This window comes from Diplotaxodon limnothrissa, linkage group LG19 (genome assembly GCF_057381915.1).
Source record: "Diplotaxodon limnothrissa isolate DT_005_m linkage group LG19, D_limnothrissa_male_GT1.1, whole genome shotgun sequence".
In the NCBI taxonomy this organism is placed as follows: domain Eukaryota; kingdom Metazoa; phylum Chordata; class Actinopteri; order Cichliformes; family Cichlidae; genus Diplotaxodon; species Diplotaxodon limnothrissa.
The window spans coordinates 5,009,907-5,154,085 of NC_140614.1; the positions used below are offsets into that span (position 1 = coordinate 5,009,907).

A 144,179-nucleotide genomic window follows, 5' to 3' on the forward strand; every position below is an offset into this window, starting at 1 on the left:
TTGTGAAGATCAACTGTCCTTCTACTTTGTGTTTATCAGACAGAAGACAAACGTTACCTTAAATAATTTTACATGACGAGCAAAAGAAACGACTTTTGTCAAGGTTGAAGAAAAATGCTGTTTCCTTTTTTTAAAATCAAGTTTAGAACTTTTTTTTATAATGAATAATGTATATACATTTTTAAAGAATTGTAAGGATTTAATCTACACAACATCCAGAGTGAATACTCTTTACTTTAATCTGACGATATGAGTGTAAACACTTGGTAAGTTTTGATGGTGAATGAGCTCTGTGTTTTGTTTTGAATTTGTTGTGAAGGAAGCCATGGCTTATTTCCACATCTGCAAAATCTTGTGCAAGCTGCAGGAAACTCGTGAATATGTGACAAGCCCTAAATAGCAAGTTTCATGTTTGTACAGTATAAATTAAATATTAGTTTATGATCGCCTTCTGACACACTTTCTGATGTGTCATTTTCAGTGATTTACTATGATTTATGGTGAAAAAAATGTAGTGGTTCCTAACAATTCACATTCATCTTTTTATTTTCTAAGTATAACTCATATACGCTACTGTGCAAATTTCCTGAGCCACCCCTCATTTCTTTATATATTGCTTCCAAGGACCCAAACTTGATTGTAATTGGTCTTTTGTATTTCTCCAGGATTTCTGAAGGCCTTTTTCTTTGGACAATGGCTGCTTGTTCACTCATTTTCAGTCCAGTCCAGATCATTTTCAGGAGAATATTCTTTTGTTTGATGAGCCATTTAACAATGACCCACGAATCACAGAAAAGGCATAGACCGTAACACATGAACCGGTGTTGTATCTTCACATTAAAGACAACTTAGTACAGAACCAATTTTACACTTTATCCTTAGCACTTTGTTGTCATTTTCCCTACGTCATTAGTTTGTTCTATGAAAATGGCAAAGATCGCACAGGCTTGCAGGCATAAAACAGTACTTGTGCACCAACGAGGCGATTCGGAAAGAAAAATTCACAGAAAACTTGGCAAATCTTGGCATACAGTGTTCAGTGTTCCCTTAACCCTCCTGCCATCCTTTAAAAAACTCACACCCATCACCCTAGGGACCATTCTCAGCCACGCCATAAAAAGACCATATATCCATATTTTATTCCACTTTAAATTAGCCAACCTTGTAAAACTACTTCTCCCTGAAATATTCATGTAAAGTTTTAATTATATTTTCGTTGTTTTAACCCTTCAAATCCCAGTGTTATTACATGAGCGCCCTGTGTTATAAGCCCCAAAAACCAAAAAACGAAACTAAATATTTCCACAAAAAACCAGTTGAAGTAATATGTGATTGTCATTATAAGTAGGCCTTTAGATGGACCAAAGATTGGCACCAACATACATTTTGACCTGCCATTATTTTTTTTGCATTTTTTTTGCAATTTAAAAATTAAAACTTCAAGGCCCTGAGTCTTCATTGACATCCAAGAAAAGAAGAAAAAATAAAATCATATGATGATAATTTGGGGTTGAAAAATAGCGTTTGTAATGGAAGTCAATGGGCAGAAAATGGTCCCCAGGGTGATGGGTGTGGGGATTTCTGCTGCTCAGCCATTTTAGGCTGATTTAAGGAATTCACACTGGAATATTAACATTGACAGGTAAAAACTATCCTGTGGCAAGTTTGGTTATATTCCACTGAACACAGTGGAAATGGCAGCCATTTAACACATAGCAGTGGCACAAAAAGGTCCCAAGAAGGCAGGAAGGTTAAGAAATCGGAGGAAACAGGACATGTGGAGTACAAAAGAAGAAGTGGCAGACCTCAAAACTATCTACAGCAGATCATCAGTATATGAAATCATGTCATTAAGAAATAGGAAAAGATCAGTCAGTCAGATGATGGTTTTTGGGATCTTACCAAAATTTATGAAAATATGGTTGCATCAGATTTTGATGCACTATTATACTTGCCAGTGGCGTCATCATCCAGGACGACAATGATCCTAAACACATAGTCAGTATAGTAAAGCATACTTTTGTAGAAAAAGCCCCACCTGCCATGAATTGGCCTAGCCACAACCCAGACCTCAACATTACTGAAGCAGTGTGCGCACAGGTGTTTTCACCTTACATTCTGTTCCCATTCAACAGAATTCTGTTCTATAAATCACTGCACGGATCTGCCATTTCCCAAGCAAAACATAAAGAATTGAGAGATGTCTCAAGATTTCTGCCCAGTACTGTAATTTGTAGCTCTTCATGGAGAAATGACATTTTTGTTTCATAGCAACAAATTAAGGATGGAACGATTATGTTGTTTTAAATTTATTTTACTACATTTAATAAGGATAAAGATTACAAAGGGAAAAAAATTGCATGAAATAATGATCCAGTAATTACAACAGTGGATCATATGTGTCTCCACTGTATATTTCGTAATTATACTATCTTGCATGACGTTAACTTTTTTAAAGTCAAAATTAAGAAGTCATTTGAAAAATTCGCACCTCTTAATCAAAAATCAATATTGCCTTAACATAGGATTTTTGTTTTGGTATTCTGGGATAGGGTGAGTTTATCAAGGTGCTTATTCATCTACGAGATTTAAAAGGAGCAAATGTTGCATTTGTAAATTGCGAGAATAATTCTTTGAAATCAGGAAACAAAAGACTTGTAATTACATAAAAATAATTACAAGATCCTTACATATAACAATAATCTCAAATATATTTGAAAGTTCTGTGCCTTGTAAAGGTAATAAATAGTTTGAGCTTCACAACCCTATTGAAAAAAAAACTATGGGATAAATAACACAAGGACCTTCTAATTAAATACAAAATTGTTAACTCCTAATTATGCAGTGACTCTAGCATTACAGATGTAATTCTAAGAGCCTTATCTTGCAAATACGAAACAACTACTTGTTAATTAGATTAATTAGAATAAGATTCGTTATGATTTATGGAAGTAAAGTAAGGATCTAATTTTTTGTAAGTTTTCATTTTGTGCTTTTTTCATTTTGTGATAGTCATTGTTTCTCATGTTGTTTGGAAAATAAGTCTTCTTACTTCCTCATAGTTCACTCACCCTCTCACTGAGGGTCTCCAGCTCTTCCTCCTTTTCCTTGTAACGCTTCATCCCCTGTCCAACTTCACCACAGGGGCTGTTGGTTAGGTGCATGGGGTAGTCTAGGCCGCTGAGCTGGGCGTGATGATGCCATCGCAGGTCATCACTCTCATGGGTGATATAGCGCTCGTTTATCCGAGACTCAAGGTTTCTTAGATCCAGCCACATCTGGTAGTCCTGGCGGAGAAAATGAACACACCCATAGCCTAAATAATTTAATAACACCATTATCTTGTCTTTTCTCTTTTACAAAAAACACAAATAGCAAACACTTTTGAAATCAGATAATGGGTGGCTGGTTGCATTTTCTCGTTGTCTGCGTTTGTCTGAAAACTTTGTGGTGAAAGTCTGAAAACCACAAACTTTGGTTGTGGTGACAAATACATAATATATAGATAATTGTGTTCCATTTACTTCTGATTAGTGTCATTCAAAATACTATCATTTATAAGTGTACAAAGCAAGTGTACTTTCAGTTGGGACAGTGGTTAGCACTTTTGCCTTGCAGCAAGGTTTTGGGTTCACATCCACCATCTAACCAGGGACTTCCTTTATAGAGCTTCCATGTTCTCCTAATGGTTGCCCAGGTTTGCTCCAGGTACTTCAGTTTCCTCAAACAGGCCATAGGCAGTTAGTAAGGTTAACTGTTTGTTCCAAAATGCCTGTATTTGGATTTGCATGTGAAAAGTTGTCTGTTTCTCTGTGTTAGCCCTGCAACAGCCTGGCGACCTGTTCAGGGTCCTGTGATCCTGTGATAGTTGAAAGAGAATGAAGGGATGGATATATTGTTATCTAGTGACCTCCTAAATCCCCTACTGAATTCCTTACAGAGTATTCAAATCTCTTTGCATGCCACCAGATATGTTAATACTGCAAAATTGTTTTATTAGGTCCATCATGGTTAATGGTCCAACTCATGATGTTGGACACATCCTGGACCTTGTTTTTGCTCCTGTCCTAAACTCGCTCTTCATGTCTGTTCTACAACCAGTTTGTCTTCACAGAGGTAGATGCAAATTATCTTTAATTAGATTTGGGCAGCTAGATTTTCAACTCTGAATTGATTTAATAATCTGTGTACATTAGCCCTTGATAATGTAAAAATCCAAATTAGCTCATGCTGTAATTTCCTCCCCTTGGATGAGTGGTTATATTCATCATCACAGAACAGACTGCAGAAAAGCTGAACCAAATACAACCTTCTATGTGCACTAGCAGCACATAAAGGACCTACTAACCACATTCACTCAACTTGTAAAATATGCATAACATCCTACTTGTTTGGCTTGACTAACAATAATAAGTGCAATGCAAGCTTCCTCTTTAGCACTATCAACAGACTTTTTACGCCTGCTCTGTGCAGTTTTCCCACAACATCATCTGATGATTGTGGAAATTTCTTAATTGTTTTCCTGGCAAAAATCAGTGGAATCAGATCAAAGTTCAAGCCTGGAACCTGTCACTCTGTTTTAAAATAGTTTTTATCATACTTCTCCAATCTTCTCCAATCATCAGATCAGGATCTCCTAACTGTTCCACACTCTAAACCAGAGGTGACCACGCTTCTGAGGTTCTAGCACCTAAACTTTCGAACAGTTTAGGCACTACAACTTCACGCCTAAACTGGTCCATAACTACATGAACAGATTTTCTGGCTCAGTGGGGGAAGCAAAACTGGCTGTAAACACAAAAATTGTTTGTTTGTTTTTTTTACCTACACTATATTTTCTGATTATCATCAACATAAGATATAAATCTAACAGATAGCAAATAAAATGCAGCATTAGCATTATTGTGGAATTGTGCCTCTGGTTTTTATCCCATACCAAAGTGAAATGCATTGTGATTCAACAACTAGATGTTTAATTCTTATTCACTACATATCATTCAAAGAATGTGAGATTACATGTTCTCAACTCATTCAGTTAATTCAGTTTGGAACTTCATGTGTGTCAGAAGTCTAGTCGGGTTGCTATACCAGAATGAAATCCTTTTCACAATACAGCATTTCCTGATTACTGCAGAAGCTGTGGCCCCACTTACTTTGCCTGTGTAACCCACATAAAAATAAAAAGAACTGCGTCTATAACTAAATTGGAATCTTAAATTCCAACCGGAGCGTGTCCGTGAAGGCATCGTGCGTCATGACGCACGCCACGCCGCGAGGCTGCACATGCCTGTTGTGACCAATCACATTCGCGAGGCACCGATATATGCCTTCCGGGTTGTCGCCTCGAAACGACGCGGGGGAGAGGCGTTAGCGGATGGAAGCAACAGTGCAGGCTAGTGGTGCCCTGGAGAGACCACAGCGACACCACTACTTTGGATGGCGAGCTAGGCCCAACGAGCCAGAACCCCAGCTACAACTTCCTGCGGTCTGGTAGGAGGCTGCTGTGGCCTACACTCTCCCCTCTTGGTTTTCAGTCCCCTAAATCTCACTTCTGAGATTTCAGCTTTGGAATCTTAGTGCTGATCATCATACTTCAAATTTCAACCTGTCTAGACTGTCATACGCGTTGGACTTATATCACTCATGAAATAAACTTTATGGACATTGTTGCCAGAGGTTGGACGAGGTTCCTGCACTGCCGTGCAGCGGATATTTTACAAGCTTGAATTGTTTTATTTTTTCCTTGTCTGCAGATTTTGTAAATATTGGTGTTTGGTAATTGCACTTTATTTTCACTATAAATAACAATTGTAATCACAATATCTGTGGTTGTACGTTTATTGTACTTCACTCACCTCCTAGAGCCGAATCTGATATCTTCTGAATTAGCCCAACTACTCATAACCAACTTAAATTATTTTAGCTTATGTACTTGCTACATAAGACAAATTAGTGGCGAGCCAGCCAGGAGGTTGTGTCAAGTATAATATTGTTGTGTACATTCAGTCTCACTATCTCACCATATTATTATGAACATGGACTTGTTGGAGTCATTAGGTGTTAAAATACCAAACGCGGTGTTGGTCAGTGGCGTCCCCGCATATGAGGTTGAGGAGGTTGAAGATTTTCTTCTCCAGTATGGTGCTATTGAACGCTCCGTGCCAATAAACTCACCCGGTTCTGAGTTTAATAATATGCTCGTTGTTGAGTTTAAAACGGGGTCTGCTTTTGATTTATTGGGTCCGATTCTGCCGTATACATTTAAGCCCTTAAATAATGAATATCATATAAAAAGCTTGTCTAAAATCTATGCGGCTACTGTCGGGTGCACAAAGACTAAGACTTATTTAGCTGACTTAAAACAAGTAGCAAAACTGTCTGGTCAGGATTTTGCTGAAGTTCTCCAAGAACTAATGACCCAAATAAATGGAGCTGTTTCAGAACTGCGCCCAGGAAAACCAGAAGGGCTCAAGCCGGAATGTACTGCCGCATCTGAACACAAAACGGCTGCTACTCCGGCTCAACAAACCCACAACACGGCTATTCCTGTCACTTCTTCAGCTACCCTACATCCTACAACAACAGAAGGACATTCTATCAGTATGTCTGCAGCTGAGTTGAATCCACCTGAAGTACAGAGGTATGTTGTGGAGCATATAGTAAAGAGCGAAGATGTAAACATACGCTCATCCCATAAGCTGCGCATGTTTTCTGGGAGACTACCACACCCACAGCATGAGGTGGACTATGATACATGGCGCTCTGGAGTGGATCTCATCTTAAAGGATCCAGCCATTTCAGAACTGCGAAGATCCAGACACATCCTTGATAGTCTTTTACCACCTGCAGCGGACATAATCAAGCACCTTAACCCCGACCTACCAGCAGAGACTTATATTCAACATCTTGATTCTGCTTATGGAATTGTACAGGACGGGGAAGAACTTTATGCGAAGTTCATGGACACGCTGCAGAACTCGGGTGAGAAGCCATCCGGCTACTTACAGCGACTTCAGGTGGCCCTGAGTTTAGCTGTTAAGCGGGGAGGGGTCAAGCAGGGGGAAGTGAACAGGCACCTGCTCAGCCAATTCTGTAGGGGATGTTGGGATAGTAACCTTATCTCTGAGCTCCAGCTGAAGCAGAGAAAATCCAACCCACCTTCTTTTGCAGAACTGTTACTCCTATTAAGAACTGAAGAAGACAGAGAAGCTAGCAAAACTCTGAGGATGAAGCAACATTTGGGAACACCAAGACACAGAGTTGCAGCTCAAGCTCAGTTCGCAGTAGAAGAAGAAAAGGGGGTCTGTGCTGCGTTGTCCACTCTCACCCAGCAGATGGCGGAGATACAAAAGCAACTTGCCGCCTTAACTGCCTCCCAGTCTCACCAGTCCTGTACTCCTGTTCCAAAGCAGCACCCGAAGCAAATAACGGATACACAGGGGAATATATCATCTAACCCCAAGCCTGGTTTCTGTTTCAGGTGTGGGGAAGATGGACACATTAGACCACAGTGTGAGAACAGACCCAATCCCGCATTGGTCAATGCAAAACGCAAACAGTTCAGTGAAAAGAAACCAAAATGGCAGAAGCGGAATTCATCAACTGGACATTTAAACTAGATACAGTTTCTGTAATGGGACATACAGGAACTGTGCAGGACCCACATTGTCCCGCAAAGGAGGAAAGGAACAAGGAGGAAATTGCTCACTGTGTAGACCTACACACTTGTCCGAAGGCAACTACAATGTTACCTCATGGGTTAGTTGGGTCAAGATGCATAACAGAGGTGACCCTAGCAGGCCATCCACAGAAATGCCTGCTTGATACAGGATCACAGGTTACTACAATACCTGTATCCTTTTACAACAATCATCTTCATGACCAACAAATTCAACCACTCCATGATCTTCTCCAGGTGGAAGGTGCTGCAGGTCAAACCATTCCATATCTTGGATACATTGAGGTTTCCGTCAAGTTCCCCAGAGATTTTGTTGGTGAAGAATATGAAGTAACAACATTGGCTCTAGTTGTTCCGGACGTACACCCTGACGTCCCCGCTACTGTGCTAATTGGGATGAACACCCTGGAACCCCTGTATGAACAGCATCTTAACCAGCATCCGAGCTATCAGCCTAGCACTCATGGGTACAGAGCGGTGTTGAAAACACTACAGCTGTCACACAAGCAGAAGGAGAATGGCAGCATTGGGAATGTGAGGCTACTAAGCAAAGCTCCAGTGCGTGTTCCGGCCGGCCGCACTATTGTCATCCAGGGCTCTGCCAAAGTTTCCACCCCGTTGTTTAGCCAGAGTGTTCTCCTACAGCATCCTGCTTCCACCTTACCTGGGGGGTTGTGTGTCAGCAGTTGTCTCATCAACTTCCCAGCTCTTTCTCCATACAAGGTTCCTGTGGTTATTACAAATGAGTCGGAGCAAGATACCTTCATTCCACCTCACAGTGTCATTGCGGATTTGGAAACCTACCACTGCATCTTGTCTGAACATCGCGTGACCCATCTTCCAGTCAGGAACACTACCACCAGCCTGAACTTTGATTTTGGTGATTCTCCACTGTCACCTGAATGGAGGACGCGAGTCATAGGCAAGCTGAATGACATCTCGGAGGTCTTTTCGCATCATGACTTGGATTTTGGATGTACATCAGCTGTCAAACATCATATTCCACTCCATGACAATACACCATTCAAGCAACGTGCCCGACCAATCCATCCACAAGATTTCGAAGCTGTCCGCCGTCACCTGCGTGAGCTCCTGGAAGCCGGCATTATAAGGGAATCATCGTCTCCTTTTGCTTCGCCTATCGTGGTGGTCAGGAAGAAGAACGGTGAGGTCCGGCTGTCCATAGACTACCGGAAACTAAACCTTCAAACCATCAAGGATGCATACCCCTTACCTAATTTGGAGGAATCCTTTTCAGCACTCACTGGTTCTAAGTGGTTTTCAGTGCTCGACCTGAAGTCCGGTTACTACCAGATCCAGATGGAGGAGGAAGACAAGGCAAAGACTGCTTTTGTGACTCCTCTTGGGTTCTGGGAGTTTAACCAAATGCCTCAAGGTGTTACCAACGCCCCAAGCACCTTTCAGCGCTTGATGGAGCGATGCATGGGGGACCTTCACCTAAAGGAAGTGCTCGTTTTCCTGGATGACTTAATCATCTATTCGGACACTCTTGAGGAACACGAACGAAGGCTGCTGAGAGTCCTGAACCGGTTGAAGGAATATGGGCTGAAACTGGCACCGGAGAAATGTCGATTCTTCCAAAAGTCTGTAAAGTACTTGGGTCATATTGTCTCTGAGGAAGGAGTTCAAACAGATCCTGAGAAGATAGAGACCATCAAGACATGGCCGGTTCCCCAGACTCTGAAACAATTAAGATCTTTTCTGGGTTTCGCTGGTTATTACCGCCGGTTTATAAAAGACTATTCCGTCATTGCCAAACCTCTCAATGACCTGACTCGTGGATATTCTCCAGTTCAAAGATCAAAGACCCTGAAAGCTCACAAGATACCCACCTACAGGCCAACCCAACCCTTCGGGGAGAGGTGGGATACCAAATGTCAAGTTGCATTTGAAACCTTGATTGAGAAGCTTACAACTGCTCCGGTTCTTGGGTTTGCAGACCCGTCTCGTTCATACATTCTGCACACCGATGCGAGTGTGACCGGACTTGGAGCAGTGTTGTATCAAGAGCAAGAGGAGAAACTCCGGGTCATAGCTTATGCTAGCCGCGGATTGTCGCAGAGTGAGAGCCGTTATGCAGCCCACAAGCTGGAATTCCTCGCCCTTAAGTGGAGTGTGACCGAGAAATTCCAAGATTACCTGTACGGGGCAGATTTTACAGTGGTGACGGACAGTAATCCACTGACCTACGTTTTGACAACAGCTAAACTGGACGCTACTGGACACCGTTGGTTGGCTGCATTGTCAACGTACTCCTTTAAACTTCTGTACAGAGCTGGCAAACAGAATTGTGACGCTGATGCGCTTTCGCGGCGACCTTACTCCTGCTCCAGTGATGAAGTTTCTAATGACCATGAACTCATTCGTCAGTTCATTTCTCAACACACAGCTGATTCTGATGTCCTTCCAGAAGAGACTGTGAGAGCAATCTGCCAAAGTCATTTGGTCAGAGCCACACGGCCGGGTGACTGCGGTGAGGTTGGCTTCACACTTGTCGAGTCTTTGTCAGTTCAAATGGATACCATCCCTGACAGTTACTGTTCCGAGGACTGTCATCAGCTGCCTGTCGTTTCTACTCTTAACATCAAAGAGAAACAACACTCAGATCCCTGCATTCGAGAGCTTATTCACCAGCTTGAGACGGGGAACAGGGTTCCACCAACAGCTAGAGCTGAGCTCCCTGAACTTCCGTTCCTGCTCAGAGAATGGTCCAGGTTGGAGCTGGTGGATGGAGTCCTGTACAGGAGGAGACGGGACAATGGAGACCTTTTATATCAGCTTGTCCTTCCAGAGGAGTTGCGGCCATCAGTCCTGAAAAGCCTCCATGAGGATATGGGCCATATGGGGATTGAACGTACACTTGACCTTGTCCGTACGAGATTCTACTGGCCTAAAATGGCAAAGGATGTTGAGCAGAAGATTAAGACTTGTGGCCGCTGTGTGCGCCGAAAAGCCCTGCCGGAAAAAGCTGCTCCACTTGTCAGCATAAAAACATCTCGACCCCTTGAGCTTTTGTGTATGGATTTTCTTGCTCTTGAGCCTGACACTAGTGGCACTCGTGATATCTTAGTCCTGACTGACCATTTCACTAAATTCGCTGTTGCCATTCCAACACCCAATCAAAAGGCAAGAACTGTGGCGAAGTGTTTATGGGAGAATTATATCATTTATTATGGCATTCCTGAGCGAATTCATACCGACCAAGGGCAAGATTTTGAGTCAAGACTAATAAAAGAATTGTGTGAGTTTGCAGGCATTCAGAAGAGCCGTACAACCCCTTACCATCCGAGGGGAAATCCAGTGGAGCGATTTAACAGGACGTTGCTGGCAATGTTGGGGACCTTGGAGACAAAACAAAAAACAAGGTGGAAAGAGCATGTGAAACCGCTGGTTCACGCCTATAATTGTACCAGGAACGAGGTTACAGGGTTTACTCCTTACGAACTCATGTTCGGTAGAACACCTCGTCTACCTGTGGACCTGGCGTTCAATCTGCCACTGCGGGAATCCCAGCAAAAGAGTCACTCACAGTACATTAAGTCACTCAAATCGAGATTGGAGGAAAGTTTCAGTATTGCCTCCAGTAACGCTACAAAGGCTGCCGACCGAAATAAGAAACGCTTTGACAATCATGTGATACCATCAGCATTGGAACCAGGTGATCGTGTGCTTGTGAGGAATGTCCGCCTTCGAGGGAAGCATAAACTTTCAGATAAATGGGAGGAAGAAGTTTATGTGGTTGTCCATCGGGCTGGGGACCTCCCGGTCTACAAGGTAAAACCTGAGAACAGCGATGGACCTATGCGGACCCTTCACCGCGACCTCCTCCTTCCATGCGGCCTCCTCACGGGCAGTGAGGTTAACTTGGAATCACCAGAGCAATCGCTTCCGCACAGACCAAGAACTCGGCAGCAGAACCCGGATTTAAATTCCCTCACAGAACCTCTGGTTGAGGATGAGGACACAGGAAGCTTGGTTTCATTGTATGTTAATCCTCCAACGTTGCACTTCACTGTGGAAAAACAGAATCAATTTCCAGATTCATCTGACGGTGGGAGCCTAGGACCACTGATTTTGGATCCTTCAGTTGAAGTGGAAGTGCAAGGAGAACCAGCCTCTGTGTCCAGTGTTCTTCCTCCAGCAGTGGAGTCTGGTGGTGGGCAATCTGACTCTGATGTGGAAGACATTTTGCTTGAACTTATTGAAAGTCACCCTGAAGATAGAAATAGCTTACCTGAAAACTTACCTGGAAGTGGAGACATACTTGTCAACATTCCTGTCGTTGCTGTTGAAGATTCTCCTGAAGAGTCTAGTGTTATTGAACAGGACACCGACATAGGTGACGGGCTAAGACGTTCACAACGACAAAGAGCACCACCTGATCGACTTCACTATTTCACTCGTGGTAATCCTCTGGTTTCCGTTGTCCAAACGATGTTGCATAGTCTTTCCGATGCATTGGGCCATAATGCTAGCCGTCCTTCGTCTGTTCACGTTGTCTAGCGTTTAACATGCGACGGGACGTGCATGGTTAAGGCGGGGAGGATGTAACCCACATAAAAATAAAAAGAACTGCGTCTATAACTAAATTGGAATCTTAAATTCCAACCGGAGCGTGTCCGTGAAGGCATCGTGCGTCATGACGCACGCCACGCCGCGAGGCTGCACATGCCTGTTGTGACCAATCACATTCGCGAGGCACCGATATATGCCTTCCGGGTTGTCGCCTCGAAACGACGCGGGGGAGAGGCGTTAGCGGATGGAAGCAACAGTGCAGGCTAGTGGTGCCCTGGAGAGACCACAGCGACACCACTACTTTGGATGGCGAGCTAGGCCCAACGAGCCAGAACCCCAGCTACAACTTCCTGCGGTCTGGTAGGAGGCTGCTGTGGCCTACACTCTCCCCTCTTGGTTTTCAGTCCCCTAAATCTCACTTCTGAGATTTCAGCTTTGGAATCTTAGTGCTGATCATCATACTTCAAATTTCAACCTGTCTAGACTGTCATACGCGTTGGACTTATATCACTCATGAAATAAACTTTATGGACATTGTTGCCAGAGGTTGGACGAGGTTCCTGCACTGCCGTGCAGCGGATATTTTACAAGCTTGAATTGTTTTATTTTTTCCTTGTCTGCAGATTTTGTAAATATTGGTGTTTGGTAATTGCACTTTATTTTCACTATAAATAACAATTGTAATCACAATATCTGTGGTTGTACGTTTATTGTACTTCACTCACCTCCTAGAGCCGAATCTGATATCTTCTGAATTAGCCCAACTACTCATAACCAACTTAAATTATTTTAGCTTATGTACTTGCTACACCTGCAGACAATAAAGTTTAGTTAAACAAGATGGATTAAGGTTGCTGATGTTAAGTAAACAAAAAGAAAAAAATTCCCAAAACTCCAAAATGTTTTTACATGCTACACATATGGGGTTAATGAAAGCTCTAAATCTTAACTGAAACAGTAATCATATAAAGTGAACCCTTTATATGATTTGGATGATGCTATATTAATCTGAAATGTATTATTGACTGATTCTTGATTGTTATGTTACAGATTTGTATTGAACTTGAAAAATGCTCCCAAATTGATTTTAATGGAGTTATTCAAATGACTGATTTCCTACCTGCAACCAGGGGTGGCTTAGTGTCTTGTCAACACTATATCTCTTTCTCATCTTCACTTGCAGCAAGTTGTTGATCAGGTCAATCGCTGCATGGAGGAATACAAGAATGTAAGAAAGAAAGAACATAGGGAACACAGGGGGAGAATGGAAGTGCAGAGTATTAGTAGGAGGAGAATTTGGGGTTGAGGCCCACCCATGGTCATGGGCCAGTCAGGGCTAATGAGCAAAGCTAACATGATGTTAACCTCTCTTTAGGGGTCAGTGGTCTGAACAGCTCTGGGACCCCAAGGCCCCTCAGGTCTACAGAGGCCTCCATCACTTGGTATTATGCACATGAATGGACTACCATATGAACCCACCCCCCCTACAAACCTAAGATCCTCATTCCACAAACTGATGGACTCTCCTAGTTCTTCAAGTTTCTTTACCACATACATTCACCTCTCCTTAACTCCTCAGCAGCACTGGCTCTCTCCTGTTTCCCAGACCTGTCTCATGACCTCATAATTTGGATAATCCAAACCAAAGGCCAAAGAATAACAATGTTAGTTTACAGTCATTCTAAACAGTTATTGAACTGCAGTGTTTAGTCTCACAAGAAACCTGATTTAAAGACATACAACTGTGAATAAATAATGAGAAATAGTTTATTGTTATTACTTGACCAGATCGACATCCCAGGGACACCTTTTATACCCTATCCATACCCTATTTTGAAATGTAGTTGTTTCCTTACTTTTAAGCCAAATCCACCTAAAGTATAGATTTCAGAAAATTCTGTCATGTAGATATAGAATATTTGATTCCTGTGTTGACAAGGGGTTCAGAGAAGAGTGGAGAGGGCAGTGGGGAAGAGAAGGGCGTGGATGTGTGAATTTCTTGGTGACATTTGGAAAAACATCTATAAAGTTCTCAGTCATCCAGGTTATGGTTATATCTAAGGAGGTTGGAAAGAAAGCAACTGGACTTTTTTCCACAAAACTTAAAGAAGTCAGAAGGGCCCCAAAACAAGCAAAGCAAAACAAAAACAAATCCTATTAAAGAGATCAAAAGTTTTGAAACTAAGATTAACCAGAATTATATAAAGAGAAAGGTATGGAAAAGAAAAGGAACTTCTCATGCCGTCAAGCAGATCATCTGTCAAACATGGTGGAGCCAATGCTATGTCATGGTCATGTATAACTGCCATTGGAACTAGGTCATTAGTATTTGTTAATCCTGATAAAAGTAGCAGAATGACTTCTGAAGTGTTAAGGCCGATACTCTGCTGACAGACCTGGTAGAGCATTTCAAAAGAGCAACAACATTTGTTGATATCTATGGACTCTAGACTTCAATCAGTCACTGACTGCAAAGGCTTTTCATCACAGTATTAAAAACAATTCTCATGTTTAAAGCTATCTTAGATTGTCATTTTGAGCCCTATAAAATAGCTAAAATGAAAATAACTATAATCCCTGAAATAATATCTGCAACATTTTGTTAAATGCCTTAAATTAAATATTTAAAAGCTGCACTCTATGGTGATGTGCAGAGAATAACAAAATCTGTGTCAAATATTTATGGTCCTAAATAAACCTAAATATGAAGTAGTGCAATCCCAGTGAAAGAGAGGATATGAACTGTATATAACTGTAAATGATAAATTATACAACATATATCTCTCATGTAGTGTGATATGCATATGTAGGAATTAAACATTTTTTTAAAACAAATGAATGAATTGTAAAATGCAAACAATTTAAATAATTGTCAATAATTAAATCAACTTTAATTAATATTTTCCCTATTGTTGCCTCTCCAAGGAATCCTTTATCGCTTTTATTTGGATCAAAGGAAGTGAACTAGGTTCACAATAGATTATGCCTTCTAACTGGGTAGATACATATACCTGAAGTTTACCAGACTTTGTGCTATATTGTAATTCTCAAGTGTTCCCTTAACTTTTTTGAGCAGTGTACAAAATATCCTTGCACTAATGTGTGAACACAGTGCTCTGTCTTTGGTCTTTCTTTTCCGTTTATCACAAATAGACCTGCTACTAGAGAGCTCGGTCTTTTCTCTTTGCAATTTACGATTTAGAAATGAGGATTGCATCATCATTAAAAGCTGCAGATATTAAAAAAGTTATTAGTGTATACTTCTGTTAATTTTGGCTGCTTCTTTATATCAATTATATTTTATAAATGTACTAGTATAATATCATCTGAAGGCACAGTGATGTGCCATTATACCTTTAAAGGTAAAACAAAATACTTTTTTCCTGGGGGAGGAAGACTACCTCTGCATGACCATAAATGTGGTAGACTTTCAAAACTTTATTTCATCTCCATTTAAAAACTTGAATTGTGTATGCTTGTAGGCAAAAGGGTCTTATTTAAAACTGATCTTTGCAAACGCACATTTCTTGGCGCACTTAGAGTTTATTCCCTGACATTTAATCCTCCTGTGGCCAACAGAAATGGCTTGTATTTATTTTGAAGCACAGCTCAAGTCATTCTGGCAGCATGAGGAGGTGGAGGGAAGGTTAAGAGCACTTCGGGGATCCGGTTTAGGAGTGAGTGAGTCAGGCGATTTTAAATCTGTCTCATAGTCAACAGGACAATTCCAGCCAACACACACGGCAGACACATTTAGAGACAATGACGGCAACAACATGAGTCATACAGCAGCAGAGAATGGCTTGAACTGATTTCAAGGAAATGTTGGAGTTATTATACTGCAACATAAAACATAATTACCTCTGCTTGTATGCTGTCATACATGGTGTCATACAGAAAGATGAAACAAGCAATTCATCTTTGATCACACATTCAACATTTCAGTCAGTCTCGCAGACATGAATCTGCCTGTTTAATATATTCTAATTTAAAAATCCAGACATAGAAATAAACAGGTATTGGTCTCTAAATTTTGAAGCTTTGGTATTAATGCTTTGGCTGCTGTTTTGTTAGTTTTAGTGTCAGAAGCAGTGTTGGGAAGGTTACTTTTAAAATGTATTCCATTACAGAATACAGAATACATGCCCTAAAATGTATTCTGTAACGTATTCCGTTACGTTACTCAATGAGAGTAACATATTCTGAATACTTTGGATTACTTAACATACTATCTTACATTTTACAACTACGTGAATGTACTATTGCTGTGATTTATTACTATTACTGAAGGTCCGCGGCTCCGAACCGTAGTAAAGGGACCTCTGACTAATATGGGTTCCGTGTCGGGCTCGTAGCCGAAAAATAGCTTTACTTTGTTGTCTGGGTCAACTCTGCTTGCGAGAGACAGAGAGAGGTGTTGAAAGGCTGCTCCAACGGAACTTATTGTTTCGGAGGAAAACACGAACAAAGCGTACAGTTGAGTCTTAATAGCTTACTTACAACTGGGCTCGTCAGGCACTCTTCTTGGCTGCAGTGGTTATTATTATATTTACATGCTTCTAGCTCCCGTTTTTGCTCAATGACAACTCGTACCTTTCGACTCTCCTTTTTCTCCCACCTCGCGCTCACAGACACATAACGAGTATGGCAGTCCATTCTCCCTGCAGCACGGACTACACTGCCTATGATGCTACATTCTGCATTCTGCCTATTAGCTTAGCACAACAACAACAACAAAAAGGCGCTCTCTCACCCAGGAAACACGCAGAGCGAAAGCGTCACCCTGTAACCATGGCAACCGCAACGCTGCCGCCTGGAACTACAGAACGTAGCTGTCAAACAAAACCGAAACAGTCCTGACCCACCACAATATGAAACAGGAAAGTACCGCAGTGTAATCCATTTATTTCAACAAAGTAACTGTATTCTGAATACCACCTTTTTAAACGGTAACTGTAACGGAATACAGTTACTCATATTTTGTATTTTAAATACGTAACGGCGGTACATGTATTCCGTTACTCCCCAACACTGGTCAAAAGTGACTATGGTCGTGTCCAAATTCATGGGCTGCATCCTCCTGAGGCCGCATTTGTAGACCGATTACGTCACAGCGACGCGCCGAAGGCTGTCCAAATTCGTAGACTCCTCCGAATGCAGCCGACAAATGCGTCCTCCTTTTCCCCAAATTTGAAGGATGGGTCGGGTGTGTCCTTCGTGGCCCACCATATCCCAGAATTCATAGCGCGGCCCAGCCAAACTCCAGTTTCCAACAATGGCGGCCGCTACTAAGTTTTAAAATTACTCATACTAATCTTTCTGGGTCACAAAATAAACTTTTAACATTTTTTTAGGCGAGAAAGTAGCTGTGTAAACATCAAATATCTGCTCGGTTTATCAAGATATCGCATATTTGCAAAAGTGCTTCGACGTTTTCGGAGACGTCTGCTACCCACCAGCTCGATAGCTAACCGGGAGCTCGAGGGTCACTGATGCGGCCGAGAACGGCACAACTCCCGGCACATCATTTTCAGATCACCGCGGACTTTCGCTACTCGGGTTAAGTCACTTAGAAAACCTAAAAATGTTATTGTTGGGCTTTTTTCAGTGTTTTGTTTGTTCGTAAGTAAATCGGTTTGGCTGAGATTAAAGTTATTAGATTAGATAAAATAAAACTTTATTAATCCCCCGGGTGGGTCCCTCCTTGGTTTTTACACAGCTGACTAAACGTCAAATAGAAAACTGATTAAACAGAAGTATGAGACGGTCGAGAATTTACGCCAGTGTCCTGTTGTATTTTAGATAGCAAGGAGCAGACAGCTGAGTTTATTAAACTCCACCGAGACAGCGGTGACACTAATCAGAAGGCTAGACCATCCAATTTCCCCAGCCGTTTACTTCCGGCCTACCCGACCTTCTGACGACCCGGCCCACGTAGACCGCGAAGGCTGGGTCCTCAGCCCATGAATTTGGACACGACCTATATTTGGATAAGATTCCAGAGTGCCATGTCATAAGCTAAGGCTAGCAAGCTCTGTTAGCAACTAGTGTCCATAACATACAAGCTAATGACAGGCTAATAAAATACCAAAACTAGAGCACTGATTTCTTTGACAGTCTGAACCTTGCAACTATTTTTCTCAGATAATTCCAGTAAAAATGCTTTAGAAGAAACTGACACCAGCAATGTTCAGTTCATCTTTGAAACCAGGGAAGCTATCCTCTGCTGGCTGAAAGAATAGGCTTCTTTATTAGTGATGCATGCATTAACCTAGCTTGTTGCGCCCCTCTGCAGCCCCTAATCTCTTTGAAGTGGTAGTGAAGGAGTGTTCAGCTGTTGCTAATTGACCACACCTAGTCAGGTGTGGATAAAGGCATATATGAGGCAGGCTTTCATGGAGGCACAGTAGTCTCTGTCTTAGTATTACCAGCTATTTTAGCTAATGTGTTACATAAATAATAAAAGGTGCTATATATAATAATAAAACCTCTTCTCATTTAAATTCTGGTATTAGTCTCCATATTTGTCATGGCTGCGGCAACAGACATGTGGAATGATAGAAGAATGAGGACCCAAATGCAGACACGGATGCAGGAGAATGTTTTGAACGGACAGCGAGGCTTCGGCTGAACAATACTGCAAACCGGTGGAACAGAGAAAACTAACAACACCTAAACTTGGGAAAACTAAGCACAACATGTAACCTGAGGGTGGAGCAGAACCGGGGGATGAGGAACTGGGAAACAGGGAAAGCTGACAGAGATAACGCTGAGGCAACATAGGGAAGACACGCAGAGGTAACACAGGTGGACCAGTAACAAGCAGAAGAAAATACAGGGCTTGAGCCAGGCCGTAAAACATAAATGGGGGCTCGTCCAGGATAGTTTGGATATTTTTGTGGAGAGATATATATGACAATTATGTCACAAATAGATGTTACTCATCATGTCAGATCTTTTTTGAATGAAGTAGGTTTTCTGTGGGTTAGCTTTAGGTCTTGTAGACTTCTGGTTGAGAGGCTCAGCAACATGCCACACCTTCTTGGGAGATTTTTTTCCAGGGGTGAGGGGGGTACATGAAGGCTGCATTCTGGATCTGATCATTAATATCTTCATCTTCATTGAAAGGGAACGTCCCACTGAGACTGCAAAAACATAAATACTTTTAGTTTTTTGCACATTTATCACTAATCTTTTCATAATAATAGAAATTCATTAAAGTATAGATAGTATCCTATAGATGTTACATTGTGTTTACAGTAACACAACTAAAAAAGGAGAAGGATGAGATAAAGGAAAAACTCAGAAATAGACAAGCAGAAAGAAGAATACAATTTTAAACCAAAATCTACTCAGACTATTATGTTTATCAGTAAAGGTATCATCCTACCTGACATAGATGATGACTCCAACTGACCACATGTCCAGAGAGCGGTTGTAGCCTTTATTTCTCAGAACTTCAGGAGCAAGATATGCTGGTGTTCCGACCACTGAACGCCTGAATGACTTCTCACCAATGATTCGAGCAAACCCAAAATCACACAGCTTCACCTGCAGCAGGAGCAATATAAATTACTAAAGCTGTTAGTAGTGGAGGTAAAAGTAAAACAATGTAAAAGCTGGCTGGTCATTTCACAGCATTATATCTATGGTCTTAACCTACACAACTGTCAGACTGGTAATACTAGACTATAGCAGTGATATGTAGTAAAAACATGGGGTTTGTCACAAAAAATGTCTAAAACAGTCAATTTTTCTGTGTAGTGTGACACATTTGACATTCATTTGTCTTTATAATGTGAGGCTTATCAGTGTCTTGGACAGGAATTTATTACTCTTTAACCACCTGATCTAACATAGTAACCATCTAGCCAGAAAGAAATATCATGTAGCCAGAACCTGGTGTTAGTATTTAAATGGACATGTGGATTGATTCTAAGTGTAACGAAGCTACTAAAAGTTAAAAAAAACTGTTGGCTGTTAGCTTGCTGGATGATTCACTCACACTCAGGAGGAAGATGGAAATTATTATGGATATGTTGGCTCTTTTCAAGGTTGTGATGAATCATTTCTCTTTTGCAGACCTAAACATGCAATCTCACATCGTTGTCTAAATGTATTTCGAGTTGTTTCATGGGCTGTCTCTCCATCCTGATACATCCTGATACTCAAATACTGAGACTTAGTTTTGGAGTCTTAATGTAGGAAAAATCAATAACTATTTATCGAGCAATAACCACACAAGGTGGTTTCAGTGGATATCAAAATTGTCTCTCTGTAAGGTTGTAGAACCACATGGATTTATCAGGTTATGTCAGGGGTCACCAACCTTTTTGAAAGTGAGAGCTACTTCTTGGGTACCGATTAATGTGAAGGGCTACCAGTTTGACACACACTTCTCAAATAACAAATTTCCTCAGTTTAACTTAATTTTGTGTTATCATTAATAATTAATGATATTCATCTATGTACGGACACTAATTATGTTAATTATTTTTCACCATAATTATAAAGAATGCAATTAGGAAACAAGGTAGGAAACATAAATATCAATATGCAACGCTTTATTTCTATATATCTCTGCAAGTATTTACATTTTGAAGTGATCACTTCTACAACATTTTCACTTACCACTAACAAATTTTAACAAATCATGCACTGTTACATACATTATTTTTGTATGCATGTAACATACAAAAAATCAACTTTCAAATTTTACAGAACTTTTCACCAAATTGGCAGCATTTTAAAGCAAATTGTCACATGTTACACTTAACAAACACATTTGTTTTTCAATAATTAAATTCAACTTTGACATGACACTGTAATGTTGCCACTGAGAACATCTAATATGGCTTTCTTTGTCTGTTAGTGGGAAACCTGGCATTGCATGCTGTTCACCAGTGTGTTGTAATCTGGGGTATAACTTGACACTGCAACTCTGAGTGAGTCTTGCAGATGTGCATCGGAGAGGCGTGTTCTGTGTTTGTTCTTGATGAAGTTCATGTCAGAAAAGGCTGATTCACAAAGATAGGTTGAACCAAACAGGCTGGCAACCTTCATAGCTGCTGTGCACACACCACTGTACTTTTCTGTGTCAACAAGGCACCAAAAGTTTGGTGCACCCAGATAGGCTTTGAGGTGGACGTCATTTTGCAATGTTACAATTTCGATTTCCACCTGTCCAGCATCCAAGCTGAACATTGAACTTAGTTGCTCAGCAATGCATGTTGTGTCCACATTCATGAAAGGATTGGAAACAAATGAGACACATGGCTCAAGCTGATCAAGGTCACAAAACCTGTTCTCAAACTCTTGACCAAGTCGGTTTATGACTTGAGTGTACTTTTCTGCAACTTTGTCAAAAGTCTCAGATGCAGAAGCATTGTCTTTCAGCACCATCTGCACAGAGGGAAAGTGCAGCACCTTTTTTCTCTGTAAATGCACAGAGAAAATGTTCATCTGGGCTTTAAATCCATTTAAAGCACTAATCATGTCAGCAACAGTCTTACCTTTGCCTTGCAGCTCACAGTTCAAATGGTTCAGTTTCCCAGTAATGTCTGTTAAAAACGCAAGGTCAAGTGTCCACTCAGTGTCCTCCAGCAGAGATGTGTCTTCCCCTTTGGATTGCATGAACTCCTTGATTTCACCCAAAAGTGACAAAAAACGAAGCAAAATCCGTCCCCTGCTGAGCCATCGGATTTCCGTATGTAGTAGCAGGTCACCATATTCAGCTGACAGCTCCTCCAATAGCACCTTGAATGTTCTGTGCTGTTTAGCTCTGGAGCGGATGCTGTTTATGATCTTCACGACGGGAGTCATGACGTGCTCGAAGCCGATCACCTTTGCGCATAACGCCTGCTGGTGAATGATGCAGTGGTAATGCATGAAGTTTGGGAACTCTGTGTCACCTTTACAGTGAGCGATGAATCCCGTATGTCGGCCGATCATAGCAGGAGCCCCGTCGGTAGTCACTGATACCAGCTTTTCCAACGGTACCTTTTTCTTCGCGAAAAACTCCTTCACCGCGTTATAGATGTCAACTCCCTTCGTTGTTGTCTTTAGCGGCAGTAGTGTCAGAAGTTCTTCTTTTGTGGAGAAACCATCAAATACCATCCGGATAAAGACCATCAGCTGTGCTGTACTGCTGCTGTCGACGGACTCGTCACACTGGATGCTAAACCAACTGCACTTTGCCAGATCCTGATCCAACTGATCGGCCAAGTTCCCGGACATAGCCGACACTCTTCTAACAATTGTAGTTGCCCCCAGCTGGACATCAGAGAGAGTGGAGATTACATCGTTTCCATATTTCTCGTCTTTAAGCACAGTTTTTGCAATTATCATCATTGCTTCTTTGAAATACTCCCCGTCTAAAAATGCCTTCTTTTTCTTAATCATGAAATGTGTAGCTCTAAATGAGGCTTCGGTTGCTTTTTGAGAGTTTTTCACCGGTCTCGTGAAAAAAGACTGCTGTTTGCTCAAACCTGCCTTTAATTCGCGGGCCTTTTCCGCTCGCAGTGTGCTGCCCTTTGGATAGTTAGCATGGTAGCTTGTGTGACACGTTCGGAAATGTCTCTCCACGTTGTGCCGCTTTGCCGTTGCCACAGTTGCCCCGCAAATGAGACACACGCATGAATCTTTCACAGAGGTAAAAAAGAACTCTTCCTCCCATTCACTGTGAAAATTATATGTTTTCTTCCTTTTTTCCGCCATGTTTTCCTCATCTCCTCACCTTTGCCTTTGCTGGTCTTCACGGCAACTGTTTCCGTGGAGACCAGCTAGCACTAAATATTAGATCATGATCTAATATTTAATAATAAACATTTTTTTTATATATTATCTCTAACAAATTAACGCCAATGCAATTGTGATTAAAAAAAAATAGCAAGAAAAAATAAAAATAGATGCAGCTTACTGGTAAGTTGTTATGGTGAGCTATTTTTAGAACAGGCCCGCGGGCGACTCATGTGGTCCTTGCGGGCGACCTGGTGCCCGCGGGCACCGTGTTGGTGACCCCTGGGTTATGTGATATAGTGACATTGTTGCATCTCATCAATCAGCATCTGGGCAGAGCATTTTCAAACTTTAGTGTTCTTCCAGAATTCAGGAAATTCAGTTTTTCACCCTAACCTATTCCCACACCTGTGGTCATAACTAAAAATGGTAGGCTGATGAAACTGGCACATTATATGAATGAATAGTTATACTAAATGTTTACATATGCATTGCTTGGTTTTGGTTTCTAAAAATTACATTTGATGCCTGGAAATTTGAGATGCTCTAGTCACCTGAAACCATCTCAAGTGATGCAAATTATTTTTAGGCATACATCAGATGCATCAACTAAGTCATACTTGTGTTTTTAATTTATTTCTATATTAAATATAACACATAAAAACTTAACTTATAACTTTTAGCATAGTAGAGCTCAGTAGTCACAGAGCCACAGTGATCTAGCAGATCTTCTAGTAGTAGTTTACCTCATTTTTAGAGCTTTTCAAACTATAAATAATGTGATTTTACCGTGTTTTATGACCTTATAGTACTTCCCACCAAAAAAGAAATATCATATGTTCATAGTTTTCAGTCACATTATTGACTGAATTGACTATTATTCTCTAGCTGACAAAAATTTACTCCATTATGACAGACAAAACTGGACAAAAATGTTTTGGGAGGTCTTGGATCATCTATCCGTGGAGGAAAAACAATAATATACAGAGAAACTATGAATTTTACAGACTTGTGATCCATACCCCCCCCAAGCGACTTTATTTCAAAGTACAGACAATTACATGTATTTTTAAATATTCTTTGTGCATTTTTCTGGATAGGTAAATTATGCCGCCATGTGGAACAAGAAATTGTTCAGCGTTCAAATAAAGGTAAGCGCTACATAGACACGTAAATCTTTCATTTTGACATTTGCTGACTTGCACTTTTATAGTGTAGAACCAGAGAAGTTACTATAGTATTCATTTGTCACATAAATGTTGTGTCATAACAATAAAGCTGAGTGAGTATTTTTCCATTGTCAGGCTAGGAATGTGTTTTCTCTCTATATGATTCAAAATATCAAACTTGAGTTCAAACTTTTTGACCTACTTAATATTCCTTTCTTAACATATGCTAAATATATTGTTAGCTTTCTAGCTACCTGTAGCACAAACTAACTGTGTACATTAGTTATATAGACTAAACAGAACTGTAACTGACAATTTTATTCAGCTATGCCAACAACATCTCTCTTTCTCCCAGTCGTATTAAACTAGTTTACATACTTTCTCTTTACTAACACAGACATAAATCTGATGCCAATTACCTCAACTGATTCTGAGAAAGATAAAAAAGAGGATTTTGATAAAAGTCATATTATTCTTTAAAATTATTGATTTCACTTGTTTATGGCAACCGGCTGACACGCGAACGTTAACACATCTCTTCCAACCGGAGCCAGATATTTGCATTTTGTTTGTTTCATGATATTTCAGAGGAACAGGCTATGCAGATGATACACACTAAGTATCATGTGAGGAATTATGAGCCAAACAGCTAAATGATGCATCACTAGAGTTAACAGTTAGTCTGTCTGACACTAACAGCTATTTCTAAAGACCGAACACTGAAGGAAGCTGCTAATAGTTACACTGACAGCTAATGGAGTGTCTATGTCCAACTTTTATTGCTTGCATCCACAAATACTAATACGTGTGCGTGTTTTGTATTTTCTGTTTCTATCACTGCATAACTTCACTCTTTCTGCAGCTCGGAACTCAACACACATCATTTTTTTTACTACTGTTGTTTGCCAGTGTTGTCAAGACATGCAAATTTTTCTGTAGATAATTCAGATAAAATTAGAAATTAGAAGAATTCTGACACAACTTTTAAACAGCTATACTAAAAGTTACAAGATATTAATAACTGAGAATTTGAAACCTTTAACAGATTATTTGCATAAGCCTGAATAAAGGTAGTCAATATTATCTAAACGGTGCAGGACCTGGGTGGAAACACAACATCTATTTAACAGTCTCACAAATATCATCTTCAGCCTTAGCAAAAACATCTACTTGACAGAGCAGTTCTATTACTATTACATATTGTCATGAATAATATGCAGAACCAAGGCTGAATCATGATAGAGCACCTGCAGCAACACGCCAGCAGCTGAATTGAGAAAAACAGTGAGTGCTGATGAGGATATTGGGTTTAATGTTTAAAACATTAAGATAGTAATACTCCATTTCAGTCCACCATACAATGCCTGAAAGATACGCTTTGTGCCTTGCTTTCCCAACTGGCTTCAGCAAGTTCAGGTTCAGAACATGCTTGCTCTGTTGATCTGATTGTTTGAGGTTTACCTAGGATAACTGACAAATAACCCATCCAATCAACTGACTTCTTTTGGAAGCGCTTACATTTTTCCACCGAAAACTTCGTCACAAACACTTTAATCAACTGGCTCCTTTCGATGTAGAGGAGTAGCGAGTCTACTCTAACCCCATCGCTGATTGCGAAGCTCTTTAAGGGAGAGGCAGCTTGTATCCATGATCTTGTTGTTCTGGTCATTACCCAGAGTTCGTGTGCATAGTTGAGGGTGAGAACGTAGATCAACGGGTAAATCCAGAGCTTATACTCTCAGCTCTCCCTTCACCACGATGCACTGGTACAACACCCACATCACCGCAGCCACAGCCCCAATCTGTCTGCTGATCTCCCATTTCCCTCACTCGTGAACAAGACCCCGAGATACTTAAACTTAGGGTGGATACACATCTCCATTTGAAAAACAGGTACTGTCCAAGCACATAAACATACTACCTGGGGGAAAGAGTCTGCAGAAGCCAGCAGGACGTTTTCAGGTTTCAGATCACAGTGGACAATGTTCTTGAAGTGGAGATGACGCAACGCCACCAAGATCTGACAGTGAGACAGAAAAACACAGATTGCATTTGCTATAATAATGTTGGACCTCTTGTCAAACACTCAATGCTAATGGCACCGGTCAGGCAGTAAATCTATGCAAGGGGAACACTAAAATACTATGATCAGGCCGTAATTCAATTCAATTCAGTTTTAATTTCAATTTTAGTCCCCAGTCAAAAGTACAAACATAACTGACAAAAGCACAATGCAACATAACACAAATGAGACTCACTTACTGTCTGAACTTTACAACCTCCCTTTGAGATGCTCTGCCAGGCCTTTACTGAATCCATCTTTAGTTACTGCTGGTTTGCGAGTCTCTGCCTTCAGTTATGTTCTATTCATTTTCTTACCCATTGTTCATGTGCACAGTGAAGTGTCTGATCAGTGTTGCATCATTTGGCTGAATGTGAGCAGAGATTATAGACCTATACAATCAGAATTTTTCCAGTAATTCCTATCAGCAGTAACATGATTATTAAACACTCTAAGCTCAGGAGGTAGAGCAGGTCACCTACTGATCGGAAGGTTGGTGGTCCGATCCTTGGCTCCTCCAATCTGCATATCAAGTATCCTTGTGCAAGATACTAACCTAAAGTTGCTCTCCGATGCATCTATCGGAGTATGAATGTGTGTAAATGTACTGAGAAAGCACTAAGTTCAGAGAAAGTGCTGGTGAGAATGGGTGTGATTGGGTCAATCAATCAATCAAGGCTTTATTCGCCACGTGCAGTGAAATAGGATTCCCCCCCCCCCCGACCTTACACACACAACACAGACATCACATGGGGATACAGGTCGGAGATCGTTAGCATTACATAAATGTCCACAGCACAACATTATGGAACACGTGACAAGCCACAGGGTTGGGTGGGGGGTGAGGAGTAATCCACAGCAAACACAGTAGCCATCCTGCCCAGCGCTACCATTCCAGCGCGGGCTCAGACCCACCGTGTTCCCAGGAGGGAACAAGCATCGAAGGCGTTGTACAGAGTGCTTTGAGTACTCCAGGAGAGTAGAAAGGCGCTATATAAGAATCAATCCATTTACCATTTGTCCTGGATGTTGTCACTGGATTTTTCTTAACAAAGGCTAAATTTATGGACCCAAACCTTTGTGACTTTGTTTTTACAGTTAGGGTCAGACAGGGTGATGTTATAATTGAGGCAAAGTATCACCTGTGTCACCAGGAACTTTGTGATCCTCTCAGGAAGTCGGCCTTTCTCACTGGACAGGATCATCTCCAACATGTCTCCATGAAGCTTCTCCATGACCACAAACACTCGCTCTGGTGTCTCAAACATACAGTCCAGGTTGACCACCCCTGGATGATGCAGGCTCTGAAAGGACAAGAGAGATCAGTTTAGACAGTTTAAGAACAGTTTACAATCTCCTGGGTGGGAGATTCAGTTAAAGATTTTTAAAATTGGATTTCTTGGGGACCACTAGGGGGACGTAAGGAAGATGGCAGCATAAACCTGCAGCTCCCGGTCAAAACTCGAAAGAGAACCAGAATTCGAATATTTCCACCGCTAAACCGTGTAATAAATGCCATGGAAGGTGGAAGAAGGTCAAAAAGACAAGGAAACATTAAGGATTTTGTGAAACAAGTGGAGCTGGTAAGAGGGGGCAACGCAGTCATGTCCGAGAACAGCGTGCAAGGCGAGCAGATGGAAGGAGATGTAGCTAGCCACCCTCACGCAGACTTCCAGGACATCATTAAGGAAATTCACTCACTTAAAGCAGAGTTTAAAACCGAGTTTGCCACGTTTAAGAAAGACATCACACAAGAAATGAAGGACGAATTCGACAGCTTCAAGAAAGACATTAATACAAAGCTGGCAGAAACTGCGAACGAGCTAGCTAGCCATGAGACCAGACTCGAAGAAGCTGAGAAAAGACTGGAAGAGATGGAAAGGTGGAATTTGGCCGCAAAAGACGCTCTAATCCAGTCGCTTCAGCAACAACGGAATATTCAGACGAAACTGGCTGACTTGGAAGGCCGTAGCCGACGGAACAACATTCGCATTTTTGGCCTAAAAGAGGGCTCTGAAGGAAACTCTGTGCTGCAGTGTGTGGAGGACTTGTTGAGAGCTGAGCTTTCGCTCCCGCCGGATTCTGCTCTAAATATTCAGCGGGCGCACAGAGCTCTGGTGCCAAAACCCGGACCAGAAAAACCTCCGCGATCGGTGGTGGTTAATTTTCTTCAGTTCTCAACCAAGGAGATGATGCTGAAGGCAGCGTGGAAGAAAAAGGTTGTACATCAGGATAAGCAGCTTTTCTTTGATCATGACTACGCTGCCGACGTGGTTCAAAAGAGGAAGGAATACGCTGGAATTAAGAAAGCCTTAAAAGAGAGAGGAATTCGCTTCCAGACGCCTCTGACCAGAATCAGGATCCACTGGGAGAGCGGCGCCAGGACATATGACAGTGGCCGGGCGGCGGCGGAGGAGCTAAGGAGGAGAGGAATACAGGTGGAGGTGCCGCAGCGGAGCGGGGAAAGCACGATGCTGGAGGAGCGACTGCAAAATGCATTGGGATGGCAGCGATCTAACACCGAGAACTTATAAGTGAGGATACAAACATTTGAATCCGGTGGAAATGACTGAACAGTAGAACTCTGAAACTAAAGGTTCATTACTCTGTTACTTTTCAAGGCAAGGTAGACCGGAAAGTGGTAGGTTTTCTTTTCTTTCTTTTTTTCTTTTTTCTTAAGGAACCTATGTTGGATCTCACGGGGGCCCCTAATCTGAAAGGGATATACCCCACGAACCACAGGGACGCTGTGGGTAAGAAATACGTATTTTCAGTTTCTCTTAAGTTTCTTGTTATCTTGTTCCAAGTTCTTAGAGTTAGTGTGGGATGCTATGATAGTGATAAGCCAAAAATAAAGCAAAACTTAACAGTGAAAAGATGAGGAATATAACGCTGGTGTCAATGAATGTCAATGGGATGAATAACCCAATTAAAAGAAGCAAAGTGATACTCAAAATGAGAAAGCTTAATGCCAATGTAATATATCTACAGGAAACACATTTGTCGCAGGAAGAGCATGATAAATTGAAGAAATTTGGGTACAGAAATTCTTACTATAGTACTTGCAAGAAAAGTCGTAAAAGGGGTAGCAATACTTATTAAAAATTCAGTTAATTTTGAATGTTCTAAAGAAATTCGGGACAGTGAGGGGAGATACATTATTGTAAGAGGTAAACTAGAAGGGGAGGCGGTGACACTAATCAATCTCTATATTCCCCCTGAGAGCAACCAACAAAATGTGAAGACTCTACTTACTACAGTCATGTTAGAATCTGAAGGGACTGTGCTGTGTGCAGGAGACTTTAATGTGGTATTCGACCATAGAATTGATACAACAAGCACAAATAGAAGCAAAAACAGCCTGGCGAGAATGGTTAATACATTTATGAAGGAGCATGGAATGGTAGATGTATGGAGGGAACACCACCCACTGGATAAGGAGTATACACACTACTCAAAGACTCACAACACTTACTCAAGAATTGACTATGTCTTAATGAACAGATGGGATCTACACAGAGTAACTGAATGCACAATTGGAGTGGCAGATATTGCTGATCACTGTGCCATTCATTTAAAGCTAAATCTAAATAGTAGGCGTAGAAATACCTGTTGGAGGTTAAATCTGAGCTGTCTGAATAATAAAGAAACGAAAGACCAAATCAAGAAAGATATAAAGCAATACATAGAGGAAAACTCCACTGAAGAAATTAGCCCAACGGTGTTTTGGGATGCATTCAAAGCTGTGCTCAGAGGGAAGCTTATTGCTATAACTTCAAAACAACACCAAATGAGGAAGGCCCTGTACCTAAGCCAGGTGGAGGAATTGAAAAACACAGAAATATTATACCGAACAACTCGGAATGTTCAGCTCCAAGACAGAATTAAAACACTAAAAAAGGAAATTGACAATATATTGACTGAAGAAGTGGAAAAAAAACTTAGATTTTTGAAACAGGATTATTATGAGAATGGCCCAAAGGAAGCTAGACTGATAGCACGGCGTCTTAGACAGCAGCAAGCTGTTAATACGATTCACAAGATTAGAGACCCATCTACAAATAACTTGCAGTATACCCAGGAAGCAATAGAAGAAACATTTAAGAAATATTACGAAAACTTGTATAAACAACCATGTTCCTCAAATAAAGATAAGAAAACTGCTTTTCTTAACTTCCTAGACTTACCACGTATTGGTACGCAGCAAAACAGCAAACTGACTGCCCCCATCAGTCATGAAGAAATATCTAGAGCAATTTCCAGTCTGAAAGCTAATAAATCACCGGGGGCCGATGGGTTCCCCTCAGAGTGGTACAAGAACTTTAAGGAGGAGTTGATACCAATGCTTCAATCATCATTCAATCATACCCTTGCGGAGGGTGTAACACCTCCCTCATGGAGAGAGGCGATTATCTCAGTAATCCCTAAAGAGGGAAAAGACACCGAATATTATAACAACTACAGACCCATATCGGTTCTTAATGTGGACTACAAAATATACACATCTATAATCGCTAAGCGATATGGAGCAATTATGACAGACTTAATTAATGAAGACCAAACTGGCTTTATCTCAGGACGTAGAACTCAAGATAGTATAAGAAGGACCCTCCAAATAGTTAACTCGATACAAACAAAAAAGGGCAGTGCGGCCCTAGTAAGCCTGGATGCAGAGAAGGCTTTCGACAGTGTAGATTGGAACTTCCTATATGCCGTGCTTGAAAGGTTTGGTTTTAATGACGGTGCTGTGATGTGTATCAAATCTATTTACCAATCTCCTACAGCTCGAATTAGAATCAATGGCAGCCTAACGGAGCAAATCTCTCTCGAGAGGGGTACCCGTCAGGGTTGTTGCCTCTCACCTCTTCTCTTCACTCTATATATTGAACCCCTGGCACAGGCCATCCGACAAAGTGAGGAGGTGAGAGGAATAAGTATTAAAGGGGAAGACCACATCATCAGCTTATTTGCAGATGATATCATACTCTACCTAGAAAATCCAAACCAAACTTTAATTCCAATGTTTAATGTAATTAATATCTTTGCTGAACATTCGGGGTACAAAATTAATGTGACCAAAACTCAGATACTGGCTTTCAACTATTTGCCATCTGAAGAGGTTAAAAATAAGTTTAGACTGAACTGGACTGCAAAACAAATGAAATACTTGGGTGTAACCGTGACTAAACAATTGAGTGACCTTTTTAAAACAAATTATGATAGGCTGACCACTCAGATTAAACACGATCTAAACCGATGGTCAACTCTTACACTAGACTTTAGTGCAAGAATCACAACAATAAAAATGAGTGTCCTCCCACGGTTATTGTACCTTTTCCAATCTCTGCCAGTTAAGATCCCAGTGGAAAAATTCAAGGACTGGGATAGGCTCATCTCTAGATTTGTATGGAATGGTAAAAGGCCTAGAATAAAATACACAACATTACAACTATCTAGGAAGCAAGGTGGTGTGGGACTCCCTAATCTAAAAGATTACTATCATGCGGCCCAAACCAGACCGGCGATAAAGTGGTGTGATCAGAACTTTAATGCTAAATGGAAAGATATTGAAATAAAAGTACGGGATGTCCCAGTCCAGACTTTTCTTGGAAATGAGCAACTTAAGAAAACCTTACAGCATTTCCTTGATCCTATAACATCCCACACTCTAGAGATATGGTTTGGCCTAGTTAAACAAAGTAAGTTGGAAAGGGAGGTTAAGATGTTAAACTGGGCTGCCTATGTTGTTGGTGATATACTAAGTGCTCACGACCCAGGATTCAGGAAGTGGGAACAAAAAGGAATAACAGCGATTTGTACAGTAATGAAAGATGGCCATTTGATGAGTTTCCAAGATTTAAAAGATCGGTATAGTCTAGAGAAAACCGATTTTTACCGGTACCTGCAACTCAGAGACTACTTTTCAAAGGAAATACGAAGTTCGCGTACGTCTTATGGCATCCTGAATTGTATAATTAAATCATACAGGGGCCTCCAATTCAAGGAGATTTCTGTACTATATAAAAATCTAAGAGAGAACACGGCAACATCAACTGAATACATAAAAAAGAAATGGGAGCAGGAAATAAAAACTGATATCTCAACTGAGGAATGGTTAGATATGTGTGAAACCCAGAACACAACGACTAACTCAAGATGCTGGAGAGAATTTGGGTGGAAACACCTTACTCGATTCTTTATTACACCAAAAATCAAAAGTAAACAGACTCAAGACAGTTTGCCATGCTGGAGAAGATGTGGTAACATGGAAGCACATCATACGCACGTGTTTTGGGAGTGCCTGAAACTGCATAATTTTTGGAAGAACGTGAGTCTTGTAATAGGCAATATCTTGGGCTACCAATTACCACACAATTTTAAAACTGTATATCTTGGGAATATTAGAGAGTATGTTCTGTACGACGACTTGTATTTGACAAAAATCCTATTGATAGCTGCAAAGAAAGCTATAACAAGAAACTGGTACAAACTGGATCCGCCTTCATCAAAAGACTGGTTAAATATTGTTGGAGAAATCTATGCAATGGAAAAAATGACTTACATTCTCAGATTAAAGGAAGATATTTTCGTTGCTAAGTGGGAGAAGTGGACATTGTATGGCACCAAGGAAAATTAATGAACGAACAAAACATTTAAGGTCTATGACTCTGTTTATCTATTGATGCATGCCTGTATAAAAGTACATATATAAGCTGGAGTATGTATGCTGCTGAGCAAAGGCAGGCATGCATACGGTAGTTGATTAGAATTGGCACCCACACCTTTTGTTCGCTTTAGTTCTGTTTTGTTTTGACTGTGTGCTTGCATGGTTATTTCTCCTGTAATGCAAAACATGTCTATGTTTAAACTGTGACAAAACTATCAATAAAAATTACAGTGTCAAAAAAAAAAAAAAAATTGGATTTCTTCAGGTGAACCTACCATATTTGGTAATAAAAATGCTTTAATCCTAAGTATTTACTATGAATTGCATACTTTTTAGCATTTATGTTATTTGTATGCAGTGATGGTTTAATTAAACTGGAATACAGATTAAGATGAATTGTGAATAGAGTTATGTCCACATCTAAATTTAACAACACAAGCACCTTCTTCTTCATTTTAACCCTTGCATGCTTTTTGGGACAAATTGGACCTGTTTTGTTTTTTGACACCAGAAGAACTAGGTGTACTTCTTTTATTCTGAAATTTGATGGTTTAAAGTTCAAATATGATATTAATGAAACATTTTATACAGTTTTAAAGGTGGTAAAAATATTTGTACACTGAGGCTGTTTCAGTTTGACTGAACGAAAATCAACGAGTTTGAGGATTCTTGAAACTCTGAAAACTGTACATGCCATGTCTTTGTAACATTTTTAAGGGACAGTGATAACAGACTTCAAGAGTTACCCTGACACTGTCACAAGAACTGTCTGTGTTCTCACTGCATGTGTCTAGGTTCCAATGACAGGCACCTAAAGGTCTTTGAAGTGTTATGGGTGAGTCTCAAAACAGTGAAATAGTAAAACAGCACAGGACTGATCACATATGATGCACATGAGGAACAGAAGTCAGACGTCAGAGACTGCCATGACACAAACACAATATGTAACAAAATAATCTAACACGTTACAGTCTTTTATCCTAATCTGAGATTAAAACAGAGATCTAATGAGGGGTTTTACATATAAGTAAATATTAGTATAAAATAAATTCATCTGAGCTGTGAATTTAAGAGTGGGAAAGTTATAACATCAAGATTTTCTGTTCAAAAAACGCTTCACCTAATCTTCCAAGATGAACGATGAAGATAGCTCTGAGGCAGCAAAGGAAACATTTATGTCAAAGGCCCTCATGACTCTTTGCATGCAAAAATGACACCATCTTCCCTGCGTGGGAGCTTTAGCAGCAGTGGCAATGGCAGCACAGCAATCTGAGCCTGGCCCTGATCAACACGTCACACAAGAAGCCAACACAAGGAGACAGAAGGGAAAGAGATGCAACTTCTGCTCTGCAATAGATGACTGCGAAACAGGGACAGCGTGCTTCAAACGTGGGAAATACATGTCGAAGTCCCTAATCCCACAGATGCAAGGTTTCCCACCATTGCTTTGAATGCACTGACTGGTTTGCAATAAGCCACTGATATGGAATATTAACAATCACGATGGCACTTGTGAGTATTTTTAATGGCCTCGGAGGATGGATAGCGCTGTTTTTGCTATTTTCACTTTCAATAAACTAATATTTAAATTATTATGGCTTTTATGTTGTCATTTTTGGGAAACAGAGAGCATAATATCGTGTTATCATAGATGTATTTGATCAAGAACAAGTGTGCCTGCTTCTCTCCCTGGGAGGTACGGTGGCAAATATATTACTTCTTTACTTGTACTTCCTGTCCTGGCTCACATTATAATTTATATTTAGCAAACCAAAGCAAAAACATGATGCTCATAAGATGAAGAAGAGAGAGCAGGATGGGTATAGCGCCAGGATGTTGAACTTAAGCAGTGCTGGCATGACTTGGCTAAGTGAAAGGCATGAAACACGCAGTTCTGAGAGTGTTTATATAAAGGAATGCCACGGCTTATATTTTGAAAAAAACACTGTCATACTGTAATATGTGTGGGTGGTTTATGTAGACGCTGCAGTTGTATAAATGAGCGTGCTTGTTTGGTTCAACGATCCCATCCAACCAGTCTGTGAAGAGCTCTGGTTGTTCCAAGCTCATAGACATTACTTTATGTCACTTCAGCGAGGATAAATCTGTTTTGGGTGAACATGATATGACTTTATACAATAAGCTTAAGTAAATGTGCCAGTGTACACTGACCACAACTCTCTCTCTAATATGAAGAATGTAAAATTGTATCCACTGTACTTTGCCTCTTATAGAAACGATATTAATGATTAAAGATTCAAAGATCCGAAAGCATCCTCACCCATTTCCCTAACGGCTACAACAATCATTCAAATAAAATGCCAAAAAAGCTGATATGGACCCCAAAGGTAGCAGGAAGCCATTTCCCAAACAGCTCCAGTCTGCTGAGCAGCCAAGCAGAACAGATATCAGCTGAGGTGAACTCAAGTGTGTTTTATGTGCAGGTGTGTGTAGCAGCAGCGGCGGCAGAGCAGGAATATTTTCAGATGTCACACCCCTACAGTGTTGCCACGGTTCACAACAGGAACTTTTACTCCCTGCCAACAGTATCCTGAGCAGCATGGATGTGTGTGTGTGTGTTTACCTGCAGGATGGCCACCTCATTGCGCAGCTGACTCTCCTGTTTGGTGGGGAAGCGGAGTTTGTCGATGATTTTGATGGCAACGTCTCGGCCGGACTTCCTGTGCTTACCTGCGTGGAATAAAACCCCAATCTGAGTCACAAACACACTCAGCTGTTCCAGAATGTAATCAAAGCAACAAGTTGAAGAACCTGAATGTGAGAATTGGTTTTCATGGGTTTAAACACTGTAAATGTAATATTCTTCAATATTCTCGATTTCTGGAGCGTTGGTTAGGTAAACTTTGACATCTGAAGAATGTTTCCAAAGTTTATCTTACCTTGTGTCCTCCAGGATCCCCTTTTAATGGGAGCTTTTCTTTACCAACATAATCATTATTAACATATGTGTTTAAGCACCACTGTGAATACAGAAAGTTCTACATCCTTATGGTCTTACTTTTAGTATCCTCAAAATCTAACCACATATCTGTGATATGGGTATGGTGTTGGCAAACACAACGACAGCCAAGCCTCAGCTAAGGAGTTTTGAGCTTGTGTGCTTGTGTGTGTGCGTATAATTTTTCTGTGATATTGGATTGGAAGAAGAGAGCAGAATTAAATAACTGTAGTAAGTGAAGCTGGTGCCCTGAGATAAAGCTGCAGTGATTTCTACTACAGAATCGTGTCTTTTTGTTGCATGTGGACCTGGCGGTCACAATTACTCCCTGATCTTATCCCATGCTTAAAGATATTTCTCAGGATTATTGAACTTTTTAAACATCGGGCACCACAGATGAAATTTCCAATTTTTTTGCAGTTTTATGTCGACAAACAAAATCACTGAACTTTTTCCCTGCACTGTGTTTCACAGAGGTTACATTTCATCTTAATGAATCGGGCTCTTTGTGGCACGTTTTACAAAACCTTTTTCTGAAACAACAAAAACGAATTGTGATTAAGTTTCATGTTGCCCAACTGATTTTTTGTCTCTCTTTCTAAGTTAAAACCAAGTAATATTTCCTGTGTTTTTAGCTGTGCAGAGTCTCATAGATGAAGAATGCGTTCCACAGGAGAATAAAGTCACAGAATTTTAAAAAAATACATTTACATGTATTGGAAATAGAAGATTAATTTTTTTGTGCTGAAAAAGAAAACATTATGCATTTGGTGCAATGACAGCGTGTCTCAAATTCAGGTTTTACCTCCATACACAATGCCAAACTGTCCTGAGCCAAGAACCTCGTCTGGGAAGATTTGATACACTGAGTTGATGTCCTGGAAAACACAAAACACAGTCTGAGTAGCAATTCATAAATCATCAGATGGGGTCCAAGAAAAGGGTCAAATGAAAGTGAAATAAATGACTGAGACCAGTGTAGCGAAGCCTAAACCCCCTGCCAAAGGATAATGGATGCAGGGAGAGGCTGAAGTTCAGGGTGTCCAAATCTATGAGCCCATGGAGATAAAAGAGCTGGTTGCAGGGGCATGCCACCCTGAGGATGGAACTGAAGTTTAATGTTTTGTCCTCAGTCTTTTTACAAATGGACGCATTAGGAAATGCTTGTTGGGCGATGGCAGATGTTTTGAAACCAAGCATAACATATGCAGATCCAAAATGAGAAGATGGAAACTAAAAAAAAAATCCTTTAGTCAAGTTAGCAGAGCAAACACCGTCCGCTATGACGTCACCCATTGGTGCTTTTACTGAGGTGCTCTGGTGTTAACATCACAAGTGACTTTTACCAATTGGAATACAGAATAGGTCCATCCTGAAGCATGACCTTCTTTGGGATTCTGTTTGACTATAACGGGCAGGGCCGGCCCGTGGCATAGGCCGTATAGGCAAATGCTAAGGGCGCCGTCCATCAGGGGGCGCCACGCCACAAATGTTGGGAAAAAAAAAAAAAGTTGGTACTATTATTTCTAAATACAAAAAATAATCCCACGTTAATTAAAATGCAAAGTAAAGCTTATTTAATAGAAATATTATTTGTTACAACATTACGCCCCCCCCTCCCCCCCCCCTCCCCGCACGGTGCGCCCCCTCCCTTCCCGTATCATGGTTCCTTTTGGAAGTCACCACATCAAAAAGTCAACACAAGATGTCAAAACGGCCAAAACTGTCAGGTGCCCAGGGAAGAAAAAAGAGAAAAGAAGAGGAGGAGAAACGAGAAAAAGACAGAGGTAGGTAACGTTAGCCTACATGAAATTATTTGTCTGAATGTGATAGTAACCTAAATTTTTAGCATTAAGCTAATGTTACATGATTCGCTAATTGCTAATCAATAAATAGCTAGTTAACTGTTTTAACGTCAGTTAATATTGTGGAGGGGGCTAAATTGTTATGGAAAATAATAATGTAACGTTAGGTAATTACAGTACTCCCACCTTTCCCACCATTCCTCATTTGTATTCATCTTTTAAGCAGGTGTTTTTTGTTTACATTGTTATTGCCTTCTGGTTAGCTAACGTTTACCCTGCAGGTAATAGTCACATTTCCACCCCTGTATATATTATAGTTGTAAGCCTAGTTGTTAAAGTGCACATCATTAATGTTAATTAAGCAATATCACATGAGAGGGAATGCTGTTTTTTAATATGAGCACTGCTGTGATTCGGTCAAAGATAATCATAACATAACATTCTCATATGATATTATACTGTTACTTTGCATTCTGCTATTCAGCATTTCACTGTAATGATGACAATAAATTGAATCTAATCTAATTTGCATATCAGTTAACATCATACATATATCTCTTTGGTTTTTCATTTATATTATATAATTTCATTTTATTCCTGGAATCATATGTTTTTATTATTAGACTTTAATACTCAGTGGTGTCACATACTCCTCTCTTCAGATGCACTGTTGAAGTTTCTAAATCCCACCCCTGGGCCATCTACCACATCTACCGCTGCTGCCTCCACTTCAGCAGCACAACCCACCAGTGATGCAGCTTTAGCAGCACAACCCAGCCATGATGCAGCAGCATCAAGCGGTCTTCCTGTTGCCTCCACCTCAGCAGCACAACCCACCAGTTTTGCAGCAGCAGCAGCATCAAGCGGTGTTATTGTATTTCATATATTCATTTTTTAATTTTTTGTATTCATTTATTTATTCATATATTTTTTTATCTTGTTAATTATTCTGATTGTGAATTTGCTTTCTTTAAGTAAAAAAAAAAGGTCAAAGACAAAGCTATTCGGTTTCTTGTGAGTACATACACTACACTGCCGATGTAGGGGGGCGCCACCTAAAATCTTGCCTAGGGCGCCAGATTGGTTAGGGCCGGGCCTGATAACGGGGACCACAACCTACAAAAGACTAATAATAAAAAGATGATAAAAAATAAAAATCTTGAAACTACTGATTGAGACCATAACCTCATTCTCCTCGTTGTTTCCTGAGGTCATAGATCAAATTAAGTGCCAATACAACTCATTTTAAAATTGAGAAGTTTCCCCCCCACCTACTGGGAAAGAAACAATGTCTCAGTCTCAATGAACTGGTCCCACCCAACTTAACTAAACATTTATAGCCCTACACCACAGCACTTAGGTCTACAGACCAACTAAGTTGGATGTTCTCTGAGCCAGGCTTAAATAGAGGTGACAGAGCGTTTTTGGTGTCAGCCTCTAATCTTTGGAACCACCTACCATTGCACGTAAGAGCTAACCCAGTCACCCTGTGATTTGTAAAATGTGGTTAAAAACCTACGTATTCTCTTTGGCTTTCAGCTCTAGCTAAGCTGTATATCATAGCTTTTACTGTGTAAACCCTGTTTGTTGTTTTGATTATGTCTTACTGAGACTGTGTATTTTAGCACATATTTGTTGCTAATTTAGTCATCATTTGTATAGCTTGTATAGTACTTTTCTCTATTAAGTTTTTTGTTTTACGTGTGCTACAGAAATAAACATTAACTTGACTTGACTTACATTTTCACACACAGGAGACACCGTAGGTCCTTTTTTATATAAAGTCTATGACAACAAGTTGTAAAACATTCTTATGCACTCTGGGCCATAAAACATACCTTTCTCGGGTTTAAAATAGCCTGAAACTGCAAGTTTCTGTAATTAAAGTTTCAGGTCATGGTTAAGTTCCTTGAATGGAAAACTGCAATGAAGGAAAGCAAGGGAGGCTCACAGAAAGTGGGTTCAACAAAAAAAAAGTGAATGCATCAATTCATCACCTGGCAGAGAAGATTTCCGGAATTAATTTTTTGGTAGAGAAAGCCTACTGTGCACCTCTCTCAGTGTAACTACACAACGTCAGTGATCCTCCACAGCTTTGACACCAAAGCTGCAAAATATTTTCTCCTTCATTTGTCTGTAATTACGTCTCCTTTTTCTCCCCTGTTAGCTGACAGCCTAATATCACACCTCAAGCAAAGAGAACAGAAATACAATATTATAAACTTCCTCCCCCTTCCCCGAGCTCACTGCGTAATTACCATCGTCACCATGGAAACCGTTTGGCTGAGTGAGTAATCACAGTAATCTCCATTTGAGGTGTTTGAAGACGTGCTCACCTTGGAGACGGCGAGGTGCACGTCTGCATAGAAATGGGACTTGATGTTCTCTGCAGTTGCATTTATATGCAATGCAATGAATAGAAAAATGAATAGAATTTGCAGATATTGGAGCCTGATGTAAATCTTTTTGATGTAAATGTAGTGTTTCAAGCATAGTGACACGCTCTGGGAATCTCTGCAACATGACCCAGAAGTCTTCAAATGCAAATTAAGAAGAAAGTGACAGAAAGCAGGAAAAAAAAGAACTGGATGGAGGTGATTTGAGTATGAACAGGATGTTGTGTTGTCTGTCAGAGGTTGAAGATGGGGACTCTGTTTATAAGTGTGGGTATACAAACAACATGTCCTGATGCTGGTTTGAGTGCAGTGTCAGTTGGAGTGCCAGGAAATAAAGCATGAATGAAAGCATGGTGCTGATGTAACATCTAATTCAGGTTTGGGTCATCCATGTAAAACATTAGCTGTCCAATATCATCATGCCTAGGGGGACACATCCTACCACATGACTTAACTGACTGACCGTTAGTGGAAGGTCGGGTGAAACCTCGGTGCAAAAATGTCTCAAAGGTTCAGTCAAAGCAAATCAGTGTCTCATTTAAAATGAGAGAAAAACACAATATGCACTCTTGCCTGATGAAGATTGTGACATGCTTTGTTTGCCCTGTGAACTTGTAGATCTTGAAAGAACACTGTCACTTTCTTTAACTCTTATTTACAGAGCAGGTATCTGCAAGGAAGTTTATTTGCCAGTGACATTCTGCAATTCAGTGTTTCTCAGCTTTATTACTTTGATCTCAAATAAAAATTGGTTGGCTCCCTTACTTTGTGACATCACTTTCCTGATGGTTTTATAGGCTAGTTTGAGATTAGTTAAGGAATCCTCATTGGTTAAGAAATTGTCAGAGAAAAGTCATTACCCTCAAGTCTCAAAACACCAAGACAGCAAAGGTGAAAATGCTCAGCACAAGGCTTCATGATATAACATAAGGACTTTACTAACCAGCGGGTGACATGGAGATAGACGGCCATGTCAGTAGTTTTAGAGGCTCTTGGTATTCTGATGTCGTCGATGTCATGGGTGCATGAATGTGTGAACCAAATTTTAAGAAATTCCACTGAACAGTTTTTATTCGCATAGCGATTTCATTTTGTCCTCAAATGCCAGAAAACACTTTACAAGAGAATTAAACCTTGTAATATGGTGCACGAAGAAGAAGCTTCCTTAAGCTACACCCTTGTTACAAGGGGTCATCACTGCAATGGATGGCCTTACTTCCTGATCTGGCTTTCCAGCTGGACTCAAACCACAAAGCTTTGGCTTAACAAGCAAATATGTTATCCACTACATTATGGAGCCACAGACTTTATGCAAAAGCAATCCAAAAATGTGTGTGTGTGTGTGTGTGTGTATTTGTATTTTTTCTCTTACCACATTCTCCTGGATCTGGCAGTTGGAAACTGAAATACTGATTGAAATCTCCTCTGTTAATGAGAGACACAAGTAAGATTAGAATAAAAAAAAACAGGATAACAAAAAACAGTGAATTAGCATCCTCCTGTTATTCTGAGGTCTTTACCTATCAATGTGAAGTTGACTGTTGTTGTGATTTTGTATGATTAAAAAAGCATCTGAGATAATATACATTGTGAAACACAGTCTTTCAGTTGAAATGAGATTTTTTTTCATCAACATCAGAAGGACAGATTTCAGCGGATGCACATCTCTCTGTGAAGCAAAAACAATAAAAACAGGGCATCTGTAAAAGGATATTAACTTGTTTACTCTAAGCCACACTTCTGGTGTGCATTAGAAATAAATATGTGATAAATGTGAACCAGTTAGCAATCTGCTAGTTGAGACACATTTCTTTAATCATAAAAGGTACTACGACCACACTGAAGTGTTAGTCATGATGGTTTGACGTCAGTGAAATGCCTGAAATATCTCTGATGGGTTTTGTGTGGGTGTTGTTGGCCCTGAATGGATCTGAGACTCTCTGGGAGAATTCAGTAGCAACATGGATACAAATACTTGAGTTGAAAGAAATCATACATTGAATTTGTGATTTATCTGTTCCAAATAGTCTCTGGCTGGAGACAAAGTGAAAACTGTGCTGGAAATACTTTAATGTGGTTGAGATAGGTGTGACCCTGTACATGTATACAGCTTTGAGACTTCAACTCATTTTTTCAATGAGTGGCTGAGATTGTCTGCTACTAGTTCATCACTTAATTTGTTGAAATCAAGTGGTTGTAACAGCACATTTTTATTTGAACTCCCTTTAAGCTTTTTGTTAAAAAGATAGAAAGAAAAAATCTTCAAAAAATGCTAACTTATACATGTAATATTAACAGGCCAATAATATTACAACAACGTACTGTGTCCACTGCGGTGGGAACTGTGGCAAATTCCTGTAGAAACCGCTGGCATCAGAGCATGCTGGATGGCCATTTCCCACATTCGAGCCACATCCTGCCCAACACCGCTGACCTGAAATCACAATTCTGGTACTCACAATTTGATTCAGTAAAAGGACTAGATGTTACAATCCCTGATAATACATTGCTTCAAATGGAGAAAATCTTGGCTGTTATGAGGAAAGGCAGCTCAGAAACTTTATTGTAGATTTCCGGAAGAGGGGTCATAACAACCATCTGCCTCTCTTCATTGGCAGTGAGGCGGTGGAGAGGGTGAGCAGTTTTAAATTCTTGGGGGTAACTGTGACCGAGGACCTGTCCTGGGGCAACCATATCACCTCAGTTGTACGGAAGGCCCAACAGCGCCTCTACTACCTGAGGAGACTGCGGAGCGCACACATTCCCAGATCTCTGATGTTGAACTTCTACAACTGTGCCATCAGCAGCGTTCTGACGTATGGATTTCTAGTGTGGTTCCCCAGCTGCACCAAGGCCGATCAGCAAGCACTCCAGCGGGTGGTGAAAGAAGCTGGCAGAATTATTGGAACAAGTCTGCCAGAGATCAGTAATATCTTCCCCACTCGCTGTCTGAGGAGGGTGCACAGTATCCTGCGGGACCAACATCACCCTGCGCGCCACCTTTTCCATCTGCTGCCCTCAGGGAGAAGGTACAGGTCTATACAGGCCAGAACATCCAGACTGGCCAACAGCCTGTATCCACAGGCTGTGAGGCTCCTGAACTCTCTGCCCCCCTCTCACGGACAATAACCATATCCAACTTCTTAATAGCAATGAACTGGTCTGCATTGGTGCATCATATCTTTATTCTCTTCCCCCTCCTGCCCCCCCCCCCTCTTTCTTAAATAGATAACTATCATATCTGATATCATATCTCACAGTACAATAATATTGAATGGGTTGCATTGTTGTATTTTGTCATGTTTCTCAGGTCTTTGTCTGAATTTCTACGAACATTATTGCTAAGGATTGTCTTATTGCATTGGAGTCACACTGGGTTAAATATGTACACTTGGGTTTTAAGGGGTATTTATTATTTTCTTCTTTTTTTTGGGTTGTATGGAAGCCCCAAACGCAATTTCATTGTTCTTGACAATGACAATAAATAAATAAATACTAATACTAAATACTATCAGCGGCATACAGTGTTGTGTGCCTGAGCTTTCAGTCTTTTACCCAGGCTAATCTGCCATTTTTTTCTTCCTTGGTTAGGTTTAGGGATTAGGGATCTTATAGTGGACCTTAGATTCATCGGGTGTTTCGGCCCTTATCACTAGGCACCCTCATCTAAGAAGGCCCTGCCAGTGTGTCACTGGTTTTTGTTATTTTTCTTCTTCTTTCTTCTGTTTAGTTTTCTACAGTTTATTTTCTTCTATCTCATCACTGAAACTGAGAAATAATACTTACCTCTTTAACATTTATGGAGCCTCACTTCTTCAAAGGGATAGAAAAGGTGATAGAGAGAAGTAAGACAAAAAGGGACAAGATAGGAGAGAGCAGAGAGGATAGCCGGAAGGGGGGCGCCCAATCTGGCTTCCCACACCTCCCTGCCAGATCGGGCTGTACGCTTTACCTCCCCACTGGGAGGAAGAGCAGAGGGGAGAAGAGCAGAATATTTTTCTTTTCTTTCATTCCTCCTTTTGGTTTCACTACCATGAGGTTAACTGCACAGTCCCCAGGAGGCCCTGAGACAGCTGTATCAGTCAACCAGCAAAATTTCTAATGTTATATTTTACCCTTTTGACGCCCCCTGTTGAGGTAGGCACACCACGGGTTGATAAATCCTGGGCTTGTGTCTCGCGGTTAGCTGACTGCCTTAGCTACCCAAGGCAGCCCTTTTTAGTAGGGCTGGGTATCGTCACTGATTTCTAGAATCGATTCGATTCCGATTCACAAGGTCCTGAATCGATTCGATCCACGATTCGATTCAATTGGATTTGAATCTGGGAAATTTTGCCTCAGACAGTCAGAAATATTATAATTCAGATCAGTACATTTACATATTTTTGTATCTATAAAAAGGAAGCTGACACTTTCGAGACTTTATCAAAGGTGTGAGCATGACAGCAGATGCCTTTGTGTCAAAGTAGCTGAAGATAAAACACAGAAAAACATGAAGGTGATTTTCCTGGCCTGGGATTTTATAAAAATATTCCACAGTACATCAAAAACCAAAGAAAACCATTAACCAGCACATGAACATTACCTCTGAAGTTACAGCGGTTTTATTACAGACACAGCTGAGCGTTTTGCATTTTGCATAATTTTAAAAAGTTCAGAAGCCTATTGAACGGCAGAAATTAGGTTTTCTTTTCGGAAGTAAGTAAAAGGGAAAAAAAACATCAGCCGACAGCGCTGTAAATAACGGTAGTCTTGTGCGTAACAAGCAAGCGAATAATGCAGAAAACAGATTTCGGGGATAGACAGGAAACTGTTCTTGAAGTACACTGAGAGAGAGAGAGAGCTGTGCATGAAGTGTGATTTTATTGTGGTGGAAGCAAAACAGCAAAAGTAAGAGTGAATTCATGACGATGTTTATGTGAAGCGTAGTTTGGATCTTCTTTTGCTGCTGGTTTGGTCAATATTGTTTGGAGAGAGATAAAACTAACAGCTTTAGAATCAGCGCAAAAAGGGCGCGAACACAAAGCGTGGACCAGCCGAAACATCAGAATCAGCGAGCTGTTGGCTTTCAGCCCCGACCGTGTCCGTGCCGTCGGATGAGAAAGTCACATCTCACTGATTCTGATCCGCGGGTCCGCGCTTTGTGTTTACGTCTTTGTGCAGAAGCCGTGTACCTGCTCTCATTTACTGTTTTAGCTGTTTGGTGGTTGTCAAAATTTTGTGACGTTTCACCTGAGATTCTGGAATTTCGGGCAAAATACATTTATATTAAAAAATCGATTCAGGATTTTAATGAATCGATATCACGTTATCCAAGCCAGAATCGATTTTAATCGATGAATCGATTATTAAAACCCACCCCTACTTTTTAGCCATAGCCAGTGACTGGTCCTCTCAGCAGTGTTAGCCAATTCTCTTATAGCCTGCCATTGCGCCTGTCCTCTGATCCCAATCTCTCTAAGCAGTTTTGCTGTTGGACTGGCAACAAAGCCCCTGCATCCCACTTCCACCGGGCGCACCTTGATCTTCCAGCCTCTGTCCTCTGCCTCAGCTGCCAAGTTGGCATACCACAGCTTCTTACGCACAAATGTTTCCTCAATTGCTTCCTCCCATGGTACCGTCAGCTCAATGACATACGCAAGTTTTTGGGAGTTAGACCAAAGGACGAGGTCTGGTCGCAGAGTAGGTGCTACGATCTCTGTGGGATCCAAGTCCACTTGCATCTGCCAATCCCTGGCAACCTTCAGTGGGCCCATTTCTGGGGTTAAGGGGCTTGTACTCGGCCACAGAGGAAGACAGGGGGAGCCCTCATGGCTAATTGAATGGAGAATTCATGCTTTTATTTTGTCTTTTGTTTTTATATATTTATTTTAAATATTTAGTTATTTAGTTCCTATCAGAAAAACATAAATTCACAAATGCAAAGAGTTTAAAAAACAAGTCTTTAGAGCAGTCTGAATCCTGAATGAGACATATAGGAATTATTAGTACTGTACTTTGATCTAACTTTATCTGAAAAGATTTTTAAAATCGCACTTCATCACTTTAAACAAACTTTAAAAATATTAGTAGTTTCTGATTTTTTTTAAAGTAAGTTATGTAAAATTTTAACTTGAAAGTATTTCTCATTGCAGAAATAACTAAGTATGAATGGTAGAAGATGACTGTAATCCATGTACCACAGAGGGGAAACGTCACTTTTTCGATTTCTGTCTTTTAGTTTAATATTTTTATAGCTGACATTTTTTAAACTTTCACCCCCTTAATTTTTACACCAATATCTCTCAAATATCTTTCTTAACATGATTGCATTTGAGGGGTGTTATTATTTCATGTCACCAGTGTTGGGGAGTAACAGAATACATGTACCGGCGTTACGTATTTAAAATACAAAATATGAGCAACTGTATTCTGTTACAGTTACTGCTTAAATAGGTGATAATTAGAATACAGTTACTTTGTTGAAATAAACGGATTACACGGCAATCTTTTCCTGTTTCATATGTTATGCTATCCCCTCTCTAATTTTGGTAATTCCACACATTGCCGGAAACCCAAACAAAGCACACAATAAGAGGCTCTAATGTGAGCGTCCAGTTAATGTTGGTGGTGTCAGCTACACAATGAACCCAGAGCCAGCACAACAGAGCCAGCAGTGAACGGGCAGGAAGGCATTTCTTACTTGGAAATTCTGACACCACTTCATGAGAAGAATGGGATGGGCAAAATCTGACCGTGCAATGCAAACTTTGTTTGCCAGCAACCAAGCTGCTCTCAGCATCAAAAGACTCCAACCTAAAGAAACATCTGGAAGTAAGTTCTTTATTTAAAAACTAACATTAACCTACTGCAACTACCTTGTTCGAGTTATGGTAGCTACCATAGCTATGGTAGTTATGTCCCACTTCAGTATCTTCGATGTACTATTGCTGTGTGATTTATTACTATTACTGATGGCTACAACCTGCTAGCTGCAAATAATCATCACATTTGAACTGAACTGAACTGAATGAAGAAAGATGTAAGAAAGAACAGAGTTGGAGAAAAAGAGATTTTAGTAAGGAGTACTCAGTGACATTTGATCAACTGTGAATTTAAATCTTTCATGTAAATGTGAGTTTTTCAAAATTTTGAAAAACAAATGTGACAAATGTCTTGATTTTGCCAGCTCTGACGTATCCGATTTAAGACTTTGTTGAAAAACATTTCTCCTTAAAGTGTTTGCATGATATCATGCAAGCACATTAAGGATGATATCAAATCTATCAATAATATCAAATCTAATTATGATCTTAGAGAACCTATCTTGCATCATATCAGATTAAATCTGCATCTCACCAGAATGCTGCTGCCTGTCACAGATGATTCAGGTCTCTGCAGGTTCTCTCCAACATAATAAACCAGTGATGCCGTGGCGATCTCAAAGCAATGAGGATTGGCTCCATCAGGAAGTAGAGAAAAATTCTGAGCAGGCTCCAGAGACAAGATTTCAGACAGAGGGATTTCCTGCAGAGAGGATGAAGTAAAGGGGTCTGGGTGGAATACAGTTTACAGTATCAGCACCAGTACACCATACATGATGTACCTCCTGAATCTGTAGTTGAGGGGTGTGCTGTGTTGCAAGTAATTTACATTCAAATATGAATTAACATATATCTCATACCAGTAGATCACATTGCTCTCAGACTGCTGAGTTTAGAAAGTAGAATAGGTATATCAGGCCTCTCTCAGCAGACTCAAGTTCAAAAAAGACTACTACTGTAAACTTAGCAGTTAGTCTTTAAAAGACAGGCACACCTGCAGTGATGACTTTGCAGCAACAAATAAACTGCTGGAAGGTAGTGGTCTTACCTTGTAATATTTACTTCCTGTGTCGTTCTGAAACAGCGTAATGCATTTACTGTCTAGCCTCCAGTAATGTCTTTTCCTCTGAAACATTGGAAGAGAGAAGAGGAGGAAAAATAAGGGAATACCACAAAGAAAAAAGAGTGACATTAAAGAGCAAAACAACTGAGGAAAGAAAAGAGAGCAAATAAGTATGAAGCAGACAAACAATGACAACCTGTAAATGCCTCTCAACTTGTTTTTAAGATAAGATAAGATAAGATAAGATAGAACTTTATTAATCCCTCGGGTGGGTTCCTCTGGGAAATTCGATTTCCAAAAAAGCACAGCACCGACAGAAGTTACAGAGTTATACACACACACATATATATAAATACAGAGACAATATAAATAAAATATACGAAGGGGATAAATAGAATAAATAGGAATAAAAATAAAAATACAAGTGAATTGCACATTTCAAGTATTGAGTCTATTGCACCGTTGACTATTTACAAAAGTATTGCACAAAAGGTATTGCACAGTGAGGTGAAGAGGCACTACAGCTTAGTTGTTCCCCCCTCCTTTGTCCTCCTGTTTCCCCTCCCTCTCCCCTCCAGGGAGGAGTTAAACAGTCTGATGGCGTGTGGGACAAAGGAGTTTTTAAGTCTGTTAGTTCTTGTCTTTGGGAGAAGACAAGAACTTTTAACACTCTTTTAACACTCACGCAGCTGAAGAATTTCAGAACAGCAACACATCCTCAAACCACAAGTGGCAGTTTTCTCAGAAATAACTCTTGCTTCTATTAGGAATGAGTTTAACATTTATTATTTCTCACTATTTGTTTCTTCGATATTTCCTACCATCTCCGTTATTTAAATAGGAAGAAGCACAAACACTTAAGACAATCTTTGTACGATTCAAAGTGTATATTTATAATAATGTGTCAAACAAAGTTGGAAGCAGCACTTTGATTACAAATAGTGAAATATCTGCAACGCGTTCTGTCCTGTTTCTGAGTCCTCTTATCCTTCACTCAAAGACTTCAGAAACAGCATCACAACTGGATTCTTTGCTTGTTCTTGAAATGTAATGAGAATAAACTGTGTTTTTCCACATGGTTCAGGTCTTTTTTTTATAATTTAATTATGAATTAAATTATAATTCTAAAGTGTACCATCTTTAAGTAATTGGGAAAAATTTAACAATTACACGAATTCTCCCCAGGGTGCTGATTGACTAATCATTAGACTGAGAAGCCACTGTTTCATGTCACAAAGACAGAGGAATCGGTGAAATTAAAGGAGTAGATGACAAAGCTAAGACTGAGGCAAAGCCTGATAACATCCGAACCAGTGAACAGAACGAAAACAAAACAAACAAACAAAAAACCCTGAGGGCGCTAGCTGTTTGCTTCATGTAAGACAACATCCACAACACAAATTTGGTGAGGTAAATAGACTGTTAAACATAAAAAGAAAGATGTACCAGAGTGTCCTTGCTGGTGTAGTGGACCATCCAGCCCTCTTTCATCACATTGCTGCTCTTCCTCTTTGTGTGTTTGACAGACTGGACGACTCGCATCAAAGGAATGTTGTTGCTGGTGGAGGGGCTTTAAGGGGCACGAAAAAAAACACAGCCTCAGAAACATCTCAGTACTATATATTTTTCTTTGTGTGTAATTGTTCTGTGAGTACCTGATGGCTCGGTTGGACTCATCTAGGTCAGGGTCGTGCATGTCACAGAGATCGCTGGGTCCTGCCTCTAGCAGCAAGCCACTCTCTGAGGCCAGCGCTTCATCCATGTCATCCAAGAGGCTACCCCCTCTGTCAATATCATGGTCATCAAGGCAACCCTCCACCATGAGGGCATCCGATTCTGCACCTGGGCTCAGAAGTTCTATGCAACAATAGAATTCAGGACCTTCATTTTGTGTTTCTAAACCATTCAGAGGTGGACTTATGTGTTATGCTAATGTGTTTCAAACCCTTGTATTGATACATAATCCGAGTGTGCTAAGCTTCAGGACAGGAAATTCTCCTTCAGAGTTTTAGGTTGAGAGCAGAATTCAAGATTCCATCAATTACAGAAAGTCATTCAGATCCTCACTCTACTACCACCACGTTTGACTGTTGGTCTTTTTATGGCTTCCTGTTTTACTCTCATGCCAGAAGTAACGGGACACAAACTTTTCAAAAAGTTCAGCTGTCTTGTCAGCCCACAAGTGGTGTTGTGGAGGTCAAGAGTGTCAGACACTATCATGAGTTTGAAACTAGATCGAAGGAGTGACGTTGAATGTTATCATTGAAATTTTAGAATATATTCAACAACCTGTAGAGAGTATCCCAGAGATGAGACAGTAGTGATTAGACCTCAGTAGAAATGTATGTGAAGAGTAGGGAGCTGATGAGGTGTTGGGAAAGTATGATGTAAGGAATTGCAGAAGAGCAGGTAGTAGTGGTGATCACATGCTTTAAGAAAAAACAAAACAAAAGGTGACGTATAAGAGTGGAGAAAGGTGCACGGAGGTTGATTTTTGTAGAAGGCGTCATATGCTAAATTGGCAATACAGCTAACAAGGCTGCAAAACAGGACCCAACACTGACAAGTCTAAAGTTCAACAGGTTTATTGAGTTAAAGTAAGTGAGAAGTTGAAAGGGGAGGTAAACACATGGATTCCTGACAAAACAAAGCAGGTAGGAGGACCTGTCACTGAGTCACTGAGAGAGTTAGCCTTGGATAATCCACAGAATAGCTCCAGAGAGTGTTGTTTAGAGTGAATTTGACTGCCTACTTGGTTGGTCTGGAAGAGATACTTGCAGGGGGACAGAGTCGTAGGAAGGTGAAGAGGCAGGTGAGTTGAAATTGAGAGTTTCTTGATCAAGGATTTCAGGAGGAGAAGACCAGTTTGACAGAGACAGTTAGGGGACACTGGAGGTGGAGCTGCTCTTAAGGCAGGGGACAAATGGGACACATGGCAATGAAGGTGTTACACTTGAAAGCTTGTGTCACCACAGGAGACACGGAGGAGCCAGATTACCAGTTAAAGGAGGCATAAAATCTGGTGGAGAGTGAACCCTGGATCTGGTCATACCAAGATCTGCCCAACCCAGCATAAACCCAAAACAGCAAACAGACCATGAAGGACCATGACAAAGATTGGAGACTGCAAGGTAGTATCAGAAATCTAGCTAGGCAGCATTAGGTGGTAGTCTGCAGGATGACTTTGGAACTCAAGAAGAGTAAGGGAATGAGAAAAGGACTAAGTTATGGAAGCTGAAGGAAGAATGTTATGCAGCATTTAGGAAGGAGTTAAGGGTTGTAGGGAAGAACTGCCAGATGACTGGGAAAAGTACAGCTGACATGGTTAGGGAAACTGCCAAGAAAGTATTTGTCTACAGCCCCTTCTTGCTCTGGCCCCTTTACACTGAATACATGTGTGAATGAGAGACAGGTAGGAGTAACAGTGAAACCGGGGCAAATGGAGTTAAAGTACATGACTGGTCCATTACCAGGGATCAATCATCCAAAGCATTGGTCAGTGCACAAAGGTGTTGGTGGAGATGAGTGTCAGGGTTGAATGGACAAAATTAGGAATGAGAATTAATAATGCAACGGAGTGATAGCTTAGGTTGAGTTGTTTGGAGACAAAGCTAGAGAGGCAAGGTTTAGACATGTTAGACGTGTGCAGTGGTGGGATGGTGACTACATTGCGCAAAGGGTGTTGAACATGGAGGCAGGAGGGAAATAGGATAAGCACAGAAAAGATACATGAATATATATATATATATATATATATATATATATATATATATATATATATATATATATATATATATATATATATATATATATGTGTGTGTGTGTGTGTGTGTGTGTGTGAAAAAGAAATTAAAGCATCATTTTTATTCAGTTTCAAGCCTGATTTTAAAATAAAATTTTAAGTTATGATGGGGTTTATGGATGTTGTAGCGGTGGCTAAAGTAACGCTCTGTGTTCATATAATACAAAAATAAAGAAATGTGTTTGTGTGTCGGTAGGTACCTCCATTTTTTGATACTTCTCCCAGGCAGTTGTTTGGCACTTTTTGCGCACATCGTTTATGACAATTAAATTTACAGTCTGAGAGAGAAACAAGAAAGAGGAACACAAGGCTTAGGAAGAGGCTTTGACATCAGCTCCACAGTAACTGTTCAAAATCTTAATACAGATGAAGACATGATGCAGTTAAAACTCCAAAACGGCCAGATTACACTATATTGCTAAAAGCATTTCCTCGTATGCCTTTATGAAGTTGAGGGATATCCTATTCTTAATCCATAGGGTTTGATGTTGGCCCAACCTTTGCAACCTTACACCTTGGCTCACAGTCCCCACTCATTTATACTGAAGGTGTTCTATCATGTTGAGGTCAAGACTGTCCATGTCTTTATGTTACTTGATTTGTGCACTGGTTTGCACACCAGTTGTACGCCCTTTCATTTACGACGTCTGATGATGCAGTTCTATATCTCCCTGTTCCAACATAATTGCACTTATGTTGGAACAGGGAGATATAGAACTGCATCATCAGACGTCTTAAATGAAAGGGCGTACAACATGATGTCTATAACCAAGGTTCTAGAAACTGTTAAACAAAGCTCTGGTGACTAGGATGGATTTTCTCCAAAGATCCATCCAGGGTGTACTCTAAGCCAGCGGTCCCCAACCCCGGGCTTCGGACCGGTACCGGTCTGTGAATCGTTTGGTACCGGGCCGCGAGAGTTGAGGCTCAGGTGTGAAATGTATGGTTTTCAGGGTTTTTATCGGTTTTCAGCGTTATTTTGTTATCGTTTTTATCTTTAACTCGGTTTTCCTGGGTCTTTTCACATGTGCTATGAATAAATCTTCTTTTTTTCATTACCGGTACTAGTTTTATTTTGTTGTATTTATCCGCGACACCTTAAAGGCCGGTCCCTGAAAATATTGTCGGGCATAAACCGGTCCGTGGCGCAAAAAAGGTTGGGGACCGCTGCTCTAAGCTACAAGAGAAAAATAGCACAGGAGCAGACCTACCCAGAGCTGAAAAAGATGTGTCACACAACACCAATGCTAAGTAACCTCCCAGCAAGAGCCAGTCAACATCACAAAGTGGACAGTGTTGGGGAGTAACGGAATACATGTGCCGACGTTACGTATTTAAAATACAAAATAAGAGTAACTGTATTCCGTTACAGTTACCGTTTAAAAAGGTGGTATTCAGAATAGTTTGTTGAATTAAAGGGATTACACAGCGGTCTTTTCCTGTTTCATTTGTTAGGCTATGCCCTCTCTATTTCTGGTAATTCCACGCCGGTGGAAACTCAAACAAAACACACAATAAGAGGCTCTAATGCATGTGTGTCAATCTCGCGGCCCATGTTACCTGTACTTGCGCCCGCATAATGATGTGAAGAAATATTTTTAAAAATTACTTTTCAATAAATTATTTATTATGAAGGCAATATGAGCAGAGTGTTACAGGCATAGCCCTGGAGAATGTAGCCTCATGGGCAGTGTAGCCCAGTTGTAAGTAAGCTGTTAAGACTCGACTGTACACTGTGTTCATGTTTTCCTCCGAAACAATAAGCTCCGTTGGAGCAGCCTTTCAACGCCTCTCTCTGTCTCTCGCTAGCAAAGTTGACCCAGACAACAAAGTAAAGCTAGTTTTCGGTTACGAGCCCGACACGGAACCTGACGTATTAGCCAGAGGTCCCTTTACTACAGTTCGGAGCCGCGGACCTGAAAAAATATGCGCGCAATAGTTTTCTATATGAGATCGCTGCAAAAAGTGCAGCCTTACCTAATGTCCACCCTACTGTTACTCATTTATATTAAGATTTAAAAATCTAGTTGGTATTGGTATGGCGAGTATTCTTCAGTAATAGTAAAAGATCACAGAGCAATAGTACATTCATTTAGTTGCCTACATAATTGCCTGATAATATATTAAGTAATCCAAATTATTCAGAATAAGTTACTCTAATTGAGTAACGTAACGGAATAGGTTACAAAATACATTTTGGGGCATGTATTCTGTAATCAGTAGTGGAATACATTGTAAAAGTAACCTTCCCATCACTGATTGTGGAATATATCTGCTATTCCGCCTTTGCACTATGTCACTTTGTCTACAAACCACTCAACCTGAGCTGTCCCTAGAATTTACTAACTTTCAGTCCCAATGAAAATCTTAACATCTTCATTACTCTACCACTACCAGCTTGGCCTCCTATCTGTTTGTCACTGTGTCTTAACCATACATAGCAAGTCTCGCGAACATCTCATAAACTTCCCATTCACTATCCTTCTGTAACAAATCAGCCCTGACATTTGTCTCTAACAGCTCCCCCCATTTGCACACTCTTCTTCACCTCTCCTCAACACTGCTTCTGTTGCCTGGAATTTATCCCAGGTACTTAAAATAATCTACCTACATTATCTAAACTCTATATTTTAATAGTACAATCAGCAGAGTCTTTATTTATCCAGGTAATGTTTTTACACATTCAGTATTCAGTCTCTCTACTAGTCCTTTTACAGCAACATTACATGTAGCACCATGGCAAATCATTATTCTGTATTATACTGTATTACAGTATCTAATGGTTACATTAACAAGTAAACAGTAAACCTACTGGTAGTTTTTACATGGTTGAGCCAAAGAAATGTCTCAATGATTCTGAAAGGACAAGGTTTCTTTAAGCATCTTAATGCAAAATGTTTTGGACACTGGACAAGCTGTGCTACAAGCAGAGACAGTTTTAAGTTTGACATCTAGAGCTTTGAAAAACATCTACAGCAGGTTTTCAGAACAACAGCTCACCTTTGCACTGCAGGCCCTGCCTGAAGAGGCCTTTGAGCAGCTTCTTGCAGTGCTGGCAGACAGTAGGCCGGGTGTAAGAGTGAATCAGGAATGTGTGGGGAACTTTGACTTTTGACAGTAAGATCTTGTCAAGCTCAATGGGACGGCCAACATATGATTGTGAGCTGGATCGCCGCTCTCTACCAGGAAAGTAATCTAACTGGTTCTTCTGCTGTTGGGAGAAACAAGCAAAGCATTTCAAAGTTTTTCATACGTTTCTAGTTTTTGCCAGTGGACCTGTTTTCCATGATAAGTCACACTTAAAATGATTTTTTATGGCAGCAGATTTAGAGTTTGGTTTCTCAGCTCTGGGGTTACCGTTGCCTGCAAGAACTATATGATAAATAGACTAACAGATGGGAGAATGAATTGCACAGTATAATTTAACTTGGCTGCCTGTTCACTATTATGCAATAAGTAAAAATGACCCTAGAGAAGTATTTCTATGTAAAAAGATGGGAGGACTTACCTCCATGCTAGGACTGACTGGAGACTGGACAACAAAAAAAGAACAAAAAAAGTTACTTCAACATTTCTGAAAAACTGTGTTCCACAGGTCTGTGCTTTTGTACTGACCAATAAAGCATCATCACTGTAGTGGGGAGGTGAAGGCTCAGCAGAGAGCGGACGCCCGATGTTGATTATCCCGCCTGTCAATGAGACATTGGAGGGACGACGCCTCCTCACCCCGCTGCAGTTGTTGGGGATCTTAAAGGCACAGCGCTTGTGGTAATTCAGACCACAACCTGGAGAAAAGGATAGTGTCTCTTTTTAAAATTTTACCTCAGCCATAATGTTCTCATGATTTCATCTTATGGGAGTAGGATATTTTACCTTCACATTTAAGTCCTTGGCGTACAAGTCCCCACAGCATTTCCCCACAGTGGTCGCAGAAGGCTGGAGCTCGGTACGAATGGACAAACAGGCAGTGTGGACGAATCTGGAAGTCCTCTACTGTGGCTGAAGCTGTAGAAAATTATAAGATATAAATGAATTCCAACTACAAGTTTTTGTGTCTGTCAAGTAAGGTTATATGTGTACTACTTGCTTGTTTTAATCAATTTTAAATCATGCTTTTTATTTGTTCTTGTTTCTAATGTCTCTGTAAAGCACTTTGAATCACCTTGTTGTTGAATTGTGCTATACAAATAAACTTGCCTTGCCTAGGGGGTTGATGCACTTAAAAGAGTTGTAGTTGCACTTATTGAAAACTGAAAAAAGTTTAAGTGTAAGTAATAAAATAGAAGTATAGAAGGGTCAGCTGAAATGTAAATCTGAAATAAAAGCAATGACTTGAGCTTAAATTTCAGGTAAAGTGTAGTGATGGGATTTCCGGATCTTTTTAGAGAACCGGCTCTTTCGGCTCGGCTCACTAAAAAGAGCTGGCTCTTTCGGCTCCCAACTGGCTCTTCAGGTTGTTTTGTTGCTTTAATTAATTAATTATTGACAACAATATAAAATTATTCACAAAAGGAATTACTAATGTAAAAAAAAGTGGTTTTATTTATATATGTTTATATATAAATATATACGGTGGCCCCCAGAGACAAAACACGTACAAACTCCAAAACACATTTCTAGCGTTAACTGAACTTCCAAAACAGAGCTACCTAGATCACTTAAATTACACAATTGAAAGCATATGTGTATTGTTTGTGTATTTATACACAAGCACTCATATGTATTCAAATAATTTAAAAAAAATGTTAATTTTTGTTACTACCACACACCAAATCCGGTCGTTGATACTTCCTGGCTTGTGTGGCCACTAGGTAACAAAGCTCAACACTGCCCCTAGCATCCTGGAGCACTTCTGTTGTGTTTTGGAGTTTTTACGTGATTTGGAGTTTTTACATGTTTTGAAGTTTTGTGCTTTGTCTCGAGGGGCCACCGTAAATATACTTTTATTTATTCACTCCACATAAAATTTAATAAATAAATCGTATAATACAAAAACCAACTATTTACATTTCAACTTTAACTATTTAAATTTTCAGCTTTTTCCTTTTAAACAAATTTAAAGTGAAACAACACAAAACACTGCAAACCACAACACAATTAAATATAAATATGAAAAAATATGAAAACAAAAAGAACATGCACATTCTCTGTCATATGGGCCTGCATGAATAAACTTTCTGAATCCTTTATCATCTGCAACTGAAAATAGTTGCGGATGATTACTATACCTTTCTAATGTGACGTTGTTGTCCCTGGCTCTTTCTCTCTCTCTCCCTCCCGCTCTGTTCCTGTGCTACTGCGAGTGTAACTACCGCCCCTCCCCCCTCTGCCCAGCGCAAAGCACAAGGCTCGTGTACGGAGTGAAGCGGGAAAAAAGTGTGTGTGAGAGAGAGGGTGAGAGAAAGGAAAAAAAAACCCATGGCTCCCAAAAAGGAGTCGGCTCGTGTTGTCCATGTCAAAGTGTCGGCTCTAAGAGCCGTTTCGTTCCCCATCACCAGTAAAGTGTAAACATGACAAAAACTTTAGGGCAGCTGGTGCTCAGGAGGTGGCAAAAGTTGTTCACTATTCAGAAGATCGGTGGTTTTAGTCCCTGACACTTACAGTGCACACATCAAATTGTCCTCAGGCAAGTAGAACCTCAAATTGCACTTGTGAGGGTAACACATTACACACTAATGAATGGCTGTACATATGCATCAGAAATCATATTACAAAAGTTTTTCAAATATTTGCAAAACAAAAACATTACGTGAAATGTAAGTGCTTAAGAAACTGAAATGTCAGTACACACTGTACTTTCATATTTGTGTTGAACTGTTTCAGTTAAAAATAAAGGTTAAAAGAAAGAATAAATATATTCTTTCTTAAACATTGTTTACTTCTTTGCGTATTAACTAAGGAAGTAAAAGTGGCAGTTAAAAAAAGAACTGCAGATAAACCTGGAGATTCATTAAAACATGGGTTAAGAGTCACTTGAAAACATATAACACAACATAAAATGTAAAACTCGGAGAAGTGGAAAAGTGAAGACAAATGGTGTGTGAATGCACTGAAATTAATGGGGTTTAATCATAAGAAGCTGAAATGTGAGCTGGACTGTACGCTGTTACATCACCTGAAATCCATTTTCACATGTCAGCTATGAAGTTTGCAGTTGAAGAGAAAGTGTCACTTCAAATGAAGGATAAGCATAATTTTTTAAAGGGATTTCTACGATAACGACCTGAGATGTACCTGAGTCAGTGTAAGTGGACATTATACATTATACACACACTAAATGTGATGTTGTCTGCCAAAGTGTCATTAGACATATCAGCAGTGAAAGCAGCTGAAGTGTTGCATGAAATGAAAAAGTGTACTGTTCTTTAACAAACACGTTGCAGTATTTAGTGATGAATTTTAGCGATGAACTTACTACTGTATTGTACCGTAACTATCAATACTCATGATACGTAGTAAAATTATGTTCAGTGGTTTAGTGTAAGGACTGGGAGCAGTTACAGTACATTTTGAAACTCCATTTCTGACATTATACATATGAGTCATTCCACATTTCAATAAACAGATGAAACCCTTTTTATACACATTGCTCTATGGTGTACTTGAGAGTTCAAATGCACTGCAACTTAGGAAAACACCAGCAAATAGAAAAATGCTGCAAAAGCACACAAATCACAACAAAAGTTAAATCAAAAAGTTGGATCAATAAAAGTAACTTTCAGCAAAATCTCACAAAACACAACTTAAAGAAAGTGACGAAAGGATTACACTGATACATGGTTAAGAAAAGCAGAAGCTTCATCAGTGTTGTAAGAAGCTGTTTAGTATTAGCTTGTCATTTCCACAACTGTTTCGTCATGTTATTGTCTCACCTAAAACACTTCTGTTGTGTTTTTTTAAGGTTTTTTTTTAAACTATGTGGTGTTTTTTTTCTTTTATTCAGCTTCCATAGTGTTTTTTTTCTTATTTCCAATGATTTTATTCAACTTCCATTTTCTTTAATGTCCTTCTACAGCATTTCTATTTGATGGTGTTGCAGTGCATCTGAACTGTCACCAAAACATTAGTTTTTCCGACTTGAGAACACTCCATAAAGTTATGAGCAATTTTCCCACTTAAAGGATAACAATATTCAAATCAAGGAAAACTGAAAGTGAAAAATAAGAACATTCCAACATAATAGCAATCCTGAATGTTAGACTTTTAATCACTGCTGACAAACCAATCTGTGGCACCATATTTTCCTCCACATTTTCCAGTGTTTCTCCATGCTTTTAATTTTATTTCAGAGATGAGCAGCTGCTTATCTGGGGTGACTGGGCTCTTGGCCACAGCAGCCATCTGAGCCCAAATATCCTCCAGCTGTTTTGACAAAAACCCAGTTGGGTGTACAGGCAGTGCCGATAACCCCTGCTGTGACACTCGTAATGTCAAACAAAGAATCAGTTTTTGCTGTTTTTATAATATCACAAAAACAAACAAAAAAAAAAAGACAATGAAAACAGGGGCAAAGTGAATGGGATTTCTGGTAGAAACAGCTACTGACTCTGCAGCTTTACATTTAAAGTTTTTAAATAGAAAGCATTAAAGCTCACTTTGTACTACAGTCATTGGCACCAAACTACTGATTCAGACTCAGAACTGGCATGTGTAGCTCCAAAGGAGTTTGGTAGTAATTCAAAAAAAGAAATTAAAACAGAGCGCAATTTAAGGAATGCAAACTTTAGTCAGTAGCTGCTGAGTCTACAAACAGCCAACTTTGGCCAATCAGCTCAACATAAAAACTAGAAAAATGTAATTGTAATATTTACAACTTGTTTTTGCCTATTTATTGGATTAAATATGTGGGTGAGAAATGTGAAAAGAAAGTCTCAGAAATAAAGAAAAAAGAAATACTGAAAAAAGATAAACCAGATAAACCAGAAACATTTACCACTCAGATTTTATTTTATTTTACTTTTGTACTTCTGTCAAAGCTTCATGGGTAACTGAGATTACCCATGAACTGGGATTAATAGTTACTTATAGTTTAGACTCCATTAAATTTCTTGTTTCTTTGATTTCTTTTGACATCTGATATTTTTTGATTTTGGAGCATGTACAAAGTTTTACTTTTAGTGTTCTTATACATTTGAGAAAAAGACAAGCCACATTTCTAAAGCTTGTTTCATGCTAGACCTTATTCACATATCTTCACATTAAACCTTTTTTTAAGGATTGAGTGGGTGTGTAAAGCCTGTGCTTGATTAACATTTCCCATTACACCTGTTAGGGTGGAAAAATGTTTATCGTTATTTAGATTGTTAACGCCTGTTGGCTCAAAGAGTATAGGAACTTTGACATTTTCGTATTAGATTGTATTTTACAAAAAGTTAACACATATTTTTGAAACTTGTTATACAAGTCAGATTCCCAACTAAGAAAATAAAAATTTCCTGTAAATAACGTAGTTGATAAAATAGATATTTATTTATTCTAGATGTGTCAAATTAATATGATAATAATAGCGTTGCATTTGCCACACTGACTGGGAAAAAAAAAGAATACATTTAAACCTAGAAACACTGAGGCAGTCAATGCGACCCTGATAGAAATCCATGTAAAACGCTGGGTTTAACATGCACCCCTGATAGTGTAGCAAAACATGATATAACAGGAGCCATAAGTAAATATATAGGGGGCTGTGGTAAAAGATGAAAAAACCTAGCCAACTTAATTGTGTCTTCTTGCTTGACTTTCTCAATGTTTGTACAAACCAAATTCAACAAATTCCTACTTTAAGTTGATGAGATAATAGGTATTATGGTGTTATCATAGTAAACTCCAATAATCTATTTTCTAATCTGTTGTCTATTAGTTTTAATACTATCAGTGTAAATTGGCAGCAAATCAGAACCAATTATGAAATTATCTTTTTTTTCTACATTATTAACACACTGCATATAAATTTTCAATACTGCCAGTGCATGGGTTTGGATATATCATGTATTCTGTCTGCTGAGACTGATTCAGTCAGATGTAATTCTGTAAGAAATTTATTGTTGAAATGTGCCACATATATGTTATATGTAATAACCTTACTTATTGTTTATTAATTGATTTGCTTTTTTTCTGCCTGAATTCTTTCTAAAAATGTTGTGAATTTGAGAAAGGAGTAAACATGGAGGATGCTTGTAAAGATGAAGTGCATCAAACACACCTAATTGATTACATGATGACGAATACATAGAGGAAGAAGGCACATTTTGTAGAGCATTGGATGCTTCTCCTGTATAGGGGTGTGGGTGGATGTAGAGTTGGAGACACGGGTGTTGGGATCCTGACTTGAATGGCCTGACTAAAGCAGATTTTGTTCAAAATTCCAAAATATGACAGGACACTTAACCACATACATCTGTCAGCACCTCTTCAAAGGACTTTCCTGTAAAGACAGTCTGCCAAGGTGATCCATCTCCCAGAGAAAGTGTGTAGGAACTGAACTGGCTTGTAATGGCTGGCAACAGGTGCTGATTATACAGATATAGGTGGAGTAGCATTATTACCGATGTGAGTGTTCAACCTGTTTGTACTGCAGGACAGTCAGATCTGTCAGACCTAAGACTACGGATGGAAGTGAACCAAATCTAAATGGAAAAGGTGACTCATGGTTTTCACACGGTTTTCTAACACATTTTGAGTTAAGCCACCTTTGCCTGCAGTCTGATCAAGAAGTGAGTTGTCAATTAACAATTTCACCAAAGATCTGTTCTCTGATCACTTCCTTTTCCCCATGCTGTTAAATTTACATCATTCAACATTTCAGCATCACTACAATTGTCCAATAATCAACCTTCCTGGGTTCCCAGAGCCAGTTGGTTTCCACTCCATGCTGTTTCTAATTCATTGTGATCTGTCGCTCCTTTACACCAGCTCCTCCTCATCCATGTTGTCTAGAACATCTCATCCAAACTCTCCATGAACCATCTGCTTACTCTGCTACACTGCCACCAACGTTTAGTGTCGGGGGAGGGGGCCCACTTACTATGGTGTCTCCATAATGTTGCTTCTCCTTGGCGTAATTGCCAAAAATACTTGGATGTCAGAGCTTACTCTTTTCTCCCAAATTATTTCACCTTGACGAAAATCATAACTGCTGTAATGCAAACTTTTGCTAGTAGGAGTTAGTTAAAGGAACTGTGTGGCTCCCTGAGATTTTTCGGGATAACAGTGGAGCTAAAAGGAATAGTCAGTATCAGGTTCTGATACACACACACACATTTGTTAGTAGATACTTGGAGCGCCACATGGGATTTGTTGGAAAAAAAGGAAAACTACAGAATATATTCAACTAGCCGGAGATAGAGGAAGAGAGAAGAAGGGAGGGAGATAAACAGAACAACAGAGACAAAGACTAATGAATGGGTTGTTAGTGGGTATTTTGTAAATGTTTTGGAGGTAGGAGAGGCTCTTAGTGGGCACAGATGGACTGAATGTCTTTTAAGTTGGCCAGCAGGCTTGGCAAGGCAGGATGGGTAGTTTATGGTACACAGTTTTCGGTCATTTTCTTTCTTTTTCTCTCTCTCTGCATGTATTTCCGATTCTCTATCGCCTTTTCGTTTTCGTTTACATACACACACATTAACACACCCACACACACAACCCCGCACACACACACACACACACACACACACACACACTCTCGGCCTGTGTCGCGGTCCTCCAGTAGAATACAGCTCTGATTAGACATTCTGCTGTAGGAAATTACCTCCATTTATTCAAATTATTGTTTATGGCTTTTGTTTGGAGGGCCAACATACGTCTGGATGTGTGAACAAGCTCCCAAACTGTTATTATATGCTTCAGAAAATGACTTATGTGCATGTGTGTGCATGTATTTGTGTGTTTGAGTGAGGTTTCCTAGGTAGCCCTTGTTTGGATATAAATGCCTGTGTTTATGGCTGTGTGGTAGAATTAGGAGTGCTCGTTGCTAACTTGTTATCCTACAACTAGAAAACAAACACTGCAGGGGAAGAAAGTGTAGACCAGCGGCGGTGGCATAAGCAGGTGCGGTGTGTTAAGTTTACTTTCATGTGTTTGCTTTCATATGTCAAAATAGGCTGTATGTACAGTAAAATAAACATTTCAGCACCCTGCAAATAAAACAAATAAAAAAATAAAAAAAAGATGCGGAGACATTTCATTCAATAACTTTTGCTGGTGCTGTGTTCTACTTTTGACGCTGTTACTGCTCACAGAAGAAATATGTCATGAAATTGACCCAGGGATGTTTTGCCTGCTAAGAGTCAACATGACAAGATATTAATTAGCAAGCAGCTAAAAAACTGCTCTTATCTGTAGCAATAAGAGCTGCTTTTCACAGTTTCAAAACCTGAAAGGCCGGCAGGCTCCAGGTAAGGCAGAAAACCGGGCTCATGATTGTTGCAACTGTTCAAGGATTAGAGACTGAAAATGCCGGCTCCTAAAGGTCAGCAGAAATGTCTGAGCTGTTGTACGTGCCAGCATGTGATAGCACAGTGAGCATTTTCATTCATTTTCTTTCCACACTTGGCTCCATGCAACTTTGTAAACAACAAAAATTAATCAAGTGGAAAGATTACAGTTTTCACACACTGGAAAAAATCCAGCACATATTACAGATGCGCAATTACAAGGGGACATAACATGATTTCCATGAAGTGATCTATTAATAGCAACTATACTGAAAATGGTCCAGATGTCCATGAGAAGCTGATGTGGAATGAAAGATGAGCCAGATTGAAATCAGAAAAAATGTAATGACTTACAGTATTATAGGTCCTTGAATGTACCATGACTTGGCAAGTTAAGAAAATAATAAAAAAAAAAATGTAAAACAGCTTTACCACAAATGCAGCTAAATGCTGGACAATAAGCTTAAGTGTCTGGGTGGACAACTATGGAGATCTTGCTCACTAAGCTTTAGTGCTTTTGTTTACTGTAGATTAATATAATGGACAAACATAATGGTACCATTATATTAAAAGAACAGTTACTCCCTGTTCTGTGACCTGGTATGAAACACAGTTCCTTAGGCTTGAACTATGGCACGACTGGGGGCTAATTTTGGGTTAGATGTGAGGTCATTAAAGGTTTTTTGCTTCGCTTCGTGTACCACCCGAGCCTTTATTATTGTTTTAGTCCACCCCTGCTTACTATATGACAGAACATGCATTCTGTTGGAGTTTGCATCTCTGTTTTGTGTTAATTTCCTGTTTGTTTCCACCACATTTTCAGCTGTTGCTGAGACTGGCACGGAGCTGTTAACAAATGTGTTTTTAACTGAGTGGCAGCATCCTGACGGAGGAGGAGAGAGAGAGAGACAAGTTAAAGAGGACTGAGTCAGAGAAGGGGAAGGTACGAAGGATTAGTCAAACATGTAGGGTGTTGTAAACAAGATGGAAAATACCAGGCGTGAATGCTAAAAGATACAAAAAGAAAATGATTATTTCACATCATTAGTGCTTAATTCAGCTGGCAACTTTCGGTGCTTCCGTGTCTTTAAATGCTTGAATGTCATCTGTTGCGTGTATGTATTTGTTACACTTTAGGACCTTTTCCAGTTCCAATTTATTATTTTCAGCTGAACTGCATGTCACCAAGCTTTAGAGCTTTTGTTGTAACTGACACTTTCAGCACCTAAAGTTCTTTCATTGCTTCTGTTTCAGCAAGCAGTTCCTTTGTGTCAGTCCTTTAAATCTGGTACAATTATAACACAATAATTTACCATTGAAATGGATATTACACTACACTACAAGTATTAAAGCTAATTTACACAAGCCCTACTCTGAAAAACTGTCACAGAGTTAACACTGTCTGTGAAGCTGGATTTAAAAGGTAAATGTTTAAAGTTTCCGTTTTTCAGCCCATGTCTAGCGGCATGTTGTGTGAGTACAAAGTGTGATTTCCCTGGTTGGTTGGCTGGTTGCTGCTAATAGACTTACTTTCTTTTATGCTAGCTAACTAGTGACAGAAGTGATAATTCAATGCAAAACAAGGAAAATAAAACTAAAAAGCAGTCTAAGGGGGTCACTGGTACTCAGTGTTGGGTAAGTTACTTTAAATAAGTAACTTAGTTACATTACTAGTTACTTCTATCAAAAGTAACTCCGTTACTTCAAGTTACTCGTTACTTTCAAAGTAACTAGTTACTAGGGAAAGTAAATTTGGTTTTACTCAGAATTCTCTTGTTAATGTGTTGCTTCCATAACTTTACCAGTCTTCTAGCTTGCTTACTTGCCACAAGTGCCCTGTGCCACCTACCAATAGAAAGGAAAAAATAATGTGCATATTTCTACGAGAGAAATCCCACACCTGGACCATCATTGACTGCTGCCATGATTCTAGCCTACGTCACAGCATGATGTGCGCTTTTTACATCCAACACAAAAACTGCAGTCGTGGTGCTTTCGATTGTACTCAGAACTCGGAAATTCTGCCTTCCGAATAGGAAGATGTAGGTAACACCAGACTGAAGATGGGCTGCATACAGGGCTGGTTTGGGACAAAAAATTGGCCCGGGCTTTTTGACTAGCCATTATAGGAAAAATCATAAAGCCTTTGAATGAAAACAAATGCTGTTGTGACAGTGATGTACACTGTTTTGATGGTATATATGTATCAATCTATCAATCATTTGTTGTAAGATTCAGATAATTATTTTTTAAAAGTGAGACATTTTAAATGAGAATAAGAAAGAAAAGTATTTCTTTGTGCCCCTCTCTCCCTGTTAATGCCCTAATTGCCCCCCCCCCCCTGGCAAAACTTTGCTAGATCCGGCCCTGCACAGTTACCAGCTGTCAGCTACATAAAAAAGGATCCTGGTGTATTTGTTTCTCAGAAACAGAGATCATCTTCATGTTTCCCTCTCACCAAATATCCAAACCGACATCATGACCAGCAGGTTTACAGCTGTGGCTCCAGCAAACATCAGCTGATAATAGAAATTAATATTAAATAAACTCTAACAACAGCTGATCAAGCTTAAACGTGCTGCTGTTGTTTAACGCGACATCGGCTGGTTTCCTCTTTCTGGCGCAAAGCGGGCGATAAACAAACAAGAGAGAAAAGCCGATCAGCTGATCATTGATCAGTTTTCATGATTGAAGTAGAAACAGGAGAGGGAGGGGAGAGAATGAGAGAAGAAGAGGCAGCTGTGCAGCTCCACCTTTGTGTCTTTTTCATTGTAGCTGAAGTACCGGACAAACTGTGTTCCTTTTCACCTCAATACGAAACGCGTAATATTTTCTCTGAATACGAGACGATTCTGTTTTTTACGGGACGGTTGGCAACTCTAATAATTAACCTTATGAACAAAATAAAGTTCAACGGTTCATCATTAACTTCATAGCACCCACCCAGCTGTATAGAAACTCCATCATGCTAGCTAGTACGCAGTATGGAAAAAGTCAGCACAACGAAAATAAACTCCACCTAAACTTGGTTTATATCTGACCCAGATAGACTGCAGGTCATAACTTCTTACCTGAAGTTCAGTTCACACTCGGACCGATGGCCGCCTCGGGTCTCTCATCCACCTGCTGGCCTCCACCACTTGCTAATGTTACTGAATCTGTGGAAGCTCCGCGATAGCCACCACCCGAAGTAACGAATAACGACCATATCTAAATCCCAATAACGATTAACACGTTCCTGATTTTGGCATAATAACTAGTTACCGTGCTCGTTACCACAATAATAACGTAGTTACTGTAACGCATTACTTAATAACGCGTTAGTCCCGTGCTGCAATGAGTTTTATATTTAAAAACAATGCCATACTGTCCACCCTCACTCTGTCCCTTAAACAGTAAGTGATTCTTCATTGTTGGCTAGCAGCATTGAAATGGCACAATCTACCTGTTAGCCACAAGTACTGTGTGGAGAAGAGCCTGTTTAAGTCAGATGCTTTTGTAGTTCACCAGACCGACCACAGATCCCAGTGGCACAATCAGCTGGCCACTAACTATAAAGAGATCGCTTCTCAGACAAATATATTTTCTCACTTTGCATCCATCCTTTAAACTGCTTCCATATTGCTGCCAGGGTAGGATATTATCCTTGGAAGCATGTTTGATTTCCTTCTTGTCCATGCCCCTTTAAAAAGACTGACCCTAAATGACACAACTGTTGCCTGCAGGTGATTTATGCTGTAAGGTAAAGGCCCTACAATAATACAGACAAAAACAGTCAACAATCATATGACACCCTATAAGCAAGCTTTGGTGACTGTAGGAAGGAAAAACTCCAGGGGAACAGGAAGAAGCTCCGGCAGAACCAGGCCATTTGGGGCAATCTGCTGCCAAAAGTTGGGGATCATGGGAGGAAGACAGAACAAAGACAGTGCGGAAGAGAGCTTGAGATGAATAATAATTAATGATTAAATGTAGAGTGGTGTAAAAACACATATTGAGTGAAAAAGGTAAGAGAGAAACACTCTTGGGAAGCCTCCGCAGCCTACACCTATTGCAACATAACTTAGTAATGTATCTTTATCAAAAAGGAAACTTAAAACCTAATCTTAAAATACTCAGAATACTGATGCTAAGACTGATGGGGAATACTTTTCCACAGAATAACTTTTTTTTTAAAAATTCCCATCCATCCCATCCATTTCTTTTTTTCCCCCACTTACCAGTCATGACAACAGCAGGCTAATCATAGAAGCTGAGACTTCCTTCCTCCTACACATCTCCAGGTTATCTGGGGAAATGGTGACACATTCCCATCCCAGCTAAGAGATCTAATCTCTCTAGTGAATCCTGGGTCTACCTCAGGGTTTCCTTCCGGTAGGATACCTAAACCCTCAACGAGAATGTACCCTGGAGGAATAACATGCAGACTCCCACCTAAAAACCAGCAGTTTCCGACTTTGATTGATAACATAAGAAAAAAAAACCCCTATGTGACAGTGGAGAGCATATTTAATTACTTATTACATTTGTTTTATAGATGTTCCTTCAAGATAAATCACAACCATGGATGAAAAATGGGAAAGGGGGAAAACACTTCCAGTAGGGAGCTGGTTGCCAATCTTTCCTTGATAACCAAAAACTATTTGAACCTGCTCCCAACTGTTAACAGATTGTGGTGCCAGTCATGGATTTGCATTCATTTTTTACAGTGTAGATTTGATTTTTTTTTCATTCCTTTTCTTTCTCTGTTACTTTCTCTATGTTTGTCTTGTTTAACTTTGGATGCCATTTTTTCAGTGCATACATTTCCTCTATTACAATGTTGCTAACACCTGTTTTGCACTTCTTTGGCTTTTTGGGGGTTTTTTTATCTTCAAAAGTTTGTGCACATATAGTATGCTAAGTACAGTGTTATAGTACACAATATATAATTTGTTATCACCATTAAAATTTATTGTTAAAGAGAAGCTAAAATTGTAGACAAAGAGAAAAATGTAAACATATTAATTAAAGCAAACACACACAAATGTAGACAAACGATATGCAAATGTTCGCACATACTACAGTTGATGGTGAAAGAAAGGCAGGAAATTAGGGAGAAGCAGCTGTCGGGCCATTAGCATAGCATCGTGTGAACACCTGAGTCCTGAGCTGGATGACAGCCAGAAAGACAAGCCTAATAAAGAATTCTCCAAAATGAGATAATCATTACACACATCTGGACATTTTTTAATTCATTTCAGGCAACCAGACTACACTAACAGTACATGCTGTTGTTGTTGAACATGGAGCTTGCTTTTTTTGCTGTTGTTCTTTTTAATAAGGCAAGTGTGTGTGTGTGTGTGTGTGTGTGTGTGTGTGTGTGTGTGTGTGTGTGTGTGTGTGTGTGTGTGTGTGTGAGATAGATTATTTTGGAGACATAGTACAATACATATGTTTCCACAGGTACACTATGGGATGTCAGTTTCCCTGTGGGGCACACAAACATTTCCCCAAAGAGAGACTAAGTTACACAGTCTGAGTAAGAGAAGTTGGAAAAACTTAAGAACACATGTAGCTCTAGCTTATCAGCAGGTTAGAATAGCTTTCAGTTAAGATTACAGTTACAGCATGGTGACATCTAGGTTAGAAGAGAATGATTGATGCCAAGGCAGCTTTAATATGACATGAGTTATTGTTAATCTCTGGCTCTTTTCCACAGTGTGTCTTTTGTCCCATCTTCCTCCCCTCACCCCCACCATGCCGGTAGATGTCTGCCCCTCCCTGGTTCTGTCAGAGGTTTCTTCTTGTAAAAGGGGAGTTTTTCCTTCCCACTGTCACCAAGTGCTTGCTCAGAATTGGTTGTCTGATTGTTGGAGTTTCTTCTGTAGTATATAAATAAAGAGGGCATGTCCACACTAATATGTTTTTGTTTGAAATCGCATCTTTTTCTCTACGTCTTGGCCTTCCGTCCACACAGACGGCGTTTTTGGTCAAGGAAAATGCAGCGCATTGAAAACGCTCTCCAAAGTGGATACATTTGAAAACGCCGTTTTCGTGTCGCAGTGTGGACAGCAACCCCGGAGCCTTTTCGAAAACGATGACGCATTTTAGTCATGTGATGCAGTCATGAGACCAATTAAACTAAGATAGCGGAGGGCATTATACAGCAGTTGGTTTGTTTGCTCTCAATTTTGGCAGCCCTATTAAAGATTAATATCAGTCTGTACATGCTCCAGATAGCTTTTCTTCAAGTTCTTTAATTCTCACTCGCTTTTGCAACTTTGTACTTTTGTGTTACTCGCAGCAACAACTCCACTTCGTTCTTAGTCCATTTAAAACACTCTGTGCTTTTCCTCAAAGTTTTGCAGCAATGTTTCAAAGAGCCAGAAAGTAAATAAACAGCAGACAGAAATGAGGCAGGTCGAATCGTCTTGCGCTTCACGCATGCGCAGTACTGGAATGTAAACGTTTTCGGCTGTTTCAATGTGGACGCACAACTCTGTGAAATTGACTAAAACGATAATGTGGACGCGGAGTGTTTTCAGACGAAAACGCTGTTTTCAAATTTATCCGGGCTAGTGTGGACTTGGCTGCATTCGATTTGATTCTCCAACTCTGGTGTGATGGTAGAAGCACTGTGTTACATAAATTCTAGGAACATTTCATTATAGCATAAAGCTGATTAAAATTTGTGTTTATTTGTGGTAACCCTTCAATGTTTGGGCCATGAGCTTCTAGTTGGATGTGCTCAGAAAACAGCCAGTGATCTTGTTCCTTACCTCATGACGTAAATATTGCCATCATATAATACAGAGTGACTGTTACATGGGACAAAATTCCCAGGGGTACAGTCATTTATCTGTCTGTCCTAAGCTCATTGTTACTGTGCTCACATGACTCTTAAGCTCCTTCACACTTATAATTTTATAATGATAAAAAACATGTTTTCTGGAACAATAACAGAAGACTTTAAGGCTGGAGAAAAACTAAAGCTACGAAGGAAACAAGTACAGAGCACGGATTCAGTTTATTTTTTGTACATCAGTGGTCTGACATGGGTACCCCTCCTTGCTTTTACCTGACAGTATGGCTTCCACCAAGTCACCCTCCTGGATCTGAGAAGCAGAGCGCAGTAGCTGCAGCACGTTGTCTGATGTAGGATCATGACGGAATAGGAGGATCTTCTCGTACATCCCATAGAAGCCGCACTCTGGTAACTAACAGAGACAGAAAGGCATATTATCTCAGCAAAATCTGTATTTCAAAAAAAGTTATGTTAGTTGTAACTACGTCTTTTTCATAATTGCTAATATGGGGATTTGTTGATCGTATAACCATTCTTTATCATAGTTTTGAGTAACTTTGTACTCATTGCATATCTGCATTTGGTCTAGTATGTCCACTTTTTCTCTTTATAACAGTTTTCTGTTATTTTCTCCTTATGGTCATTTCATGTGGGTATTTTGTGTCTCTGTACGAGCTTTTTATCTGTGCACAATTGGTTCCTGCACAAAGCTGTGAATCAGGACAATGTCATCAGTTGACTGCTCTGAAAATAAAAACATTTTACACACAGACTTTTAAAATAGCATGAGCCTGTCTTTCTATTGCGATCACGTCAAAGTAAATTCAAATTTGAGAGAGCTGATGAAAAGAGACAAAAAAATGAAGAGTAGTGACGCAGAGAAAGAGAAGAGCTTTGATCTCTATCAACAGATTAATAATAGACTGAGATTATCATCAGAAGGAGATGGACAGACCGATCTCACCAAATAAATTAACACAAATACAATGATGTTGTAAATTTGCAGAGACAGAACTCTATCAAAGATATTCATGTTCCTAATTGTGTTATGATGATATAATAACAAACAGCAGCCTGATAGTCCTCCTACTATTTGACAGTAAATTTGATTCAAATCTACTACTTTTAATTCAAACTGCTACATTTTTGACAGGCTTCCATTTCAGGAATACAAAATCTGTATTAAAGCTGCATATATTATATTATATCAACATCATCTATTACTGGAAAACAATGTTACTTTTATTTTGAAAGTTTGAAAGTTTAGTTTCTACTTTTACATATCATGTGACGTTGTGGTAGTGATGGATGGCATTCGGCTGTTTCCATTGTCAGATCAAACTCCAACTGCCTTAAAGTGCTATTCCCACTAACTGTACTGCTACCAGTTCTGCTGGAAACCATGCAGGCCATGAAATTGAAAAAATTAATAATAATAATAATTAATAATAAAATAAATAAAAAGGACCAAAGCAACGAGAGACTAGGGGCACAAATGTATGAGTAAGAGATGCAAAGTAACCACAGAGAAACACACAACAAAGTGGAATAGATATGAAACCCAACTCTAGAATCTGTAGCTGTTCTTTCTATTTCAGTCTTTGGTTCCTCTCTGGTGGGTGGGGGGCAATTCACAGGTCTGTGCCCAGGGACTATCTGTCTCATAATCACTGGATACAGAAGACGATAACACTGCAGGAGAAGTTTCAGATGTTTCACTTAAATCGCTAAAAGTGTTGGAGTTGCCAAAGTGCTAAAAGGTGTTAAAATCAGTAAGACTTCAAGCCTCGACTCTACATGGAGTTGTCACTTTAAAAACACAAACAGAAGATTAATTGCTCAAACTAGTCCCCACAAAGACAGGTGTATGTGAGCAAACGCACAAACGCAGCCGAGTGTAACCACAGGAAGTTAAAGGTGCAGTTCGCTGTTATGTTAAAGATCGATGAGGCACTGCTGAAAGGAGCAACACATTGACCAAGTGTAGAACACCACTGAGATTGTTATCGACCACAAAAACACACAAACACTCTTCCACGGTAGAAGAAGACACACACACCATAGCATACAATAGCATACATGAAAACAAAGATTTATATCAAACTTCTATTTTTTTTTTTTACATATGTCACTTCCATTGCTACATATACAGTGGGGCAAAAAAGTATTTAGTCAGCCACCGATTGTGCAAGTTCCCCCACTTAAAATGATGACAGAGGTCAGTAATTTGCATCAGAGGTACACTTCAACTGTGAGAGACAGAATGTGAAAAAAAAAATCCATGAATCCACATGGTAGGATTTGTAAAGAATTTATTCGTAAATCAGGGTGGAAAATAAGTATTTGGTCAATAACAAAAATACAACTCAATACTTTGTAACATAACCTTTGTTGGCAATAACAGAGGTCAAATGTTTACTATAGGTCTTTACCAGGTTTGCACACACAGTAGCTGGTATTTTGGCCCATTCCTCCATGCAGATCTTCTCGAGAGCAGTGATGTTTTGGGGCTGTCGCCGAGCAACACGGACTTTCAACTCCCGCCACAGATTTTCTATGGGGTTGAGGTCTGGAGACTGGCTAGGCCACTCCAGGACTTTCAAATGCTTCTTACGGAGCCACTCCTTTGTTGCCCGGGCGGTGTGTTTTGGATCATTGTCATGTTGGAAGACCCAGCCTCGTTTCATCTTCAAAGTTCTCACTGATGGAAGGAGGTTTTGGCTCACAATCTCACGATACATGGCCCCATTCATTCTGTCCTTAACACGGATCAGTCGTCCTGTCCCCTTGGCAGAAAAACAGCCCCATAGCATGATGTTTCCACCCCCATGCTTCACAGTAGGTATGGTGTTCTTGGGATGCAACTCAGTATTCTTCTTCCTCCAAACACGACGAGTTGAGTTTATACCAAAAAGTTCTACTTTGGTTTCATCTGACCACATGACATTCTCCCAATCCTCTGCTGTATCATCCATGTGCTCTCTGGCAAACTTCAGACGGGCCTGGACATGCACTGGCTTCAGCAGCGGAACACGTCTGGCACTGCGGGATTTGATTCCCTGCCGTTGTAGTGTGTTACTGATGGTGACCTTTGTTACTTTGGTCCCAGCTCTCTGCAGGTCATTCACCAGGTCCCCCCGTGTGGTTCTGGGATCTTTGCTCACCGTTCTCATGATCATTTTGACCCCACGGGATGAGATCTTGTGTGGAGCCCCAGATCGAGGGAGATTATCAGTGGTCGTGTATGTCTTCCATTTTCTGATGATTGCTCCCACAGTTGATTTTTTTCACACCAAGCTGCTTGCCTATTGTAGATTCACTCTTCCCAGTCTGGTGCAGGTCTACAATACTTTTCCTGGTGTCCTTCGAAAGCTCTTTGGTCTTGGCCATGGCGGAGTTTGGAGTCTGACTGTTTGAGGCTGTGGACAGGTGTCTTTTATACAGATGATGAGTTCAAACAGGTGCCATTCATACAGGTAACGAGTGGGGGACAGAAAAGCTTCTTAGAGAAGACGTTACAGGTCTGTGAGAGCCAGAGACTTTCCTTGTTTGAGGTGACCAAATACTTATTTTCCACCCTGATTTACGAATAAATTCTTTACAAATCCTACCATGTGGATTCATGGATTTTTTTTTCACATTCTGTCTCTCACAGTTGAAGTGTACCTCTGGTGCAAATTACTGACCTCTGTCATCATTTTAAGTGGGGGAACTTGCACAATCGGTGGCTGACTAAATACTTTTTTGCCCCACTGTATGTGGTCAGACCAAATCAAATTTTTTTAAGATACCACAGCACTGAAATGTGATTGAAAGCATCCATTTTTTCCAGTTATGTGGTTAGGAAGTCATTGTTTTCTTTCTTTCTCCTTATAAATTATAAAATTATGAATTCAGCATATGTATAAGAATTACCCACGAGTGCCATACACCTTGTAGTATTCATTTTCTTCTACTCTTGGATCTGTCTGGTAGTCAGAAAACTGAATATTTGATGTACGACGTGGAAGTTTTATTGGAGTAACCTACAGTTAGTGTGTCACTGCAGCTACAGCTATTTTTCTGCCTTTTCTTTCTGGCTCCTTCATGATCAGAAACTTGTCTGTGTGAGCAAATATCAGAGAAGGACAGACACTGTATATTTGTGTGTTTTTTGTGCACTAGATTTTGAGTAGCAGTGAGTAAGGATTTGGCAATGGTATGAACTCCTTATCCATATTTAAGTTTTGGGAGTGAAAATAAAGTCACACAGCGGCACTACTACCTTGGTAAGTAATGTTAGTTTTTATTTTTTCTAAATAAGCTCTAAAAATACTGGAATGTTGTGTCCCCCTGATTTTACTCTGAAATTTCCACCTATGGTGGAGGCTATGGGAGTACAGAGAAGTTACTGTCATTCCCAGAAAAACACTCTGATATGGACATGGTCATGCGCTCAGGCGCTGCTGTTAACATGAGCCTCAGTCTATAGAGTGACTCAGAGTGTGTCAAAACAATATCGGCGCACCATTACAGCAGCAGCAGCGGTCAGAATGAATAAAGGTGGGGAGGATTCCCTGCATTCATATCATTTACACCAAATTATCCAGTTTTGATGAGCCACTGCCCTCAGTATCTTCTTCTTGGCCGAGTGTGTTCTTCTTCTACAGCAGTCCATCTTTAGTGTCCCTTGTACCTGAATTACTGTTAACATTCTAGTCATTATTGTTTGACTTCTGCCATCAACAAGATATTTTGCCCACATTAGCATCACTCCTTGAAGCTGACATGCAAGAATTAGCAGTTTCTGTCACCCTAAATGATGAATTTCAAGGACAGCAGTAGGAGAGAGAAGGGTGAGGAGAGGAAACAGAGAGGAAAGAAGTTGAAAATGAGGTACATAAGAGCAAGAACATAATAGAACAAAAAAGTGGAGACGCTTTATCATACTGCCCTGAACCTTCCTTTCGATCAGCACGCTTGCATCATTATGTGTGTGTGGTGTCACCATAGCAGCGGTGTCGCCGTTGTTGTCATGGCAACAGGAATTCAGGGCCGATTCCTTTCCATCTCCTCCAGCTCTCTTTATCCAATTCAGCTCAGTTCAAGACTTCCTGTGCTGAATATGTTGAACTACAGCATCGTGGATGCTGGAGCCTGACTGACTGTTCTCTTAACATCTTGTTGTCCAACAAATATCTCTAAAGCAAAATAAAATTTCTTAAATTAAGAACATGTGATAAAGGTCCTGATGTCACTTCCTCTATAATTTTCGCCATGAGCTTATTTTATTTCCCCAAATTTTTAAGGCATGTATTCTCATTTTTCTAATCTCTTTACTCCAGACCATGCCCTGAATCATTGTTCCAATTTTTAGGACTACTGATGTATTGGAGTTAAAGTACTCCTCACTATCAGATTCTGAAGTAGAAGTTAATGTTTGTATATACTGAAAAATGCTAATTTGACAGTGAATTAAACTTAGCAGAAAAAATATATATTTATGAATGAAAAACTGATTCAATATTTTGGTTTTACATGATATGGGCTCACCACCTGCAGGAGGAATCATAAGGGTTGGGTGCAGTGTTTGGTTGCAGCCATTGAGGGTCAAACTTTGGCAATACGATCCCCAGCAGAGAAGGAAGGAGTCTTAGGTAGTGTGTGAGGTTAAGAGTTGGATTTACCTCAACACACAGCATGGGTTTTAGAACCAGTCTCCTAGAGGAGGGGCTGGACTTTGTTCTAGTCTGAATTTTCCATCAGTGAAAATTCTTGACATTCTTGCTGGCGCCCGTGTAGTAATTGTCAAACCAGTAGGCAGACAACAGAAGTGAAGGTAGCCGTCAAGCTAAATGAGTCTTTGGTGTGGTACTCAACAAAAAGATATTCAACCAAGCAGTGTGCAGCTCTTACAGTAGCCGAATCACAAGCCGAATCAAAATAGTAGGGGTTCAGTGAGGCCATGGAACAAGACTTTCGGTCAATCTTGAAGCTTCCATCCATCCATTCTCTTTTACTTATCAAATTCAGAGTTGGTGGGGGCTGGAGCCTATCGCAGATGCCATAGGGTGAAAGGCAGGGTACACCCTGGACAGGTCGCTAGTCTGTCACAGGGCTAACGCAGAGAGACAGACAACCATTTTCACTCACATTCACACCTATGGGGTATTTAGAATCACCAATTAACCTACACCAATATGATGAAATCAGAGTACCAAGAGGAAACAGAAAAGCCCAGCAAGATGATAGATTCAAAACTAGGGCCTTCTTTGTGTGAGGCAACAGTGCTAACCACCACAGCAGCGTGTTCCCCTGGTCTCCAAGCAATTCAGGGAAATTATCAGGTTATTCCGAAGGGGAATACAGTTCTCTAATCACACAGTATATAATGTGTGCAGGGTGCTGTTAACTTCAACTCAGGAAGGTCAAAGGGATACTTTGAGGATCTCCTCAGTTCTTCTGTAGCAGAGGCGGAGTCTGGAGATGAGGTGGGTGATTTGCCCATCACTGGAGGTGAGGTCACTGAAATCGTTAACTCCTTGGCAGAGATGGGCAGTAACGCGTTACTTGTAATGCGTTACTGTAATCTGATTACCTTTTTCAGGTAACGAGTAAAGTAAGGGATTACTATTGCAAAAACAGTAATTAGATTACCGTTACTTTCCCGTAGAAACGCTGCGTTACTGCGTTACTAAAACCATGATTTTTTTGCAAGAATGTCTCATGACAGTGACGTAAGCGAGTGCGACATTCGTGACAACAGCTGTGTGCAGATCAACAGTGGATCATATATATCGAGTTAAAACTAATAAAACAAGTTTTAAAAAGGGACTTTTCCATTTGATTACATTTTGTATGATGGATTATGTAGAAAAAGTAGAATTGGGCTGAAAGATCTATCGCTTTATCACCTATTCAGGTTGTAAATCGTGTTTTTAAAAGGTAACTAAGTAACTAAGTAATTAATTACTTTTTAAAATAAGTAATCAGTAAAGTAACGGGATTACTTTTTGGGGGGAGTAATCGGTAATTAGTTACTGATTACTTTTTTCAAGTAACTTGACCAACACTGCTCCTTGGTAGCAGAACCCCTTGGGTGGATAAGGCTCACTCTAAAGAGTTCATAAAGGTCCTGGATGTTTTAGGGTTTTCCTGGTTGATACCCCTTTGTGATATCACATGGAGATCTGGGGCAGTGCCTCTGTATTGGCAGACTGAGGTCATAGTTCCCATTTTTAAGAAGAGGGACTGGAGGGTGTGCTCTGCCAAACCACACTACTCAGCCTCAAGGTGTATGTCATAGTACTGGAAAGGAGAGTCCATCTCTTAGCTGAACCTTGAACTCAGGAAGAGCAATACAACTTTTATCCTGGCTGTCAAATGCTGATCCAGCTCAGTGTCCTCTCGAGTGTTTGTGGGCGTTTGCCCAACCAATCCGCATGTGTTTTGCGGACATATGACTGCATCTCTCAGGGGATCCTGTGAGAGATACTTCAGGACAATCAGATGTCTTGGTTGTTGTTACAATCCATTCAGTCCCTATACAACCCCATAGCTTGGTCCACATTGGCAGCAGTAACCCTGAATAACCCAACTGCATTCATAACTTTATAAACAAAGGCTGGATGTGTTTGAGGAACAAACACTGCAGTGTGCTACCTGTTCTTTTTCAGCAACTGACATGTTTTTCACAGCCGTTGTAGGTTCAACTGTTTAAACAAAAAAGCAAAAATAAAACCAAACCAAAAAGTTTTATCAATCAATAGGCCAAAATTTGTCACAAATACTGAATGTAGTACTTTAGTAAGTTAGGTTCAGCTATGCCCCATAATAAGCTGGTTACCTATCCAGGATGTACCCCACCTTTTCCCCTATGACAGCAGAAAAAGGGCCCAGGACCCTCATGACTAAATTGGATAAGTGGTTAAAAAACAATAACTCATGGATCCGATCCATGGACTCATGGATAGATCTTTTTTTTAATGGAAACTGTGTCCATCTTGTCTAATCAATATATCAATATATAATGTCTACTTAAAAATAACAGTTATATATTTTAACTGAGGTCAGTTAACCCATCCATTCTCTTCAGGTTATCCTCATCAGGGTTATTGACATAAGCCCATAAGACAAGAGGCAGGGTATATCATAAACAGGTAGCCAGTGTGACCCAGGGATAACACAGACAACCATTCACACTCACAATCACACCTATGGACAATGTAGAATCAACAATTACCTATCCCCACTTGGGAGGACGTCAGAGTATGGGAAGAACATGCACACTCCACAGAGAAAGATCCCAGTCACACGGTGAAGTCAAACTCAGAACTTACTTGCTGTGAGGCAACAGTGCTAACCACCGTGCCTCTGTGCTGTAAAGATTTTATGATTAGGCAGATGGGCTTAAAAAGCCGTACCAGAAAGGGGCAAACCCTTTAGTCCAGCATGTACTTAATTAAATATAGAAATACGTATCTATTTTTATCTCAGCACAAGAAAAAAGCACAAGAATGATCAGTGACATTAATATCAACTGAATCCTGTTAGGTTAGCTAATTCTAAGGACCTGCTGTCACTGAGCCATCACTGATATTATTTAGTTATTTTATTTGTGATGGTGCTGCTAAGGAACACGGGGGTGTTAAAAGAGCCCATGGATGCTGTTACATTTGAACATAAACACAGCAATCCATCCTTATAACATAATGAGGACAAGAGTAGGCTGTCACTATAAAAACAGAACATGAAATAATCTTCAAATGTGCATGCACTTGTTTTACTTGTAGGAACTTGAATCCATATGTGGAACTCGACTTCAAAGTCAACCCAATGCAGAAAACTACATGTGTGGTATTTATAAAAATTAATGTTCCTGCAAAGGTGAGTAAAATCTACAATTAGCTCCTTAACAACACAACAAGACTGCTATCAAAAATGATTTAAAGTCTCAGTCTAAATGCATTACTATTTGTAAATTTTGTAAACAATTTAAAGTTAAAACTTAATAGCAAATAAGTATGAGACATCTAAATAGTCTAACGTGTAATTTGGTTGCTTACGTGCCTATAAATAATATGAATAATATATGTTAATCAGATTATGCACCACTGCATGATTTTCATTTAAAAAACAAAACAAAACAAAAAACAAAATATTTATTTTTTTATAAAAGGGCATCAGACCAGACCCATGGCAGTGTGCATATGCACATTATCAGGTTAAACTTTGTCCAACAGCTTTTTAAAAGATTTCTACTTGATAGTGAAAATTAAATTTTACAAAACACAAGAATGATCGGTTACAAATGTGAAAAAATAATAAATTTTTTAAAATAATGGAAGACAAAATGAGATGAAGAGAAGACGGAAGAATAAAGAGGCATGAATGGATAAATAAAAAGTAAGGAGATGAAAGAGAGCAAGAGCGAGGACAATGACATGGACAGAAAACACACATACATCTGTTCATCTTCTGTCTCATTCAAAGTGTGTGTGTCTCATAATGGCCCTCAGAAGGACACTTCACAGCTGCAATCATCATCAGTTGCCAGGCAACAAGGAGAAACCACTACCGACAGAAACACAGCACACTCGGCTTCATTATTATTGTTACAGAGTGGCAGAGGCGCGTGTGTGTGCGTCCATTGTGTGTGTGTGCATGTGTGTGTGTCTGTGGTATATGGTACGAAAACCAATCCTTGGTGAAACCCAAAGTCTTTTCTGGCATGCTATATCATAATGTTCATAGAGCTGTTCATTACATTACCATTGACCACAGTGCATGGTATGTTTTTGAACAAGACTGAAAAAAACGTTCATACCAACATCACTTTTAAACTGTGCAGACTGTGGTGCTATGCTGATGCTAATATAACAACTTCCCACATAGCAAGTAGGTCTGGCCTGAATCTGGTATCAAGTTGGCACTGCTGGCTGACTTCTGGCATGATAAGACGTATGTCATCCAGATATGGGCCAGGCCTGGCATAGATGGCACTGTCTATGTGATGGCATGCCACATCTGGCTCGATTGTGGTTTGGGTTATGTGGCCCAGTCTCATAGAAAACAGGCCTCTGGCATCAAGCTGGCACTTCTGACTGACTGGTGTCATGGCAGAGTGTATGTCAGCCAGATGTGGGCCAGGTCTGGCAATGACGCCACTGTTTATGCGATGGCATGCCATATCTGGCCCGATTATGGTTTGGTTTATGTGGCCCAGGCCCATAGAAAACAGCTCTGGCTGGGATCCGGCATCAAGCTGTCACCTCTGACTGACTAGTGTCATGGCAGGGTGTATGCCCAGATGTGGGCCAGGTCTGGCAATGATGCACTATTTATGTTCCTATTTTAGTTAGAAGACCCAAATGCCATGTTGCAATACTATACTGCTATGGTAGCCTACGTTTCAAATGCAGATTTGACAGGTTTGTGAGTGTACACTTTATCCAAAACCTAGTGACGGTTTACTCATCTTTGCCAGTGGGTGGCTGTAACTCAGGAGGTAGAGCAGGTCACCTACTGATCGGAAGGTTAGTGGTTTGATCCCTGGCTTCTCCAGTCTGCATGTCGTGAGTGTGAATGTAGTTAGGAGGCACTCAGTTAAGAGAAAGTGTGTGGTTGGGTGAATGTGGTATGTTGTATAGAGCACTTTGAGTAATCTGGGAGACTCGAAAAATGCTATATAAGAATCAGTCCATTCACTGTCTGAACAGAGTTTCGTCGTGTTACTTTTGCACTATTACGCACGTTGTTATTACATGGCTTAATTAAGGTACACATTAGGCTGACATTTAGGGCCAGAGCTGAAACTGCTCTGGGCCAGCACAGGGCCAGCAGTGTGTCTGCAACTGGCCTTGTGTGGGCCACCTTTCGCAAACCAGATCTGGGCCCCCAAAGGGCCCTCATTCTTTGTGGTATGTGGGCCATGTGTAAGCACATTGTCTGCCATCCTTGTCCATAGTCTTATTACATCCCGTATTGATTACTGTAATTCCCTCCTATTTGGTCTCCCTAAAAAGGTCCCTTCATAAACTCCAACTTCTTCAAAATTCTGCAGCTCGGGTCATAACTTGCACTCCGTTAAGTGCTCATATTACCCCAGTTCTTCAGCAGCTTCACTGGTTGCCCATAGAAGCCAGGATAAATTTTAAAATCTTACTTCTTGCATACAAGTGTATCCATAAATCTGCTCCTTCATATTTGTGTGACCTGCTCCATATCACCACTGTTTCCCGCACTCTCAGATCATCATCTGCTATTCATCTTACTGTTCCGTCCTCACACCTTATCACTATGGGGAACAGAGCTTTCAGTCGCTCTGCTCCTCGGCTCTGGAACTCTCTTCCTCCTGCACTAAGAAATATTGACTCCCTCTCCGTATTTAAGACACAGCTCAAAACACATCTGTTTAAACTGGCTTATTCGCTTTAATGCTGATTTTATCTGTTGTCACGCTCTGTTTTGTAATTTTAACTTATTTTATGTATTTTATGACTATTGTTCCTTTTATTAATTGTGTTTTTTGTAAGGTGACCTTGGGTTTCTGAAAGGCGTCCTCAAATAAAATGTATTATTATTATTATTATTATTATAAAATCCCACATAGCAAAATTGGCATGGCCCAGACCTGGCCCACACAATATGCTTACACATGGCCCACATACCGCAAATAATGAGGGCCCTTTGGTGGCCCAGATCTGGTTTACCAGAGGTGGCCTACACATGGGCCAGCACAAGGCCAGTTGCAGACACACTGGTGGTCCTGTGCCGGCCCATGTGTGGACTACCTCTGGCAGACCCTGATTTGGGCCACCAAAGGGCCGTCATTCTTTGCGGTATGTGGGCCATGTGTAAGTTGTGTGCAGCCACGGGCCAGTTGCAGACACACTGCTGGCCCTGTGCTGGCCCAGATGTCAGCCTAATGTGTACCTTAATCAAGCCATGTAATAACAATGTACCGGAACATAACAGTGCAAAAGTAACATGACAAAACACTGTTCAGACAGTGAATGGACTGATTCTTTTATAGCGCTTTTCTGCTCTCTTGGATTACTCAACGTGCTCTATACAACATGCCACATTCACCCAATCTCTCTAAACTGAGTGCTTCCTAACTACATTCATACACATGCAGACTGGAGGAGCCAGGGATCAAACCACTAACCTTCCGATCAGTAGGTGACCTGCTCTACCTCCTGAGTTACAGCCACCCACTGGCAGAGATGGGTAAACCGTCACTAGGTTTTGGATAAAGTGTACACTCACAAACCTGTCAAATCTGCATTTGAAACGTTGGCTACCATAGCTGTATAGTATTGCAACATGGCATTTGGGTCTTCTAACCCGATCCTAGTTCTAGCAACATTCTCTTTCCCTTTCTGAACTCATCTGAATAAGCGCTTGCAGACAAATCAGATCTTCACTGTCAATTATTACGGAATTTTTACTATTTAACATAGCCAGAACATATAATGTAATGTAATTGTAAGGCATAAGTACATTCTAAGACACCTGGAAGGTAACATCTACTACACTCCAAAACTATGGCAAAATGCAACCTAACTTTTCTTACACATCTTAAGCATCTTAAACATTTTGTTAGTCAGTTGAAATAAACTGAGTGCTTAAAAACACACATTCAACAAGCTTAAAAATAGAGAAAAGCAATCGTTTGACCTGAGTCACCACAAATATTATTTACTCTAACATCAACCTAAGACATAAAAAGACCATTATTGTATTCCCACTTTAACATTATTCCTGGTAAATACTGAATTGATAAAGTGACTCTGCTGCTGAAATGATGAAATGCACTATAGAAATAAAACACAAAATTCAACTGGTTCCTCTATCACAAGTCATATTTTTATCACAACAGAATGTCATTGTGCATGGCATATTACTCTCATATTATGGACGTTTATTACTAATGATCAGAGTGTTGGGGTCTCACTGGTGAAAGTAAGTCTATTACTGTTACATTACTTCCACAGTACTCCATAAAATGACCTGCAACCCATTGTCACATAATTAATAATGAGGACATATTTATGATCTTTCTTTTAGTTTTTGTTATCTATGAACACAAAACTGACAACAAAATGCACAGTTAAAAATCATCCCACAGTGATTCTACTGGTAGAAATGGAGGCTACAATGCTGCAAGCCTGACTGCTCATCACTGTGTTTATTACTCGAATTTGCCTTAGTTCCTGGCTGCTGGGGCCAGCATACATTTAGCTATAACATTCCTGTAGGTTTTTCACTAGCTTTTTGTTAGCATGCTATCTGCGCAGATGTTTGCAAAGAATTGTGTTAGGAACACAATGCAATTGTTTTTGTCCTAGAGGCAGTTTGCACTTTACCATTGCATTCTTGTTCTTTTGTGCAATAAAAATAAAAGTACTGTCTGTATCTCTACTCCCCAAAAACTGTAGCTCAGCTCATACAACCCAGTGCACAGGAAGAAAAAACTTTGTAACTTTCTGTCAACAGTTACAATTTTTTTGTCAACAGTTACAATTAACTGTAATGTAATTACTTAACTTCGTGCTGCATTACTGAAAAAATGTGATGTGATTACAATACACGACACTTTGGAATGCACTACACGCACAACAGCTAAGGGGCCACTGGTATATATTACCCAGTCCCATTTATAAAATTAAAATTAAGATAAAATAATAGACATTAATTGCAATTATATTGATACTGAAGGGCTTGATGTTTTACATTGTAGCTTTTGGAGTGGACGTTGGTTTGATTAGGTGTTGGAGAAAGAGAAAAAGTAATTTGCAACAACATTATTGTTATTTGTGGAAATAAGAGAATAAAAACACGCCTGCATTCATAAACTCCTCTGAGATTTCTCTCTGCTTGCCTATGTGAGAAATAGGACATCTATCACATTCATAAGGACATCGACACTGTCTGTGTGTGTGTCAGCGTGGTTTAATTATGAGTGCTCGGTAACAGCTTTGCAGTTCAATTCAGTTCATAAAGCAAAAGCCAGAAAAACAGAAAAACCCCTGCAGAGCGAGTGAACAAAGGCAGAATTAATCATGTTTCCAATGAGAAACAAGCCTCAGAGTGAGTCACCAACTGACTAACACTCCTTTCCAGACTCACATACTGTAGGCTTTACACATAGAGCGAAAAACTGCTAAACACACTGCATGCCATCAGAGAAATGTTGTGTGTTCATGTGTTAGTCTGTTCAGCAGCAAAGGCTTGCTGCTGCACCTCAAATCTCCTGCTGCATGTAACAAATAAAAAACACTGTATCAAAAGTCTAAAAATGCAGCCATGTTTGCGAGGATGGATACATTCGAATGCCTTATTTGAGCATCTGATACATTGTCAATACAGTTATTTTAAAACAAACAATTCATGAAACTGTTTGTCAACAATAAATCTTTTTTAACAGCAATTAACTTAAACAAATTACCCTCGGTGATATACTAAATTCTTTTGTGCCAAATTTTGTTTCATCTGCTGGTGAAAGAATCGAATGGAAACCACCATCCTTATTATTGTTGACGTATATAACAAAGCTTAATATAAGCTTTGTCACAACTAGTCAGCATTCCTGAGGTAAAGTTGCTGTACTGGAAACAAACCTGTATAGTGTATAAAAACTGATTTGTAAAGGTGTGGAAAGTGACATAGCAACAGTATTCCCCTTTCTACTATTCTAAGCCTATGTGTTAGTTCAGTATTAAGCTCTGCAATCATCTGCCCACTTCCCTAGGTGTTCAGCTTCTTTACATCACTACCGCTCTCCCACACTGTCAAACTCAACACTGGCATCGTTGTTCCAGTCCAATCATCTTCTTCCTCAACTGAGCCAATCAGACTCACTTCTGTGTGGTTTAAATCACAAACCACTTCTGTCATTCTGCCTTTCATACATGCAGTGGTGTTTATGATGTTTCTTTTGTCATGCTATCACATTTTTAATCATGTGTCCCCTTCTTAGTGACATCCTCGAACCTATTCCTGATCAAGATCAGCCAGAGCCATTTGAATCCTCATCTGTGTGAAATTCTAGTAGAGGGAGCTCCTGTATTGTGTCCCATCAGAAGTACTCTTCTCTGCATCTTCTTGCCCGATCATAGTGCATGAGAAAATATGAGAGCTTGCTGTTGCATTAGACATGACTCAGTCTGGACTGCAAGTCAGTCCACCTCCTCAACAAACCCCCATTCCTGCTGTTTCTGCTCCTTCTAAAACAATTACGTGCAAGCAAAATAGAACCAGGAAGTCTGCTGCATCACCTCCCCTTCCACAGGAAAAGCATAAAATTCCGTGAAGCTCGGATCCTTGGCCATCTACCAGCAACATGGATGTGACGCAGTTATGCCTTTTCTAAATGCCGTCGACTTTCACCTTCAAGTGATGGAGAACCCAAACTGCGTACACTCACCTTTGATCTCTTCCACTCAGCCAGTTTTGCTCCTTGGGCTCAGTGGCATCCTTCTGGAATTCAAAATGTTACTTTGCTGTTATTTTAATGTTCAGGTGTAAAAGACGTCATTTTCAACCTAGTCTTTGAAACTCTCTGATGGATTGTGTTGAATAAAGTTAAGCTTCCAGCTGTGTGTCACCTCTTGGATGATTTCTTCTCATTGATCCTCAGTTCAAGAATTCCAGCTTCTATTCTCAAATTAAAATCCCCATTTCATCATTTAGAGATTGCCTTTTCAATATTCAGTCTTTTGGTATTTGCTTGATTCAGTCTCATTAGGTAAGGGTTGTGGCTCAGATTTAAGGTTCTGGTCTATGCTGCTGAATAACTGGTACAGAGTAAGTTTTTTTATGATGACATAGTATTTTTTTCTGACTCTCTCAAGCCCTTCACAGTTGCACCATCATCTATAAGTTTTGAAGGTATTCTCAAAGGGTAAAACTGAGTTCTCAGTTTCAAAAAGTTATTTTACAAAAAGTGCAAAAACAGTGAGGTGAAACACCTGCATATGAACATTACTTTTATTTTAACATCCAGGACGGAAACAATTGCATTATGCTGCTAACATAACTTTGGCTCTTTGCAAGCATAAACAACGTGCTACTGTATTGTTAAACTAGCCAAGAGCTATGTTGAAGCTGAGTGAAAGCCAACTCAGCAGCCAGACCCTGAACTTCTACAGGAAAAAAAGAAAGAACAAGAAGTGATGAGCAGTCAGACTGCTGCCTCCATTTCTACCTGTTCTTGTTTCTAATATAGAATCACCATGGCGATTGTTTTAAAGTATCTTTGTGCTGGTTTTCATGTTTGCTTTGTTCTGTTGGTTTTGTTTTCATACCTAAATACTAAGAGAAAAATCATGTATGTGTGTCCTTGTTAGGATAGAGATTTGTGCTGATATGTGGTACTGTAGACTGTGTTTAATTGTAATTATGAGACAATGTGTTTTAGTTCATTTCAATGTAACCAGTAGTGTAAAAACTTTCTCCTGGAATTAATTAATATTTTGAATTACTTTTTAAGAAAACTGTTCTGTGTCAACACGTTTTCATCCCAACACGTAACATGCAGACACTATGTGACAAATCATCAGCATGTTGCGCGTTCTGAGGCATGAGAGCAGGTTGGAATAAATCTATAAATTTAAGATTATGGTTAGGGTTGCAATAGAAAGCTGGCAAGAGAATAAAAAGGAAGCAAATAGAAAGCCACGAAGCAGCTTTCTATTCACTTCAATTAGGAATCTGGAGCGTTTAATAAGGACACGGAGGGGTAGCTTTCGCGTTACTATGACATGCCTTGGACCGCGACAAATCGTCGGTATGTTACGCGTTGGGAATGTGAATGCTCTGTCTGTGTAATGTGCAACACATTACTTTGTTGAATGATGAGCCCAACACTGATCACAACAAAGATGAGAAATACCTCCAACATGCACAAACATTTGACTACACAGCACGCAATTAATCTGCATGACTGTAATGCCTTTGAGATGCTGCTTAGCGATGGTGGTGAGTCTAAAAGCCAAAGAGAACCTAATGAGAATCAGTAAAAGAATTAAATCAATAAGTGATATCCGTAACGGAATCGGAATTGGTAAATTCTTATTAATGCCCTTCCCTGCTCATCTCACTCACTTTTTAATCCTTTTTCTTGATACAGGATTGATGAGTAAATGTTTCCCTTGGTCTACCCTTGGGCATGACTCTCTCTGCCTTCTACACCTGTTCTGAATTTCCTTATCATCCAGGAAGGACAACAGATTGTTACACCACCCACAGTCTCACTCTGTGGATGTGATTTCTGACTTACCTGTATTCCCAGTGAGTTCCACTCAAGCCTCCAACCCTACTGACCTGCCTTCCCACTCTCCACCACCACTTGTCTCTTCTTGCTGGATACTTGCCTGTAACGTATAACCTCCTCTATGATTCATGTCCGGATAATCCACAAGTAAGGCAATTCCATTGCTTCACAAGATTCTTCCGATATTAAGATTGGCCAGAAATAACACTCTCTTTCCTCTTGTACAGATTATCCACTTGTTTTCTGATAACCAGTATCCCTTTCTGAACTACTCTCCAGTTCCCAGAACTATCCAACAACTTGTTCAATAATCCTTTTAAATCTGACACATGTGAGATAAATCTCTCTTTGGAGTCTGACCTGTAGTTCTGAAAGCTGGCACCACTGTGCCAAGAATAGCAATGCATTTTATTTAAGAAATGGATGTCTTCCCACTATTGATGGCTGACTACTCATTATTGATGACTTCCTAATTTGCAAAGTAATCCAGTGGCTGGTTTGTACCCAGTTGCGGGTCAATTTGATTAATATATGTCTGACACCCCCAATTAAAAAATAAACTAAAACAAACAATAACCTACAACATTAACCTTCAAATGTTTTTGTTTGTTTGTTTTATTGAAGGAAGAAAACCAAACCAGAAAGTGTTTAAAAATTCAAGAAAAAAATTATGATCTGTAGATCATATTCGTTTTAAATACTGTAGTGCAGTGTCCACTTCCCTTTTTTTAAAAAAAAAACCTAAAATATATACTGGGTCAGAGAGGACTGTGACATCATCTGTGAGGTCACGAAACCCCCAAATAAGAAACCCACTGAAAAATCCAAACTCCTTATTGCACTTCCTTTGGTCCTCAACAAAACACTTGGCAAGTTTAAAGTAGATCAGAGAGACGAAAAGCGTGAAATGAAATTATCTGTGTTTATGGTCTATATTTAATGAATTTTAAACCCGTGAAAGATTTATGTCACCAATGTAACTTCTTTACATTATGATTACTCTGTCAGGACTTAGAGGATTTTAGAACTTGATTTTAGAACTTGGTTTAAACTCTTTAGTTACCTTTTGGTCCACGATGGAGCACGCCACCTCCCGGACCTGACTGAGGCTGAACTCCGCGGCATCCAGCAGCACGGGCTCCCGGCTCAGACCGATCTGGATGTGGAAGGAGATCACACCACCACCTCCTCCTCCTCCTCCTCCTACACCACCACCACCCCCTCCCCCGGCGCCGGTGTTGGTGTTGTTTGTGCCCCCTGAGAACGGGAGAGGGCTGGGCGCACGGATCAGCGGAGGCGCACTCATATGAGCCTTTTCACCACCGGTTTCTAACTCTGCCAAGAAACAATTAGGAGTCACGACGACGTGAAACGACCGCACGGGTGAATGAATAGGGAAATTAGCGACACGTCCAGGTGGAGCAGCCAGAGCAGGGATTTACACCGTGGAGAGGTGCGAGAGGCTCGGACGCACGGAACTCCCCAAAGCGTCAGAAAAGTGCAAGAGGATAAAAAGAGTTTCCGACAAAAAAGACGACTGATTAACTAAAATAAAACTAACTGAAAAAAGAAAGGGAGCCGCGAGAAGACAAACAGCGCGGGTGTGAACACAGAGGCAATTAGAAGAGCCATAATGACTACATGACTGGACCAGAGAGCAGCGTGGAAACCGGTGATGCGGGTGACAGAGCCATGGACGTCAACAGTGGCTGGAGAGGAGGAGGAGGGGAGTAAAGGAAAGGAGAGGAGAGAGGGAAATGTCCTGGACTGAGGGATGGTGGATGAATGATGGATGAATGGAGAGGTTTAGAATTCAGAAGCTGATGAGACTGTGCGTTCTGTTCACTTATGTAAATCCAGATATTTGCAGATTTTCAAAATCCCAAATTCTGTCTCTACTCCGTCTATCCTCTCTTCATCTACTGTCCCAGTAATTATTACTGTATTCAACTACTAATTTCTTAACAATATATGCAGTTATGGTTGAGAAATTGATTTTTGGATATACTAATCTAAAACTAGTGAAATATTACCTCTTGAGTTTGTCTTTTGCTGACAAGGCATTTGTTACCCTAATATGGATGTATGGGGTGGGGGGTGGGGGGTTAGGGTGACTTTAGTAAAGTGCAGAGGAGGCAAAACACAGGTTGAAACTCTCCTCACTGGTTTGATTCGGGTAAGTGTCGGGCAGTCAGGTTACTGTCTGGGCTTGCCATTTTGCCGTAGACCCATTAATTCCCAGTAATGTTGAGATGGCTTTTTACGATTAGATTAATTATGTAGGATGTTTAATGTGGTTGCAAACGTGGGTCAAGCAGTTAACTCAGGAGCAGATTCTTTTTTTAAAGGTAATTTTGCTTTCCTCTTGTATGCAGCCTCTTTTTTGGTTTGCAGTGCAGAAAAGCATAGACTGTACCAGAAATGGAATTTGTAATAAAGTTAATCTGTTTTCATGTAACATAATTTTGTCTGTGATTTTCTTTAATCAAGACAGAGATTATTGCCACTGGAAACAATTTAATTTTGTCCACCTAAATCTAATGGATTGCAGTCTCCGCAGACAGAAGGGAATAAATAGAATACAATTAAAAAATAGACTTGGTGAAGAACAAAGTAAGGATGCATTCATTTTCTTTGTATTATCGTGGGGTCTTTACCTTACAATATAAAGTGTGATGGTTAGTGTGATTTCATGCTATATAAATAAGACTGAATTTAAATGACTAAAAGCCCTGTGACGGACTGGCGACCTGTCCAGGGTGTACCCTTCTCTCGCCTTAAGACAACCCCCCCCCCCCAAAAAAAAAGGATAAGTGGAAGAGAATGGGATAATGGATGGATGGACTGACTAAATAATATTTTTTTTATTGAATTTTGACAGACTCTTACTTCTCTATTTAATAAAAATGCGAGATACCCTCCTGCTTAAAAACCTAAAATATTAACATAAAAACATGGTATTTAATAGGAATTTGAAAAATGTTAACAGAACCTAAGAAAATGAGGTGAAAAATGAATTTGATAATTTTAGTCACCTTTTCCCCCTGTTTTTATTTTATGAACTATAGAAAGTAGGACTTCCAGTAGTTGAATAAACTATAGATCTGAGAACAGACTGGGGACAGAACCACAGTAGTGTCTATGCTTGTTAGACTATGAATAATATTGTAAATGTCCTACTGTGGAGTTACAGAGAGGTCGGAGTTGTAGAGTAGTGTGTGAGTCTTACTTAGGCATCAAAATCACTTGTTCGGGGTTAAACAAACATTACAGTTCGAGGTAAATTACAACAGGATCAGGTGGTGAGTAGTAGCTGGTCTACTAAATATGCACATGCTGGAATACAGAGGTGGGAATTAAGGAAGTAGAAATACTTTAGTACTGTACTGAAATAATATTTTCAGATATCTGCACTTTACTCCAGTATTTATCTTTATTTTTAAATATCAGTACTTTCAACTCCTTACATTTCCCAAACAGGCTCTTTATTTCAGGTTTAATACATTTGAAGGACGATTTCAGAGCGCTGCATGTCTTTGAACATCAAACTGAGCCTAAATGGTGGGATGGCATATCCATCATGGTGGCTTATCACATGTAAAGTGATGAAAGAGGCAAAACCATATAATTTATACATCATTCATAGCTCTATGCTCAGGGGTTTAACTGGGCTGGAATGAGCTGGAACAGTATTTTTGGTGAAGATGTCCATAGGCTGTGGTTGCGGTGCTTCAGCATCTAGCTAGCATTACAGAAGAGAAGTGAGCATAATGTTCAGCTCAGTACTGCTCACTGCAAAACAAAGTTAAGTATACTAACTTTGTGTTATTCAAGCTCTCAACATATTAGTGCAGAACAAACAGGTGAGCTTGTTGGACTGGGGTCACTTTACAGTAAAGCACTGTGTTGGACTGGTGGGCAGAGGATGTGATGCAGCATGACACCTTAACGCTGCCAGATATCGTCGGGAATTTTACTTGAATTTGTAGCAAATCCAGGTAATGATGCTCTTAACAGCTCAATTACCGAATGACATTCAGTAATTGATCCAGTAGGAATTCTTTTGTGACATTTTGAAAATAGATGACAGAGACTGACTGGTTCAAAGAAAATAGGCAGATATGCTCATTTTAATTTTAAAACTAAAGGATTCTATTTGTTTTAACTTGAAATTAATCATGACAATAAATAAAGTCTTCTCTACCTCATTCCAGCAGCATGTTTTACAGTGCACCTGTTGCATCTGCAGCTTGATAATGTTCTGTCGGCTCACTGCAGACTGAGAGTGAAGGGTACTGGTTGCTAGGAGACATGCACATATATATACACAAAGACACACTTCAGCCAGCCCTCCTACGCTTCAACCTTGCCTCCATTTAGTCCCGTTTATTACCAAGGATGATGCCAGAATTGTAGCATATGGTATGTGTGTGTACTTGTGTGTCCATCTTTGTGAGGACCGATTTGAGTTTCTGAGCATGAGGCGGAGGATATTTTTGGAAAACGAGAACATCCCGGTCCTCGCTTGCGGACAGAGGTTCAAAAAGCTGGGTGAGAGTTCAAATTGAGTCTAAGGATCAGGTGTAGGTTAAGGCTAGAGTTTTAAAGTTGAGCTTTGCATAAGAGGCATTGTGCCAAAAAGGGAAGTGCAAATGTGTGACTCCAGAGAGAGGAAGAGTCGTAGCAAACAACCAACAGGGTCAAAGCAACTAAATATAATTAATATTAACTTGTAAAAGATTCAGTGGATACAGAAATGTAATTAAATAAAATAGCGAGACCACATTCATGCAAGAAATTTGGCTATAGGGGATTATGTGGTGTGATTTCAAGTTTACCAACCCTGCTCAATGATTCTGAATCCCCTGAGCAACAATAATAAATCTACCTATTCATCTTCATCTGTGAAGGTTCTACCTCTCTTTCCATGCACTTTATCAGCAAAGTGTGAAATTCAGTACATTTATGTGTTAGATGCAGACATTTTAACAAAAACATATACAAAACATATATATATATATATATATATATATATATATATATATATATGAAACTGGAAAGACAATAAATCCATGTTAACATGCTGTTCGTGTATCTTTAGGCAGGTACTGCTGTTTTTCCTGAGCCCTATATTTGAGCCCTTCTGATGTCATATTGTTGTTAAAAGTACAACATTTTATTTTTAGCAACTCCAATGTAATGAATGTTACATGTAATGAATCCATACTGTAGATGTGTGAACGCATATGATTGGATTACTGTTACTCTTGCAAAAACGTCAGGACTTCCCTGTATTTTTTGTGTATTTTTTTCCAGGTTTTGCTGACATATGTTTCCTTTACTTTTGGTTTGGTTATGGATAACATCCTCTAAATTATCAGGAAGCACATAATTACACACCGTAAGCCTTTCTGTAAGAAATAAAGGTAAATGAAAATTCCCTCTTTATGTAGTGAGCCTGTAGAGCCATTAGGGTCTGTGCAGTAGCACTGAACATTAGCTTATTATTATAAAATATCATTTTAATTGTAATAATATAATCAGACAAGAGATGTCAGAAGGATTTCCTAAAACTGATTGTAAAATTTGGATTGGTGTTAGTTTTATGACCCTGTGCCAATGCAGTCAAAGTGATTTTGAAAAGTATTTGCCCCCTTCCTGATTTATTTATTTGGATATTTGTCACATTTACATGTTTTCAGATCATCAAGCAAATGTTCATATTAGACAAGATATTCATGTAAATGCAAAATGTAGTTCTTTAAATTATCATTTCATTTATTAAAGGGGAAAAAAGCTTTTCAATTCTATCTTGGCCTTTGTGAAAACCTTCCTTGGGGATCATCAAGATGTCAAGAGCCTTTGTGTTCTTTTTGGTTAGAAGTGTTTGGAACTTTATATCCAGGCATCCATAGATTCCTATGGATCGCATGTTTGCACAGTCACTTTCTTATTCTTGAATCATAAACTCTGAGCTTGACTGTGGAACGTGAGGCCTGCAGCTCTTTAGCGTCATCTACAAGGGTTTTTTGTGACCTCCTGGTCTGAACTAATTTGGTAGGTTCCTGGAAAGGTTCACTTCTGTTCCAGGTTTTAGCCTTTGAAATACTTTGATTAACCCTTTCCAGAATTTTTCCAGACACGCTTTATTTAAGCGATGTCTTCAACAGTTCTGGGAGTAATGAGGCCTTGCTGTGGCAATTAAAATTAACTCAACTTTAAAAAAAAAAACAGAGGTTAATCAGAGTTAATTCATTAGTTAGAAAGAGTGGGCAATTGAGGTGGCTGTAGTTTAGAAGGTAGAGCAGGTCATCTACGGATTAGAAGGTTAGTGGTTCAATCCCTGGCTCCTCTGCATGCCAAGTATCCTTGGGGAAGATACTAACCCCAAATTGCTCTCCGATGCATTCATCGAAGTATGAATGGTAGTTAGGAAGCACTAAGAAAGTTAGACTGGGTGAATTTGGCATGTTCTATAGAGCGCGTTGAGTACTCCGGGAGAGTAGAAAAGCGCTATTTAAGAATCAGTCCATTACCATTACTTTTTCAGATAGGGCCAGGATGGTTTGTACAGCCTTTCCCTTTGTAAATTATTCCCTTTATTTTGTATTTATTCAGATTATCTTTGTCTGATATGCAATTTCTGGTGATTTAAATGTGACAAATATGCAAAAAACAAACAAAATCAGGAAGGGTGTGTTTCTTGCTGAAAAACCTTTAGCCTGAAGGCCCTGCCTCCCATTCTATTTTTAAATGCCTTTGGAACCACAAGTAGCCAGCAGTCTTAAATTGCATAATTTTAGTTTCATTTTGTTGATTATCCTTTTTCTGCTCTGACGTGTCAGAACGTGTGCAGTAATAAGAGTCTGTTACACACCCAATATTTTTACTGAGCATGTTTGCAGTCTCTAACAGTGTTTTATAACCCAATTATAAAATCAAGCTAAAAACTGTCATGTTTTGAGAGCTGAAAGTATGGTCTAATGCATGCACAGCCGGGAGGCAGGAAAAGTCATGCTATGCTAAATTCAGGCTTAGAGGCAGGCAGAAAGAAAACAGCAACCACTAGGAACATGACAACACAAGGAAAACAACAATAGGAGACAAAATAAGTCAAACAAAACTGAGGCAAGTGTCATTTATGAATTCAGTAGGCCTGAATTGATAATTGGCAGCAGTTGTGTATGACAGCTACAACCAGAAGTCTAAATGTATGTAAGGGGTTAAGAGAAAAAATACACTCACTGTAAGCAATACCAAAAGATGGAGAAAGACTCAGTGATGTAACCTGCTGAAATGTTCCATTGTGATCCTTAAACTGAGCGTTTTCATCTCTGCCATGAAAACCATTTAAAGGTTTTTAAATGATGTAAAAAGACAAGCTTGGATCTAAACTGAAAGTCACAGCACAGTTACTGATTTTTTCTCAATCACAAAGTAAATTTTACAATCATTGTTTGTCCTAAAAAGGACCACAATTTAAAAAAATAGGTATCATGTTGCATCCCGTAGCACTAAAAACTAGTGTCGGAGCCTATAAAAACAGGAAAGTATTAAGTAAGTTCTTAGAGCAAGGGGGTGTTGGAGTTTGTGGGAAACTCCAACACACTCTGAGTTTCCAAGAACATCCCCGAGCAGGTCAATGTTTTGGTGAGCTGGCATGACAAGGGCTCAGGCTCACTGAGAAACGTGCCCATACAGGAGCAACTTCCCAGACAGTTTTGGAATTTCAGCCAAACTTTGCTCTGCACAGTAAAGAACAATGACACTCACACAGCATATTCAAATTCACAGAAGCAAACAGTTTGTTTCAGAATTGGGTATTTGTTATAAATCATTTTTAAAAGTAAATGGATCCAGGTACACTGTGTCCCTTATGAAGGACAAATGAACTAAGAGGGAATGATTAGATTACATTTTCAGTCTGGCAGAGAGGACGTGCTGTCCAGCTATGACTACATCACAAGTTCTGCTAAGAATGCTTGTGACATCCAACAACATTTCATCTTTAACAGTCATAAATACAAATCTCTAAAATCATACTCAGCTCTGGCATGTTGTTTTCCACTCTGCGTTTACTTGCAAGCGATTCACTGTGCCAGAGTTCATCTCCCCGTGGATCCATCCAGGCTGAAAATGCACAGTTTGCAAGAATCTGTATTTTTAGAAACATTTGCTAAAGCAGGACAATGTTGATGACTCGTAGCAGATGATGCTTTGGCAGAAAACTTCACGATGGGAGAAGTTGGTAACATTTTATGATAACTACAATCATTAATAAGGTATTAGTAATACTTCATCATTTATAAAGCATGACTCCTTCTCAGTATGTCAGTTAAAAACATGGATATAAATGGATATAAACATAGTTTGGTGTTGCTTTTTATATTACATTTTAATGTCAGTATTTTTATACTTTAGCAATTTCTTAATAAAATATTATATAAATTGCAAAAAACTTTATTTATGAGCTGTTAATGGTTCAACAATGTCTTTAGATGCACATTTATACCTATTTTTTTGTGAGTGTGTTAGTGGAGGTTTTATAACGACTTATTATAGCTGGCTTTAGTCAAACAAGTCAGTGTTCAGTCTGGTTTAGTTCCAAAGTGCTCCTGGATTAAACTCAGCTGAAATGAACAAAGCAGGGATGGTCTCCTTGTCCAGCACAATGAAAACTCAGAGCAGCTCCTCACAGTAAGGAGGTGACCAGATTTAAAGGCGTCTTCCTTTGTCGTGGCATTTCCATTGAAGCTCAGTTTCTTATCTAAATTGCTTTGCGATTCTCAATGACGAAGCAGGTGGCTAACCACCCCAGGAGCCTGGTCACCTCGTTACCCGAGGAGCTGCTCTGAGTTTTCACTGTGCTAGAGGAAGAGACTATGCCTAACTTACATAATTAGAATTTAAACTGACTTGACGCTGACTTGCCTGACAGCTGAGATCAAAGGAACTGAGATCATTTGTTTTTTTTCTCTTTTTTCTTTCTCAATAGGTGATCCAGGTGATTGATATATGTATTTTTTGTCTGCTTATTTTGTTGGTTTTTGTTCTTTATCACCATTCCTCTTCCCCGCTGTTTTTCTTTCCCCATTTCTTTCTCCCCTTTCTTTTCCCCAGTCAAGTCTGTCCCGTATTTAGCAGGTTAAAATAAAATAAACAATAAAAGGTGAATCAAATAGACGAATACTGCAAGGCTGGGTTGGTCGATTTGGTAAAGTAAATCCGTTGGGCATCTTTCTTTGCCTTTAGACAATAATTCTGATGCCAAAAAATCCCAGACTTTTAAACATCCTGGAGCAATTTTCCTCTTTACATATCAGGTGATACTTTATAAATAGGGGAAAGCCTAAAGTAGCTTTTATCAGTGAAATATGCATACTTTGTTTGCAGTGGTTACCCTTGTTTGTGAAGCAGTGTGGCTTCAGGGTGTACTTATATCCACATTGATTTCATTATTTTAAACTTCAGCCTTATTAATTATGAGCGTTAACCAATGTGTTTATATTTGACAGAATATAAGAAAAAGCATTGACTCACTTTTAAGAATTCATTTTGGTTTAAAATCTCCCCCAAATAAACTGTGATTAGTTTAAAAATATTAATATAATTTTTTGTTTGACCTCTGGATTTCCTATTTTCCATGTTCTATTTAAGTTGGCTGCTGAAATTACTTGTCTCTCACATTTGTTATAAGGTGGTAGAAATGGTGTAACTGTAGCTTCCCTTCTCTGTGTTCGTTTCATTAAAATTCCTCTCTGTGTGCTGTGTGCTTGCCTTTCTGTCTGCCCCCACTCCCAGAGTTTTACCTTTAAAGGTAATATTCAGTATTTCAGACAACGATTGGATCATTTTCTATATTTTGGTCAGTATATAAATAAAAGGTATATGCAATAAGCTGATTACAATATGAAAATAGCTAATTACAAGTTGTGCATTCAAAAATGTAGATTACTTATATAAAAGTTAGAAACATTGTTTCTTTATGGCCTCTCTGAACATTTCTATGGTGATTTTCTGTTAATATAAAGTTATTTCTTAATGTTTTATGGTACTGATCTACCAACTCCTCAAAGGGTAATGAGGAGAAGACTCATGGACAGAGCGGGTAACCTCTGTCCATGAATGATGTGAAATCGGTTCATTAATAATGTGAGGTTCTGTCTTGGACCATCCAGCTCTCTCTTGAGACAGTTCATTTATGTCCAGCAGCACAAATATACATTTTGCATTTTACCAAGGGTCAACTCGAAATTAGATATTCACAGAAAATAAACCATATGATCCAAATTTGTTCCATAATTTCCATCTCCTAAGCCCTACCAACTGTCTTTAACTGTAAAGCCATAGATTTATTCCCTGAACTCGACAACACATTTGTTTTCTGAGTTAGAGACAAATGAAAGAATCTTTCTAACTGAATCATAATACGAGGTGAGTCAGCAGCTCGACAGTCTGCTTTTAGGAAATCCTCCCACTCCAAGCCTGACAGCTCTTCCTGAATACTTGCCTTCAGTGACCCACTCACTTTTTGCGTGCGTTATAAAAATAGCTTAATACATGCATGCCCACAACAGAATGTGTCTTCCCCATCAGCAAAGCTATCTACTTCCAGTTACCTTTATATGCTAATAATTTGTTTGCCATTTCCTCAACAGCTTATAAATCAGTTTCATATACAAAACTGCTAAAGAAAAACTCAGTCAGTCAATTAAAACCAATCAACCAACAAATCAGTTACACTAGTATCTCAGATTTGTCCACTGTTTCCATAGTAAAGTGAGATCAACACTGTAGCAGCTCTGGACACTGAACTGTCTCCTCCATGGTCACTATCATATAATGTGTGAAGCACACTGTGACATTAACAACTCGGAGCAGATATGTTTGTTTGAGTTCTCTCGGTCCATCTGGGGGCCCAAAAAGTTGACAGGACCTGAAATCAGCAGCTGAGGCCCACGGTGTGAAAACATGTCGGCTGAGAGTCACAACTTAGAGCCACCAGGGTGAAACTGGACCACATGGAGTGATACAAGAATCCCGCTGCAAGTTTCATTTAGTGTGGAGCTGAATGTGACACAAGGGGGTCTTACCTTATTGAATGAAAAACCAGAGAGATGTGCATGTTTGAGCGAAATGTGTTTCTGAAGGTGTTTTTATAGTGCATCAAACAAACTGAACAAAAGGCTGGAAAGAGGACAAGAAGAGCAGCAGGGGGTGGGAATTTCCCTGATTCCGCACAGAGAACCAAATAAAGCCTGTTATGGGAGAATTCTGGTTTAGTTGGTGCACTTTCTTTGGAACTAGCTTTGCATTCAATTACATCCCAAAAAAGTGATGTGATTTTTAAATGAACCATTTTGAATGTTTGTTATAATTTAGAAAAATAAACATGGAACTTGACATGGATTGGACATTTGCTAACTACACTAGGGATTTTATTTCAGGGGCACTGCCTGATGTAAACACCATTGCTCACACTCACCTTTTTTCTTCAAGTAAGGCTCGTGCTAAGCTAATTATATCCCATTATATAACACACAAAATTGCATATAGTTATAGTTGAAAATAAGGTACCCTTTCTATCATGGAAGGGATGCACAGATGAAAACAAACAATTACTTGGCAAAAGTTGTCATACTATTGCAACTGTGCACTTTCTTATTTCACTGCTAAAATAATGGAAGCTCATATTAAACGTGGACAAAGTTTTACGTTATGAGGTCAGCATACATGAAAGTAATTTTTATAATGTCAGTGAAAACATTATTCTCAGTTATGTACCTCTGGCTGTGAGCAGTGAAACCTCTCCTATTTGTTATATATATTTTTTTCTTTTCTTTTCGAGAGGGGGCAACCACTGAGTAGTTGGCTTAAAGTGAGTCCGCAGTATGGTTCAGAAGTCCATGAACTGACCAAGAGGCTGAAACAAACAAAACTAAGTTGAGTCTGATGTGTAAAAATGTACAGAATATGGACAAAACGAATAAGACAACCGTGTTGCATCATCACAAACAGCAGTTGCTTGTTTTTTAAGTCCCTCTGACTCTACAAGCAATCATCCTGGAAAAACAAAAGACTAAGGATGTACATCAATGTGTGAAACCCCAAACAAATACTCAGCAGGAGGTGCCGACAAAAAGAAATTGTCAAAAACAAAAGGTAACAGGGTGCACAAGTTGTTGAACAAATAAAATGAAATGTAAATGTCTTTGCTTTTACATGACAGGGACTCCTTCCTGTCCCTCTCTCTCCTTCAAAGTTGTAGATGTCTGCCTCGCTCCACTGAGCAACCTCAGGATGATTGGACTTCCTGCAACACCTCAAAACACACTCACGCACCACTTGGTTACTCTCAGTTATTCACACACCATTGTGGCAAAATGAACACAAACCGCTTATTCACACGCGTACACACATATACACTTGTGTCAGAATGAACACACTCCACTTCGGCAGATTTGACACCCACCACCCGTCGTTACATTTTTGCAGCCCCCTCCTCCCTCCATGGGTGCTATTCCCGTCACCGTGGGGTGTGTGAGATGTGGAAAAAGTGCTAAAAAGCTGTCGTCTTTTCCCAGTAAACTTGGTGCCGTTGTTGTATGTTGTTGTGCAAATGTTTTGAGAGGAAGTTTGCTGATGCCGACGCATGGCGAGGCACAACAGTAGTCAAAGGGCAGCAGTAGGAGGGGATTGGAGTACTCCGCAGGAAGTCCACACGTGTCAGTGTGCAGGTCACAGGGCACGCCTCCTGAATGTTACAGTTTGTCTTAATTATTTTCACATTTTCTGAAATCATACTTCACTTTCACAAAACATTCAAAACAAAGACACAAACATAAGACACCCTGTTTGTGTGTGCGTGTGTGTTTTCTTACACCCAGTAATATTCTGTTCCTCCCAAAGTACTCGCATTCTTTCTTCAGCATTGTGCAAAACTTAAGCCACAATGTCCCAAATGTTTTTGTGCATGCATCCTTCAATATTAGATTTTATATACCTCAGTCCTATACCACAGTTAACATTTAATATCTGCCATAACTGCTGACCTGTTTAAAGTTAGGAATGGGGTGGTTATTACCTTAAAATGCTTACTTATCCCTTTTGTAAGGGAACATCACCCATTTTCTTGTTTTCTTTTGTTTCCTTTTGGTAGTATAATTGTTTATTTTTGCAACATTATTCCTTTTTATTTTGGACATGACCTCTATGATTTTGAAATTCTGCTATACGTTGCTGGGAGAGGGGAGTCATATTTATGTGATGCTTATATTTCCATCCAGTAACCTGCTGAATGCTAATTACTAAATTAACCTAAATATTAAACATTAGGAATCAAATTTGCTAAGTGCAAAGCCACATTTGCAAAAATGTGTAGAAATGTAGATGATCTGTGAGTAGAAAAATGATTAAACTAGTGTCAATTCCAAACTCGTACTGAATGTTGATTCATCAAAAGAACGCTCCAATAAGTGAGGCTGCTAACCCTCTAAGCCTAACCCCTGCACCTAAACCTAACACCCCCCTCCCTGCAAAAAAGAAAAAAAAGAAAACCATTGAAAAAAACCAGAAAACTGTTTGAACAGTGATTTATGGCTCAGGTGTTTTTTTGTGTGTTTTCATCTTCTATCATCCTCTGAATAGCAACTAACATCCATGACATCTATAGCTTGAGGACTGTCAAAGGACAAGTTAAAGCTGAGTTTCTTTTTTTCATGCCAGTGAGCAAGAGGCAGCAACATGTAAAGAGAAGCTGATGATGTGAAATTAAAGGCTGAGGTGACGTTAGCAAAGAGTTTCTATCCTAAAGCAATAATATCACTTAATGTTGAATAAATGCACTTAGGCTGCTGTTTTCGAGAGGAATACGAGGGGAATGTGTTTATTTGTGTTGCTTTACTTATTTATTATATAATTATTTTATTTTTCTTGCTTTATTCTTTTACTTGCTAATCGCCATACCAATACCAACTAGATTTTTAAATCTTAATATAAAATGAGTAACAGTAAGGTGGACATTAGGTAAGGCTACACTTTTTGCAGTGGACTCGTAAAAATATTTCTGTATCAGTAATATGTTTTCTTTTTGTCTGCTTTCAGAACTGCACATGATTATTTGCAGCTAGCAGGTTGTTGATGCTAACCATCAAGTCTATGAACTAACCTCAACTAACACCAGCTAACAGTGTTAGCTCGGTGGCGAATAGCCTTCAGTAATAGTAATAAATCCCACAGCAATAGTACTTCAAAGATACTGAAGTGGCACATAACCCAGGTAGCTACCTCAACTAAAACAAGGTAGTTGCAGAAGGCTGACATTAGTTTTTAAAAAAGAACTTACTTCCAGATGTTTCTTTAGGTTGGAGTCTTTTGATGCTGAGAGCAGCTTGGTTTCTGGCAAACAGAAGTTGCATTGCACGGTGAGATTTCACCCATCTCTTTCTTCTATGATTATGAAGTGGTGTTGGAATTTCCAAGTAAGAAATGCATTCCTGCCCATGCACTGCTGGCTCTGTTGTGCTGGCTTCGGGTCCATTGTGTAACTGACATCATCAATATTAACAAGACGCTTACATTAGAGCCTCTTATTGTGTGTTTTGTTTGGGTTTCAGTGAGTGGAATCACGAGAGTTAGAGAGGGGATAGCCTAAAATATGACACAGGAAAAGATCGCCGTGTAATCCATTTATTTCAACAAAGTAACTGTATTCTAATTATCATCTATTTAAACTGTAACTGTGACGGAATACTGTTACTCATATATTGTATTTTAAATACGGTGCATGTACTCCGTTACTCCCCAACACTGCAGAAAACTGAGGTTTGAAAATACATGTTGAGGCACTTTGTTACTAGCAGCCTGTTGCAAAAACAAATATTTTTGTTCCAATTTCCCTTTTTTTGAATCTATACAAATGGCAACGATATTATACTGTGGCATCAGTGTACCTTTTAATGCATTAGTGATTCATTTACAAATTAATGTTTAATTGTGCTTATTTATTTAGAAATTAGTAAAATAATTCATTTTTTAGATGTAAACAAAGGGATTATAAATAAATATTTTGAAATAACAATTAACCTTATTAATCAACTAACAACTGTTAATTAATTAATGAGCTATTAAACATGAAAAAAGATTTACAGACACTCTCAGTAAAAACCTAAAAAAAATCCACTTTCAGATGCAGATTTAAAAAAATAGATTTTCAACATATTTTAAAGAGAAATAAGTAAATGAATTCAAAAACTAAATTAGGAATACAGATTTTTTCCCCCAACATATTAAAATGGCGATTCCGTTCAGTTCAGATTTTAAAAAAAGCAACAAAATCCAGGCTGCTAGCCTTTGTGTCTATAACTAATTTGCATTGCTTTTTTTTTCTACAAGGACCAAAAGAGTCATGGAAATGCTAAATGGAGACGCTAATTTGTATTTTACGGCATATTTCATTGTTAAATCACAAAATGCTTTATTTCAATGCAAGCGATTGTCTGGTCCTTTCCACTTGACCAATAAACATGCAGCATTATCGTGTCCACCATTTTGGATGTGTAACAATTGAAGGAGGCCCCAGTGACACAGAGCTAGAGACTGCTGAACAATCATGTGTCTGCTAGTAATCTGGGAGAAATAAGTATTCCTGACAACCTGCCAGTGGTTGGGGAAAATGACTGCAAAATCCCCAGTTCCACAGACCTACATACTGGTCAGTGACCCCCCAGCAACCACTAGTCGCTATGGAAAATGTGTATTTCCAAACCAAATATTGTGATTGCTTTGGCCACTGCCATATTACTGCAGGCTTGAATGGAAGTAATGGTAAGAGCACCTTTTTTAAGTTTCTAGTGTTTTCAGTTTTTTTCACCAAACAACACCTTCCAGGAACTATTGCCAACCAGTCATTTCAGAGGTACAGTAAAAGTGACAATAAACTTATACAAATAATTAAATTAATTATTTGTATAATTAATTATATGTATTATATTTATTAATTATAATTAATCAATAAACGTATACTTTGAGTCAAGTATCCTTTATACATTTCTATATTTAAAAGCATAACCACCCAGACACGCATCCACATACAAACAAAGAAAAACCAAAGTGTACCGCAATAGAAAAAAAATCAGCTATTAATGGTCCTATAAGAAGAAAAATTCAAAACCATGTCACATGTATTTCATGGCAAAATTGATATTGATATGAACATAACATTCATCTTACAAAGTCCATTCAACAGCAGCAAGAAAAAGACTCATTTTAAACGGTTACAGGGATGGAAGTAGGCCCATTTTTGCATGTTTAAAACAAATCAGGTTTCTGCTACAGATGGGCAATCAAGGAACCACATCAGAGAAAAAATATGTTTACTGTTACCATGCAACTGTTGCCTAGCAACTGTGTCATTAAATGCCCTTAGAATGTTTTAAAAAGGAATGATGACACGAGCATGAGATTATGAGCTACGTATTACAATGAAATCAGATTTTGTTGACTGATAGAAGATGTCTGTGTGTGCTTTGAATGCCTAACAGTAGATTAGAACTGTCTAGTCTCTACGTAGGTGCTGGAAGCTTTCTGTAAATGGTTCACAGTAAATCACAATGTATGCAGTGAATAACTGATAGTAGATCTCAACGGGTGTATTTCTATGACTGTTTATGGACATTTTACTTTAATGACTCTTAGCAGATCACAACAGGTGATTATTCTTTATTTATACATTAGATATTTGCTGTGAAGTAGGTGTTTCTTCCTTGTTTATATTCTAGATCATTTCTGTGAAGGACTGACAGTAAATCGCAATCCATGGTAGGAATGCCAAATATAAGATCAAAACAAGTGTGTACTATGTTAATACATGGTAAATGGCAAATAGACTTGTTCTTATAAAGCACTTGGGAGACACATCCTGTGAATGACTGACAGTAGATGTTAGGTTTTGTATTGTTGATTGTCATTTATGCTTAGAAATATCTACTTATATATGCTTAGTGTTTTATAATTAGTTGCAAGGTACTCTTTGTTTGTATGTAGACGTCATATGTTAATGAACCTATGTATATTCATGTAACCTCAATAGAAGAGCAGTGTTATGGGGGAGCGGACGAGAGCAACTGGGGTCAAGCGAAGGAACGGCGTTTGTCCGGTTCTCTCCCGTGCACGAGAAACATGAAGAACTTTGCCTACTTCGTGTCTTGCTTGCTGTGTAATTATACTGTCTTCAACGTTCCAGCGAATAGGTTCAAGCTACAAACCTATCAGTAGATCACATGTGTTTTCAGTAGATTTTCAGTTTTATTTATGTCGCACCAAATTGCAACAGCAGTCACCTCAAGGCTCATTATATTTATTTATTTATTATTTATTTATTTATTTATTGTCATTGTCAAGAACAATGAAATTGCGTTTGGGGCTTCCATACAACCCAAAAAAAAGAAGAAAATAATAAATACCCCTTAAAACCCAAGTGTACATATTTAACCCAGTGTGACTCCAATGCAATAAGACAATCCTTAGCAATAATGTTCGTAGAAATTCAGACAAAGACCTGAGAAACATGACAAAATACAACAATGCAACCCATTCAATATTATTGTACTGTGAGATATGATATCAGATATATCAGATATATTATCACGTAGAAACCTTACAATAATACAGAGAAAACCCCAACAATCAAACAAGCCCCTTTGAGCACACACCTGGTGACAATAGAAGGGAAAAAAATCCCTTTTAACAGGAAGAAACCTCCGGCAGAACCAGGCTCGGGAAGGGGTGGCCATCTGCTATGACCGATTGGGCATGATGCGAGAGACAAGGTATCCTGTGAATGACTGACAGAAGATTGCAATGCTTGCTGGAAATGAGTAATAGAAGATTATAATACTTATTTTGAATGACTTCACTTATGTGGAGTGGATCACAATGACTGATACACAATAGCTATATGGCAACATGTAACGAGACATAAGTTCTTGTTGCAAGACAAGAACTGTCACATTTCAGGGGCCCAGGAGAGATGTGGGGAAACTCATCGTTTTGCAAAAGATGCATGTGTGCAAAAGTATATCGGATAGTAAGCCACAGTGCTTCCTGGGAATGACTGATGCAGGATTGCAAGGTGTTCTGTGAATGACTATAATCACCAATTATATCACAAACTTTAAAAGGCAATGAAAATGTAAATGATAATAATATCTGGTCTAATTAAGAAATGTTTAACAGAATGATGAAGACAGTTTCCAAGATGAACAGATTAAACTTGCACGTGTTTATGTAACTGAAAAGTGTGCTACGTAAACAAATCGACTGACATCTGACAACTATTATAAAATATGTGACAACTGAAGAAACACACAAAAAGGACAAACAAAAGATGCAAAATGACTAAAGTGAAAGTGAAAATTACCACACTGAAAAGCAAGATGACTACAAAGGGCCCCAAAAGGCCCCCAAAGGCTGTGCTTAACGCACAAAACAAATACATATAAAATGGCTGCAAAGAGAATAAGAAAACCAGAAGAAATAACCATGAAAAACTGCAAATGACCAGGAAGAAATTCATATACATGAATAAATTACATGAATATAACATATTTATGAGGCCTTTGAATGTGTTCAAAAGCCTCATAAATAACTTTTTTGGTTCACCATAGTCAGATTTCTTTATTTGGACTTCTGACATCTTGATCAGACTTGCATAATTTTGTTTTATATTTCATGATTTTGTGTTCTTATTATTGCTAAGCATTTTCCCATGGTGAGTATTTTCACTATAAATGAACCAAGCAGTATCTGCAATGCGTCATTTTTTAATATTTTCACAACTTCAATCAATCAATCAGCCACATAGTATAAATGATCATACTTTACTTTGTCTGCAAGTGGAAATGATCTTCTGTTAATTTCATTCCCTGTCATTTTAATTATCCATCCATATGCAGAAAATGAAAGGATAATTAATCGTGTTCCGGAGGCCTTTTCATGATCACGTGTTTGCATGAACAGCTTCATTATTTTTCCCCCTAAAGGCATCAACAATAGCAAGTCCTGAAGTTTCACCAAACACAATTTGCAACCTTAACACAGGGGCATGCAAACACACACAGACACTCATCATTGTGAATATCAAGGTGACAGTGCCACCCCCTCTTCGATGCTAGCTGTTTCCCCTGTGAGTTTTATGTAAATACTGATGAGTGCCTATGCCTGCAGCTGAACTGCTGCAGGAAAACTGCAGGTCTTACAGCGATGTACACTGAAAAAAGTGATATTGTCTCCTTTTAAATATAGCATATTATATTTTGGTATATCTTTTCAATTCAAATGAGTAATTCCTGTCTACATATATAATTCGAGTAACTCCAGAATACATTCCCTGCGTTTTAATCCAATTAATTTTAGTTAATTAAATGTAGCTCAAAATGCTTAAGTATGTTTTTCATAGCCTCCTGCTGGGCCATTTTGCGCATGCGTTAGGACAGGCCACCATTTTGCGCGCGGACTGAAGAAGACTCTTTGTGTGCTGCAAGCGGGCTCAAGTTAATCGCACAACTTCATATAAAGGTGGTCTAGCTTCGGTAAGTAAACCTTTTACGGTCGTTTTTGTTTTATTTTTTTACCTCAGTCAAAGCATGTTGACTCTTTAAGACGTGTGCACATGGAGAAAGAAGTCTAAGTAGTTGTACACCTCTGAACTTTGTCATGAATTTGACTTAAGCTAGCTATGTGCTCTATTAGCTACTGCTCTATTAAAAGAGTAATTGTATTGATGCGTTAAAATGTCATATGTTTTTAGCTTAGTTCTTGTGGCACACTTTGTACTAACAAATTATGGAACGAGGCAATTTCTCTGTAGTTAGCTGTAAAGTTCACTGTACAGTCGCCTGCAGTTTTAAGTGGAGAAATCGTCCCTCCCGCCACAACATTGGCATTAAGGAATAGTCGGGCGGGGGAGGGGGCTTCTGAACGCACCTGCACAGTCAGGGGTGCAGTAGGAAATAAGTAGGATTGGCGTTGCACAACGTCTTTTGTGCAGAAAAAAATAATGGTTGTAAACTGTGGAGGAGAATAACTCAGTGGTTGCCAAAAATGTGAGATCAAAAGGCACTGAGAGTGATGTTTGTCAGAACTGAAATTAACTCAGAAAAGAAGTTGCTTCACTTGATAGAGCTGTTGAGTGCAAGACCTGTCAGCGGTCTGGTTTAGCATTTAAAGCCTCGCTACGTGCTTCCAAACCGCTGCATTTAATCTCAGAGAAAACTAACACAGAGAAGTAAAGCAAGTGTGTAAGTTCATCTCTTTATGTTTGCATAGTATTTCCATGTTGAGCTTAACAACCGATGTATGGAGCCACAGCTGGACTGGCTGTCGGAGTTTTGTATTGAGGGAGAAAGGAAGCGATTTGTTTTATACTTCAGCTAGAATGAAAAAAGACACAAAGCTGGAGTTATTCGGTGTCTTCATGCTCAACAGCTAAAACTTCTTCCCTCATTCTCCCCCCTCCCTCTCCTGTTGCTACTTCAATCATGAAACTGATCGATTATCAGCTGATCGGCTTTTCTGTCGCTAGTCTCTCTCATTTGTTAGTCACCCAGTTTGCGCTAGAAAGAGGAAAACGGCAGATAAACAACAGCAGCACGTTTAAGCTTGATAAGCTGTTGCTAGAATTTTTTTAATATTACTTCTAGTATCCGCTTATGTTTTCTGGAGCCACAGCCGTAATAGCTGCTGGTCATGATAGTTTGGATATGTGGTGAGAAGGAAACATGAAGGTGAAACCAGGAGAAGTTTTTACTGAATCATTAGAGCTGAACAGGTAATGAAGAAACAGGTTTACATTTTAGGTCACATGAATGAGTTGAAGGGAAGTTATGAACTGTTTCTGAGAGACAAATAACTCCAGGATCCTTTTTTAGGTAGCTGACAGCTGGTAACTGTGCAGGGGCGGATCTAGCAAAGTTTTGCCAGGGGCCAGGTAGGGCATTAACAGGGAAAGGGAGACACAAAGACATAATTTTCTTTCTTATTCTCATTTAAAATGTCTAGCTTTTAATAAATAATTATTCTAAATCTTACTACCAAAGTGGTGATCTGGTTAAATGTATAGAGATCCATTATTGTATGTAGTAAATATTAAGTCTAATATATGCCCTAGTAATAGTAGTACATATAGCACTTTTTCCTTTGGGAAGGTACGCTGTCTGCGCTGTCTGCAACTGTATTGAAGAAAAATGTTGAATCAAATTATTATAGAAAAATAATTGATTTCTGTGCATTAAAGTAGATTACGTCAATTAAGCATTATCAGGCGGAGGGTGCGGGGTGGTTTCCTAATATTTTTGCTGGGAGTTGGCAGTCCTATTAGTTAGTTTAATATTTCTATGTACTGTTTAGAATACCTGAATAAGGAGGATGGTGTAAGTTTTTTAGGTTGATCAGTATTGCTGAAGTATAAAATATTTTGGGTGCAGTGTATTTTTTGCATACAGGTATAACAGAATAGCTTTAATGTTTTGTTTTTAAAACTGAGTATGAACTTATACAAAATGCAGCAAAATATTTATAAAAACAGTTTTATTTATTATAAAATACACTATATCGGATTCATATCGGCATCGGCAGATAATCAAATTTATGATATCGGTATCGGACATAAAAAAGTGGTATCGTGCCATCTGTAGTTTGCACAGAGGCACAAGTAAGATTTGTTTTGTTACAAGGGAGTATCATGAAGTAATGCACTAATGGCTTGGAAACGGTAATTGTTTGTCTTTCTAAAGTTTTTTATTATTTTTATTTGTCTTCCTTTTCTGGCAGATTTTCTTCCCCTTATGTGTTACTGTTTATTCAAGAAGATGGTGTTATTTTGGTAAGTACATGCAAATTCCTTACATATTTATCACAACAGTATTTGTCACAGTATTGCAGGGACAAGTTTATCTATCTCATCTTAAGGGTTCTTGTGATTATTAATATTGATATTAATTAATATCAATTAATATATATGATTAAATTTCTTTTATCCAGGACAAAAGAAAAAAAAAACTTGCGAAAGTGAAATGAAAAACAGGAATTTAGTTCTTGTGAGTTAAGAGGATGCAGAGCATAGGGTTAGATGGAGGTGGATCATTCACTGTGGTGATCCCTGAAGGAAACAGCCAAGAGAAAAAGGATCAGATTGCAAAAAAAAATGTGGTTTGTTTGCATACATGAGTCTTTATGGTACCCACAGGACTCCTGAAGTATAAGTACTCTGAAGTTTGCAGAGCAATTTCAGAGATGTTTGGGGCTTACATGGCAAGCATGTTTTTAGTTGCACATCTAAATTTTCTCTGCTCTCTGTTGCTGATGGCAGAGTTCTGCCCCGCTGACCTCACAGGTGAGACACTCCCACCAGTGGACAAAGAGCACAGGAAAATGTGTTGCCAACCACCTGAAACAGACAAATATCTGCTTTTTAAAACCCTTTAAACCCGTTAAATGGACTGATGCCATTCATTTCTTCTTTGATTAACAGTAGTAACATCCTTCATGCACTGTATACTAACCCATATGATAATCATGCTTTATGAAGTGATGGCAATTGCATTGTAGCATTTAATGAAGAAATAACAAAATAATCATACCAATGATTAAGCACCAGTCTTCTTTTTTTCTGTGTGTGTGTGTGTGTGTGTGTGTGTGTGTGTGTGTGTGTGTGTGTGTGTGTGTGAGAGAGAGAGAGAGAGATACAGGTAAATGCTGAATTCCAGTGTATTACAACACTTCAACTGGAGATGACCTTCGCGGCACAGTTAGACAGAATTACACCTCAGTTGATGACAGTTTTCCAGAAGAAGGGCGGTGTTTCTGGGCAGAAACTTGCCCACCACTTGCAGATCATGCAAGAGGTAAATCTGAATATTGCAAATTCTATTTGGATTTCTTTTGTCTTAAGTGGCAGGTCACTGGTGAGTCCAATAAGCCGTTTTAGGTGACCAGCCAAGCAATCTAAATTTTGAAATTTCATATATAAATTTTATTTACTATGTTTGAACTGACATATGATAAAATTTACTTATTGCGAATGTCAGACATTGTTCTTTTTTCCAAATTGGTTTAATCAGCAACTCTCTTTAAACAGGCTGAAAGTGATGTTAAAGTGAAAAGGGAAGCAGTTCTCAGGGCACTTTGCCTCTACCTTGGTGAAGAGGACGGAAGCCTTATTCGGGAGTTCTTTGTAAGTCATTTAAGTCATTGTAAGCAAGTCATCTATACACACACTTTTTAGATAGATATCTGTGTGTGTGTGTGTGTGTGTGTGTGTGTGTAATACACACACACACAGATATCTATCTAAAAAGTGTGTGTATAGATGTGTGTATAGATGACTTGCTTACAATGACTTAAATGACTTACACACACACACACACAAACGACTAGATTGGAATTTAATTGTAGAGTTAATTGTTTTTTCTTTTACCTTTTTATTAAATGTTTAGGACATTGAAGGAGATGATATCCAGAGAGACCTGAAGAAGCACACCATGGGCATTTATGTCATCAACAGGGAGGATGGACAAAATGGACATTATGATGACATTGGAATATTTGTTCAAGGGGAGATAGTCATGGACAACATTGGATCTCTGGCCCAAGCTTGTGCATTGATGCTTGGAGTAATCTATGCACTAAACCTAGCCTTCCCCAAGGAATTGAAGGACTATTATGAATTCATTTAGAAAGTGTTGATGGGATTCGATGGTGAAAAGCTCTCCCCCAAAGTCTTTGGGCTGAAGAACAAAATTGCTACTGGATAGGAAGATTTCTAAAATAACACATCAAGAGAATGCTGTTATGTAAATTACCAATGACTGGTGCTCTTGTGAATAGGAGTGAAACTCTTGTACAACCATCATTTGTTCTGTGTTATGTTTCGATTGAACATTTTAACTTTCAATAATGAATGTTTCACGTGTGGTACATTTGAGTAGCTTGAAGAGCAACTTTGTAATTATTCAGTTATAGCTGCTGCCCTGCGTATAATCAGTGTTAACTCAACCGGATAAAAAAAAAAAAAAAAAACATTCATGATTACCACACTGCAGCACACTGGTAACACTTTAAAGACTATTAATTGTTTTGAAGCGAGTATGTTAGGTCAGAAAATATGTAAAACATTCAGAATCTTCAAGGAAGAACTAGAATGGAAAGACAGTGGTCAATAAGCAGTAAGGAAAACACAAGTTTAATTTTAAGTCTAATTACCTTATTAAAATGCAATTTCTAAATATGGATCGCAGAACAGCAAGTCTGAAACTGGTTAGTTTGTGGATGCATCAGTTTCTAATTGTGATACATTATACTGCTGGTAGTGTTTTATTCTTTTATGTAAGGAGTTTTTTTTTTCTTTTTTAGAGGAAGAGAAACATTGGTTAACATTTCTCTTGTCTGTTGTTTCTGTTTTGTTTGAATACAGCTTTTTAAAGCTACTAGTTCATAGGCAAAAGTTTTGTAATTTGTATTATACAAATTGCAGCAATTTCCCTTAGAGATGTGGATTCTTATTCTGTTTGCAACAAATTTTGCATTAATAATTGATGTGAAAGAATGTTGTAGTTTTCATTATTGACGTTTTTAAAAACTACAAATCAGGGTAAGCAATATTTTTTAAGTAAACTTAACTTAATTGAAATAGAGAGAAATTAACAATTTGATTGATTTGAATATAAGTTTGGGACATAAGTGTAAAGGAAACAAATTATTCTGGTACATTTAACACGACCTTAGTTGGACTTACTAATAATATTTGACTAAGACGTATCCACAACAGTTAAGTTAAAGTAGCTTAAAAATATATGTTGGTTTTACTCGCTTAAATTAAATTCAGTGTACTTAAAAAATATTTCTGGATTCAAACAAATTTATTTCGTGCAACCACTTGTCATAAAAAAATTGAGTAAATTGAACAAAACATTTTTTTCAGTGTAGTTAAATAGACTTTAAGTAAATAAGGCCCAAAATTCATTCAAGTAACAGTTTTAAATTACGTTACATAAAATAATACAAAGTAACCAGAGTCAGAAGTTCATATGGCTAGCTCACATAGGCTAAGATAAGATTTATTAGATCATTATTAGTCCCAATAGAATAAAATAAGATAAAAGAAAAGAAAAGAATAACATACTATACAAAATAGAACAAAATGCTTGGCACAAGGTTATTATCGTTAACGAAAACTAACGAAATAACGAAAACTAGAAGTGAAAAAACATTTTCGTTAACGGAAATAAAAATTTATATAAAAAAAAGGAAAACTAACTAAAACTGTAATGAGTGTTCACATAACTAACTAAAATTAACTGAATTTATAGCAAAAATGTGTTTAGTTTTCATTGATGTGTGCGTGTCATACAATAGTCAAGGGTGAAAATGAAGTTTAGTTTCCAGATTTTTTTCTTGCTGTGTCTCATTATGCCAGCAGGTGGCAGCACGTTAGTCGAGTCGTCTGTGTTGCTGCTCCGTCCACGCACAGAATCATGTCAGGAAAAGTCAGGAGAAAGCGCCAGAGTCCAATTTGGGATTAGTTTGAATATGACTGTGTTTTGGCTAAAGCAAGTGTCTTGTAGTGGAAAGAGACAAATTATGAGGGACATTTCTAAAGGGAAAAAAATCCCACAAACCTTAAAGTGCACTTGAAAAGCTCACACAAGAAGGCTAACCTAGCTTATCTTGAGAAGGGAGCACACTCAACCCTCATCCCCAGAAACAGACGCTAACCCCAGGCAAGGCAGCGTGATGCATCCCGAGACAACAGGACTGGGATATCTACATAACTGTGTGAGTCAATTGCCTTCAAAAAGTTTATCAATTCACTTGAAACAAAATTACGAACACCCGGTGCTGCAAGAGTTAATAGTCTCATTGGGGCCAAGATATAACTTTATAGTTGCCTGGTATCAATGGTTGTTCATCTGCCTATATTTATTTATTTATTTAAAGAACCCATAGGTGGGAATGTGAGTTGTCTGTCTCTGCGTGTTAGCCCTGCGACAGACAGGCGACCTGTCCAGGGTGCAGGGTATGGTAGCTGGAATAGCAACATACCCGGGTATGTTGCTATTCCAGCTACCATACCCTGCACCCTGCTTATGCAGAAGAGAATGACTGATATGATGAAACTGGGATTTTGTTACACTTAATTATTGCAAACACAACTAAAACTATAACTGAAACTAATCAAAACTAAACTGAAACTAAGGATTTTCAAAAAAAATAAAAACTAAACTAAACTAGCAAACAATTGGTAAAAACTAATTAAAACTGATATAAAATTGAAAATCTGAAGTCAAAACTAAATAAAAATAAAAACTAATGAAAATTGCAAAACTATTAAAACCCTGGTTTGGCACACTTGGTACTATTACACATCAGGGAGACAGGACGAAAAGTTACCATTGGGTATGGGATGTGTGTGTGGTCATCTGCAGTGACCATGTTGTGGAGTCTGACAGCAGCTGGATGGAAAGACCTGCGAAATCTCTCCGTCCCACATCGTGGGTGCAGCAGCCTGCCACTGAAGGAGCTGCTCAGTGCTGTCAGTGTCATGGTCCTGGGTCGTTGACCCAGCGTTTTGTGTTTCCTTGAAGTTCATTTTTGTGCCTTGTGTTTATTCTGATTTTGTATTAGTTTAGGGTTGAACCTGAAGTTTGGTGTATATTCAGCTCTACCTGTGTCTGTCCTTGGTGCTCTGTTCATGTCCCCGTGTTGTGTTGTAAATCAGTCTGTGTGTTTCCTGCTTTACTTTGAAGGCTCGTGTCCTAGAGTTCCTGTTTTGTTCTGAAAGTCTGTGTCTGTTGTCATTGTGTTCAGCTTGTCTCCTCCGGTCCTCATGTGTATTGGGTTCAGCTGTTCTTCCCTCCTGTGTGTGATTACCTGGTTACCTTAGGGCGACCGTGGCTCAGGGGGTTGGGAATCGCATCTGTAACCGGAAGGTCGCCAGTTCTATCCCTGGGCTCTCTGTCCTGGTCGTTGTGTCCTTGGGCAAGACACTTTACCCTACTTGCCTACTGGTGTTGGCCAGAGGGGCCGATGGCGCGATATGGCAGCCTCGCTTCTGTCAGTCTGCCCCAGGGCAGCTGTGGCTACAACTGTAGTTTGCCTCCACCAGTGTGTGAATGTGAGAGTGAATGAATAGTGGAATTGTAAAGCGCTTTGGGTGCCTTGAAAAGCGCTATATAAATCCAATCCATTATTATTATTACCTTGTGTTTGTATATTTAGTGGGTGTCGGTCTGTGTTCGTTGTCGGCTCGTCTGCGTTCATCTGCGTTCATCTATTTATCTCTGCGTTCTATGGTGTTCCTGTCTCTGCGTCTCTCTGCCCCGCACCCCTTTTGTATGGTCTCAGGTTTGTCAGTTAGTTTCTCCCAGTTTAGGTTTCCGTTTGTAATTACTCACGCTTCGTTGCCTGTTTTTGCCACTACCACTTTGTAAATAAACATCACTCGTATCATCAGTCACTGCTGCATTTTGGGTCCTCCTTTTCCTCCACACCACACGGCTCACTCCGCCAGCCGTGACAGTCAGAGACCTATTTTTAGGTGTCTAACTACTTGGTTAGACTTAAACACCCCAAAATATCAAGGTTAAAATTTAGCATTTGCAACCTGTTTCAAGGTTTGTAATTTTAGGATTCCTGCCTGAAATATACATGTACAAGTAAATTATCCTTATAGGCACAAAAAAGTAAAAACTGATGTCCATTTTGTCATGCTCCATGCTAGTGTGTCAAGAACTGTAGTTCTAACACACAAGCTGGACCCAGAAGCAAACACAATACGCAGGAAATGCACACAGAATAAACTTTATTTCTTAACTAGGTGACCTGGAATAACCAAAGGGAAATGTTAGAACAGAAGAGACCGGGAGATAAACGATTCAGGAACACCGTGATCAGGACCGTGGGAGGCTGCAACAGAAAAGGGAGAGGGTTACTGGGGAGCAGGGAAATGACAGCATACAAAGGGGTAGAGCTATTTATCTTACGTTCGGGACCGGACCGTGGGGACCGGAGGGAGGGGTGAGTGTCCACGGGAGAGGATTGCAGGGAGACGGAGAGGATGATGACAGGTGGTTTATCTGAACTCCAGGCGGGCAGGAGGACAGGCAGGTGAAGGGTCGAACACGCCGGACAATAACCTGAGCATGCGGTAACAGGATTAACACAGTTCATAGAAACCAGCAATTCCACATCAACCTTCGTGAGCGGCCAAGTTACCACTGAATGGTGACTGACGGACTGGCGTGGAGCAGCCGGCCGTGCGGGGGTTAGTCCTCCTGATGATCACCTGGAATGGGATGCAGGTGTGAAGACGACAGCCACACCCGTAGGCGTGGGCATCCCCACCGCTCCTCAGACACCGAGCCGTGGACCATGACATAGTGTGTCTGGGGTTTATGCTGTTTGTGCGGGAGGACTTCCAGGGTTCATCCTCTGGGGAGGAGTTTCCTGCATCTCACCTGCTCCTGATTCCAGAGTGATCAGCAGGAGGGTTTTAAAACCAGTGCTGCATTCCACTCTCTGCCAGTTCGTCCTGCTATTTTTGGTGGTAACTAGGCCTCCATGTTGCCTTTCTGTGTCTCTACTCCAGTTTGCAGTTCCATCAGATTCTCTCCCTGCTGTGCTCTCCAGCGCTGGTCCTATTTGTTTCCGCTTCTACAGCCAGTCTACAATCCAAGGGTTCCACACTCACCTTGCTTACCTGCCTGCCCTCCTGCCCATTGTGACTCTCCTGTACTCTCTGGAACAGTACCTTTACCTCTCACTGTGCTCTCTCCCTACAGGACTCCCATGGACACCCTCCCCATGGAGGACTAATCAATACTGCTCTGCAAAGTTCCCGTTCCGTCCCTCTCCTTGTGTTCCCAGTGTTTAAGCATTGTCCAGCTACAACTGATTGTGAATTTGGCCAACTTTATTTTCAAAATTGTGAAATTGTTGAACTGCTCTTATGTTGCTGGAATGGTATGTGGGTTAAATTAGTTAGTTTAACACAGTGGACTAAACCCATGAGCTACATAGGTTGTGCATAGCAGTATAACTAAAGATTAGTTGTAAAAAAGCTTATGAAAGTGCTACTACTGAGAAAAAATACAAAATGAGATTTATCTATCTTCTGTTTACCTGCTTTAAGGAGTTTGTGAACTTCAGAGAAGCCAGAGGCTCTAGTGTCATATGCTCTGAGGTTCAAGCATCATTAACAAAATAGTCAACTTGCAGGTACCTGACACTGTAGGAAACAATAGGGAAAACAATTTCTCAAAGCACATTGATGGCCTGTTAGATCAATGATTTTATTTATATTGTTCATTTATAATGTACTGATACATGTTGGGGCAATCACACCATGTGTGTGTGTAAAACCGAACATTCCTAATGGCAATCACATTCTTTTGTATTTCTTTGATACATCAAAGATATTCCTCTAAGAATGGAGTTAGCTTTCTCCACAAACACGACTTGAGTTATGTTAAACAGTTATGTTAATTGTTGACATCTATCCACATCTTTCTTCCAGCATTGCAGATGTTCTACCAAGAAATTCAGAGCAACCTGCACACACTTTTGGAAAGCTGAAAGAGTCCAGAATACTTTGGAAAACTGTAATGAAAAGGTATTCTGTAGCAATTACACAAGAATATCCAGTAATGTCCCTGCCTACAATTAAACACATTCACTTACCGAAAATCGTGGGCATCTGCTGTGGCAAATGGGTGCAAGCCTTTTACCACAAACTTAGTCACTGCTCGGTGACATTCGTCTATCCTGGCCTGAAAGGAGACACTACCGACAGACTGCAGCGAGAACTGCCAGCATCTGAGCCAGCCAGACTCTGTCTGTCTCTCTCATCATGGTCACCTAAATGCACAGTAATGGCAGGTTTTGTAATAAGGCAGATCGCGCTAACATAATATGCACTGTTAGTTGATTATTTACCTGCCGCATTAGGACGTGCAAACGTTACCGCTGCTGCTGGGTTGAGATTCACGAGTCCGGAGCGGAATTAAAAACATGACATTCATTTAAGGTCATCGTGTGTTTTGTGAGCAAATGCTTTTGCATATTCGTAGTGTTTCCTCCCTTAAATGAAATATCTACTTTGCAAGTATTGCAAGTTGCCCTGTTGTCATCCGTTCTCGTAAAGTATAATCAAACTTTTGAGCGTTTGAGCCGCCATGTTTCCTGCCAGGTAAATGACGCTCCGCAACGTGGTGACGTCATTCGGGGCGACTGGAATCGATAAGGGAATCAGACCAAACTGACCAACCTGTGCACTGCCTGGATTGATTACAAGAAGGCCTATGATTCAATGCCCCACACCTGGATCCTGGAATGCCTTGAACTATATAAGATCAACAGGACCCTAAGAGCCTTCATCAGGAACTCAATGGGGATGTGGCATACAACACTAGAGGCCAAGCCCATAGCACAAGTCACCATCAAGTGCGGGATCTACCAAGGAGATGCTCTGTCCCCAATGCTGTTCTGCATAGGCCTTAACCCGCTCAGTGAGATCATTAACAAGACTGGCTACGGATACCAACTACGGAACGGACCAGTTGTCTGCCACCTCCTGTACATGGATGACATCAAGCTGTATGCCAAGAGTGAACGATACATTGATTCACTGATCCACAATATCAGGATATACAGCAATGACATCGGGATGTCATTCGGGCTGGAGAAATGTAGTCGGATGATAACAAAGAGAGGGAAGGTAGTCAGAACTGAGGGGATCGAGCTACCAGAAGGCAACATTGGAGACATAGAGGACAGTTACAAGTACCTGGGGATCCCGCAGGCGAATGGGAACCACGAAGAGGCTGCTAGGAAAGCTGCAACCACCAAGTACCTGCAGAGGATCAGGCAAGTCCTGAGGAGTCAGCTGAACGGTAAGAACAAGATCCGGGCTATCAACACCTACACCCTGCCCGTGATCCGGTACCCAGCTGGTATAATAAGTTGGCGAAAGGAGGAGATAGAAGCCACTGACATAAAGACAAGAAAGCTCCTTACCATGCATGGAGGGTTTCACCCCAAGTCCAGCACAGCACCCTGAGGCTGTACGCTAAGCGGAAGGAAGGGGGCCGGGGACTGGTGAGTGTCAGCACCACAGTCCAGGATGAGACAACGAACATCCAAGAATACATTGGGAAGATGGCCCCAACTGACCGAGTGCTCAGTGAATACCTCAGGCAGCAGAAACCCAAGGAGGAGGGAGACGAGGAACCATCATGGGAGAACAAGCCCCTGCACGGTATGTACCTCCGGCAAATAGAGGAGGTGGCTGGGATCCAGAAATCCTACCAGTGGCTGGACAAAGCGGGCCTGAAAAAAAGCACAGAGGCACTAATCATGTCAGCACAGAACAAGCTCTGAGTACAAGATCCATAGAGGCTGGGGTCTACCACACTAGACAAGACCCCAGGTGCAGGCTGTGTAAAGATGCCCCTGAGACAACCCAGCACATAACAGCAGGGTGTAAGATGCTAGCAGGTAGGGCACACCTGGAACGCCAGTGGTAATCGGAGCACTAGGTGCGGTGACTCTCAAGCTAGGTGAGTAGCTCCAGAAGATGCCTGGAACAACATTGGAAATCTCTGTCCAGAAGAGCACAGTCCTAGGAACAGCTAAAATACTGCAAAGGACCCTCAAGTGCCCAGGCCTCTGGTAGATGACAAAAGCTTTAAGGATAGACCTCCTGCAGGGGCGAGAGGGGAATTCTTGGTTATTTATATACCGGTCAAAAGTTTTAGAACACCCCAATTATTTATTTCAATTTAGGTTGGCTTCATCGGGTGAGGGCCTCCAGCTCGCACTGGAACGGTTCGCAGCCGAGTGTGAAGCAGCGGGAATGAGGATCAGCACCTCCAAATCTGAGGCCATGGTTCTCACCCGGAAAAGGGTGGAGTGCCCACTCCGGGTCGGGGATGAGTTCCTGCCCCAAGTGGAGGAGTTCAAGTATCTCGGGGTCTTGTTCGCGAGTGATGGGAGAAGGGAGCCGGAGATCGACAGACGGATTGGGGCTGCAGCTGCAGTAATGCGGACGCTGCACCGGTCCGTCGTGGTGAAGAGGGAGCTGAGTGTAAAAGCGAAGCTCTCAATTTACCGGTCGATCTACGTCCCTACCCTCACCTATGGCCACGAGCTGTGGGTAGTGACCGAAAGAACGAGATCGCGGATACAAGCGGCAGAAATGAGCTTCCTCCGAAGGGTGGCTGGCCTCTCCCTTAGAGATAGGGTGAGAAGTTCGGCCATCCGGGAGGGGCTCAGAGTAGAGCAGCTGCTGCTCCACATCGAAAGGAGCCAGCTGAGGTGGTTCGGGCATCTGACAAGGATGCCCCCTGGGCGCCTCCTGGGTGAGGTGTTCCAGGCATGTCCCACCGGGAGGAGGCCCCGGGGCAGACCCAGGACACGCTGGAGAGATTATATCTCTCGGCTGGCCTGGGAACGCCTTGGTATTCCCCCGGATAAGCTGGAGGAGGTGGCTGGGGAGAGGGAGGTCTGGGCCTCTTTGCTTAGGCTGCTGCCCCCGCGACCCGGCCCCGGACAAAGCGGATGAAGATGGATGGATGGATGGATGGATGGAGGTTGTTCAAATCCAAATACCTTGAAATGGCTACAAAGGTTAGTGGTGATCTGCCAGAGGTTAAAAAAAAGGGTAAGGTTACCCCCAAACTGAAAATAATGTACATTTCAGGATTATACAAAAAAGGCCTTTTTCAAGGAACACAAAATGGGTTAACAATTTAAAACTGTTCTGCCACAGTGGCGTTTGATCAAGCCTTGAAAATTAATGGTGAGAAAAAGGCAATTAACAATGGAAGAGACAGACCATCATAACACTTAAAAATGTAGGTCTTTGCTACAGAGAAGAGTCAAGGTGCACAGTACACAGTTTCCTTGCACAATCAAACAGCACTCAGAAATTGGGGAAAACACTGACAGGAAGAGGTCTGACAGACCTAAAGCCACAAGTGAATCAGAGGACAAGTTAAAAGCTTGCGTGATTGGCGGGACAAAGCTTCATAGTGGTCACAGTACGCAAGTCTCAGTTTATATAGAAATGAACTCAAGACTAACCAAATGAACTTAACCATAATACAAGATGATGTGAAAATACAAGAACACAAAACACTGGGTCAAATGACCCAGGACCATGACAAAAAGCAAAGCAACTAGCAAGTACCACACATTTATGGGAACTTCTGCAAAAGATATAGGAATAACTTCTATTGTAAAAACAATTCCATGGGTGTGTTCAGCTGTTATATCTGCCAAAGGTGACTACTTTAATGAGTCAAAGGTTTAGAATACATTTGATTCCATGATTTATTTAAAAAAAATGTTAACTCCATTTGCGTATATGTATTATGCTTTGATTTCAGAGTGCAATGAGACACTGCATATTTTTCCAATAAAAAAAATCTAGAAACATTGGGGTGTCCTAAAACTTTTGACCAGTAGTATTTTTCATATGCTACTTCTGCATTGTGGCTCAATTTTGTTCACTTGTTCACAGGCGTTGTCATTTTGCCTTTATTCATTCATTTCTGTTGTCAAAATTACATCCTTGGTGTTTATAAGTAAGTATAACCCACTATATTGTGAATGAACCTATTCTAGTAAAACATGGCATGATGGCATTTGATTTCAGTACACTTGAACTGCCAAGGGGATTATTTTGATAGGTGAAAAACAGGTTCAGATGCTGGGTGTGCAGAGCAATGAGGAAACCATAGCTGAATTATGCAGAAGTGTGTAGAACTAAACTTAGGAAATAAAGAGTAAAATCTGGAGCACAGCAGCCAAATCGAATGGGTTTCAGTCCTAAACAAGATACATGAGGAGCTGAGGGCTGCAAACTGAGGCAGAGCAGTGTGAACAGTGGATGAAAGAGAGGGGGTGCAGGTCTGGTGCAAATTTGGATGCTGTTGTACTTTTATACTAATCAGTTTTTTAAAATATGTTTTCAATTTTGTTGTCGCCAACTGTGAGGTCAATTTTAAAATGTGTGTTTCACAATGAGCACTCTGTTTTTATTTTGGTTAAGTGTATAACTAATACTACACTTAACCAAAATACATTTTTAAATCCACAATCCATCCATAATATTTGATAATAATTACTAAATGTAATTCCATCCAAAAAACCTATAAAGGAACTCAAAATAACAAATCCAGCCTGCTCTCTTGACTTTGATGCAACTAAAATGTTATTCATTTTTATTTTATTTCATGTCATTACTCTTTTTCTCATTTACTCTGAAAATAGTAAAGTACGTAAGGAGAAAGCCAGGTGTCAATTCATAAATTTTCACTTGTACAATGTAAACATGTCAATATTATCACAACAGCGCTGCAGCTTGTTGTGAAAGTGCTGACATATGAACCGCAAGGCTTCTGTGAAAGGTCTGCAGATGCTCTTTGCTTCTTATGCATTTCACTTGACGACCACAAGTCTGTGGAAAATCCTGCTGTGGCTGCTTCTGACTGTGACCCATCCTGCTGTGAATCAATTATCAATTTGCAAATGACAACACACATTTTATGTCACAGATATACACAAACCAAAGGGCACAAACATCCAACAAAAAGAAGCATTTATTCAGAGTAAAATTAAATAATGCACTGGAAAAAAGAATCTGACACATGGTGAGATGAATGTATGCTTCCTGCTGTGATTAGAGCGAAGTTGAATTAAGCTTTTTGTCTATATAATGAATATTTAACATTTAAATGCTACATCAATAAAGAAGAAAAGGCAGGCAGAGTGGAGGTGAGGCTTTAATCAGCCTGTTAGTGATTGTGTTGTGTTTAAGAAACAGACCTCCCACTGGAAACACACACGCCGTTGTGTTTCCCTCACTCCAGAGGACATTACTTAGGCTTACATTCATTTCCTGAAGACTTGACCTAAGCCTAACCTTACATCCCCTTTGCTTTACCTTAAACAATGCCTTAACCCTGAGGATGCGACCTCACAAGCTAATTCAAACTTGACGGTTTAACTACGTAAACAGATCTGTGTCCTCACAAGATGAACAATACCACTATGCACACACACTTTGCTTGTTTACAGACAAACATTCGAGGAAAACATGATGTGAAATAATCATCTGGAGAAAAACAACAGTTGATATTCATCAAAACAATTCATCAACGCAAGATTTATGAATTTATTTGAATGTTACTGTTACTCTTACTGTGGATTGATTCTTCACTTTATTTTGTTGGTAATTATACAAAAAAAACATGTTCTTTTATTTATATTCAAAACGCTTCTCAGAAATTTCTTCTTTGGCAGTGGTTAAAAGTGCTATTTTTTTGAGTTTACTCACCAAGTTTGAACAGTTTATCTCACTCACCTGACTAATCAGCCAAATCATCTCTAGGCCCATTCACGGACGCTCTTTGGCGTTTATGTCTGAGCTTTGGCTAGACCAGTCTAGAGCTCTCTCTGGCGGTACGTGGGAAATCTCCATTGTTTTTAAGATTAAATAATATACTATTGTGGAGGTATGCAAAGATGACACGAGAGTTCCCGAGGCTCTTCTGGGAGCCGGAGTCAACCAGAAAACGTGTCCCCGAGCGTGAGTCCCCTATAAAGAGTAGTAGTAGGGCGGCGGAGGGAGCTACTTAATTAAACTCCCGGAGAGCAGCCATTTGGCTTTTCTATTTTTAAAACCCGGAGAGCAGCCAAATGGCTGGTAGGCTTTTAGCTAAGCTTTAGCTTCAGCCAAGTGGAAGCTAAATTGGCTAGTCATTCATATGTATATTAGGTTGTTACCTGGGAATTCTGGAGGGAGGGGAGTGGGGGTGTGTGATTGAGGGGGTGGGGGAGCTGCTAAAAGCTGTGAACTTCCTTTTGTGTTTCATCTTGATGCATTCTCAATCATCCAGGGAAATAAATCTCCAAAAGTCACCAACTTGGAGTGTTTCAGTTTGCCATCTTAGGGAGAAATCAACACACATGGGTGTATGTCCTTGCTGAGATTTATTGTCATGAACCGAAGTTCCACGCACAAGCTGGACGGAGGAGCAGAACACACACACAGCGGTACGAGAGAACAAAAAATAAACTTTATTATAACTGAGGGTGTCCCGGGAGGGTAGAAGGGAAAAAAACGCACGGAACCAGAAAAACCGAGGGACCGGGAGGTGAATCGCGCAGGAACGCCGAGAGCGGGACTGTGGGAGGCTGAAACAGAAAAAGGAAAAAAGGATTATTGGGGTGCGGGGAAAACGGCAGCATACGAGGGGAAGTAGAGTACGCGTCTTACGATGATAGCGGGGCCGAGGGAACCAGAGGGAGGGGTGAGGGTCCGTGGGGAGAAGCTTCAGAAAGGTCGAGGCGGCTGGGGCTGATCGTGATCCAAATTCCGGACAGGCAGGTGGACAGGCTGGTGGCTCAAACACGCCGAGCTCTGATCTGAGTATACAAGGCAGAGTTAGTGTTAGTTCACACGGATAGGTTTGCATAAGGGCTTTCCCGCAGGTGTACGTTACCGCTGAAGGACGACTACGGACTGGCGTGGAGCAGCAGGCTGGGCAGGATTAAATAGTCCACCTGGTGATCGCCTGGGATGGGATGCAGGTGTGGAGTTAGCAGCCACGCCCACGGGAGTGGGCATCCCATCAGCACCTCGGACGCCGGGCCGCGGACCATGACAGTACCCCCCCCTCAAGAATCGCCCCCAGGCGACTGGCCGGCACCCCGCCTGCGGAGAGAAGCATGGAAAGCAGAGATGAGACGAGGGTCCAGAACGAAGGAGCGCGGGACCCAGAGGCGGTCCTCGGGGCCGTACCCCTCCCGATCCACGAGATACCGCCAGCCGCGCCCGCGCCGGCGCGCATCCAGGATCCGCCGGACTGCATAGGCCGGATGGCCACCGATGAGCCGGGCGGGAGGAGGGGGCTCGGAAGGAGGGCACAGGGGGCTGAGGCGGACTGGTTTAAGCTGAGACACATGGAACGTGGGGTGCACTCGCCGGGAGGCTGGAAGCCGGAGCCTGACCGCCACCGGGTTGATGACCCGGTCCACCTCGTATGGCCCGATGAAACGGGGAGCCAGTTTGCAGGACGTGCCTCGGAGCGGGATATTCCCAGCAGCCAACCAAACCTTCTGTCCCGGCTGGTAGTCAGGGGCTGGGGCACGGCGCCGATCGGCGTAGTGCGCATGTCGTTCCTTCGTGCGCAGGAGGGCGCTGCGAACGCTGCGCCATACATGTTGGCAGCGCCGAAGGTGATGTGGAGCTGACGGGACGGAGAGAGTTAAGTCCTCTTCAGGGAAGAGTGGAGGCTGATATCCGAGGGACGCTTCGAAAGGAGATAGACCGGTGATGGACGAGGTTAAAGTGTTATGGGCGTACTCCACCCAGGGCAGGTAGGTAACCCAAGAGGAGGGGTTTTGACTAGCCACGCACCTCAGCATAGTCTCCAGCTCCTGATTGAGACGTTCAGTCTGTCCGTTGGATTATGGGTGGAAGCCGGAGCTTAGGTTGACCTTGGCGCCGAGAGTGGAGCAGAAGGTCTTCCACACCTGTGAGGTGAACTGGGGACCTCGATCAGAGACAATTTCCAAGGGGATTCCGTGGAGCCTGAACACATCAGTAATCAACGTTTGGGCAGTCTCCGCGGCCGAGGGCAGCTTGGCTAGCGGGATGAAGTGAGCGGCCTTAGAAAATCGATCTACAACGGTGAGGATGACACACTTTCCGGAAGAGGTAGGGAGACCGGTAACAAAGTCGAGGGAGATGTGAGACCAGGGCCGGTGGGGTGTAGAGAGCGGGTGGAGCTGACCTGCGGGGCGCTTGGTGGATGACTTATTACGGGCGCAGACGGCACAGGTGGACACATAGTCCCTCACGTCCCTTGTTAGCGTCTTCCACCAAAAATGTCTTTTGAGGAGGTGCGTCGTTCTGCTCACGCCTTGGTGGCACGTGAATCGTGCTGTGTGGATCCAGTGGATGACCGCTCCACGGGCGGCAGCAGAAACGAAGCGCCGTCCGGGTGGTCCAGTCCCTGGATCGGGGTCCCCCGGGAAAGCTCGGCGAATGGTCTCCTCAATCTCCCAGGTGAGAGTGCCCACCACGCAGGCGGCGGGTAGGATGGTGGCGGGGGAAGACGCGCCACTGTCGGAGGAGTACTGACGGGAGAGCGCATCGGGCTTGGTGTTCCGCGACCCTGGACGATAGGAGAGCGTGAAGTTGAAGCGGGCGAAGAACAGAGACCAGCGAGCTTGGCGTGGATTCAACCTCTTGGCGGTTCTCAGGTACAGGAGGTTTTTATGGTCTGTCCATATGAGTAAGGGCTGTTCGGCCCCCTCCAGCCAGTGGCGCCATTCCTCTAAAGCGAGTTTAACAGCTAGCAGTTCCCTGTCGCCGATGTCATAATTCTTCTCCGCGGGGGTGAGTCGGCGCGAGAAGAAGGCGCACGGCCGGAGCTTATTTAGAGGCCCAGACCGCTGGGAGAGAATCGCTCCCACTCCCGCATCAGACGCGTCAACTTCAACAATAAATTGCTTAGAAGCGTCTGGGTGGGTTAGGATGGGTGTGGACGTAAATAATCGTTTTAACTTAGCGAAGGCTGCGTGGGCCTCAGGGGACCAGGTGAAGGGCACTTTGGGTGAGGTGAGCTGGGTGAGAGGCGCGGCCACCTGGCTGTAGTTCCGAATGAAGCGGTGGTAAAAGTTCGCAAACCCCAGGAAGCTCTGAAGCTTCTTCCGTGACTCCGGAACCGGCCATTCCAACACTGCCTTGACTTTCACCGGGTCGGTCTTCACCTGCCCACCTGCTAGGATGTAGCCCAAGAAGGAGATAGATGAAACGTGGAACTCACATTTCTCCGCCTTGACGTACAACCTGTTTTCGAGCAGCCGTTGTAGCACGCTCCTCACATGGACATGATGTTCCTCGGGTGTTTTGGAAAAGACCAAAATATCATCTAGGTATACGAAAACAAACACATTTAGGAAGTCCCGTAACACGTCGTTGACTAGAGCTTGAAAAACCGCCGGGGCGTTAGTTAGCCCAAACGGCATCACCAGATATTCGAAATGCCCCAGTGGGGTGTTGAAGGCGGTCTTCCACTCGTCACCCTCGCGTATCCGAACCAGGTGATAGGCGTTCCGCAGAGCCAGCTTGGTGAAGACTGTGGCTTCCTGGAGTGAGTCAAAAATAGAATTAATTAGCGGGAGGGGATATTTATTCTTGACGGTGATGTCGTTTAGACCCCGGTAATCGATGCAGGGGCGAAGCGTCCCGTCCTTTTTTCCCACAAAGAAAAAGCCCGCAGCGACGGGGGAGGACGACGGCCTGATACGTCCTGCCGCTAGCGACTCCTGGATGTAATTCTCCATGGTTTCTCTTTCGGGGCGAGACAGGTTATACAGTCTGCTAGAGGGCAGCGAAGCTCCCGGGAGTAAATCAATGGCACAGTCATATGGACGGTGAGGAGGTAGTGAGAGCGCCTCGTCCTTACTGAACACCTGCCGAAGATCATGATATTCGGGGGGCACGGAAGAGAGGTCTGGTGCGGGTGGCGGGGCTGAGTTCCGTTTCGTTGAGGCGGAGGGAACGGCAGACCCCAAACAGTTCGCCAGACAGAACACACTCCAGCTCGCACTTCTCTTTCCGGCCCAGTCAATGTGAGGGTTATGTTTCTGTAGCCAGGGGTAACCTAAGATAAGCGGGGTGTCAGGAGCGGGAAAAGTGAAAAAGGAAAGCTGCTCCTGGTGATTTCCTGATGCGACTAACTGTACTGGTGCGGTTTGGTGGGTGATATAAGCAAACACTTGATTATTCAATGTGGACGCAGGGATGGGCGGCTCGAGTGGAGTAAGAGACACCGCTAATTTCTTAGCCAGTCTCTCATCCATAAGATTCTGTTCCGCCCCGGAGTCCACCAGCGCGGAGCATGTAAAGGTCTGGTTATTAGTCACGAGGGTAACGGACAGTAATAATCGGGGTCTAGTAGTCCTTAAAGTGCTGCCCACCCGTATCCCCGGACTTACCGGTGGGCCGGGTCGTTTGGGCGGACTGGGCAAACAGCGATGCGGTGACCGGGCCTTCCACAGTACAGGCATTCCCCAGCCCGAAATCAGCGTTCCCTCTCCTCCGGAGAAAGCCGAGAGCGTCCGATCTGCATGGGTTCGGGCGGGGGAGGTGACGGAGAGCGCGCACACGCAGCCGGGGGCGGAGAAACACGGATCCTGGGGCGCAATACGGAGCCCATAGGCTTAAGCCGCCACTCGGCATCCCTCTCCCGCAGGCGTCTATCGATCCTACGGGCGAAGGAAGCCAATTCTTTGAAGGATTTAGTTTCTTCGTGGAAAGCTAGTTGGTCCTTCATCTGGTCGGTTAGTGACCGTAAAAAAACCCCACGGAGGGCCGAATCGGGCCAACCCACGGCGACCGCTCTGGTACGGAACTCGACTAGGTACTCCGCAATACTGCGCCGCCCCTGACGGAGCCCCAGCAACTTCTGCGTGGCGTCATCTTCTGAGACCGGAGGGGAGAACGTAGCCCAGAACTCCTCCAGGAAATCATCGTAATCGCAATCACGAATGGAGTGAGAAGTTAAGTAGACCTCAGCCCACGCTAAAGCACGTCCCCGTAACAAACCCACGAAATAGGAGATTTTAGCTGCATCCGTGGGGAAGGCGTGTGGCGTGCGGCTGAAGAACAGGGAGCATTGAAAGAGGAACCCCCCACACAGGTCTAACTCCCCGTGGAAGGGCTCGAAAGGCGGAGGCGAAACGCTGCAGAGCACGGGGTCGGGCGGCTTGGTTCGCAGCTGTTCCTGAGTGTCACTGAGCTCTTGGTAGCGGTCCTGGAGCGATTGGAGCTGCTGATTGTGGCGACCAAGAATAGCGCCCTGTTTATTAATGGCGGAGCGGAGTGGATCTGCTGGGTCCATACTGGCCAGTCCGTACTGTCATGAACCGAAGTTCCACGCACAAGCTGGACGGAGGAGCAGAACACACACACAGCGGTACGAGAGAACAAAAAATAAACTTTATTATAACTGAGGGTGTCCCGGGAGGGTAGAAGGGAAAAAAACGCACGGAACCAGAAAAACCGAGGGACCGGGAGGTGAATCGCGCAGGAACGCCGAGAGCGGGACTGTGGGAGGCTGAAACAGAAAAAGGAAAAAAGGATTATTGGGGTGCGGGGAAAACGGCAGCATACGAGGGGAAGTAGAGTACGCGTCTTACGATGATAGCGGGGCTGAGGGAACCGGAGGGAGGGGTGAGGGTCCGTGGGGAGAAGCTTCAGAAAGGTCGAGGCGGCTGGGGCTGATCGTGATCCAAATTCCGGACAGGCAGGTGGACAGGCTGGTGGCTCAAACACGCCGAGCTCTGATCTGAGTATACAAGGCAGAGTTAGTGTTAGTTCACACGGATAGGTTTGCATAAGGGCTTTCCCGCAGGTGTACGTTACCGCTGAGGGACGACTACGGACTGGCGTGGAGCAGCAGGCTGGGCAGGATTAAATAGTCCACCTGGTGATCGCCTGGGATGGGATGCAGGTGTGGAGTTAGCAGCCACGCCCACGGGAGTGGGCATCCCATCAGCACCTCGGACGCCGGGCCGCGGACCATGACATTTATTGATAAAAACAGTACAAAAAACCAACCATTTGTACACATATTTACAAATGGCCTGCTGAGTGGTTCATGGAGCATGTTCATTGGTTCATGGACCTCCCTGAACTAATGGCATTTATTGCAATTGTCATCTTGCGGGGGGTTAACAGGGTTCCATCTCTAAATGACTGCTGGTCAGCAAACCTGGGAAACCCACAGATAATTGGAACTATGGCATGAAACCGCTTCCAAGACATCATGCAACACCTACGCTTTGATGACAAGTCCACCCGCAGTGATCGAGCAAAGACTGATAAGTTCGCTGCAATTTCCAGTGTGTGGGGATCATTTGTCACCAACTGCATCACGTGCTACAACCCTGGTCTACATATCACTGTTGATGAACAGCTTTTCCCATCAAAGACTCGGTGCTGTTTCCTGCAGTATATTGCAAGTAAACCTGACAAGTTTGGGATCAAGTTTTGGGTGGCTTGCGACCTAAAATCCAAGTACATTTGCAATGTCTTCCCATATCTTGGCAAGGACCCCAATCGTCCCACTGGGGAGAGACTTTCTGAAAATGTAGCAATGAGGCTGATGGAACCATTCCTAGACAAGGGCAGAAATGTTACCACGGACAATTTTTTCACATCACTTTCACTTGCGCAAAAACTTCTTAGACGGAAAACCACCATCCTCTGCACAGTCAACAAGATTCGCAGGGAAATTCCTCAATCCACTCAAACCCCCACTCCCCTCCCTCCAGAATTCCCAGGTAACAACCTAATATACATATGAATGACTAGCCAATTTAGCTTCCACTTGGCTGAAGCTAAAGCTTAGCTAAAAGCCTACCAGCCATTTGGCTGCTCTCCGGGTTTTAAAGGTAGAAAGGTAGAAGCCTGGGGATGCTACTGTTTTAATGGTGTGGTGAAGCCTCCACTGACGCGGGATGATTGAGTGAGACTCCATGAGGAGTGTGGGAAGCCCGAGAGCAGCAAGCACTGGGAGAGCACGATGAAGCTGGGAAAAAGAGACGACACGGGAGTAAGGGAGAGCACGGGGATTTATGATCATTTATCGCACTGTAAATAAATGCACCGTTTGCAGTGAAGAGTCCTGTGCTTTGGGTCCTATTTTCCTCCACATCCCCCCACGGCTTGCCCTTGCAAACCGTGACAGAATCATCCCGCCACCATGGACTCAGGATCTGGCTCGGAGGAGGAGTTTGTCGCACGGCTCTGGGACCACTGCCGGAGCATAATCTGGGCCACGGATCGCAACCAGAGGCACTGGCATGCGGTATTCTTGGATGAGTTCCTGCCCTTTTTCCCAGAGATTTCTGGACATTCGAGAAATCTGTCAAATAACCACCGACTTGAGAGCAAGTTCCTGCTTTGAGCTGTTCGGCTTTGGCAGCCCAGGCAAGGTGAGTGCCGCCATCCTCCAGGAAACCCTCGCCTCCTGGTATTTCCGAAATCGTTGGACGATGTTTTCTCCGTCACTTGCTCATTCGACCCTCCTTTTTGGGAAAAGCGACGCTCAGACCATCGTTTCACCACAGTTAAACTCACTTCAGCGGCTGCAACAGGAGCAGCTGCTGTCGGACCACTGACTTGGATCGCCGGCTTGGAGTACTCGCCACGGTGAGTAAAACAGCCTCTGTCACTCCGGAAAATTCGCTCACTGTGAGGCAAGGAATGGAGACTGTTTTTTCTATGCGTATGGCAATACCAAGTCGTTTTCAAGGGTAATTGGACCCGCATTAGCGGAGGGACAAGGCAGTGTTGAGAAAGGCGGGTTGTTGGCTAGGCCTGTTTCGTTGTGTGTTTCGGGGTCTAAGACCACCGACAAGGTGTGTAGTGGGCCTGGTCGGGTAATCAGAACAGGAGTCATGTTTTGTGCCAGCCGGAGAAGTACAGAGAACTGGGGTTTGGCTCCGGGGTCGAAGGATTGTTTTATTGAGCCTTTAGATCCGGAGCAGTTAAGCAGACAGAGTTTTGATTACTCTGTCTCAGAGCCTAGTAGTGACACTGCTTCAGCTAATGTTAAAGGACAATGTGAGGAGGGAGCAATCAGCTCTATTGTTTTGGCTCCTAAGAGAAGATTGTGACAACGTTGCTGACGCCCTGTGCCGCTACCGGCATCTGAGACTACTGTTAAAGGTGTGGCTAAACCCACAAGGGTGGATGGACATTGTATTTCTGAACTGCCGACCAATAAGTGTTGTCTGCCTGCCAGCTCAGGGGTAGTGTTTTATGTAGGCTCAGAGCCTGAACGGTGAACCCAGAGTCAGTGAGCCCAGTAACTATTAGGTTTGAAGCTGTAAACCCCAAACCGGCAGAACCTGTAATGGTATTTTTGATCTCTGAAAAGGTTGACTTTGAGACTGTGGGCTCTGGTTTAGGGTGTGTGAGTTGTGGCCAGAGGACCCAGAATCATCAGCACAGCCCACCGTAGCACATGGCGGAAAAAGCATGGCGGCGACGGAGAATGAGAAGGGCGAAAGCGGATCGTTGAATGAAACGGATGAACCAGAATTGGTTTGTAAAAATGCTGCAACTTCAGTGGTGTGGAACTGGTTTAGCTTGCGTCCGTCAGATACACAACAAAGCACTATTTTTGGTAGAGCATGTTAGCGGGCTGTCATTATTACCATGTTTTTTGGAAAATACGGCACACTTGAAATCAATCCTTTGATTTTTCTGAAAATCGACAGTGCCCCTTATAATCCCGTGTGCCTTATGTAGGAATTCTGGTTGTGTTTACTGACCTCGAAACGATTTTATGTGTACACGGCGCTCGAAAATCTGTCAAATGTTTTAGTACAACTTCGCTAAGTTACGAAGCCGCACCGCTTGATGGATTGTCGGAGCATTACGGCTATCGTAGGCAGGAGCCTCGCGGAGTGATACGTACTGTGCTTCAACATAATATTACCGTATTGTGTGTGTATAACCTCTTAAGTTTTGTTGATATTATACATGGTTATGCTGAGGATATGTCGGCCAATTTCCACTGGAAATGCCTTTTGGTTAAACTGTCAGCAAGGAATTTGCTTTTGCACTGTTACATTTTTATATAACTTTAATGCACATAAAACACAGCTGCTTGTTTAAGTGAAAATACATTGATGAGTTTTTTTTTGCACTAATAAAGTTGTGGAGTTGTAAAATATTTTGTCTAGTGTCAATTATATCGTCAGTTATATCGTTATCCCAAATTTTCAAATGTATATCGTGATAAATATTTTTGGTCATATCGCCCTGCTGTAGCCCGTGCTGTCCAAGCCGGGGGTCAGCGAGCCAGAGGGGCCCATGCTACCCGTGCTGTCCGAGCAGGAAGTCAGCGAGCCGGAGGAGCTCAGCGCGCCGGAGGGGCCCGTGCTGTCTGAGCAGGAGGTCAGCGAGCCGGAGAAGCTCAGCGAGCCGGAGGGCCCCGTGCTGCCCGAGCAGGAGGTCAGCGAGCCGGGAGGAGCTCAGCACGCTGGAGGGGCCCGTGCTGTCCGAGCAAGAGGTTAGCGAGCCAGAGGGACCTGTACGCCGACCCCGTCCAGCACGGCCTGCACACCGATCACATCCAGCACGGCCTGCACATTCATGTCCAGCAACCAAACACCAGCCATCAGCCAAGACCCATAAACACTGGCCATCAACTAAGGAGCCGCAACGCTGCCGGCACTGTACCCGTGGCAGGCCACCCGACCCGCAACGACGTTGCCACTGGACCCTTGGCAGGCCACGGGAGCCACAACGCTGCCACTGCCGCACACGTGGAAGGCCGCCTGAACTGTTTTGCTGCTGCTGCCGGACCCATGGCAGGCCACCTGAACTGCAATGCTGCCGTTGGGCCCATGGCAGGCCGCCGGAGCTGCTATGCCGCTGCCGCCGGACCCGTGCCAGGCTGCCCCAGCTGTTTTCCTGCTGTCACCATCTATCGGGCCGGCTGCCAGAACTTTGTTGTACCACCGTCGGACTTGCGGTGAGTCGGTTTTTTCTTTTTGGGATTGTGTGCCCCGCTGCTGGAAGTGCAGCTGGGTTTTTGAAATGTTTTGGACTGGGGCTCTTTTTGCCTGACGATTTTTGTTTTGTACCCAAAAGCAGGTGTCATCAGGTCATCACTTAAAGATTGGATATTCCACCTGTTGTGAATGTTTTAATGCAGTACAGTTGTTATTATTATCACTTGTCACATCCTGTTTATTACAGTTAAAATAAATAACATTCATATAAGAAATAAAATTGTCTCATGTAAAATGTCCGTTCGTCATAAGGGTGGTACTTCAAGAGCCAAATATTTTATGAGGTGGTACTCATTGTGAAAAGTTTGAGAACCACTGGGGTAGACCATTCAAGCACTTCTCATTCAGAGACTTGTCCCCATCATATGCTGTTTTTTAACTACAGTTATTAAGTATTGTTTTTACGTTTTTTTTTCTTTTGTGAGATGTGAACTATTACATCCATATTATACAACAGTATTCCGGTTCTTCCTATCTTGGTGGGGACTAAATCTGAAATTTACTATATTGGTTGGAACCAACAGCCCTAGTGGGGAACAAAATCCAGGTCCCCATGGGGTTGAATGCATTTTTCACACTCAAAATGTGGTTTTAGTGTCAGAGTTACAATTGGGTTATGGTTAGGTTTAGGGTAAGGGTTCGGCATTCGTTTTTGATGGTTAGGGTAAGCAGCTAGGGAAAGCATTATGTCAATGAAATGTCCCCATGAGGATAGCAACAGCTACCTCAGCTGGGGATGGGTCACCAGTCTGTTGTAGGCTTTTTATTTATAGCTTTTACAGCATTCATACATTAAGGGGGCATGTTCAGAAACAGCTCCGACGATGATGTCAACGTGTTTACGGAAGCGGTTGTGGGATTCATCGGGAAACTAGCGGATGATACCGTGGAGACAAAGACTATCACAACGTTTCCCAACCAGAAGCCGTGGGTGGATAAAACCATCCGCAACGCTCTGAGATCCCGCACCGCTGCCTACAACACGGGACTCACAACGGGGGACATGGACCCGTACAAAGCCGCGTCATATAACGTGCGGAGGGCGGTGAAAGAGGCGAAGCAGCGCTACGGGAGGAAACTAGAGTCACAACTCCAACAGAGTGACTCTAGGAGCCTGTGGCGGGGACTAAGGACAATAACGGACTATAAAGCACCAACAACCGGTATGACGAACGCGGCCGTGACTCTGGCAGACAAGCTGAACACTTTCTATGCTCGCTTCGAGGCTGCAGCTAAGGTCTCCAACGATGCTAATGCTAGCGGCGCTAACGGCTGCAGACAGGAAGATACTGCCAGCACCGGAAACGTGCTCGTCATCTCCGAGCATGAAGTAAGGAGAGCCTTCAAAAGAGTGAACACCAGGAAAGCAGCAGGACCAGACGGCATCCCAGGTCGTATCCTAAGAGACTGCGCATACCAGCTAGCTCCTGTGTTCACTGAGATATTCAACATCTCTTTATCTCAGTTGGTGATCCCCACATGCTTCAAAGAGTCCATCATTGTTCCTGTCCCGAAGAAACCCCACCCTGCTTCTCTCAATGACTATCGCCCTGTAGCCCTCACCTCAGTAGTGATGAAGTGCTTTGAACGCCTGGTCAGAGACTTCATCATTTCTTCACTACCAGACACACTGGACCCACTACAGTTCGCTTACCGTCCAAATCGTTCCACAGACGATGCCATCTCTCATCTCCTCCACACATCACTCACTCACTTGGACACTAGAAGGGGGAATTATGTTAAAATGCTCTTCATAGACTACAGCTCTGCATTTAATACCATAATTCCCTCCACACTCACCACCAAGCTGGAGCATCTGGGACTCAGCTCATCTATGTGTCAGTGGATCTCCAACTTCCTAACTGGCAGACCACAGGCAGTAAGGATGGGCGGACATGTCTCAGCCTCCACCACTCTCAGCACTGGAGCCCCCCAGGGGTGTGTTCTGAGCCCCCTGCTGTACTCTTTGTACACATATGACTGTGTGGCCACTACCAGCTCCACCACCATCATCAAGTTTGCTGACGACGCCGTCGTGGTGGGCCTGATCTCTGATAACAACGAGACGGCCTACCTGAAGGAGATTAGGAATCTGGAGAACTGGTGCCAGAGGAACAACCTCCTTCTAAACGTCAGTAAGACAAAGGAGCTGATAGTGGACTTCAGCACTAAGCAGGAGAGGAACTACCAGACCCCCGTCATCAACGAGTGCCCAGTGGAGAGAGTGGACAGCTTCAAATACCTCGGAGTTCACATCACGCAGGACCTGTCATGGTCCTGTCACATCAACTCCGTGGTGAAAAAGGCCCGACAGCGTCTCTACCACCTCAGACGCTTGAGAGACTTCCAACTGCCCTCCAAGGTGCTCAGGAACTTTTACTCGTGCACCATAGAGAGCATCCTGACGGGAAACATCTTAACCTGGTTCGGGAACAGCACCATGCAGGACAGACGAGCTCTACAGAGGGTTGTGCGGTCAGCTGAGCGCACCATCCGCTCCGAGCTCCCTGACCTGCACTCAATCTACAGCAGGCGGTGCTGGACCAAGGCCAGGAAGATCGTGAAGGACCTCAGCCATCCCAACAACAGACTGTTCTCTCTGCTGAGGTCAGGAAAGCGATTCCGCTCCCTGAAGACCAACACAGAGAGACTGAGGAGGAGCTTCTTCCCGCAGGCGATACGGTCTCTCAATCACACCACCACACAGTACTGACCCACACATATGGTTCTTACACACACACTGGACTTTCTGGACATTGTTTTTGCACACATTGTTTTTTTGCACAACACTGGTCACTATATTCTTCATTTCCGGTTAATACTTGTACAGCTGCTGTTATTGTGTATATATTTATTTATATTTAGATTTCTTCATACATTCTTATATAGTTCTATATTGTGTATTTTGTTGTACAGTTATTTTATTTTCAACTTTAATTTATATATTTTATCTTATTCTTCCCAGTTAAATTTACCCTTCATTCTAATTTGTGTTGTACAGTTATTTCATTTTTAACCTTAATTTATATTTTATTCCTTCTTAGTTAAATTTACCCTTTTTAATTTTTCATATTTATTTCCTATCTTATTCATAGCCTTTTCCTTTTTTGTTTTCTTTAGGTCACGAGCAGTTGTCCAAGCATTTCACTACATATCGTACTGTGTATGACTGTGTACGTGACAAATAAAATTTGAATTTGAATTTGAATTTGAATTTGAATTAAGATAATTGTTTCATTATATTGTTAGTATACTACCACCATGCTTCACTGTTGGGAGGACATTTAGCAGAAACAGCGCTTGGAGTTCTGCTCCAGGTAGAGGTGCTTTTTAGTCATAAAGCTGTTCTTCCAGCAGGCTCTGTAATATCCACAAAGTTATTTTAGAGGGATTGTTGTATTTTTGGTTACCACCTTAACTTGTGAATAATTAAATCTTCCTAAAGGTTTTATAGCATTGCCTTAATGTGTCCCAAATTTGAATGTGTCTCGCTAGAAAGAATTCTCAGAGAGCACTTTAATAAATCAATCAAAGAAATTGTTGGTAACATGCTCACATGAGAAGCAGTTGTCTTTTCCTGAAGCAACATTGTCACTTCACTTCTATGAAAACATTATGAATAGTTTTTGTTTATTGGTACATTTGTTAGGTAAAGTCACAGAACAATGCCACCTTGGAAGTGCCTAGCACACAAGGCATTTGACAAGAAATATAAATAAAGCAGAAAGCTCATTGTCATCTTTACTTCTAAGAAGCATAAACCAAATTTACTGATTTGGATTATTGTTTTATTCATGTAACAGATCAGATGTGTGATTTTTAAAGACCAGGTGTGTCCCCCGAGCTTAAAAATGAATGAAGAGAAGGTAGAATTACTCACACACTGCCACAGTTCTGTAAACACACAGCGACATCAACAGGAGCAACAAGAAATATTAAATTTTTTTCCCACTCTGACAAACAACTTTAATTGGCTCTCTCTCTCTCTCTCTCTCTCTCTCTCTCTCTCTCTCTCTCTCTCTCTGTGTGTGTGTGTGTGTGTGTGTGTGTGTGTGTGTGTGTGTGTGTGTGCGTGTGTGTGTGTGTGTGTGAGCATCCAACAATGATAATTAGAAGCTGTGAATAAGGTGACTGTCCATTATCTACAATGTATAAGCCAAACATGTTTAATATCAGTGATACTGATGCTGAATGGAAACACAATTTCATTTATTACATAATAACGTTTATGAAAAAGTAGAAAGTAAATAACTGATGGTTTTGGAGGCCTGTTTTAATTATAACGCAGGATGCTGATTTAACCTCTAAAATGTTTATGCATGAAGAAACCAACTGTAATAGTTGTAAGAGTGTAACCTGTTTTTTATGGTACTCCCAGCAGCTCTGAAAACCTGAGGTGCTGTTCAAACAAGCCTTTCCATCAACTTAATTGAATGAATTCACCCACCATGCAACACGATGCCTTCACCATATATTTCTGTACTTTTCTTCCAGTTATTCACACTTGTCAGTTCTAACCTGTGGTTCCCTTTCAGACTTGCCATTTCATTGTCCAGCAGTTGTCCCTACTGTCTTCCCACCTTTCCACATCCCCAGACATTCAACAGCCAACACACCTGCACCTTATTCGTTCTCATCAGGTACAGTTCTTATCCAGTCCATACACTCTCCTACTCTATGATGAGTATGCCTCTGTGGAGTTGCATTTGCAACTGATGAAGGGTGTCTTAATTAAGGATTCAGGTATAAACACAGCAGCACGTTTTGGGATGCCCTCACCTTTCTCACAGGGGAACCTTTCATCAATTTCTCTCATTTATGCTACTATCAGTAGCATAAATGAGAACTTTTTCTAGTTTAAATGAGAACTTTTTCTAGTTCTTTGTCATCAACATTTAAAACATCAAATATATAAAACAATAATAATATCAGTAATAATAATTGTAAAAAGGATCCTAATTCCTTAATGTTGTGTGCTTAGACATGCACCTTTGCAAGCTCAGTTTATAGGCCTTTATGACTCATTTCATCTTAAGGTAAGTTAGCTTGGAACAGCATTTAACTGTAGAAGATTCTTCATGTGACCTTGCAAACAAATATGTCAAGACTTTCAAATTAAATAGTTGTAGCCACTCACAGCTAAATGAAGCACCTTTTATCAGGATGTAGCAGCAAATTCAGCAGCTTTGGGACAAACCTACGTCTTTCAAGGGCAGAAATGGAGCACAATCTTTGGTGGTATTTTAATAACTGGCTGATTGGAGTTGCAGATCATTTGCCTGATCATTCATCTGTCCATCTATATCCAAGTTTTAAATAGTTTGCCCTGTCTTCCTCCCATCACCCCAACTGGTAGCCACTCCCTGAGCTTTGTTCTGCTGGAGGTTTCTTCTTGTTAAAAGGGAGTTGTTCATTCCCTATGTTGCCAAGTGGTGGTCCTTTGATTTTTGGATCCTTTTTCTCTATTATTGTAAGCTCTCTACCTTACAATACAAGATGCGATTCCTGTTGTGATTTCCCACTTCCAGGTGTTAGTTAATCACACGCATTTGGATTTCTTCAACCACTACATCTTCATCTACATGGACAACATCCTTGTCTTTTCCAAAACTCTTTTGGACCACCAGAACCTCGTTTTTCAGGTATTCTAAAGATTACTTGACAGATACTGCAGATTACTCCACAACTCACCAAGCCTTTAATGCCATGAAATGTTTTTCTCAGTTTTGATTCAGCCATTTTGCTCTGTCCGTCATGTATTTGTTCCTTGACAAATACAGTCATGGTCTAATTCAAGATTCATATTGCTGTTACCACTCTAGATTATGTCATTGACAACAACAAACTCAATGAATATCTTTGATTATGACTGCATATTTTAGCATTCTTGTGCCAGTTACTGTAACGTCTCTTAGAGTGACACCTAAAACACCCAAATCATTCAGCACAGTAATGACTAATCATGGTCAAGCACTCATGGTTATAAGATGCACCATTATGCCACTCCACTGTTCTGTCAGGGTCAACCATGGATGGACAAATGAGGCATTTTTTTCTCTTTTTTTCTGCTAGTTGAATCAGTTTTAATTCTGGCCAAACCGATGATTTATGGCTCATCTTTCTGTCTGGCAGCTGAAGGCCAATGTTGTAAGATCTTCTGGATTCAGGTATTGATTATTTTCCAGAAAAACTATTCATGTGAGGTATAGAAAGGCTAAAAAAAACAACAATATAACAGCTTCACCAGTAATCCAACGTATTTGAACATTTTTGTGATCTTATACTGTGACTCTGCTTTTATATGATCTGAATACGAATGTCACAACATACAATAGCTCATCAACAACAGCATAATTTTCAGGAGTGTAACCCAGAAACTGTCCTTCAGGGAAAGCTGATAAAACAGCTTGTTGTATAATCCTTGATGAAAATGCTGCTCACGTTTTCCACACTTGTCACGTTGTTTTGAAAATAAACCTTCACCCGACACTGCTTTTTCCTGAAAGCAACATGGAGTGATTGAACAAATCAGTGAGGAGGCAGGTGAATGGTGAGGTTGAGCAGCATCCCATGATGCTGAGCGGCATGATAAGAAAACATGTTTGTTATGTGCAAGGCGGTGTGAATAAAGACCAGTCTCATTTACAGTTTACAGCGGTGTGTATGTGTTCATTGCACTGGTTTACATGCATTTAATTTTGTGCGTTTGTGTGTGAGTGTTTTATGATTGTTTACTCACCTCTGCACCTTCACACACACACACACACACATATACACAAATTGTTTGTCATAGTGTGTACACAAATTACAGCATGTTTGTATGAGAGTCTGCATGTTTTTGTGCTTGGCAGCTTGCATGTTTTTGCATGCTGTTTACACACCTCTGTACCCACAATGCCCATGTTGTTTTTGTGCATATATGTGTGTGGGCCATCAGTCCATGGCTCAACACACACAGTAATAGAGCCCACTGGGACACAAGTAAGTCTACAGTTACTAGCTGTAAATTGACCCGTGTGTATGTGGAGGGGGTTGTCCACAGAGAGCTATAATAACTGTTATCTCTCCCACAGGCCCTTATTGTTTCTCACACACATAGACACGCACACACATACTCATACACACACACACAGACCTACGAGAGTCACACTGCTGCACTAATAATTAGAGCTTTCAGCCCTCCTCAGGTCAGAGGGACTGTCATTGATGTAGACAGACAGATAATCAGTCTGTACTCTGTGTTCACAGAAGACGGGACGATAAATAAAAACACATGATAAAATAAATAAAAGAGAATACAGTGGAAAAGTATTCAAGCTAATTGATAGAATAACATTTTTTATTAAGTGTTGTGGGTCGAGTTGATGAAGAGGTGAATCAGCAGGATCAGTGATTTAGAATTTAATGGTCTGCTTTGTTTTTTGAGTGCGAGATGCTTTCTGCTGTTTTTACAATAATTATGAATTGAAGTTATATATGTGTTTAATGCAATATTTTTATTGAGATAAGAGTTTCTACAGTTTTTATTGGGATATTGTTTTGGGAACGATTTAATAAATTGCATGCAATTGTGTGTAGCTCCTTTTTGTCTGGCTCATGCGCTTGATGCATGCTCTGACCCAGGCTGGTGGTCTCCCAAAGCCAAGAAGGAGACCATCAGCCTGGTCACGGTATGGTGACCCTAAAGCTGAAGCAGACACAAAAGTGAAACATATTTAAAAATAAAGCAAATATCCTCATGTAGGGGTAGAGCTAATTTAGGTTTTATCATAAGTAAGATTATGCTCTTATATCAGCAAAAGTAACAGCAATAAAAGGTTCAGAATAAAGTTGTACACAAAAAAAAGCCCAAAGGCCTGAAGCTAGTACTGAATGGTGGCGATCTCGAGGTTGCAGAAAGCACTGTGTGGAAAACAAAAAACAACAACATCTGATATTTTGCGTGTTTATATTTAATTAAATAAGGAGTTTTAGGTGATTTGCCTTGTTAAACATTACAAAAACAGAACACATGCCAAAAGAAAAAAAACTGGTACTTGGCTGTACTCGCTGTTACTGTATGTTTTTTCGTAGCATCCCTAATTAGGTTATATGAAATGTGCAATTCACTTGTATTTTTATTTTTATTCCTATTTATTCTATTTATCCCCTTCGTATATTTTATTTATATTGTCTCTGTATTTATATATATGTGTGTGTGTATAACTCTGTAACTTCTGTCGGTGCTGTGCTTTTTTGGAAATCGAATTTCCCAGAGGAACCCACCCGAGGGATTAATAAAGTTCTATCTATCTATATTTTTCAGGTTAGAATTTTATTAGCTGAAAATTTTGGAACTGTGGGGCCGGGTGATGCCAAGTCGTCTAAGCAGGACTTGCACTGTTCAACATCTATTGTTGTGCCGGGAAAAACCGACTGTTTGCGTTCCTCTTAATGTTTGTGCTTTAGCTTGTGTTCCTGTAAAATGAACATGATATGAGTGGGTGGAGCCATTCCCACAAAAGATTAAATTGTAAATATGATAACTTTTTTCTTCCACCTCCCTTCGGACGTGACCACAGCAAGTCATTTATTTCCTTCCATTATGGAATGAAGCAACTGATTTGGATGTTTGATTTGCAAAACTGTGATTATAATAATAAAACCTAACATATATCCAACTAGGTATAATGTCTGTGACAGAATCAATTAAGACCAATTGTTATTCTTGTCTGTTTTCTGCCAAAGTTATCATAAGGGTAACACATTTTTCCTGCTCCTGCGGCAGGTGTTTTTTTTTTTAATTCTCATTTTTATTCTAGTTATATTAGTGACATGCTAACCATCTGACCATCTGAAAAACAGATTCTTCTTTCTCACACCTCACCTTAAATTGTGAGTGCGTGTTTAATTGCAACAGCTCTGTTCTGTTCATGTTTGCAGGTTGTTGGTTAATTGGTGCTGGAGGCTCAGCTCGTTAACTCGACCCTCATCTGCCTCCAAAACAGCCTCACACCAATTACTGCTGCTCACTCATCCTCTTCTCTCTTCTCCTTGTTTACGTCTCTCACTCTCTCACGTTTTTCTAAAATTCAAATTTGCTTTACTGCCTTGACCATAATTAGTAACAGTACTAACAAAGCAGGTTTGCTTCATAGCATAGAAATTTAAAATGTTGTAAAACAAATGATGTCCACAATAGCTGTGTTCTGTGTATCGCTGGTACTTTTACAAAACCTTTTGAAAATAATAAGGGGTGTAGATATTAACCATAACAACATGATTATTAAAACCTAAATGGTGTATCTGTATTGTTGTACTAAATTAAAGTCAAATTTTCCAATATTTAAATACTGTGACATGCAAAAAAATCTAAGCCCATTTGTTCCATAACAGCTTTTAGCATTATGTTTCTCATGCTAAAGACGGTCCACTGTAACACCAAGGCTTCTTGAACATGTATTTGTATAAGATCAGTTAGAGGTCAAACGCAGTTGTAATAGAAACTTATTCTTTTCCCTTCTTCTGAAATTTATCTCACACTTACTCTTATGCATAAAAGTCAAACTGCAAGGTGCAACTTCATTTAAAAAAAAGGGGGAAACAAGCTATTCAGAGCAGTTTTATACCCTGAACATAGCTTACCTTCTGTACATGCAAACATAAAGACGCATGTATGGATGAACAAATAATGAAAGGTACATCTAAATCTCTCTATTTCTGCTTTCATCACACTCTTTTTGACTGACATCCAAACAACCAATTACTACGTAGTTACCATGACGACCCCCCTCTGTTTTTCCCTCCCCACTCATTCTCTTTTTCGTTCCTTTTGCAGCCTCTCTGTCTCTTCTCTGATTGACATCTTAACAACCAATTACAGCCCTCTCTCCCTTCAAACACCCCCATACCCTCCCCCATCTCATCCTCATGTCTCTTTCATTAAACCCATCTTGTTGTTGTTTGTCAGTCCACTGCTGTGTTCTTAAATGCAGCATCACTCCCACTCAAAAAATCTATTGAGCGAACAGAGCACTGCTGTTTACCAATAAAGGATGAGCGTGGGAGTTTGGGTGAGACCCCGCCCTGTTTGTGCTAAAAGCACAGCTCAGGTGTTTGTCGCTCCATTATAAACCTGCCAGCCAATCACATCCTGGTATTGTTCATGAAGTTTTTGTTTTCTTTTTTTTTCTTTTTGAAGATTCAACCAGTAGCTATAACACTCAGTATAGAGTGTATATATAATCATTGCTTGTGTCCAGCTGGTTAACATTATTTGACCCAAAGCTAAGCGGCAAAGTCTAACAATTGTGAACCATAAAAAAGCAATGATTCATGATTTTGCAGAAAATCCTGGCTGTGGGTCTGTCATTTATGCATTTATGCTCTTCTTTGTTGTTGTTGTTGTTGATGTTCTTATTTTTGTTCCAAAATCTGATAATTCTTCTACTGGATGTGTATATTTTCACATGGGGACCATAATCTCTGAACAGCCACATCCTGTAGACTTCAGGATCTTGATGATGTTTATTTGTTGGAAGAAAAGAGCAACAATACGCAGCAGGACAACCAAAACTGTCACACCCTCACAAACACCTATACCCTTTGTGTGTGTGTGTGTGTGTGTGTGTGTGTGTGTGTGTGTGTGTGTGTGTGTGCGTGCGTCTCTTATCCCTCACTCACTTTCTCCTCCAAAATTAATATAAGCCGGGCTGCTGTTGAGTTTTTTGCCCAATCAAGAATCCATTAATACTCTCTCTCTGTAGTTTTTACCCCTTGCTCACACATGGCTCACTACACAATAACACAACAACATACAAATGCAAAAAAGAACACTTGTGGTTTAGCTCTTTTGCAGAGGTAGCCTAATGATTGAAATTTCACCATATCAAATAGTAAAATATGGTAAATTCAGGTATAGTATATATTCTTGCATCTTTCTTCATTATCGGCTAAACCAAAGCAGATAAAAATATATATTTTATTTTTTTCTTCATTGTTTTCTTATTTATTATAACTGATATGGAAAATGTAATGAATTATGACTACACTGAAGAGACCCCACACATTATTAGCATTTTGATAGCCAGTAATATGTTAATAGAGTCCTAAACTTGACAGACAGAGGAGATTTTCTAAAGATGGAAGAAGAAATCATTTTAGGTAAAATTTAAAGGTCAATCATTGATTCTGATGAAAATTGATAAATAAATGCTTTTGCTACAGTAAAAAAAAAAAAAGAACAACACGGGTGTTAAAAGGCCACATTTATTTGAATTTATAAACCTTTTTATAAATTCTTTGTCTGTATAAAAAAAATATTGTTTATACAGTTAATTAAAGAGCACTATTTGACAATTTATTATGGTGCTCTACATTTGGCAAGGGGG

At 40.8% G+C, this 144,179-nt stretch overlaps 1 protein-coding gene across 3 annotated transcripts; it reads right to left on the reverse strand.

Moving 5' to 3' along the window:
• Window positions 1-3,056: 3,056 nt before the first annotated feature.
• Window positions 3,057-88,456, reverse strand: prkd1 (protein kinase D1). Of its 3 annotated transcripts, XM_085343600.1 has the most exons (22): window positions 88,384-88,456; window positions 88,214-88,344; window positions 70,167-70,305; window positions 55,551-55,682; window positions 55,293-55,462; window positions 55,186-55,209; window positions 54,678-54,885; window positions 51,878-51,955; window positions 49,531-49,732; window positions 49,322-49,445; window positions 47,861-47,938; window positions 47,348-47,515; window positions 42,332-42,443; window positions 41,382-41,434; window positions 36,614-36,686; window positions 35,434-35,540; window positions 27,325-27,486; window positions 26,042-26,140; window positions 19,605-19,765; window positions 19,253-19,359; window positions 13,335-13,420; window positions 3,057-3,287 (listed from the first exon to the last, which is right to left on the reverse strand). In XM_085343600.1, exons 1-22 carry the CDS (start codon window positions 88,454-88,456, stop codon window positions 3,057-3,059), a joined length of 2,718 nt encoding a protein of 905 aa, XP_085199726.1. The 3 variants fall into 3 exon arrangements, with proteins under 3 accessions (XP_085199726.1, XP_085199725.1, XP_085199727.1); XM_085343599.1 differs by having other exon boundaries at window positions 88,214-88,456; XM_085343601.1 differs by lacking the exon at window positions 88,384-88,456 and having other exon boundaries at window positions 54,678-54,888; window positions 88,214-88,321.
• Between the last annotated feature and the right edge of the window lie 55,723 nt (window positions 88,457-144,179).

Excerpts from the sequence above, each read along its gene's own strand:
- prkd1 (XM_085343599.1), bottom strand. The coding sequence starts at position 88,456 with ATGAGTGCGCCTCCGCTGATCCGTGCGCCCAGCCCTCTCCCGTTCTCA. Across the intron at positions 36,687-41,381 it reads GCCAGATCCAGGAGAATGTG|GACATCAACTCAGTGTATCA; the intron begins GTAAGAGAAAAA and ends TGTGTTTTCCAG. Across the intron at positions 19,766-26,041 it reads CTGCAGACTCTTTCCCCCAG|GTGAAGCTGTGTGATTTTGG; the intron begins GTAGTATGTTTA and ends CTCCTGCTGCAG.